Genomic DNA, 135477 nt, shown 5'->3' on the forward strand with positions numbered 1-135477 from the left:
TTCGCTTGACCCGCCGCCGAGTCAGTTCGAGGCGAGTCGAGGGGCGGAGTTTCATCCGGGTTATATGGAGAGTGTTGTGACGTTTGCGGGCGGGCGGGTTCCGGCGGGTCAGGTTGTCGGGTTTCCGGTGTGTCCCGGGTTTAAGCTTGGGAATGGATCAGTTATTAAGGCTAGGGTTTATCTGATAAATAGGAATTAAAGTCGTTAATGTGGTGGGCTTAAGGCTTAGGTCTCTAGTGAATAGCGTGGCTAATGTTACTAGACTCTAGTTCTCTGGTGTTGAGATGTGTCACTGCCTGCTATGTAGCATGTGTAACTGTTATTGCACTGTTTCATTTAAACATAAATCGCTCTTTTATCAAATTTGAAAATCTTTTAATTGCGGACAATATTGTATTCTTCTATTACCGTGTCGTGTCATAGTTAGATAACTAAATAATCTTTGATTTCGGTAAATTTTCATAAGGATGATCTCTTAATGATACCTTAAAAATGATCCGTTAAGATTATAAGAGATATTGTGAAGTTGATTCAAACCAGCGATCAGTTCAGATTAAATTTTGAACATTTTAAGATGCAATTTAATTCTGAAGAATGAGTATGATACTTGCACATATTTTATATAATCATTATCTAACGGTCAGATATAATTTATGTAAATATTTAATGCAATCCTTCAATTCCATTCCTTTTATTCATTTGAACTTTTTAGATTCAGGTGTTCCAAAGTTGAAAAAAAATAAAAATCAGGTGAAACCAGAAATTTCTAATTTAACTTGTGGATGCAAATTTCTATCCAAAGAGAAGAGCTTATGCACAATTCATATCATTCACTTCCTCTAAAACGTTATTTAAACGAGGGTCTATAGGATTACTCAAATCATATAAAACGTTTTTGGCAGTGCAATCAACAACATCCCTACTTAGCTGATGCCACAAGAAAAATAATTATTTGGTATATTAAATTTCAAATGGCAATGCGAAAATAATAATAATATTTATATAATTGTTCAGTATGAGGGTGGGACTTGGCGCAACAGAAAAGTTGCTCTTTAGTGACCTTTTTCGGGTTCAAGTCGTGGAAACCTCTTTGCAAAACAAGAGTAAGACTGCGTACGATAAATGTTCCTCCTCCGAACTCACAATGTGGGGAACCTTGTTGGCTTGGGATCGTCCTTTATATAATTGTCCAGTATAGCTGAAGGAAGAAGGGTACAATGATATGTGTCTCCCTTTCGAACTCTCCAATCATACAAAAATATAAGGATTTTATGCCTAGAAGAAATTTGGGGGGAAAAATGAATCTTTAACAATCGAAGAGGGCCATTCCAAAGCAAAAGCTGTGTCTTCGTGCTTTGTGGTGACTGAAATCAGACGAGCATATTCATACCCGGAAAACGTTCTTCGCCTGCCATGGAGATCATACATGAGCAAAAGGGCATCATTACAATGGACAAGTTAGCAGATTCGAACATGAAACACCTACGCAATTGAAGAGACCCTATCAATTCAATCTTACTTGCTCTAGCACTAGAAACATAACCACATTCCAAGATCCTAGCCGACTGAAGTTTGGGAGGAACCCCTTATAGAAGGCCAAAAATCCCTGCAGTACGTCATGAATTACAAAACAATTGAGGAAGCTGGTGACAAAAATCCATGTAGAAATTTGGCCTCGTTGGTATAAAAAACTTTGAAGGGTTATTAGTCTAATGACTTACAGAACCAGAGTGCACTTACGAATTAAAACTGAAAAAGCATACCTCGTACTTCAAAGTTTTGACAAAGCAATCAAAGGTGTTTTTGTAAGTTGAATCTCCCATCATTCGAGATTTCACCTGGAACATAACAAGGAAGTCGTCCAAGCCAACATTGCCTTACTAGCTCATCCACTAAAAAACTATATAAAATTGTTTCGTACAATAAGAAAATGTCATCACAATCTTTCACTAGTAAACCGTGGTTACAGCCTGCACCGAATAATATGTAATGCAGGCCATGCTTCCATCGCAAAGCCAACATTCAGTGATGACTTAAAACTCAAGAACACATATAGCGTGCGCTTATCAATTCTGTTTTTCTTTGTTAGGTTGGAATATAGCATGCACATTTATCATATGATTTTCAATATTCTTCAGTTTTATAACTATTCTTTACAAGACACTACACATGAGAGAGAGAGAGAGAGAGAGAGAGATTTATCATTTGATTACTTTTCTTTAAATTTTGTTTTAATTTTACAGTTCTGTTGTAGTTTCCATATGTTGCAACCATTTCTTACATCTCTGCCGGTAGCATTCAATCCTAAAAACCACAAAACTTGATGTCACAACTAATTAGTTGCAGAGTGCATACCACATCAACAGGAGAGCCAATAGAAACTGCAAAGAAGCCTGCACCCAGACCAGCTAGGAGATGAGTTAAAATATTGTCTGTGGACCCTGGAATTTTCAAAATTGTCTGCATAAGTATGAAGAATCAGGAATCATTGGGATTATTATCCTAGACATGGCAGGTTAGATTAACTTGAAATTCATAAATATAACTGCATTTAAGAGAAGGAATGTTTTGAGATTACCTCCTTCACTTGATCATAACTGGCTAGTTCAGCAGCATTTATAATAGCATTCCGTGCTACATTTGGCCCTAGCCCAGTCCAAAGGGCCCCTAATCCTTCCTAAATGTTAGACAAACATTAACCAAAAAATGTAAAACAAATGAGCTGATATGTATCTAAGAAAACAGGACGAAGAAAAACAATGTTCTACGTTAAGAAAATAACCTGTCTAACTATAGTAGAATAAGCATCTAAGGATCCAGTATATCGCTTAGGAACTCCAGCTGGTAATTTTCCTTCAGCTTGAAGTCGAACCTTCACAAGGTCAGTTGGATTAGCCACTATGATTGCCAGAGCACCTGTTAACATAGAAGTACGCGAAAGAGCATGCAGTTAAATTAGCTTTTTTTCAGATCAAAATGCAGGGAAGATAACAGCAATAGTTCCGGCAACTTCAGATATGTTAATGAACAGCAGGTTGCATGAAATCTAGTCTTGAAATATAGTTTCCAAGTACACTAACCAGTCAATAGAGCTGCAAGTATTTTGTGGAATATAGGAAAATCTCCAATAAAAGCACTGCCAACAAGGAAAATTTTGACCTGTTTCAACGTTCAGTTTATGGATATGCAGAATGTGTCACAAATAAAGCATCAAACAAGTAATTCGTAATTGCATTTATGAAATAAAACATATTTGGAACTCACAGGATCATATAATCCAATTCTCAAGCCACCGTAAATACACTGGCGCTGTAATCCTGGAATTATGCCATTCCAAAGTGCTGCTAAGCCTTCTTCCCTAGCGATTGTAGCCATAGTACCCAAAAGGCCTCTATAGTTTGGTGTGCCAGCTCCATCCCCTGGGACCGCTTTCTTTTGTAGCTGGAGCCTGACTTTAGCGGTGTCTAAAGGAATGGTACAAAACTGCAGAATATTCATGCAGACACCGTTATACACTAAACTTTGATTTTTATGCACACACATGATGTTGAGACCTTGTAGTTATAAGGCCATCAAATTGTACTTCAAAGTGCTTAAATTGTTCAAGAAAGTCTTAACCACCAAGATAAAACTAATTAAACCGATTCGATTCTAGCATAACATTCGCCATTCAACCTAACTTGTTCCATCTTTCGATCCTAGTGTATCGGTTTGTTCACATTAAGCCACATTATGCAATTCTCCGAACCATCATACCAGGACTAAATGTCAAGTACAAAAGAACAGCAGCTACCCTCAAATTTTAACTTCATATTTCCACATACATTCCCACAAAATTGGAGACCAAATTTCGCATTGATCTCAATCAAAACTCAAAAAACCCAAGTAAGAAATCACACTAATTGCGCTAAAACACAGAGATTAAAGCTAAATGATGATAAAAAATGCCGACCCAGTAAACCAAATTTCAAAACTAAGAAGTAAACAACTAACATTTCAGCAGAAGGATCATCGATTACCTCAGCGAAGCAGGCAGCAAAAGCACTGCAGAGGAAAGTTTGCAAGAAGGAGATCTCAGACCTGGGGCTGAGATCTGCCATTGAACGGCGCAAACGAAAGCTTCAAAAGCAAGGATTTTGGGGAAATTGGAGGGAAATTCAGAGGGATTGGGGGGATTAAGGTTATATAAAGAAGGTGGTTAATTACGAAGGAAAGGAACTAGGAAGAAGAAGGAAGCTTTTTGCAATTGCAAATTCGCAACTGAGTTTTTCATTTTGTCACTCGCTTTGCTATTTTCTTCATCGTTTTCAATTGTATTAGTTTAATCATTTGGGGCTTAAAAAGGGATTTTGTTGCTTAATTTGATTCTCTCTTTAATCTCAATAAATTTTTTATCACTTCATAATTTAATGTCAATTTTTGTATTAACATTATAAACGTTGTATAAAAAACATTAAGTAACAAGGAATCTATAAAAAATCTCTTCAACATTCCTCCTGTTTTGGTTGGTTGGGTTTTGATTTTGTAAGTTTTATATTTTCTTTGGAATGATTTGTGAATTTATTATTATATTTTTCTAGATCAATTCAAGAAATTGTTAAATCATTTCAACAGATAAAAAAAATACTTGGGTTCCGTTTATATAAAGAGTTATTTCTTTTTAGGGGTGTGCTATCCACACACCTTATTTTACTTCTCACACATCCTTTGATAATTTTTGTTCGTTGATTTTTTTAATTCATCCGATCCGACGGACGAAAATTCAAAAGGTATGTGAGAAGTAAAATAGGATGTGTGGATATCACACCTCTTCTTTCTATTAGCAAATTTACGCACGTCAGTAAACTATGTTAGTCTCTCGATTCGCGTTCACATGTGCGACAATAAGTTATACCTCAAAAAAAAAAAAGTATATTTGATTTTTAACAAATTTATTATAACAGAATTTTTTTACAGGTTTCGCGAGTTAAGAAATACTAACACTTAAATATATACACTTGATAAAGCATAATTACCATAAAAGTTTCAGCTTATGTTTGACTTGATTCACCATTCTACATCCACGTTGTCCTCCCACAATGTTTACTTAAACAATCTTTGTTTAAAAATCACTAGTAGAAAGCTAAAGACATTTTACGACAGTACTTTTTACCTATGCAGTCCAATTTGTGCCACCGACTTTAATAATACTATATCGGAGTTACAAATACAATAACGTTGTTTCTTTAGCTTAGACATGAGTATTTGACCCATACTAATATTTTGTATTCGATTCCTCTTTCCTCTGTTATTGCTTGTACATTAGAAGAGAAAAGAAAAAACGTATAAAAAAATACAAGTGATTTGCATCTCAATAGGTTAAGAGCATTTGTGATTACGCCCGAAGTATGTTCAAGTCTTTTAGATATTAAAAATGGGCCTGAAGGTGCAATGTTTTTTCTATATGGGCTATCGGTCACGGGCCTTCAAATTTGTACAGTTTTCTTCTGGTCAGAAATCAACCCAAACAACTGAAGGTGCACGAATAATTACCCTGTACCCTCAAGGCACGCAGTCACTCCCCTTCAAAGTCCTGCGCGGGAACACGAATCCATCAAATCCCGCCAATCGAACCCGAAATTCCCAAACACGCCTTCCCATTTCCCCCCACTATATAAACCCTAACCCCCACACCCTCACTCAAACCCTCAAAATCTCCCCGCCTAAAAAAAAACCTAGATTCCCCAAATCAAACAACCCGAACGCTTCTTCCGACGACCCGGAAACGATGTTGGAGCTCCGACTGGTGCAGGGGTCGCTGCTGAAGAAGGTGCTGGAGTCCATCAAGGACCTGGTGAACGACGCCAACTTCGACTGCTCCTCCTCCGGCTTCTCCCTCCAGGCCATGGACTCCAGCCACGTGGCGCTCGTCGCCCTCCTCCTCAGATCCGAGGGCTTCGAGCACTACCGCTGTGACCGCAATATCTCCATGGGCATGAACCTCGGCAACATGTCCAAGATGCTCAAGTGCGCCGGAAATGATGACATCATCACCATCAAGGCCGACGATGGCAGTGACACGGTCACCTTCATGTTCGAAAGCCCCAGTATGTTCCTTCTTCCTCTTCCCCCGTTTTTGTATTTGGGTTTTTTTCCCCAAATGATTTGAGTCATTTGGGGTTAATTAATTTGGGATTTTTTTTGCTATCAACTTTAATTATTGGCTGTTAATTTTCTTTCTTTATTCTTTTTGTAAATTGCTTCTCTTGTATGCAAGAAATTATAAGAAAGCAAACAGAAGCGTTTATTTTTATTGTTTTTTCAAATTTCTTTTCATGAATCTTGAAATTGATACTGGATTTAATTGTCAGTTTCGCTCTTATTTGGTTAACCTGCTAATGTTTGGATTGCATTTAAGTAAATTCTGTTAATTCCGTGTTTGCCAATGTTTATTAATTCGTACCTCATTGATGTTCTACGATAGAGGCTGTTATTCTTTACTTGTATGGAAATATATATACACTCATATTTGGAGAAATTGAATTGTAAGTGATGAAAATTTTACTGACATCTTAATAAATCATCAGGAGACATTGTATCCGGTAGTTGTAATCGTTAATTGGAAGTTTTGCAAACAAGATTTTGGTTTTGTGATGGTTTATTACCATGCCCCAATTTTAGTTTTCTGTTTCATGTATTTGTTCGTCGTTTTGATTTTTGGGTGATGGATCACAGCACAAGATAAAATTTCTGATTTTGAGATGAAGCTGATGGATATTGATAGCGAGCACCTAGGAATTCCGGAGGCAGAATATCAGTCTATTGTGACGATGCCCTCAGCTGAGTTTGCTAGGATATGTAAGGACCTCAGTGGGATTGGTGACACAGGTACTATTTTTTCATCAGAGGATTCACGGTTATCTAAATTTGGTGTGTTTGTGTTGTGGATTTGTAAGTAATGGTTCGATATTGCTTGCAGTTGTGATATCTGTGACCAAGGAAGGTGTGAAGTTCTCCACAAGAGGGGATATAGGCACTGCCAACATTGTCTGTAGGCAGAACACTACAGTTGACAAGGTATATCGTCCTGACAGACGGATTAATTGGCAAGCTGCTTGTCTTTCGGTATTTTAATGCAATGTCTAACTTTGTTTATTTTTGTTTCTGATTTTTGGGAATTGCAGCCCGAAGAAGCAACGGTCATAAACATGAGCGAGCCAGTGTCGTTGACATTCGCTCTGAGGTACATGAACTCGTTCACAAAGGCAACCACATTGTCGAATACAGTCACAATCAGCTTGTCTTCTGAACTTCCAGTTGTGGTTGAGTACAAGATTGCAGAGATGGGCTATATTAGGTTCTACCTGGCTCCGAAGATAGAAGAAGACGATGAAGGCGAAACCAAGCCTGAAGTTTGAGTGTTCACACCACGTCATCACCAGCATACTCTTTTGCTGACTTGAATTACTCGGTTTAAAAATCCAAGTAGCGGGATTTTCTCAATACTTCTCTGTTTGAGGTTTTTCTTGCTTTCTCTGTGACAATTAGTTAGCAGATGTGTAGTTTCGGAGTTTTCGAATCCGTTCCGTTAGGTCAAACAATGTTGTTTCTCCTGGTTTTTTTAGTTGATTTGTGGGTTGCATAATTAAGTTTAGTCTGCTAACTTACGTGGAGAGTCAAGGCACTGGTGTTTTGTTACCAAGAAGTCAGTCAAATTGACAAAATATGCGAGAGCAGAATTTAACACCAGGTACCAGACGATTGACACGTCATCTCTTGCAAATGCAATTGCTATTCCAACTACATCCTCCTTCAAAAGAGCTGCAGGGAGAAGAATTGCGACAGCTACAGGAGCAGTGAAAACTAATACTTGCAAGATTCGTTTCCTCGTATTTCTTGTTAATAAATGTCAAAGTCAAATTAATTTTTGGTAACAAGCAATTCAAATTAATTAATTTTGTGCACTTTCTGTTGTTTTATTTCAGCTGACGGTGCGAGGAAGTAGTGTCTGTCAACTAATTTTGTCATGCTTAATTTTGATTTATTTGACCTTAGTCACATGAGATCAAGGGCTCATTTGACGCTCAATAGATAAAAAGCACTTACAAACAAAATTTGCTTTTTTCCAAAAACATTAACATGCTAGACTACGCCCATGTCTAGAACACCTTAGCAAACTTAATTACAAATTCCATACTGCTCTTTACTCAGAGAGAAAACAAAGAAGAAAACACTCTGATAGCCAAAACAATGAAGCAGAAGAAGGATCGGTGAGCGGTGGACCATGTTGCTGAATATTTGTGATGTTAAAAGTATAAGCTGCGGCCTTTAGATGAAGAATACAAGGAGAAGGGAATTGTGAGGAGAAAACCTGAGAAACGTGATCAGTGTGATCGCCTCCAATCTTCACCAGCATAAAATGCATCGTCCCCAAGTTCTTCCTCAATTCGAAGCAACTGCAACAAAACTTGGCCCATCAGTTTCAAATCATGTATTTGTCTGTTCCCAGAATGGTGGACACGGTAACTGAATCTTAAATAGAAGTTTACCTGGTTGTACTTGGCCAGCCGTTCGCCTCTGCAAGGAGCACCAGCTTTGATCTGACCTGTTGAGAGACCAACAGCTAAGTCGGCTATGAAGGAATCTTCAGTTTCACCACATCTATGAGACATGACCACTCCCCAGTGGGCATCCTTTGCCAGCTTCATCACTTCAATGATCTCGGTCACTGTTCCAATCTGGTTTATCTGATTTTGAATTGTAAAATTATCAGTTGCCTCTCCCTCATCTCTCATCCCAAAAAAAGCCATAACAGTAAATATCAGTATTAAAAATATCTCAAAACCGTTAAAATACCTTTATGAGTAGAGAATTGCAGGTGGACTCCTCTATAGCTCTCTTAATACGCTTTGGATTTGAAGTTATCAAGTCATCTCCAACTACCTGAAAAACCATAGTCTTCCAGACACTAACCATATCTCAGGTCTAAAGGAGAAAATACATGAGGCATCCAATAAAAAACAAACTTTTATATAGGCAGGATTCTAAATTGCTCAGCAACAGTCATAGGCAAGCCAACCGAAGGTTGGATATTTATCACAATATAAAATTTGCAGTGTACTACGGCCTTAAACATTCACAAGGATGTTAAACAAAAACAGTTACAGGTCCATATCTATCTATTTACTTCCTACATAGTTTTCCGTACGGAGGAACAAAACAAAAACGATCAATCCCTTATCTGGTCAAAGCTAATTCGGCAAAGAATGAAAGCACCAAGATACTAAATAAATATATCTCAGGAACAAAAGAAAAGTAAACAAACCTGACAAATTCCAAGACTAGAAAAGCGTTTAGTGTGTTCCCAGTCCTCTTTATCAAACGGATCTTCAACTGACACTATTGGGTACTCTGACACCCCAAACACAGGGAAGGCAGAAAAGGTAAGTCACAGTGCAAAATTGCAAACCAAATACACAAACATTGAGAAACAGAAAAGGAGAGACTGACTTACCACTACAAAGTTCTTTATACATCCCAATCATATCATCAGCCGACTTGAAATTTTGTCCCTTATCCGCTGATTTGTAATCCAGATCGTACTTTGTACCTGTATTCATGGGGAAAACAGAAGGAAAATATTGTCATTAAATTATACATGAATTCATGTTGTTTTTGAAAAAGAATATAAATTTTAATCATTACTACAAGATCATTTAGCCTTGGATTTCCATCAAGAAAACATAAAATGCAATTATTTTCCCAAATTGCTGTTACAGAAAAAGACCAATTCTCAAGAAAGATCCATCACCTATGCAAAAGTCAGTAGCAGCAACATCAATTGCTAGTTTGATTTGGTCTTTATAATCTGTTCTACTTATCGCCTCTTTTACAAGATCCAAGACTTCTTTAACACTGCCAAGAGATATAGAAATAATTTTAAAAATGGCATATCTTCTAATTAGTTCAGAAGTTTCTCATAAGGCACAAAGTAACAGCCATTGCAAACAGCTTAAAAAAAAAAAACCTAAAACAATGTCTTTTAACGCATTTTAGGAACATCTAAGATGATTTTCCTCTTCCAAAGACTTATATCTCATTTTGGGAAGCCGTCATGGGGATTCATGAGGCAAAGAAATTAAAGAACACTACAGGTCACACAAAAAAGACTTGCCTCGAGATGTTGGGAGCAAAACCACCATCTTCACCAACATTACATCCATGTGCACCATATTTTTCTGTAATAACAGCCTGCTCTTTTTGTAAGCAATAATAGTCGTCAACAAAAACAATAATAGTTATCAATAAAACTGAGAGATGCTACCATGAAAACAAAGTGGGACATAATGGCATCGCCTTGTTCACATGTACAGAGAAAGGTCCTTTTCCAATTTCTTATGCTCATGGGATGCTGAGCTATTGACTTGATTATTTAAGCCAAATAAATTCCATGCATACTCCTATATTTGCCACTTGCGAGCAGCTATGAAGAGCCATGAAATTTATTTCAAGGATTACCATAATGGCATGATAAAACTGAAATCAGTACATACTCTGATATTTAACATTCGGAAAGGCACAAGTCACTTAAAATTTGGATGAAGTTTTCACTTTCAGAGCTAATTTTCATTGTCACTAATCTAGCTGAATATTTGTTGAAAATCTGGCACTAAATAAAGCTTTTAGGTCAAATTAATACTTACTAAAATAAGAAAAGTTGCGTTCAGGTCCATTGCAGTTTAAAACACAACAATGTGCTATATACTTTGCCACAAAAAATAAGGTGATTGCTTGTAGGAAATGAGTAACTCAACAGGTCTCATAAAATGGAAAAAGATTTTTTTTTCTCATCATTAAAAGCATAGACGGAATGTAATCTCCAAAGTCAACAGTTGAGATGAAAAGTACCTTTAGGTGATGATAGGTTTCAGATCCCATTTGCAATGCCTCCTCAAACTTGCTAGCTCCAATTGGGAGAATCATAATTTCCTAAAAATTTCAAGTCAAGTTTAATTATAAGGACATGCACACAAATATTTGAAGCGTTCATGCTTAAAAAATCTATATTGAGATCTACGTAAGCAGCTTCAGCAGGCATATAAAAAATTGTTATAGGAGGAACCAAGGAGAGCATTAAGCAGTCGTTACTGACACAATCAATTCATAGAGAAGTGTTTCACCAGTGAATTCGATTGTAGTTTCCCAATAGCCAATTTCAAATATTTAAAATGTTAAGCTCATTTTTAGTAAAAATGCCATACTTTCATGATGTCAACACAAGTTACCCACATCAACCAAATGATCCAAATATTGAAACCCCTCTCCCCACATACATTACAACCGAAATAAAAGAATTGGTAAATACATATCTATAGATTCAAGCTTACCAGAGCATACCTGAATGGCCAGATTATTCCCAGCACGCTTTCCTCCACTAATAACAGTAAAAGCAGGGACAGGCAGGGTCAGGTGGCCTTTTCCAGAAAGGTCAGCAATATGTTTGTACAGTGGAACCTGATGTTAATCTTTACTCAGACACTTTCGAGAAAAAAGTATACAAATTTTAGCAATACTAATAGAAAAATAGTCATGCCCGACTACCTCCTTTTGAGCAGCTCCAGCTTTGCAAGCAGCAATTGACACAGCCAATATGGCATTTACTCCAAGTTCGCTCTGATAGATGATTTGATTATAATTATAAATCCAAAATCATAAATAAAAAGTAATATTACAAATGCTTAATAATAATAATTTATATTTTTTATAGCTAGACAAGGAGGGTCATAGCATACTACCAGAAAACATACTAGATAACAGAAATGCAATTTCCTGAAAGCACCGATATATATTAGCAACAAATTCTCAAACAGCTCAATTACATCAAGTTGCACTGAAAAACGAAAAACGTTACCTTCTTTTCTGTTTTATCGAGGGCCATCATTGCCTGATCAATCTGAGACTGAAGTGTAGGATCCATACCCACCAATGCTTCAGATATTTTCTCATTGACATTCTTAACAGCTTTACTCACACTATTTCCAAGATATAATCCCTTGTCCCCATCTAGCAGTTCAAAAGCCTCGTACCTGGTTTCAACAAATCCCCCCCTTGATGATTGTTCTCAGAATCATATACTTTTGAACGAGATCGACCTCAAATAGCATTGTCTACTAGAGGCATAACAAATATAGTTATTTAATAGCAATGCTCTTGATCAATGCAATTACAAATCAATTTCTGAGTCATAAAAAGCATTTCTACACGCAATTGTACAAAAAATTGCAATTCAATTGAAGCAAAAGGTCATATGTTTTCGAACAAGTACAATTCTCGGCAGCCAAACAACACACACACAAACCACAGAGAGCTTACATTCCAGAAGCATCAGAGCTAGGAGCCGAAGCACGAAACATTCCTTTGTTAGTGTGGAGGTCGACTTCAACGGTAGGAATTCCTCTGCTATCGAGGATCTGTCGAGCTTTGACCTTCGTTATCACTGAAGGAACCGCTTTCTTCATATGATTCGACTGCGTAATTCAATTCAAGGACAAAGAAAAACAACAAAATCATTTCACAGCTCAAACAAAACCAATCAAGAAACTACAACTTCCCTTTCTTTCCAAAAACTTTCCTGCATATTCATTTTCCGAGTAACCAAACAGAATCACAGACGAGAGCGAGAGCAGAGATTTACGATGAAGAGGACGGGATCGGAGGCCTTAGCCCTAACGGCGGCATTGACGGCGTCTTCGATTTTCCGAGAGAGCATGTGTTTATCCAAGTAATCTTGCACCGGCATTTCTTCTTCTTTTTAATTTCGGTCGCCGGCCGAAACAGCGGCGGTTTTTAGTTGGCCTACAATCCGACCTGGTCTGACTGAACCCGTTTGACCGGGCATAACCAAACTAGCCCACGATTCAACCCGTTTTCAGTGAAACTGGCCTACTATTCGACCCGGCCCAACCAAAACTCCACTATGCGACCCAGTCCAGATTCGCAAACCTGATCACGGGAAATGAAAAATCTGTATTTTAAAAAAGTTACCGAAAATTACAAGCTAAAAAATATTATATTTCAGCATCTGTCTTCTTTCGACTTGACTCGATTAAAAAAAAAAAACATATTTGCCCGGTTGATTTCGTAGCCTTTTCAGCTTGAATTAGTAAGTCTTTAGGGTTTTTTACACCCAGTGCCCTAAAGCTTTATGATTTATGAGTTATTGACTTAAAGCTCATTACATGAGTTGGATTGAAAGCTAAGGAAATTAGCATTGCACGACCACTACTGATGTGCATAAGCAACAAATTAAACAAGTCCTGATGTTGAAATATTGATATCAAGCAGATTACTCATATCAGGCCAAACAGCTCAACATCATGAGTACATTTAACCTAAAAACATGGAATTTGAAGATCGAACATGTTCATATAAATCTTCTGAGTTGTAGTAATGGATGAAGGTGATGAAAACACAAAGACTTGAGAGAAAGTCAGCTGCAGGTGAAATAGTATGGAAATATATCATGAGTGATTAGTTGCTTAATTAGGAAGACACCTACATCTGAGGCGAAATGAGATGGAACGTATAACAAAAATAATATCATCTCTCGAAGCAGTTATGGCAGAGACAGAGTAACAATTAAGAATTAATTTTCAGGTCAGCATTAACATAACACATAACAAGCAGATTGAACCCGTCTAGACAGATCAACACTGCAAGTATAATTAAAATTTAAAAGCATGGAATTCAAATATATTACCTTCTTGTGTAAAACTGTGAAGCTCAAGTAATGGGTGAAGGTAATGAGAAGACGAAGACTTATAAAACGGGCTCAGCTTAAAGTCATACACAAGGGGGTGCTTATGTTATGACCCAGCAGTTTGGCTTTTGCTTTTGAAAAGCTAATGAGGTGTTAATAGCATCTCTAAGAAGATATCGAAGACAAAAAGTTGTACGGAAACAGAAGAAGAAGCGTCACCACCCTGCATTAGATAACCAAGCTTTAGCTTTTGAAAAGAAGTGAGGATCACTTGCGGTTTCATCACCTGCAGATTCATTACTTAGCTACGAAGAGATTTACAGTTTCATCGTATCTGCAGGTTCGAGGCTCTGAAAATAAGTATAGCATCATGACTTTAACTCCAGCTAGCCAGGTGTTAACAGAATATCCAAAAGAGACAGCAAAGGCAACCTAATGAGTTTGCTCAAACTATAGTTCAATTTTGGTTAAATTGGGTGCAAAGGCCTCTAATTAATCTTTTTGTAAGAGAGATTGATGCATTTGATAGCTAACTGTGACTACAATTGATAAGTTCTACTAGCGGTCAAGCATTGATATCCCTAGCACTGACATAAGAAAATATTTCATCATCCTCATTCCTCATATCTCCAAACACTAGAGGATCAATAAATATAGGAGGGTTAGTATTATTTTTTACTTATTTAAACACACGAAAAGCATTTTTGTGCCTTTTGATTTAGTATTAATCTTTATAGACATAATTGTTCGTGTTTTAGAGCAAAAGAAATGTCAAAAGCTTTGAACCTGATTCTCTCTATAAAGATATATTTTGGGACGTCTTAAGCTTTAAAAAGATACATTTTGAACATATTTTGAGGAAGGTTGCTTTTGAGGATTTGTTGGGAACGTTTAAGCTTTACAAAATACATGTTGGGAACGTTTAAGCTTTACAAAGTACATTTTTGACTTTAAATAGAAAACCTTTTAGTTCTTATTTTATTATTTTACTTATTCTAGATTTATTAGAAAGCCTTGTTTAGTTGGAGATAAGGAATAAAGCACTATAAATATGGTGTATCGTGTATGAGAGTTCTCGATGCATTAATTTGGAGAACTTGACTAGGCTTTGACGATTTGTTTTCTTGTTTCAAGGTGTTTTCTATCCTTATTCTTAATAATATTTTAGTTATGAATCTGTGTAACTAACTTTCTTTTACTAGAGTGAGGCCACCGGTCTTATGTAGTTTCTTTTCAATTCATTTATTATATTATGCATGTAAGTTTTGAATTGATAATCATTGTGTTTAAACTATCTTTGCGTTTTGATGCTTGATCATCTTTAGGATATTTCGAAAAGTAATTTGATGCAATTTTAGTCAGAAGGTTCCTGAACTTGACTATGGCTTCTTATGGTTAATAATTGTAAGTTCACTTAGGGCGAACACCATGTCTAAAGGATTGCATGATTTTTCAAAGGGTTTTCATAAAACATAATGAGTTTTTCATGCTCATATTTGATCCGGACATCCGGATAGATTCCAAGTTTGATATTCGTTCTAGATTATAGGTTCAAGTAAAGCATACTTTAGGAAAACCTAACCTTCAATATATGCGTGGGTAATTTATAAGTAACTGGGAGAACAACGTAGGATTGTTAAGGTGACAGTGGAACCGTAGTGCATTTTAAATTGATTTTCCAAACCATTTTCTTTTACTTTATTTTACTTTTGCCGATTTATTTAAAATTATTTTTAATTAGTTTTAAAATTTTAATTTAATTTAATTTAATTTTTATCATTTCAAGTCACAATTTCAATTTCTTTGTTTCAATAATTAATTAAGAATTAGTTTTAAATATAATTTATTTTTAATAATCTCTGGAGCATTTATACTACAGCTATCTTATACTCTTTACTTACAAGTATTTTTTTACGTTTTTATCCACACTTTGTGCATGTACCAAAAATCCTATCAACCATAATTTGCGACCGCTACATGGTGTTTTCATTCCATTCTACCGATGTTACAACATATGTTTTATTTAGGATACTATTTTCAAAATATAAAATTATTGTCCACTCATGTTGTAATAAAATGAAACTAGAACATTCGAACTTGCCCACACACGCAAACACCAATCCCAAGTTTGCACAATCATGAAAACATTACAGTCCTGTTGGAAACAACCAAAAAAACAAAAAAAAAATCATTATATCCTATCCTCTTCATCTTATATAACCAAGCTCTGGTTACGCTTGATATGGCTTGCTAATGAAGGCATTAGTTAGGGCAGAGTCACTATCAAAAGAAGCCACCAGAAGACTCAAAGCCTGCAAACAAATAAGGAATATTTCAGGAGTCATCAGCAAACTATTTAATTAGCTTCCAAAATTCATTAAAACAATCGAAATCTTTGCCTAATGCCCTGCAGTGCTTAAAAGATCCTGCAAGTTAATACGAAGGATTCTGTTAGTATAGGCAATCGAAAATTATAAATGACTACTCACCTCCTTTTTGCCCATAAGAACATTTCTTTTTTCAGTGTCAGTGACAGGTACATTCAATTTGTCAAGAACAGACAGCTCTAAGATTGTAGATATCGGTCTTATGACCAGATTATCAGTTACTGTGAAAAACGCCGGTCCTTTTAAAAATCCTCCAGCACTGGAGACGAGATTTGTGGGTTCGATTTTAAATGACTCCGATGAGCTATTAGAAGGGATAAGGGAACAATCGGTAGTTAGCCTGCTGTTGAGATAATAATACGAGGCTGCCTCAATCCCTAAAAGACTGTTGTAGCAAAAATCAGGATCCAGCTTCGGATTGACTAGCATTTCCTTGTGATGATTTGACTTCAAGTATTGTGCATCGAGATCTTGGACGCTCCGGTACAAATGATCAATGCATCCCTTCAGAGACCCATCCTGTATCTGCTTTGCTACAAACCCAAGTGGCAGAGTTAGGAAACTTAAAAGTAAATTAACAAAATCCTCCCCGGCTTCTGCGTAGCAAGCAATGTTCTTGGATTTGCTAATTATCAGCTTGATAGAAATGTTGTCTTCTTCCGTCAGCACTGTCTCCCCTACTGTTTGAGGATCAATGTGTATGGCTTGATAATTATTTTCATTGGTCAGTTTGGCCACGGGTTTATGCTTCAGCAGAGTTTCGGTCAACGGTGTCTTTGATACTAAGGAGCCTATAAGCAAATTCACAACCTGGGAAAAAATAAAGTCAGAAATCACACTGCAATTTTAACGAAAAGTTAATTAAGGCACGCATAAATCAACAATTGAGTACCTCATCAACTCCAATATTCAAATTCAACTCCTCGGTAGTATTCCCATTGGTGACTCCAAGATTGGTAAATAAAGAACTGATTGATTCGCTAAAAGGGGAGATCAGTTGTAAATCATCGGTAATCAGAAGCCTGGCTCGCTCTTTTACAAAGGCGCTTGCAACATCCACAGAAAATGTGATCTCCCCATACGTGTAATGGTAGCAGGCTGCACAATATGTAGTACCTAAGTTAAAACGAAATAACTTTCTTGTGGTCTGCCGCTCCAGGCAGTTAGAGCATCCAAAGTACCGTCTTGGCTTGGCATTGTGATCAATTTGCAATACAAGGTTCTTGCAATGAGATTCAGCCGCGTTGCGGGGAAGCAACAACATTTCTCTACATGCATCTGACCGCAACTCACTTACGTCAATTTCCTCCACACTTGAATACAAATTGTTCATGCATCCTATTTCCACTGGTGCTGAATGCTCACGACCAAGCTTGATTATTGTTCCTAAGGGGATTGTCAAGAAACTTAGAAGAACATCGATAAAAGCATTGCCGGACTCTATGAAGATAATTTTGTTGCTCCCCTTATCCACCAAAGCCTTCAAGTTTATCTTATTCTCCATAGTCGGACTAGCTAGGTTGCCTTTTTTACCCTTCTCTGCAGAATTTCAGTAAGTAAAGTGGCACACTATTTCCTGCTGAACATGAAAGGAGCAAGTGAGAAATCAAAATTTGCAGTATAAAGTTTCATAAGTAGGCAGATGTTGTAGGAGGAAGAGGGATAGAGAAACGTAGGAGAGCGGAAAGGTTTTTAAAACTTGAAAAGACTCTTCTAATTTCTGATTTCTTTTCTCTCACAAAACTCATTACATGGCTTTTATAGCCACTAGAATACATCATCATATATTTAGGTAATTATAAGGTTCTTGAACATTGAAACATCTAGAGAAATCATGATTAACTCTAGAAATTCCAAACATCACAACTCTAGAACTTCTATGCTTTCTTATTCCTGATTTATGACTCTTTCATGTAACTGAAATTTGGTTTAACCTTCCAACAGATGTTACGCAGTCGCAGATAACAAACACGATTCATATCTAAAAAACCCGAATGCAGAATATAATTGTAAATATATTCCACCTCCTACAACTGATGAGTGATTAGATGGAACGTATAACAAAAATAATACGATCTCTAGAAGCAGTTATGGCAGAGACAGTATAACAATGAGCAATTAAATTCCAGATCAGTATTAACATAATACATATCAAACAGATTGAACAAGTCCAGACGGATCAAAACTGCAAGTACAATTAAAATTTAAAAACATGGAATTCAAATATAAAACCTTTTTGTGTAAAACTGCGAAGCTGAAGTAATGGGTGAAGTTAATGAGAAGACAGAGACTTATAAAGCAGGCTCAGCTTAAAGTAATACACAAGTGCGAGACGATTGCATGGGGGTGCATATGTTATGGCCCAGCATTTTAGCTTTTGCTTTTGAAAAGCTAATGAGGTCTTAATCGCATCTCTAAAGAAGATATCGAAGACAAAAACTTGTACAGAAGTTGTATAGTGACAAAGAAAGTTAAGGTTTCACTATAAAACCAATTGGGAATAGGGTGAGTAACACAACTTATGTATAAACTCATGCAAGGTCCATTCTCAAATCAATGTAGGGGGAGTAACACAACTTACGTATAAACTCATGCAAGGTCCATTCTCAAATCAATGTAGAATTCATTTTCAACTGAAATGAAAGAAGTGTCGCCATCATGCATTAGATAACAAAGCTTTAACTTTTGGAAAGAAGTTAAGGTCACTTGAGTGGGGATGCATATAAAGGGCCACCATCTTTAGCATTGTGACTTAGCTAGGAAGAAAATTACAGTTTCATCACCTGCAGGTTCATTACTTAACTAGGAAGAAATTTACGGTTTCATCGTACCTGCAGGTTCGAAGCTCTGAAATTAAGCATAGCATTATGAATTTAACCCAGCTAATATGGTGTGACCATAATCTCTAAAGGAGACATCAAGGGCAACCTAATGAGTTTGCTCAAACCAGCTCAATTTGGTTAAATTGGGTAGAGAGGTTGACACATTTGATAGCTAACTGTGACCGATAAGGTCTACTGAAATACGAGAAATTTTTCCAAGTACCTGGAACATGAAGTGACGTGGAGTTCCTAGCGAATAGAACCATAACACCTGGCTATTTCAATTTTAAAGTTTAAAAAATTGCCATGTAGTCGTTTAAGTGAATTTTTGTTAAATAACTAGAATTTTTGGTCCACTAAAAAATTTCTCCAAGTAGAGAAGTTAAAGACAAAAACCTGCGTTAATTAGATACAGAAAGTTAATGACGAACAAATGTTCATTAAATCATTAGAAATTAAACCCATGAGTAATATCCCTAATTAATAGTAATAGTATAACAGCAGTCAAGCATTGATATTCCTAGAACTGACTAAGAAAATATTTCTTCATCCTTATTCATCATGTTCATGTCGCCAAACAATAGAGGATCAATACATATACTTCTTCTTCTTTTTTTTTTTTCCTCAAAAGGATCCTTGAAATTAGCTTAATTATTTTGGTTTCTGAGATTTAAAATCTATAGGAGTGGTCCTTGAAATTTGTCCACTGTCAATCATCTTGGTTATTCTATGAAAAATCTCCGTTAAATTAGGAGGTGGTTGGTTTGACAAAAATACCCTCAATTTAACGGAGATTTTCACAGAAGGACCAAAATAATTGACAATGGACAATCTCGTAGCCACTTCGATCGATTTTAAATTTTAGGAACCAAAGTGCGTAACCATAATAATCTCAGAGACCATTTTGGCTAAAAAGCCATAAATATATGCTGGTTAGTATTATTTTTTATTAATTTACAAACACACAAAAAACATTTTTGTGCCTTTTGATTTATTAATTTTTGTGCATATTGATTTATTAGAGCATCTCTAAAAGAGATGTCAAAATGTTCAAATAAGCACTAACAACTGAAAAAGGCAGCAATAATGTTTTTCAACCGAAAAACCAAATCTAATGTGACATGACATGAATTACAAGTCTTCGCCATCACTGTCAAAATTGACAACAGCTTCACAATTTTTTTTAATTTATTATTAAATGCCTTTTATTAATTTTATTATTCTTTTTTGTTTTTAAACATTCATTATTGTTTTAAAACAAAAGTCTGATTTGCAAATAAGATTCTACTAGATTGAAGTTATTGTCATTTTTTTTAACTACATATAAAGGTAATCCTTCAGCACAAATTCAACCACACAGTTTAAGGTTAATTTTCATGCTAACAGTATAAAATATTATGCCAAAAATACATAAGGTGTCAGAAAGTCCACGAAAAGTCTTGTTTTGGAAGACGAAACATCAAGAAAACCAAATAAATGCAACCTGTAAATGCATGATGCAGCACCATGCTGATTAAATGCAACACTATTAACTCAACCATTTTACATACGCATCAAATGCTTCGAAATTTTAATTCGCTTGGCATCAAATGAGTGGAGAAAATTTTCATTGTGACGGGACCACGGTGGTACACTACGTGTTCTTATATAAGTGGTGAGAGATATTATTTTTTAAGTTATTAACTTTTTAACACACATATTTCACCATTTGTATAGTCACATGTGATGTACCACCCCGTGTTCTGATTACATTGAAAAATCTCTCAAATAAATTAGGCTAAGTGAGTACTCCATCAGACCCCGCTTGACCACTCACCTCATTCCAATTGGTTTTGAGGTGAAACTTCAACTTAGAGCACGTAAGTTCTATTACATGTATGGAGCAAGAGGGAAGTTCTTCGAAAAGGGCAATTGGTTGATATCTATTAGGCGTCAAGTTGTTCGTTCTTAGCTCATCGTTCGTGCGCAATAAAGTTATATGTATTGTGGGTTAACTTGTACATTTTGTTGAGCAGGGGATTGTTAAAAATTGGCACATAAATTTCTGTAAAATTGTAGATTCGGTTGGACAAAAAGATTGCTGAGAATAATTGATCAATTGTTGTCGATTACATCCTGGCTGTCTAGATTTTGTTTCCATTATCAAGACGCTTATTGATTTCTTCCTAATATGAGTTGAATTCCGTATGTATCACATCACATCATGGTTGTACACATTTTCCAGGAAAAGTTTTTTGGAAAATTTTCGTGACAGGCTAGATTATCTTCTGCAAACCCACACACTTATGTAGATTGCAGATCGATCATGTTCGTAGCAAGTATGAAATTCAAACAAATTCTCAACCCCAGAATTTATATTAGTAATCCGGCAACACGCTATGCAGATCATATAGCAAATACGTATAAACGAGAGTGCGAACAAGTATTCTCACACAAAAATACATATTAGAGTTCGAGTTTGTAACATATTTATAATCAGGCCTTCAACTTTGTTCTTGCCTTGGTCCTTTGTTCTGCTTTGGCTCCCTAATGAAGACGTTGGTTAGCGCAGAGTCACAAACAAAAGAAGCCACCAAAAGACGCAAGGCCTGTAAGAAGAAACATAAACAAGAGTCATCAGCAATTTAAAGAATATATTCTGTGGAAATAAATTTGCGTAAAGATTTCATCGACAATTATAATTTATAATTGATACCTCCTCTTTTCCCACATGCACGATTTTCGCTTCAATGTCAGTCGAAGGCACCTTCAATTCATTCAGGAGAGACAGGCCAAGGATTAGAGATATAGGTCTTATGATCAAATCATCAGTTACTGTGAACATCGCCGGTCCTAAAAATCCTTGGCCTTTAACTCCTTTATCTTGATCTTGGTAGGATTTGGGGCCCATGACTTTCATTGACTTGATAGGACCTTCAGCAGCACTTATACTAGAAGCGATAAGAGTTTTATCAGTAGACAGCTTGTAACTGAAATAGTTACCTGCATAACAGCTACCTGCACAATAAAATGTGGCCTCCTCAATTCCTAAGAGATGGTTGTCATAGCAACAACCGGGGGCAAGCTTGGGACTGAGTAGTATTTCTTTGTGGTAGTTCGATATGTAGTGATTGTCAAGATCTTGGACACTCTTGAACACCTGACTAATGCATCCTTTTAATGAGCAATCACGCATTTTGTTTACAATGAAACCCAGTGGAATAGTTAGGAAACTGAGGAGTAAACTCACAAAATCCTCCCGTACTTCTGCATAGCAAACCATCTTCTTGGATTTGCTCACTATAAGCTTGACAGAAATGTTTCCGTTCGGATTCGTTGTGCCTTCTGCAATTTCAGGTTCAAAATCTATTACTTGATTTTCATTGCTCAATTTCCGTATTGGTTTATTCTTTAGCAGAGTTTCTGTCAGCGGTGTCTTTGATGCTAATGAGAGCACAAGCAATTTCAAAACCTAAAAGCAGAAGACAGGTAATAAAAACCACTGATGGATAAAGTTGTTTAAAAATAAAAACAAAGGCGCATGTCGATACTTCTGTTACCTCATCAGATCCGACATTGAAAGTCACCTCCTCAGTAGTAGTACCATTCATGACTCCAAGCTCTGAAAATACTGAAAGGCTTTCTGCAGTTAAAGGAGGCATCAATTGTAAATCATCACTAATTATAAGTCTGGCTAGTCCTGTCACAAAGAAGTCTCCATCTTGAATCGCTGAAAGTTGTCTCTCTGTCCCTATCCATCTTCCACAACATTCACATTTAACACCAGAGCTATAACTTAACGCAGGACATTCACTGTTTGAGCAGGTATAGTACCGTGTGGGCACACTACGGTCAATCTTCAGTTTGAGGTTCTTGCAATGAACTTCGGACCCATTCGGGGGACATAACAACATGTCTCTGTTGTGCCCTGGCCCGTTCGTTAGTGCGGAACTGAGATTCAGATTACAACCTCACCAAAAATCACACACAGTTGAACAAAATAAAGTACAAGAAATAAAGACACAGAGAAATTTACGAGGTTCGGCAAAAACCTGCCTACTTCCTCGGAGAGATATTGCTCTTCACTATGAGAAAAACAGTACAAGTTACACATGAGTTAAATCGACATAACCCAATCCCATATCCCTTGTACACCCACTCACAGAATTTTCCCAAGAGCCTCACTCTACCCCAAGAGTTCTTTCACTAGAATACTTTTCACTCTAGCTCTCTTGATTTTCTCTCAACCCATGTTCAACCTTTTCCATGGGAGAGCCAAATGCTCTCCCCTTGGATGCTCTCACAAAAGGAATGCTAAAAAACAAATGGTGCCCTTCCTTCTTTTTTTTCTCATCACTCGGCTGCACCCTTCATTCCCTTTAAAAAACAACCAAATACAAATAAAATAATAAGGCTACTTGCTAGCCTTTTCCTTTTCTCCTCAAAACAAGGAAAGCAACAATGATTTTGTCCACCTTATTATTTTATTAGCCGAAAGTGGATGTGAGTTGGCCACTTGGCCACATATTCCAACAATCTCCACCTTGGCCAAGTTCCAAAATCCATTGGCCTTACATACCAGCATGCACACTCTGAATCAACCTCGTTGGTCCTGTTCCGATTCAGTCACTGCCAATGCATGTGCAACTGCTGCAAGCTAAAAATCACCATTTAGCTTCAGACAGGATCTCAACACATCCTCGTCTCCTCCAGCAGGTTTTCCTCCTCTTCATTGTCTGCAACCTGGAAACTCGTCAGCACGCCTATTTCCAGCAACAACCCATTGAGCCAGACAAAATTCCCACACTTCCTCCTACCTCAGGACCTTCTCATCACCTGTGAATCCCATAGCTCCACCTGCTGCAAAACCCCTGCAACACTTGAGACTAAACATCACCAGGAGAAGTGTTGCTTCGAGTACCTAGAGGGCATACTCAAAGTCTTCCACCACAAACTTGCTAACCCAGCCTTGCACCCGTAGCACTGTGAACCCTTGCCTCCGGAACCGGATCCGAACCTGCTGTCTCTCTCAGATCCTCTTTCCAATTTTCTTCCACGATTTCAACCTTGAATAGCTTAAGCAGTCTTGTGCCCACCATCATCCATGGTCTCTTGTGTGTATCATTCCACACCAAAGAAGCTTGCACATGCTCCAAACTTACTGTTTCTTTCCTTGCAGTAAAGTTTCACAAGGTTCTCGTACAAATCTGAAAGTGAGGTAAGAAGAAAGAGGCCTTTGTCTTCTTCCTCAACATCAACTTTCGCAGTTGATCCAAGCATCCCTAACACGGCTTCCATTTCTTCAGACTTCCATTACTCTCCTTTACCAAGAGCAAAACCGCCTCTCCCTTTAAACTGCTCAACTGAAAATTCCATGGTGAACAACAAATCTGGACCTCCAACGAACCAAAGCCCCCAACGATGCTCTGATACCAATTGTTGTGCCCTGACCCGTTCGTTAGTGCGGAACCGAGATTCAGATTACAACCTCACCAAAAATCACACACAGTTGAACAAAATAAAGTACAAGAAATAAAGACACAGAGAAATTTACGAGGTTCGGCAAAAACCTGCCTACTTCCTCGGAGAGATATTGCTCTTCACTATGAGAAAAACAGTACAAGTTACACATGAGTTAAATCGACATAACCCAATCCCATATCCCTTGTACACCCACTCACAGAATTTTCCCAAGAGCCTCACTCTACCCCAAGAGTTCTTTCACTAGAATACTTTTCACTCTAGCTCTCTTGATTTTCTCTCAACCCATGTTCAACCTTTTCCATGGGAGAGCCAAATGCTCTCCCCTTGGATGCTCTCACAAAAGGAATGCTAAAAAACAAATGGTGCCCTTCCTTCTTTTTTTTCTCATCACTCGGCTGCACCCTTCATTCCCTTTAAAAAACAACCAAATACAAATAAAATAATAAGGCTACTTGCTAGCCTTTTCCTTTTCTCCTCAAAACAAGGAAAGCAACAATGATTTTGTCCACCTTATTATTTTATTAGCCGAAAGTGGATGTGAGTTGGCCACTTGGCCACATATTCCAACAGTCTCTACATGCTTTAGACCGGAAGTGCTTTACATCCATATTCTCAACACTTGCATACAAATTTTTCATACAACCTATTTCTAAAGGTTCTGATTGATTAGGTGCCAGCCCGATAATTGTCCCCATGGGGATTGTCAAGAAACTCAATAGAACATCAATAAAATCATTTCCCGACTCTATGAACATAATTTGGTTGCGCTCCTTGTCCACCAAGGCTTTCAAGCTAATGGTGTTCACCGATGTATTATCCATGGATTGCAGCAGAAAATAATTCTAGCCTTGAAATTCACAAACCCATCAGAAAAACATAACTCATAAAATCCAAAACATAATTCACAAAGTAACATGAAAAACGAAAACAGGATATACTTGACCATTAAACTAGACTCCTAACTAAATCAAGCAGATTACTCATATCAGGCCAAACAGCTCAACATTACGAGTACATTTAACAAAAAAAACATGCAATTTGAAGATCGAACCTGTTCATATAAACCTTCTGAGTCGTAGTAATGGATGAAGGTGATGAAAACACAAAGACTTGAGAGAAAAGGTCAGCTGAAGGTGAAATGGTATGAGTGATGAGATGGAACGTATAACAAAAATAATAAGATCTCTAGAAGCACATATGGCAGAGACAGTAGAACGACTAACATTTAAATTTCAGGTCAGTAGTAACAGAATACATACACTGCAAGTACAATTAAAATTTAAAAACATGGAATTCAAATATCTTTACCTTTTTGTGTAAAACTGCGAACCTGAAGTAATGGGGGAAGGTAATGAGAAGACGAAGGCTTCATGGGTGAAGGTAATGAGAAGACGAAGACTTATAAAACAGGCTCAGCTTAAAGTCATACGCAAATGGGAGGTGGTTGGAAAGGGGGTGCATATGTTATGGCTCAGCATTTTGGCTTTTGCTTTTGAAAAGCTAATGAGGTGTTAATAGCATCTCTAAAAGAAGATATCCAAGACAAAAACTTGTACGGAAGTTTTATGGTGACACAAGTGAAGAAAGTCGAGGTTGTAAGAATTGGGTGACATGGAGCACGTGCCGAGTGGCTGTTGGGCATCACACGTGAACCAACCTGCTTTAATACTGCGAATAAGTTGAGATTCTATCAAAAAACCAATTGGCAATATAGAGAGTAGCCAAACCTGCCATTGCAAGGTTTCTCTTTTCACCGATGTGAGACTCTTTTACCTTCACATTCTCACAAACTTCTATCTTGTGTTACCAATCAATGTGCTATAACATGAGTGAATTGGTAACAAAACGTGACAATGTGATGTTACCAGTGAAAATTACTCATCATCATTATATATTTTCACTGACTACGCCTCTAATCAGTGTGGACCAGAAAGTCCTTGGCTGCTACTGTTAAAAAACCTGTGTAGAATAGAACAAGGACTCGGCTTCTGCACAATCAGTGATCTATTGATCTCACACTCGCAAGGATGAAAATGCAAAAAGTCCTCGTGTTTTCATCACCGTGAGGTTGATCGCATCACTGATGCTCAATTCTAAAACGGGCAGTATTATCTCGATGACGAACTTACAGAAGGGTGCATCACGGTGATCTTATTAAACAACAACCTGATGAGATCGATCAAACAATGAATAATACAATCCGTACGATCAGTTTATATAAACAGAAGAAGCGTCACCATCATGCATTAAGATAACCAAGCTTTATCTTTAAAAAAGAAGTAAGTTTCAGTTTGAGTGGGGGTGCATATAAAGGGCCGCCATCTTTAGCTTTTGAAAAGAAGTATTCATTACTTTACTTACCTAGGAAGAAATTTACGGTTTCATCGTACCTACAGATTCGAAGCTCTGAAATTATGTATAGCATTATGAGTTTAACCTCCAGCTAATCAGGTGTTAATAGAATATAATCTCCAAAGGATACATAAAAGGCAACCTAATGAGTTTGGTCAATTTTGTTTAATTTGGATACATAGGCCTCTAATTAGTCTTTTATAAGAGAGAGTGATGCATTTGATGGCTAACTGTGATTACAACTGATACGGTCTATTGAATTACGAAAAATACAATCAGAGAAGAAAAGGAAGAAACCTGCATTAGAAAGTTAATGACGAACAAATGTCCATTAAATCTGTAGACAATATAAAGAAAGTTCAACCTCTTCTAGAAATTAAACCAATGAGTAATATCCCCAAAAGCTTAAACAAGATCTGACTTCTCCAAGGAATTAGTTGATCAATTGTTGTCCATTCCCAATTAACGGTATTAAAACGAAACTAGTATATTCAAACTTGCACACACACTCGCAAATTCAACTCAACAACTCTAGTATTCAAATTCAACTCCTCGGTAATATTCCCATGGTGACTCCAAGATTGGTACATAAAGAAACGATTGATTCACTAAGGGGGGAGATCAGTTGTAATTCATCGGTAGTCAGAAGCTTGGCTGACTCCGTTACAAAGGCGCTCACAACATCCACGGGAAATGTAATCTCACGACGCATGAAATTTGTGGACACTGGACAAGTGATACCTGGGTAATGACTGAAGAACTTTCTTGTGGCCGTGTTCAGGCAACAAAAAGAGCATACAAAGTACTGTGTTGGCTTGGCATTGTGATCAATTTGCAGTACAAGGTTCTTGCAATGAGATCCAGCCGCGTTGTGGGGAAGCAACAACATTTCTCTACATGCATCTGACCGCAACTCACGTGCGTCAATTTCCTTCACACTTGAATACAAATTGTTCATGCATCCTGTTTTATCCTTTCATAGTCCAAAGAAGTAATAGGGGATGGCTACAAATTAATGTGATTCAAATCCAAAATGAGCAACCAATATTTTTATCAAAAGATTTGAATTACTACTGATATGTGTTATGAAATATATGTAAAATATGAAGATAGTAACAACAATAACAACTAAATTTTATCTCATTAAATAAATTTTTTTATAGAAATTCTAAAATTCCATTACTTTGGATAAAATAAAAAGAGTAGGCATAAAATATAGTGAAACAGCACAAATTCCAAATTACATTAGAACAAAAAGTAAAGCTAGGAATTCAAAGTGTCTTTTTCGGGAGAAATTTTTAATTATGACGAGAACACAAGTGATGCATCACGTGTTTTAATAGAATTAGTGGAAATTTTTATTTTTTAAGTTATTAACTTTTTAGCACACATATCTCATAATTTGTATAATAATACGTGATGTACCACCTCGTGTACCAGTTACACTGAAAAAATCTCTCAATCTTTCGGTACACTGGAAGGTCGTTAAAGTAAGGACGAGGGTAATGAATACACAAAGACTCAAAACCAAACAAGCGTCTGTCTCTCTCTCTCTCTCTCTAGAACTACCAAACCGAGACTCTCCGTTACCCAATAGCAAAAGTGATCCTCTCATCGTAAGCTTCCTGTCTATGTAAGTGGATTTCTTCGATTTTATCTTTTATATTTGAGGTTCAAGATCTTAATTCGATTTAAACTTGCATGCTGAAGACTTGTTTCGTGGTTGTGCTTGGAAGATTGAGTTCGAGCTGGGCTGTACGAAAGTGGTTCAAATTGTTGGATTTGGGTAAGAACCCTATAAACCCGAACCGTAATTGCAGCCCTCTTTCGATTTCTTAAGCGCTGGGCTTGATTTCTGTGTGTGTGTTTTAGGGATATTGGGAAAACTAGCCAAAATTAGAACCATGAATTGAATTTTAGCCAATTATTATGCTTTCATTTATAATTCTAACCATATTTTGACATAAAAGTACTTAAACACCCTTGTTAACTAGAAGTTGCTAAAGCTAGCAACTTCTGTGGCGAATAGTCACTGAGAATACCACCACCACCACCGTCAGAGCCTGAACCATCAGGTGCATTGCCGCCACTGTTAGACCCACCACCACCACTGTCATCCCACTCACCAATCAACGAAACCCGATCGACGCCATCTCACGGCCATCTATACGACTATACCCAATAAAACCACTATCACCATCCAAATCAATAACGAAGAAGAAAAGCCGGTTTAATTATGAGGTTTCACATAGAAGGAAAATCTCGAAAAAAACAGAGATAGGTTTCTTCTGGTTTTTTGGAAAGGAAAAAGCTATCTGGTGAGCACTGGAGTCTGGAGTACAGAACATCTGGACTTCAAATGAGCTTCTGAGGAGGTAGTGTGGTGGATTGAGCTGCAGTGTAATAATAAATAATGCTATACCGTGTGCCATCTATCCGGCTTGACGCTTGTCTCAGTGCATGTGAGGGGTTCAGTTCTTTTGACAAGTCTCGTTAAGTTTGTGGGTCTTCACCATTTTATTCCACTTATAGCTCAGAAAGGGCGGATTACAGGTTTTACAAATTGTGGTGGTGGTTGTGTAAGCTGGGTGAGCATTGTAATTATGTTAGTTAACAAAGGGTATTGTAGTATTTTCATGTCAAGCTTTGGTTAGAATTATAAATAATTATATTAGTTGGTTAAAATTCTATACATGATCCAAATTTGGGCTATTTTTCCAAAGTTCCCCCGTTTTTATGTGAATTATTTGAAGGTGGTGAGTTTATATTGCAGAGTTTTGAACTTTTTCGTTGGAATTTAAGAGGGTAGAAGTGTACGAGGAATTGGTTAGAAGAGATTGTAAGTGCATCAGATATGGGTTTTTTCAAAACCAACATGATCCTCTTTGTCAGGATCCGTGTAAATCGTGTTCATTTATAATCAGAATTTTGTTAGGTACTGTTTGTGTTCAATTTTAAATAAAAAAAATTTAAAATGAGTTTTGATCGCACAATGTACGACAAATGTACATGATTTACGGATTTTTGGGATTCTCACGAAGATGATCCAGATTCTTTTCAAACCGCATCATATTCGAATTTGTGTGTTTCTTTTGGATTTGAGTTTATATATTTTCAGATCTGAGTTATTGTTTATATATTTTCATGATCCTAGAGTTTCATTTTTTATTAATATTTAACTAATAGGGTACGATTACAAAAATTGTGTTAACATGAATTGGGAAAGTCATCTGACAAGGTTGCACAATATTTTATAATGTTGGTACGGAAATTGTGTAATAAAACATGATATGACGAAGAGTTCATAGGGAGTCTCTTTAGCATTTTGCTTGTACTTAACTCTTTGAGCACAAAATAGAGAGATTTTTCCATGTACTCGAAACACGGGTTAATACACTACGTGTCATATTATAAGTCGGGAGCGAAGTTTTTTATTTTCAAATGTCCCTCAATTTGTATTATGACACATGTGAAGTGCCAGTCTGTGTTCTCAGTGCACAAGCTATAGGCGCTGACAAAAAATTTCGTTAAGACTCCACCATGGAATAATGTTGTATGTAATCGAATTCCAATGGTTAAGACTATTTCCAAAGAAAATGTCAAATTATAAGAGTCAAATTACAATTGATGGCTAATGTGGCAATTTGAAGTCTTATGTCAAATTTTGTACTTGTCCAACCGAAATTGTCAAATGTTATTTTATTATTAAAATAGAGCTTTAAATGATTGTAATTATTAAAAAATGTTGAAACAAATTTTTTATTGGTTGAAATGTTAGTGGAATAAGGGATCAACTATTTAAATAAATTAAAAATAAATTTGACATTGATGTCAAATATGCACAGTGACATTCCACTTAGGATTTTGACATATTCTTTAGAGATGTTCTAAGCTAAACAAGATCTGACTTCTCCAAGGAAGTTGATCAATTGTTTTCCATTACATCCTGGCTGTCTATATTTGTTTCCATTATCAAGACGCTTATTGATTTCTTCCTAATACAAGTTGAATTCCGCATGTATCACATCATATCATGGAAAAAAATTTGGGAGTTTTAACGAAAAGTCCGCGGTACTATTCACTTTAACGGAAAAACCATATTTTTATACTAAAAAAATCAATTTTGATACTATTCACTTCATCCTTTATTTTGTCCTTATCGTTAAAACTCAAAGTTTTCAAACCTTTTTCATTAGTTTTCCTAAAAAAATTTCCCATCACATCATGGTTGTACACATTTTCCAGGAAAAGTTTTTTGGAAAATTTTTGTGACAGGCTAGATTATCTTCGGCTGGCAAACCCACACACTTACGTTGAATTGCAAACAAGTTCTCAAACCCAGAACTTATATTAGTATGCTGACAACACTCTATGCAGATCACATAGCAAATACGTACAAACAAGAGTGTGAACAAGTATTCTCACACAAAAATACAAATTAGAGTTCCAGTTTGTAACATATATATAATCAGGCTTTCAACGTTGTTCTTGCTTTGGCTCCCTAATGAAGACGTTGGTTAGCGCAGAGTCACAAGCAAGAGAAGCCATCAAAAGATGCAAAGCCTGTAAGATGAAACATAAACAAGAGCCATCAACAACTTAAAGAATATATTGTCTGTGAAAATAAATCGCGTAAAGATTTCATTGACAATTATAATTTATAATTGATACCTCCTCTTTCCCCACATGCACGATTTTCACTTCAATGTCAGTCAAAGGCACCTTCAATTCATTCAGGAGAGACAGGCCAAAGATTAGAGATATAGGTCGTATGATCAAATCGTCAGTTACTGTGAACATCGCCGGTTCTAAAAATCCTTGGCCTCGAACTCCTTTTTCTTGATCTTGGTAGGATTTGGGACCCATGACTTTCATTGACTTGATTGAACTTTCAACAGCACTTGTTCCGAAAGTATTTGCTCCGAAAGACGGAACCCCACCTGAAATAGGAGAAGCGAGAAGAGTTTTGAGAAGAGTTTTATCAGTAGACAGCATGCCACGGTTGCTTGCATAATAAAATGTGGCCTCCTCAGTTTCTAAGAGTTGGTTGTCATGACAAACACCGGGGGCAAGCTTGGGACTGAGTAGTATTTCTTTGTGGTAGTTTGACTTCATGTAGCGATTGTCAAGATCTTGGACACTCTTGAACAACTGACTAATGCATCCTTTTAATGAGCAATCACGCATTTTGTTTACAATGAAACCCAGTGGAATAGTTAGGAAACCGAGGAGCAAATTCACAAAATCCTCCCCAACTTCTGCATAACAAACCATCTTCTTGGATTTGCTCACTATAAGCTTGACAGAAATGTTTCCGTTTGTATTTGTTGTGCCTTCTACAATTTCAGGTTCAAAATCTGTTACTTGATGTTCATTGCTCAATTTCCGTATTCGTTTATTCTTCAGCAGAGTTTCTGTCAGCGGTGTCTTTGATACTAAAGAGCACACAAGCAATTTCAAAACCTAAAAGCAGAAGACACAAGACAGATTAGAAAACCCACTGATCGATAAAGTTGTTAAAAATAAAAACAAAGGCGCATGTCAATACTTCAGTTACCTCAGCAGATCCGACATTGAAAGTCACCTCCTCAGTAGTATTACCATTCATGACTCCAAGCTCTGAAAATATAGAAAGACTTTCCGCGGTAAAAGGAGGCATCAATTGTAAATCATCACTAATTATAAGTCTGGCTGGTCCTTTCACAAAGATGCCTCTGTCTTCAAACGCTGAAAGTTCTGTCTTTCTATTCATATTTCCTCCACAACAATCACATCTGAGAACACCGCTGCTATAAGTTATACATTCACTTCTTTCGCAGATAAAGTACTGTGTGGGCTGACCACTGTCAATCTTCAGTTTGAGGTTCTTGCAATGAACTTCGGCCCCATTCGGGGGACATAACAACATGTCTCTACATGCTTTAGACCAGAAATGCTTTACATCCATATTCTCAACACTTGCGTACAAATTTTTCATACAACCTATTTCTAAAGGTACTGATTGCTTAGGTGCCAGCCTGACAATTGTTCCCATGGGGATTGTCAAGAAACTCAAGACAACATCAATAAAATCATTTTCTGACTCTATGAACATAATCTGGTTGCGCTCCTTGTCCACCAAGGCTTTCAAGCTAATGGTGTCCGCCGATGTATTAGCCATGGATTGCAGCAGAAAATAATTTCAGCCTTGAAATTCACAAACCCATCAGAAAAACATAACTCATAAAATCCAAAATAACTAAATCAAGCAGATTACTCATATTGGGCCAAACAGCTCAACATTACGAGTACATTTAACAAAAAAACATGGAATTTGAAGATTGAACCTTTTCGTATAAATCTTCTGAGTCGTAGTAATGGATGAAGGTGATGAAAACACAAAGACGAGAGAGAAAGCATCAACTGAAGGTGAAATACTATGAGTGATGAGATGGAACGTATAACAAAAATAATACGATCTCTAGAAGCAGTTATGGCAGAGACAGTATATCAATTAACAATTAAGTTTCAGGTCAGTATTAACATAATACATATCAAGCAGATTGAACCAGTCCAGACAGATCAACATTGCAAGTACAAATAAAATTCAAAAATATGAAAATCAAATATCTTTACCTTTTTTGTGTAAAACTGCGAAGCTGAAGTGATGGGTGAAGGTAATGAGAAGACGAAGACTTATAGAACAGGCTCAGCTTAAAGTCATACATAAGTGGGAGACGGTTGCAAGGGGGCATTTTGGCTTTTGCTTTTGAAAAGCTAATGAGGTGTTAAATAGCATCTCTAAAAGAAGATATCGATACTAAAACTTGTACAGAAGTTTTATGGTGACACAAGTGAAGAAAGTTGAGGTTGAACGAATTAGGTGACATAGAGCACGTGTCGTGTGACCGTTGGGTTTCACATGCAAGCCAACTTGCTCTGACATCGTGAACAAAGCTGAGGTTTTGTAAAACTAATTGGCGATATAAGGAGTAGCCCAACTTGTCATTGTAAGGTTTTTTTCTTTCACCGATGTGACTCTTTTACCTTCACATCCTCACGACTACTATTTTGTGTTACTAACCAATGTGTTATAACATGAGTGAATTCGTAACAAAACATGGCAATGTGACGGTACCAGCAAAAATTACTTGGTATCATTGTATATTTTCACTGAATGCGCCTCTAATTAGTGTGGATGAGAAAGTCTGTGGCTTCTACTATTGAAAAACCTGTGTAGAATGAAACAAGGACTCAGCTTCTATACAATCACTGATCAATTGATCTCACACTCTGTAACATCCCGTCCCGGGATTTACGTAAGAAAATGGGTATTTTTGTATTTTCACTAAGTTTGGGGGATACCTTTCTTTTTAAAATTGTTTTTGAACCTTAATTGGTGAGCCCAAGGGGCCCACCCCCTGTTTTTGTCCCCCGGTTCCTTCCCTTTCCCTTTCCTTTTCCTTTTTTTCTGAAAAGTCTCTCTCTCCTCTCCTTCACTCTCTCTTCTCTCTGTCTTTCTCTCCCTCTCGGTCCGACAAGAACACACACACACACACACACACACACCCAAGCCCGCACCTATAACTCTTTTCTAACCCCATGGTGGTGTTTTGGACGTCAAACCACGAAGAAACCACCTCGGGAGACATTTCTCAGTTTTCCGGCGAGCACCGCCCCTTTCGAGGCGATTTCCGGCCAAACCACGGCGAGTTGGCCGGCGTGCGAGGTATCAATCTCTTCGTCTCGCTGAGTACTACAACTTTCCTTTTTGTTTCACCTAATTTCATTGAGTATTGAAGAAGTTATGCTCATTTGAATCTTACCCAGTTTCCGGCGGACACCCGTGGCATCCAAGCTGTTTTCCGGCCAACTCCGGCCACAATGACGGGAACCAAGGGTATATTTCGATTCCTTACTTTCAGGGCTTCATTTTGGTATATTGAATGACATGTTTTGGTTAAGTTTTGAGCTCCAACGGAGCTTGGGAATTCTCCGGCCGAAGTCCGGCCTTCTCCCTCCTTGGAAATCCGGCGAACTCCAAACCCAAGGCCTTTGGGCCTTTCCTGCCAAGCCCAAACCCATTACCCTTTTTAATTGGGCCATTGGGCCGTGAGGTTTCCAACCCAAACCCATTTTCCTTCTAGCCCAAACCCAACCCACCTAAAACCTAACCCAATTACCTAAACCCATTTACTCTAACCCAAAACCCAATTACCCTAGCCCAAAACCATAATCCAAGACCCATGACCCTGACCCGTGACCCGTGACCCGTGACCCGTGACCCGTGACCCGTTGACCCGTGACCAGTTGACCGTTGACCCGGTCAACGGTCAGCGTTGACTTTGACTTTGACCGGTCAACGGTCAGCGTTGACTTTGACCTCGGGGTTGACTTTTTCGGTTTTCGTGCAGGACCCCCCTAGGCTAATTTCGACGTCCTGAACCCGTTTCCGATGTCCGTTTTCCCAAATTCAACCGTTTGAGTAGAGTTTGACTAAATGTACCATTTATGTGCTTAGGGGCAATTATCGATGGCGTTTCCTTCTTCGCTAGATGACGTGGCTTTTCGACGGCGAAGTACTGTGAGTGGACCCCTTCTAAAAATGCATGTTTTGATAGTAGAAATGCATACATGAAAAGCATGATTTGATGAGTATGTTTTATGAAACGTTTTGAGATAATATGCTTACTGAGGCTAGTTTGAATTATTACTATTTTTCCTATAACCCATGTTCTTATAGAATATCTGATGGATGACGATATGATATTTAGAACATGTTTAGAACACTTCTTTATAGTATAGATGATGGATGACTTTATACTATGAAGTTGATTTTCAATATATGTATGTTCACTGGTTTTGTACTTACCTAGTGGTCCTTTCCGCTACGGGACGTAGGGATAGATCCGGTCCGTCCCGGGCGACGGTTTGGTGTTGGCATAGGGCCTGGAGTGTGTTTTCCTCTGACTGTCTGCTCAGAGACGGGGAGCCGGCACGGGGCCTGAAGTGTATTTTCCTCTGACTGTGTGCTCAGAGACGGGGAGCCGGCATGGGGCCTGAAGAGTTATATCGGACATTCACTAGTGTTTATTATTTATGCGAATTATGATTTGAGACATTGCACGACATGCTAGGTTTCGGAAAACCTATGTTTATCATTATATATATGTGTTTTCATAAAACCTGGGGGTTAGTATGTTGATAACTGTTTTAATATATATATATATATCAACTTGGTCCACTCATGTTTGTTTTGCGCCCCCTTCAGGACTTAGAATCAAGGCATACAATCCCGACGTCCAGGCACTTCCGCATCGGCATCTTCGAGTCCTCTCGGTGTAGGACCCACTCCTTTGTTCATTCAATTTTATATTATTTTCTTTTAGTGTTCTAGATTAGTGGTGTGCTCTGAACACGGTCCTTATTTGCATATTCATTATTCTTTCATATTTATAAGCCTTATTTATCCTTTGTTTTCAGTATTTGCACTCAATAAATGGCTTTCGTCACCCTCGGGTGTCGGCCAGCACGTGCCTATCTTGGTATTCGGGGAATATCGGGGTCGGGGCGTGTCACACTCGGTGATGAAAATGCAAAAAGTCCTCGCGTTTTCATTACCGTGAGATTGATCGCATCACTGATGCTCAATTCTAAAAAGGGCAGTTCAGTGACGAACTTACAGAAGGATGCATCACAGTGACCTTCTAATTAAAAAACAAACTGATGAGATCGATCAAACAATGAATAATGCAATCCGTACAATCATTTTATAGAAACAGAAGAAGCGGTGCATTAAGATAACCAAGCTTTAGCTTTTGAAAAGAAGAGAGGATCACTTTGAGTGGGGGTGCATATAAAGGGCCGCCATCTTTAGCTTTTGAAAAAGAAGTATTCATTACTTAGCTAGGAAGAAATTTACGGTTTCATCGTACCTGCAGATTCGAAGCTCTGAAATTATGAATAGCATTATGACTTTAACCACCAGCTAATCAGGTGTTAATAGAATATAATCTCCAAAGGATGCATAAAGGCAACCAGATGAGTTTGATCAGTTTTGTTTAGATTGGTTGTATAGGCCTCTAATTAGTCTTTTATAAGAGAGATTGATGTATTTGATAGCTAACTGTGACTACAACTAATAAGGTCTACTGAATTACGAGAAATACGATTAGAGAAGAAAAGGAAGAAACCTGCATTAGAAAGTTCATGACGGCTAGTCACCGTCCCAATCAATACCTAGGCGTTTGAAACTTAAGAAAGGACTAGACCTACTAAGATGCTCGCCTAGACCCTGCTTCGATTCGACCTCCGATTCGATTGGCCCACTTGGTTAGATTGGACACCCTAGTTCCGTTTGTCAGTGTCTGTTCGGCTGTATCCGGGTTGGCTGGGACTGGATCGAAATCTTAAGCTGAAAAAGAGTGATAATTTTTGAAAAATCCAAAAACATTTTTGTTATTTATTTCTCTTCCATATTTTACTTGAAGATTTCAAATCTTTGTATTACAATTTTTAACATGCATATTTGCTTGCAGAAAATAAATCTTGATTTCAAAACATGCAAGGCAAACAAGACCGCCTAGACGGATAATATAGGGCTGGATCCTGCATCCAGCAGCAGTTCTACATTGACATCAACCACCGCAGTTGTGCTAGTACCATATGGCAGAAATTAAAGGCGGAAATTCAAAGCAGACTAGCGGATATGGGGTCCTAACCTATCATTGCATGACTAGGTTTCTAAGGCCATCCCTATTCATGCTCATCTAGCAGATATAACCCTAAGCATGTTTCTAAGCAGTCACAGCAGATAGCAGTTACCAAGCGGGTTTTTTAGAGATCGTACCATGGCATTTCTGATGAAGCTTCTGCACTCGGAGCCACTCACTCCCACCCCCTGAATTAATCACATACCATTTCAAAATTCCTAATACATTTTCTAAAGTTCAGGGTCCGACTGCACAAGGGTCCACATTGCTTAATCCAGTTGGGTCCAAGAGTTCATTTCCATTATATGTCAGATTTCTACTTTAGCTCAGAGTTCAATAAAAATTTCACCAGCGGATTCATACATGTGCAGATGAGTTATTTACAGTGAAGGACGGTGAAAATCTATACCTTCCATGTAGTAGATCTAATCCTCGCAACTCAGGTCCATTTGCCCTTGATGCCTGCTGGATCCGAACATACCATGGGCTTGCAAACTTCACAGATTCAATTCATTCAAGAATTCAATTGGGGTCTTTAGGGCTCTATAGATAACATAGTCAAAGACAGAGACACAGATCAAACTCAGGTTTTATACCTCTCAAAAATTATGGATCTGCGATTTCCAGTGTAATGAACGTGCATGAATTTTTATATGGATTTTCGAACTGCTGATCTTACTGAACAAGAACGAAAAAGGAGAGCTCGGTGGGTTATACCTTTAAATGACGGATCTAGAAGGGAGACAACTACGTGGTGGTTTTTTTTTTTCCTTGAAATGCGATTTGGGGATGTACCGGTGCTTCCATCGTCGTTTTTTTTACAGATCTCAGGTCCCTGCAAAAGAAACAACACGATCATAAGGAGTTGACGCTTTTTCTTGTATGGTATATTTCAATCGGTGAACCTGAGTGAATGAATCGGTAAGGGAGGGTGAGGAGTTTACCTCTGAGTGCATCGGCACCAAGATCGGTGCTCCTACCCTTCTGGTGTTGCAGTAAATCCATGGGTGCGAGGTCTTATGGGTTGATGATGGAAGATTAAGGTTTGGTTTGCAGAAACGGACGTTAGGGTTTGAGAAAATGTGGAGAGAGGAGCTGCGGTTTTAGGGTTTGCTTGGAAGAAGGGAGAAAGAAATGAGGGAGTTGAGGCTCTGGGCTCGAGGTGAAGACTCTTGAAAGAGGGAGGGCTCTCAAACGGCTAGAATTTGAAAAGTTGGGGAAACGAGCTGCTAAATGCCGTTATATAACTTTTTTTCCAGGGTTTCCGTCGGAATGGTTTGCACGTGTGGAGTGTGAGATGCTCAGCGCCCGTCTGTCAAGTTTCCCACAGGTCACGAATTCTGCTCCAGCTCCCAGCACATTTGTGTGTGTGTGTGTGTGTGTGTGTGTGTTGTTTTTTTTTTTTTTTTTTTTGTGTCAGTTAAAAACTTTCCTTCTTTTTAAGTTAACACTCATAGTTTATTTTAAATGTTAGAACAATTGGACAAGATGAAGTTTAATTCTACAGTACAATCTTTTCTATTTAGTTTTGCTTAAACACTAGTTCATGAGTTAGACTTTGCTTAGTAATCGGATCAGTCATGTGTAATCAGTAGTGATTCTCAGGTCGAACGATAGAGTTTTGGCATGGGGCTGGGTGGCTAGTTGGTTTTGTAACCTTTTCAGCCTGAGTTAATAAGTCCTTAGGGTTTTTGACACCTAGTGCCCTAAAACCTTGTGGTTTGAGAGTCATTGATCTAAAGCTCTTTACATAGGTTGGATTGAAAGCTTAAGGGAACTGGCATTGCATGACCACTATTGTTATTGAAAGAGAGAAAAAAAAAATGAAAAAGAAAAAAGGGAGAAATTTCGGAAAAAGAAAAAAATGCATCAAGTTTGAATGTGTGGAGTATTAAAATAAAGAAGGCGAGAGGTAGGGATTTTAATCGAGTTTCCTTAAATTTGTTAGTACACTTTATACCAAAGAAGTTCTTGAATTATTTTCTAATTGGTTAAAATTAACTTAGATAGATTTTGTGGTGGGATTCGTAGGAACTTTTGAAAATATGTTCTAATTTTTAACGTTTTCTCTTGCTTGCAACTTGAAGTTGAAAATTTTCATCTTAGTCGAGCTTTAGTTAGGTTCTAGTTTGTTAAGTTTTATTTTTCTTTTGAGTTTTCTTTTGCTTGAGGACAAGCAAAAAACTAAGTTTGAGAGTCTTTGATATTATATACGTTAACATGGGGTCATTTTTAGCCCTTAGAACAGTGTAGGCCTAAGAGAAGGCTCGACAAGGGCCCAAGAAAAGAAGAGAAGACCAAGGCCCAAAGGAAAAATGGAAGAACAAGACCTTAGAAGTTAAGAGGAGGCACCTCTTTAGCACATGATATACCGTCTCCGAAGTACTAGGCATATTGTGCTAGGCTAAGGGCTAGGCATACTGTGCTAGGCATGTTGTGCTAATTGGATGTGCTAGGCAAAAGTATGCTCTACAGACGGTCACTACATAAAGGCATGTTGACCAAAACTAAATATTTGTTAGTTTGTATATTTAATTGAGTGTTAGGAAGGTCCCACATCACCTTGTTTGTGACCACACCTTTGACCTTCCTTAGACAAAACCCAATCTTGGGTTAAATGCTATTTTTTAGGTTTTATTCTCTCCCCAAACCCAACCTAACTTATGCTAAATGTGTGGGTTAAAAAGCTAAAAGCCAAAAAAAAAAAAAGCCAAATTCTCCTTGGGATTTAGCCCAGAAAATGGTGTGGGCACAACCAGCGAGACCCTATCTACATGAGCATGTCTTCCAGGATTTATTGAATCCAATGGCTAAGATCGAATATAATCAAATTTAACGGTAAAAAAAAAAAAAAAATCTAACGGCCCAAATTTAAATTCAACGGCTAAAATAAATAAAAAAAATTATTTAACTCAAAATTCACCCAAATTTAGTATTTTTCAATATTTATCGGAATTTAGACATTTTTAGGTTAAAATATTCATAAAATTAAATTATGATAATGTACATAATTTTTTTTAAATTACTTTAAGATAAAAAATTAGCCTAAATTTATTCTTTAATAATCTCAGGCTAAAAAATTTGGGCTAAAAGGATTGAAGTAGAAAAACTGTTTTTGAGCTAAAACCTAAATTTTATGGGTTAAAAATTTTAGGTTTTAGCCCAATGATTGGAGATGGTCTTAGGAGGATGACTTTGTTTATATAAGGGGGAAGAGAGTGGAGAGAGAGAGAGAGAGAGGGAGTGGTTGGGGGTGAAAAGGGGGATTATGCTCCACGGCTTCACCATGCTAACCGACAGACTATAGTGAATGTAGCTCCGTTATAGGTGAACCACTATATATCATTGTTTTTATTTTTAACCCAGTATTTTATAGTTCATGTCCCAAGCCCACCAATAATTTAGTATATTTGATTGTTTCGTTCAAAATCAATGAACATTCACCCGGATTCGTTCGGGTTTGACTTTTACAATTTTGAGTGTTAACAATATCATTTACTCAGAATGTTATGATGATGATGTTTCAGTGCTATAAATGTTGTTCTTGCAATTACCCAGCAGAAAATAACCGAAACAACTGATCGACACAAGGGAAATTAAAAGAAAAGAAGCAAAACCAAGGAACAAAGTCCTATCTTTTAATTTAACAACAATGCTAAAAAAAGGAGGACAATATGAGCAAGCTGTTCTTAATACCACGAACCAATTAACATATTGGCTTTTGTTCGAGTTTGTAGCGAGTCTAGCGACACAAGCATCGCCTCATATCATATTAGCAAACCTAGACACATGCATTAATTATCAACAATCTTATAAAAATCAATCCTTCGTTTATGGCTAAGGAATACGTGGGTGAGAGCTGAATCGCATCGAAAAGATGTCACCGAAAGAAATAAGGCCTGCAGCAAGTAACAATACAGGAGACGTCAATTGTTAAAACAACGAGACATATACTTGAAGCTGGAAAAATACAAGCACGGAAGATGCATGAGTTGTTAAATGGAAGCGTAACCAAATGTTGAGGACTCAAAAGTTAAATTGAACTGTAAAAATAATAACTAACCTCCTCCCTGCCAACCTTCACATTTTGCACCTCAATATCGGAGAACGGCACCTTCATTTCGTTCAGAACAGAAATTCCAAACAGAGGAGATATAGGCCTTATGACAAGACTGTCAGTTATGGTAAACATCGTCGGTCCATTTAAAAATCCTCGAGCACTTAAATCACCTTGATTTTTGCAGTACTTGAATTTGAGTGGCACTGTAGGTAGAGTCGTTGCAGATGATGGGATAAGGGTTTTATCAGTAGTCAATATTTCCTCGAAAGAATCACCTGCCCGGTGACGCGCATAATGGTATGAAGCCTCCAGGGCATCCTCGACTCCTAAAAGATGGTTGTCATAGCAAAAACCGGGATACATTTTAGGAGTGAGTAGAATTTTCTTGTGGTAATTTGACTTCAAGTATTGCTCATCAAGATCCTGGACACTCTTGTACAATTGATCAATGCAGCCTTTCGAAGAGGAAGAGCTATCCAGCATTTCTCCAAGTGGAACAGTTAGGAAACTGAAGAGTAGATTAACAAAATCCTCCCCAGCTTCTGCATAACAAACCATGTTCTTAGATTTACTAACCATAAGCTTAACAGAAATGATTCTTCCGTCATTCGCCATCTCTCCTGCCATTTGCTTTTTAAAGCGTATATCTTGCTTATCATTGGTACTGCTAAGTTTTGTTCTGGTTTACGCTTTAACAGAGCATCTGTAAATGGTGTCTTGGAAACAAATGAGCGTAAAAGCAAATTCAGAACCTGGAACATAAATATCGGGTCAGAATCACTTGTAGCAAGAGAAAAAGCTTGGCATAGCAGGATTACAGTGAAATTACCTCTTCAACTCCTACATTGAAAGTCATCTCCTCAGTAGAATTCGCATCCGTCACGCCAACAGTTGTAAGGAAAGGAGAGACTGCTGAATATAATGGAGATATCACTTCTAAATCATCACTAATTATAAATCTGGTTGCTTCTTTACAAAAGACTCCGCCGTCTGAAAATGAGGGTCTTTTTAACTTTCCTTCTGAAAGTTCTGAAAGGGAGATCTCACTATCCATGGGTTCTCCGCACTCGCAAAGAACGCCTTTATAATGACTAAATGGATTATATCTTCGAGTGCAACCCTCAGAGCACAAAAAGTACCAAGTGGCCTCACCGTTGTCAGTTTTTAATCTGAGATTCTTGCAATGAGATTCAGCCGCCCGGGGATGTAGCAACATCTCTTTACATGCTTCAGTTGGAAAGTGACGTGCATCAACATTCTCAACGCTTTCATACAAATTATTAAGGCAACCTATTTGCGAGGGTGCTGGGTGTTCACGAGTAAGCCTGATAATTGTTCCCATTGGGATGGTCAAGAAACTAAAGAGAACATCAACAAAATCATTGTCACACTCTATGAAGATAACTTTGTTGCTCCCCTTTTTCACCAAGGCCTTCAAGCTAATGTTGTTGTCATATTTGTTGGCCATGGATTTGTAAAGAAAGTGTTGATTTGGCTTCGTCGTTGTTTCTTTGTAAAAAGTCACTGACCAAATCGGCACTAATAATGGTTGGACGAAAACTTCTGGCTTGATAACAAGTTGTTTACCTGCTTAAACATGAAAGAAGCTTTAATCTACAGTTTTAAGAGATCTGAAGGCAGTATTTAAATACCAACCATGATGCCGAACACTGACAGAGTTATATATGGAATTTTAAACAAAACTAATAACAAGTATACCTACAAAAATCAATGACAAAGAGAGTAAGAAATGAAATTCCAGATGTCGAAATAATGATATCAAGCAGATTACTCATATCAGGCCAAACAGCTCAACATTACGAGTACATTTAACCTAAAAACAACACGGAATTTGAAGATCGAACCTGTTCATATAAATCTTCTGAATCGTAATAATGGATGAAGGTGATGAAAATACAGAGACTTGAGAGAAGTCAGCTGAAGGTGAAATAGTACGGAAAGATATCACTAGTGATTAGTTGCTTAATTAGGAAGATACCTACATCTGAGGCGAAATGAGATGTAACGTATGACAAAAAATATATCATCTCCCGAAGCAGTTATGGCAGAGACAGAGTAACAATTAAGTTTGCTTTAAAAAGATACATTTTGAGCATATTTTGACAAAGGTTGCTTCTGAAGATTGTTGGGGACATCTTAACTTGGAAAAAAAAAAAAAAAAACATTTTGGACGAAATTGGAGTTGATTTGATTGGTCAAAGTCTGATTCTACCTATAGTCCGAATTTGACTTTAAATAGGAAACCTTTTATTTCTTAGTTTATTATTTTACTTATTCAAGATTTATTAGAAAGCCTTGTTTAGGTGGATAAGGAATAAAGCACTATAAATGTAGTGTATTGTGTATTAGGATTCTCGACGCATCAATTTTGAGAACTTGACTAGGCTTTGATGATTTGTTTTCTTGTTTCAAGATATTTTCTATCCTTGTTTTTAATAATATTTTCTCGGATAAATTACAAAAAACTACCTCAATTATGAGTCGAACCACAATATCATACCTCATGTTTTAAACATTGCAATGTCATATCTCAACTTATAAATTCGTTGCAATGTCAAACCTTCGTTAATTTTTTTTGTCAATCTGATTGTTAAATGATGACGTGACAAAAACGAGACCCATCCTTTTGCCAACTTGAATAAAAAATTAATTAATTACAAATTATTAAATTTTTATTTGACAATTAAAATTAACTTTAAAAAAAAAAAAAAAAAAAAAAAAAAAAAGGTCTCCTCCTTGTTCCCTGGAAATCGTCCCTGTTCCTCCTCCCCTCACTCCTTCCTCCGCTCCACTTCTTCCTCGTCCTCCTTAAACACAGCTAATTTTCGTCCTTCTCCGGGAGCAACTGATACACCGCCGATCTCAAAACGCCGGTGGGTTTCGATGGCAAACCAAAACCAGACCCAAATCATCTTGCTCCAACAGTCTTCACATAAAACTAATTTGATTTCTTCATCATATGTTCACTAAGATTTCGCAAAACTGAGCATTATCGCCTTATCATTTTCCATCTCTTCAAATCCCATCACCGACTGGGGCTTTCGCCCCACTGCCATTTCTTCAATTTCTTGTTCTTCACCATTTTTCTAAGAAAAACCACCAAACAAAATTTGCAAAGGGAGAGTTCCAGAAAGCCAAATCAAAGAACCCCACAAAAACAAAACCCAAAACGAAAAACATAAATACAAACCTAGAAAATTCAAGAAATTATAGAAATTAAATTTAAAAATTAGAGAAATTAAAATTTCAAAAATTTCAAGAAGTGGCCACTCGAAATCCTCCATAATTTTATTTGAAGAATGGAAGTTCATTACAGTCCAATTTTTTTTCTTTTTCTTTTTCTTACCTTTTTTCCTTTCTTTTTCTTACCTTTTTTCCTTTCTTTTTCCCCTTTTCTGGGTTCATAATGTTAGATCCCACATTGCACAGGAGAGCGTATCCTTTATAGCTTATATGTACATGCCTACCTCCATATAGCACGCGGTTTTTTGAGAATTCACTGGCTTCAGATTCCGTAGGAACTCCGAAGTTAAGCGAGTTCACGCGAGAGTAATCCTAGGATGGGTGACCCACTGGGAAGTTCTTGTGTGAGTTCCCAGAAACAAAACCGTAAGGGCATGGTTGGGGCCCAAAGCGGATAATATCATGCTACGGCGGAGTCGAGCCCAGGATGTGGTAGAGCCTAGGTCGGGATGTAACAATTTGGTATCAGAGCCAATCTCTGGTCGAAAGTGTGCCGACGAGGACGTTGGGCCCCTAAGGGGGTGGATTGTTAGATCCCACATCGCCCAAGGAAGTGGATCCTCTATGCCCTATATGTACATGCCTACATCCATATAGCATGAGACCTTTTGGGAGCTTACTGGCTTCGGATTTCGTAGGAACTTCGAAGTTACGCGAGTTCGCAGGAGAGCAATCCCAGGATGGGTAACCCACTGGGAAGTTATCATGTGAGTTCCCAGAAACAAAACCATGAATGCGTGGTCGGGGCCAAAAGCGGACAATATCGTGTTACGACGGAATCAAACCCAGGATGTGATGGAGCTCGGGTCGGGATGTAACACATACCAAGACCACCACTACTACAGATTCGCTCCCCTGATGTGTGTCAACCTTTACACATTCTTATTTCCGTCTTCGTCTGTCCGGTTCTCCATCAACCTATCCGATTCTCCATCAACCACCATTCAATTTTTCCCAACCATCATTCTAATCGATCCACTACCGTGGCAAAGAAAATCGGATCAATTTTGACGTCGAAGAAGACATGTATGTGCTCACCGACGTCGTAGCCAGATCATTTCGTTGCAACCTCCATAAGAACCATAGAGGGAGTCAAAACACCAGATCTTTCTTGGCAAACAGATTCAATATGTTGCAATCTAATATGATGAACTTGCTGTTGAATATTTCAAGAATATATTCATATATTTGTTGGCTGAAAAGTTGGGTATTTACCTAACCGTTGCTTCTATTCGAGTGAAGCATTTAGCATATAACATACTATATCTTATATATATGTTATATATATATATGTGTGTGTGTGTGAGTATAATATATATAATATATATTGGTACTGCATTGTGTAGTATGTGTGCGCGAAAATGATGGTACCAAAAGGTTGGATTTAATTCAACCTTGTATCTTTTGGTTGAACTACAACTTTTGTTAAAGGACATGATGCGTACTCAAATTGTATGAGTAGAATTAAAAGATATAAATAATCAATATTTATTTTCTGAAAATTCTAAATAGAAGACATGTCTTTTGGGTCAACACTATTAAGAAGGGTTGTGTATCTTCAACTAAAACGAAAGGGCTCGATGAACGGGTACTTTGATGTCTATAAATACATGCAATGGCATAATGTTTCATACACAATTTCAGAAATTTGTTTCTACATTCCTTGCTCTCTTCTTTCTCCATCACATTCATACAATTTCTTTCTAGTTATTTCGAAGGAAATACAATTCGGTTTTGCTAATCGAATATTTCATACTTTATTGTATCCTGGAAGTGACTTGCTAAGAACCCTTTAGCAAACTCATTCGAGTGGGGGCAAATAATACTTTAAGGAAACGATCCAAGTCGTACCTCAAAGTCATCATTTAGATTATTCTCTATATTTCTACATTTACTCTAACACTCGCTGGTCCGAATCGGTGGACTCGAAGGTGGTGGATGGACGAGAAAGAAGGGGGACGAATGAGGACAAGGAAGAAGGGAGACAAATGGGGGAGTGAAGGGGACGAAGGAGGAAGAAGGGGGACGGAGGAGGGAGTAGGTGGAGGAGACGATTTCTGGGGAAATGAAGAGAGTTTTTTTTTTTTTTTTTTTTTTTTTTTTTTTTTTTTGTGAAAAAAAAAATAAGTTTAATTGTTAAATAAGAATTAGTAATTTATTATTAATTAATTGATTATTTATTCAAGGTGGCAAATGAGTGGGCCCCATTTTTGCCACATCATCATTTAACAGCCAATTTGAAAGAAAATTTAACGGAGGTCTGACATTGCAACGAATTCATAAGTTGAGGTATGATATTGCAATGTTTAAAACATAAGGTATAATATTGTGATTTCTTAGTTATGAATATGCGTAACTAACTTTCTTTTGTTAGGGTGAGGCCACCAGCCTTATTTAGTTTGTTTTGAATTCACTTATTATATTATGCATGTATGTTTTGAATTGTTAATCACTGTGTTTAAACTATCTTTGTGTCTTAATGTTTGATCACCATTAGAATATTTAGAAAATTAATTTGATATAATTTTCGTCAGAAAGTTCCTGAACTTGACTATGGCTTCTTGTGGTTAATAATTGTAAGTTCATTTAAGGCGAACACCACATCTAAAGGATTACATGATTTTTCAAAGGATTTTCATAAAGCTTAATGAGTCTTTCATGCCCACATTTGATCCGGATGTCCGGACAGATTCCAAGTTTGATATTACATTCTAGATTGTAGGTTCAAGTAAAGCATACTTTAGGAAAACCTAACCATTAATATATGCATGGGTAATTTATAAGTAAATGGGAGAACAATGTAGGATTTATTAAGGTGATAACGGAACCCAAGTGCACTTTAAATTGATTTTCCAAACCATTGTCTTTTAGTTTATTTTACTTTTGCCGATTTCTTTAAAATTGTTTTTAATTAGTTTTTTTTATTATTTCAAGTCACAACTTCAATATCTTTGTTTCAATAATAAATTAAGAATTAGTTTTAAATATAATTAGTTTTTAATAATCCCTGAAGTATTATAGTACAATTACATTGCACTTTTACAAGTACTTTTACAAGTATTTTTAGATGTTTTTATCCACACTTTGTGTATGTATCAAAAATCCTATCAACCATAACACTGCGATCGCTACGTGGTGTTTTCATTCCATTCCACCGATGTTACAACATGTGTTTTATTTAGTATACTATTTTCAAATATAAAATTATTGTCCACTCATGTTGTAATAAAATGAAACTAGTACATTCCAACTTGCCCACACACGTAAACACCAATCCCAAGTTTGCATACTCAGGAAAACATTACAGTCCTGTTTGAAACAACACCAAAAAAAAAAAAAAAAAAAAAATCATTACATCCTATCCTCTTCATCTTATATGCCTGACATGGCTCGCTAATGAAGGCATTAGTTAGGGCAGAGTCACTAGCAAAAGAAGCCACCAGAAGATACAAAGCCTGCAAACAAATAAGGAATATTTCAGGAGTCATCAGCAACTATTTAATTAGCTTCCAAAATTCATTAAAACGAAGTCTTTGCCTAATGCCCTCAAGTGCTTAAAAGATCCTGCAAGTTAATACTAGGGATTCTATTCGTATGGGTAATCGAAAATTATAAACGAGTACTCACCTCCTTCTTGCCCATAAGAACAACTCTATTTTCAGTGTCAGTGAAAGGTACATTCAGTTTGTCAAGAACAGACAGCTCAAAGATTGTAGATATCGGTCTTATGACCAGATTGTCAGTTACTGTGAAAGATGCCGGTCCTTTTTAAAATCGTCTAGCACTGGAGTTGTTATCTGTGGGTTCGATTTTACATGACTCCAATGGCGTATTAGAAGGGATAAGGGAACTATCGGTAGTTAGCTTGCCGTCGAGATAATAATATGAGTCTTCCTCAATTCCTAAAAGACTCTTGTAGCAAAAACCAGGAACAAGCTTCGGATTGAGTAGCATTTCCTTGTGATGAGTTGACTTCAAGTATTGTTTGTCGAGATCTTGGACGCTCCGGTACAACTGATCAATGCATCCCTTCAGAGACCCATCCTGCATCTGCTTTGCTACAAACCCAACTGGCAGAGTTAGGAAACTGAAAAGTAAATTAACAAAATCCTCCCCGGCTTCTGCGTAGCAAACAATGTTCTTGGATTTGCAAACTATCAGCTTAATAGAAATGTTGTCTTCTTCCGTCAGCACACTCTCTCCTACTGTTTGGGATTAATTTTCAAAGGAAACAGAAGAAGCGTCGCCATCATGCATTAGATAACAAAGCTTTAGATTTTGTATAGAAGTTAGGGTCACTTGAGTGGGGGGTGCATATAAGGGGCCACCATCTTTAGCATTGTGACTTAGCTAGGAAGAAATTTACAGTTTCATCACCTGCAGGTTCATTACTTAGCTAGGAAGAAATTTACGGTTTCATCGTACCTGCAGGTTCGAATCCCTGAAATTAAGTATAGCATTATGAATTTAACTCCAGCTAATCTGGTCTTACCATAATCTCCAAAGGAGACATCAAAGGGCAACCTAATGAGTTTACTCAAACCAGTTCAATTTGGTTAAATTGGGTAGAGAGGTTGACGCATTTGATAGCTAACTGTGACTACAACTGATAAGGTCTACTGAAATACGAAAAATACGAGAAATTTTTCCAAGTACCTGGAACATGAAGTGACGTGGAGTTCCCAGCGAATAGAACCATAACACCTGGCTATTTCAGTTTTAAAGTTTAAAATTTTTTTCCATGTAGTCGTTTAAGTGAAGTTTTGTCAAATAACCAGAATTTTTGGTCCACTAAAAAATTTCTCCGAGTAGAGAAGGAAAAGAAAAAAAAACCTGCGTTAATTAGATACAGAAATTAAAGTTAATGACGAACAAATGTTCATTAAATCATTAGAAATTAAACCCATGAGTAATATACCTAATTAATAGTAATAGTATAACAGCAGTCATGCATTGATATTCCTAGCACTGACTAAGAAAATATTTCTTCATCCTTATTCATCATGTTCATGTCGCCAAACACTAGAGGATCAATAAATATAGACTTTTTATTTTTTTTATTTTTTTATATATTTAAAAGGATTCTTGAAATTAGCATAACTCTTTATTTTGGTTATTGAGATTTAAAATTTATAGAAGTGGTTTTTGAAATTGTCTACCGTCAATCATCTTTGTCATTCTATGAAAAATCTCCATTAAATTAGGGGTGGTTGGTTTGACAAAAATACCCTCAATTTAACAGAAATTTTCACAGAATGATCAAAATAATTGACAATGGACACTCTCGTGACCACTCCTATTGATTTTAAATTTCAGGTACCAAAGTGCGTAGCTACAACAATCTCAGAGACCATTTTGGCTAAAAAGCCATAAATATATGTTGGTTAGTATTATTTTTTTATTAATTTACAAACACACAAAAAACATTTTTGTGCCTTTTGATTTATTAATTTTTGTGTCTTTTGATTTATTAGAGCATCTATAAAAGAGATGTCAAAATGTTCAAATAAGCACTAATAGCCGAAAAAGGCAGCAACAATGTTTTCCAACTGAAAAGTCAAATCTGATGTAACATGACATGAATTACGAGCCTTTGCCATCACTGTCAAAATTGACAGTAGCTTCAAAAAAAAAAAATTGATTATTAAATGCCTTTTATTAATTTTATTATTCTTTTTGGTTTTTAAACATTCATTATTGTTTTTAAACAAAAGTCTGATTTGCAAATAAGATTCTACTGGATTGAAGTTATTGTCATTTTTTTTAACTACATATGAAGGTAATCCTTCAGCACAAATTCAAACACACAGTTTAAGGTTAATTTTCATGCTAACAGTATAAAGTATTGTGCCAAAAATACATAAAGTGTCAGAAAGTTCACGAAAAGTTTCGATTTGAAAGAATCTCCTTAATATTTCTCTATGAAGTTATCTAAATCACGTTGGAAGATGAAACATCAAGAAAACCAAATAAATGCAACCTTCGATGTAAATGCATAATGCAACACCATGCTGATTAACTGCAACACTATTAACTCAACCATTTTGCATAAGCATCAAATGCTTCAAAATTTTAATTCGCTTGGCATCAAATAAGTGGAGAAATTTTTCATTGTAACAGGACCATGAGTGGTACACCACGTGTTCTTATATAAGTGGTGAGAGATATTATTTTTTAAGTTATTAATTTTTTAGCACACATATCTTACTATTTGTACAATGACACAAGATGTATCATCCTGTGTTCCGATCATATTGAAAAATCTCTCAAATAAATTAGGCTAAGTGAGTACTCCAACAGACCCTGCTTGACCACTCACCTCATTCCAATTGGTTCTGAGGTGAAACTTCAACTTAGAGCACGTAAGTTGTATTAAGTGTATGGAGCAAGAAGGAACTTCTTCGAAAAGGGCAATTGGTTGATATCTAATAGGCGTCAAGTTGTTCGTTCTTAGCTCATCGTTCGTGCGCAATAAAGTTATATGTATTGTGGGTTAACTTGTTAATTTTGTTTAACAGGGGATTGTTAAAAATTGGCACATAAATTTCTGTAAAATTGTAGGTTCGGTTGGACAAAAAGATTGCTGAGATTAATTGATCAATTGTTGTCGATTACATCCTGGCTGTCTAGATTTTGTTTCCATTATCTGTAAGCAGTACATGAATAAGTGAACTCCAGCAACGTAGCAAACCAACACAAAACTAGGATTACCAAAGAATATCAGATTCACAATAACTGGAAAAACAACAACTTATAATCTGTGAGATCAACTTACCTGGAGGTATCACCATTGAGAAACAACAGAAGAAGTCTTCTACTTCCAACACTCGAAAAAATACTCCTCTCTAAGTGAATAGGGTTTTAGATATCAAAGAAGTGTACGTGTGGAAGCAGGGACTTCAACTATTTATACAACCATTCATGTCGTTAGAGATTCACTCGGTCCATCCTATTATCAGAAAGAGTGGCGATCTCTCTCTTAATAAGTTTTAGTCCCATCATGACTCTATATACTAGTATATATCTGATAAGGATCAAAATAGAACATCTGCAATATATAAAACTCCATGACTCTTATAGTACTAAGGCTCTCAAACTCCTTGTGTTTCACATAACCATTACAACTAGTCAGGCGCCAACCAAGTAGTCCAGTTGTAATCTCATTGTCATTCAAACATAGTTTTACATTCTCCCACTTGAATATCAATGATATACCTCAATACAATAAGAATCATGATGATCATTGAGTTCACAAAAGCTTGCAACTGATCTTTCTCAGTAACTTGTCATCTTCAAGAAAAATATAGGACCACAGAAAACAAAGCACGCATTGCTTGCACTTTGCACTCTGTGATCACATACATATTTATCTTGAAAACACTATGTCACCTTTAAGAGTCATGATGTCAAGAACTGATAATTCATAATGTCAGTTCCACATAACAAACTAAAATAATTCCAGTACCAAAGTTGTTTGTAGAAGCATAATTAGCCTTTTAAACAAATCAATAATAATAATGAGTTGTAAGGCAACTAACAACTGTCAATAATAAACAAAATAATTGAAGCAAAACCAACACAGTTTATGGAGTGCTTACTCCCACTCATTAACTGAATCAAAGAGCTCTCTCATTCCGATGTTGTAAACATGTTTCTTGAAGACTCCTACTAGTAAGGCCTTTGTCATTGGGTCAGCAATCATTAAACTCGTGTTGATGTACTCAATTTTAACAGTCTCTTTCTTCACTTCATCTCTTACTTTTAAGTACTTAATATCCATCAATCCACTAGCATAAGACCTCTTGTTATTCTTCGAAAAGAAAACTGCAGCTTTGTTGTCACAATACAACTTGAGGGGCCTTTCAACACTGTCAACGATTTCCAATCCTTTCATCATGTTTTTAAGCCAAATGGCTTGTTGAGTTGCTGCATAGCAACCTATAAGCTCAGCTTCCATAGTTGAAGACGCAATACCATTATGTTTTGCACTTTTCCACAACATTGCACCATTAGCCAATAGAAAAATATAACCATTAGTTGATTTTCTGTCGTCCACACACCTTGCCAAGTCCGAATCCGTGAACCCCACCAAATCCAGCTTGTCCACATTACTGTAAGTTAACATGAAATCTCTTGTCCTTTTTAGATATCTCAGTACCTTTTTCACTGCAACCCAATGAGATGCACCAGGATTTGATTGAAACCTACCTAGCACACTCACTGCAAAAGCCAAGTCCGGTCTTGTGCATACCTAGGCATACATAAGACTCCCTACAAGAGATACATAGGGCTTATCTTTCTTTCCCCTTTTCAACAAATCCAGGTGCTTGTTGCATGTAAATATCTTCTTCAAGGTCTCCATTTAAGAACGCCGTCTTGACATCCATTTGATGAAGTTCTAAATCAAAGTGTGCCGTGAGAGCTAGGATTATTCTCATGGAATCTTTTGTTGAGACTGGAGAAAATGTCTCATTATAGTCAATTCCTTCCCTTTGTGTAAAACCCTTCACCACTAGCCTTGCTTTGTGTTTGTCAATGTTACCTTGTTAGTCTCGTTTTGTCTTGAACACCCACGTGTAACCAATAATTTTTTGTCATCCTAGTTGGCTTTGGAACTAGGCTCCACACACTATTTTTCTGCATAGACTCCAATTCTTCATGCATGGCTTGTTTCCATAACTTTGATTGTGCACTTGTTATGGCTTGATTGTAGGACAAGGGATCATTTTCATCACCTATAGTATGTTCTGCCTCATTAAGGTACACGAAATTAGGCAACAATACTGCCTTACGTACCCGCTGTGATTTTCGAACATTCGATTCCAAAATTGCAGTGACTGAAGCATTCATGAGATCTTCTTCAGTTGATTGTATTGGTGCATGTAATTTATTTTCTTGGGCATCTGCATGAGGCACGTGCTCCTCATTTATTATCTCATCTACATGGGACATATGTAAATTGTCATGAAAAGGACTTGGCATGGGAATAATGAGAGTAGATGCGTGCTGATCAGGTAACTCACTATCAAATGGGAATTCTTCAAACTCTGGGGATGAAGCTGCTGATGTACTGATGTCAGTCTCATTCTCATCTTCAAGAAATCTTGCATTATGTGTTTCCATGATCCTCGAGTGACTGTTAGGGCAATAGAATTTATACCCTTTAGACTTCTCAGAATACCCAATGAACTTGCAACTGGTGGTTCTTAGATCAAGTTTCTTCTTTGTTGGATTATAAAATCTGGCCTCGGCATTACAACCCCATACATGAAAGTGGTTAAAACTCAGTTTCCTTCCAGTCCAAGCTTCGAATGGAATCATGTCAATGGACTTGCTCGGTACACGGTTCAATATATAGTTTGCAGTTTTTAGTGCTTCTCCCCAAAAAAACATTGGAAACTTTGAATGTGCAAACATGGATCTGATCATGTCTTTTAGGGTCGATTCCTTCGTTCAGCAACTCCATTTTGATGAGGAGTCCCAGGGGTAGTATACTGAGCCACGATGCCATTTTGTTCAAGATAATTTGCAAAAGGTCCTTTGTGTTGTCCAGCCTCAGTGAACCTGCCAAAATACTCACCACCTCTATCGGATCTCACAATCTTAATGTGTTTTTCTAGTTGTTTTTCAACTTCCAAATGAAATGTTTTAAAACAATGCAAGGCTTCAGATTTTTCAGAAATAAGAAAAACATATGCAAACTGTGAAAAATCATCAATGAAGGTTATGAAATATGATTTTCCACATATGGTTTTAATTGGAAAGGGTCCACAAATGTCAGTGTGCATAATTTCCAATAGAGATTGGCTACGGTTTGACCCTATTTTCCTAGTATTGGTGAGCTTTCCTTTAAAACAATCAATACACTCTTTAAAGTTGCTGAAATCAAGTTGTGGCAATAAGTCTTGTTTTGTAAGTGTGATGATTCTTTCTTTAGAGATGTGCCCCAACCTTTTGTGCCAAATCATTGAGGTTTTTGCATGAGTGAGCACTTGTTTAGAACCAACACTTTGAACGTTAAAACATTCAATCTTACAAGTACAATTCATTTGCCACATATCAACTTTGAGATAAGCTTCACCAAGTAATTTATTCATGTCATTTGAATGGAAAAACTTTACAGTTTGATTGTCACCCACAAATGTAAAGCCGGACTTAACTAGCTTAGATGCAGAAATTAAATTCCTTCGCATGGAAGGAACATAAAGTACTGGACTCAAGTCTAAAATAAAGCTAGAGGAAAGAACTAATTTCACACTTCCTATGGATTCGACAACAACTTTGCTCCCATTCCCACATAGACATTGTAGACTTCATTGTTTTTCACCCTTGTTTTTGAGAAGCCCTGCAAAGAATTGGTTATGTGAACATAGCAGCCTGTGTCAAACCACCAACTTTTAGGAGGAATGTAAACTAAATTAGACTCAACACACATGAAAACATTTATTCCATTACCTTTCTTAACAAGCCAATTCTTGAAGCCATTGCAATTCTTTCTTAAGTGACCTGTTTCTTTGCAAAAATAGCACTCCTTATCTTTCTCAGTTTCAATGTTAACATGCTTTATTTTATGAGATCCCTTAGAGGTGATGTTAGCATTTTTAAATGAAGAAGAAATTTCTTTCTTTTTCTTCTTACCAGCAGCCACAGTTGAACCTTGAGTGAAGTCCCTTTTGCGTTTTTCTCCTTGCACAAAATTCACAACTACTGATTTGTCACTCTTGAGCCGATCTTCTTCTTGTGCACACATAGTGATCAGTTCATCAATGCCCCTTTTATCTTTCTAAGTGTTATATGAAACCTTGAGCTGCCCATATTTTGAAGGCAAGGAGTTCAAGGCCATATGAACTAAATACTGGTCAGTCATGGGTACTTCAAGATCCTTCAACTTCTGAGCAAGATCAACCATTTTGAGAATGTGTTCTCTGACACTTTCCTCACCATCAATCATGGAAGTAATTTGGGTGAGAAAAGCCCCAATTTCAGCCTTGTCAGATTCTTTAAACTTTTCCCGGACTGCAGCCAAGAAGTTTTTTGCGTTGTCTTGTTTTGGAACACCCCCTTTAACTGATGGAGCCATAGCCTTCCTCATAATCATTAGTGACATTCGGTTCGTTCTCTCCCACTTTTCAAACTTTGCCTTATGATTTGCAGTGCTCTCTGCAGTAATAGCTGTAGGTTTTTCCTTCCTTAATGCCAAATCGAGATCCATAAGGCCAAGAACCATTTCAACATCCTCCTTCCACTTCTTGTAGTTAGAACCGATCAAAGTCTCAATATTGTTGAAATTGAGGGATGTCATGTGAGGAGCTGCAAAACCAAATGATAATTTTTACAGTTGTTAGTCATTTAAGTGTCAACAAACAAAAGGAAAGATTACGCCTAATCTTTTCCCAACACATAATCGTATAAGCATAGTGTTATCTTTGGACAGAAACCATTTATACTAGATTTGCATAGCCAAAATATTGAACACAAGGGTAATTTACATAACTCCAACACTTTTGAGCAGATGAAGAATGCAATCTTGTCAATTCAATACTTCACTATACATTGATTCATTTGTTTAACTTGAATAAATAAACACTTTTGAGCAGATTATTATTCACGTGATACAAATAAATCACATGTCCGATTCTTTAGACAACAAGCCAAAATCAACAACCTAAACACTTTTGAGCAGATTAGGTGTTGAGATCCTTGTTTACAATTCAAATCTTATTTATCAGTTTGGTTTTGACAAATAAAATATGAATCCAAAAGTTCTTCTTGGTTGAGTTTTCCAGTATTGTAACTATTCTTTAAATGATCTTCTCTGCACAAGATAAACACAACTCGAGGTATACATGGCAATATATAGTGATCATACAAATTTCATTGTCAGTATGCAGCGGAAGCATTTAATGATTTAGGATCAAAACATATAGATTATTCTTATCAAGAATTAACCATGTATAAAATGAGGAACCCTAGCCATGTTGGGTTGGCTCTGATACCACATGTAAGCAGTATATGAATAAGCGAACTACAGCAACGTAGCAAACCAACACAACACTAGGATTACCAAAGAATATCAAATTCACAATAATTGGAAAAACAACAACTTATAATATGTGAGATAAACTTACCTGGAGGTATCGCCATAGAGAAACAACAGAAGAAGTCTTCTACTTCCAACACTCGAAAAAATACTCCTCTCTAAGTGAATAGGGTTTTAGATGTCAAAGAAGTGTACGTGTGGAAGCAAGGACTTCAACTATTTATACAACCTAGTGATTCACTTGGTCCAGCCTATTATCAGAAAGAGTGGTGATCTCTATCTCTTAATAAGTTTTAGTCCCATCATGACTCTATATACTAGAATATATCTGATAAGGATCAAAATAGAACAGCTGCAATATATAAAACTCCATGACTCTTATCGTACTAAGGCTCTCAAACTCCTTGTGTTTCACATAACCAGTACAACTAATCAGGCACCACCAAGAAGTCCAGTTGTAATCTCATTGTCATTCAAACAAAGTTTTACATTATCAAGACGCTTATTGATTTCCTCCTAGTATGAGTTGAATTCCGTATGTATCACATCAAATCATGGTTGTACACATTTTTCAGGACAAGTTTTTTTGGAAAATTTTCGTGACAGGCTAGATTATCTTCGGCAAACCCACACACACAAGTAGATTGCGGATCGATCACATATGTAGCAAGTACGAAATTGCAAACAAGTTCTCAATCTCAGAGTTTATATTAGTACGCTGGCAACACTCTATGCACATCATACAGCAAATACGTACAAACGAGAAAGCGAACAAGTATCCTCACACAAAAATACACATTAGAATTTGAGTTTGTAACATATTTATATTCAGGCTTTCAACCTTGTTCTTGCTTTGGGATTTTGTTCTGCTTTGGCTCCCTAATGAAGATGTTGGTTAGCGCAGAGTCACAAACAAAAGAAACCACCAAAAGACGCAAAGCCTGTAAGAAGAAACATAAACAAGTCATCAACAATTTAAAGAATATATTGTCTGTGAAAATAAATCGTGTAAAGATTTCATCGACAATTATAATATATAATTGATACCTCCTCTTTTCCCACATGCACGATTTTCTCTTCAATGTCAGTCGAAGGCACCTTCAATTCATTCAGGAGAGACAGGCCAAAGATTCGAGATATAGGTCTTACGATCAAATCATCAATTACTGTGAACATCGCCGGTCCTAAATATCCTTTATCTAGATCTTGGTAGGATTTGGGATCCTTGACTTTCATTGACTTGATAGAACTTTCAGCTGCAGTTTTGTCAGTATACAGCCTGTCATATGTACTTGAGTAATAAAATGTGGCCTCCTCAGTTCCTAAGAGATGGTTGTCCACTCATGTTGTAATAAAATGAAATTAGTACATTCGAACTTGCCCACACACGCAAACACCAATCCCAAGTTTGCATAATCATGAAAACATTACAGTCCGGTTTGAAACAACCAAAAAAAAAAAAAAAAAAGAAGGTAATAGTTTTGGGAAGCTTGGTTTTACTGCTTACTCACACTTTCTGTTTTGTACCCCCTCCAGGTTATAACTGCTAAGTCCGTATTGACGAGGATCTATGGCTAATCTTAGTATTGGTGGCTACTTTTAAGGGTATGATTCTTACCCACACTACTGCACTTTACTTATGCTCTGACATCGCGTGTGAAATGAGTTCGCTCTTATTCATAGCGCACTCTGGTATTTAGACACTTTTAGGTTCAAATTTATTCACATTTTATACACTATCACACTTTATGGCTTCGTCACCTTCCAGGTGTCAGCCAACACAGCTTGACTTGGGGTCTTAGTGGACATTCCGGGTCGAGGTGTGTCAGTTTGGTATCAGAGCCTAACCCCGGTCGCAGTGTGCCGATGAGGACGTCGGGTCCCTAAGGGGGGTGGATTGTAACATCCCACATCGCCTAGGGGAGTGATCCTTAAATGTATATTCCAATCCCTACCTAGCACGAGGCCTTTTGGGAGCTCATTGGTTTTGGGTTCTATGGGAACTTCGAAGTTAAGCAAGTAACGCACGAGAGCAGTCCTATGATGGGTGACCTATTAGTAAGTTCTCGTGTGAGTTCCCAGAAACAAAATCATGAGAGCGTGGTCGGGGCCCAAAGCGGACAATATCGTGCTACGGTGGAGTCGGGCCTGGGAAATGGTCCTGTGACATCCCACATCGCCCAGGGGAGTGATCCTTATATGTATATTCTCATCCCTACCTAGCATGAGGCATTTTGGGAGCTCCCTGGCTTTGGGTTCAATGGGAACTCCGAAGTTAAGCGAGTAGCGTGCGAGAGCATTCCCAAGATAGGTGACCCATCGGGAAGTTCTCGTGTGAGTTCCCAGAAACAAAACCGTGAGGGCATGGTCGGGGTCCAAAGCGGACAGTATCGTGCTACGATGGTGGAGCAGGCCTGGGAAGTGATCCGCCCTGGGTCGGGATGTGACAGGTCCCGCCCAGGCCAGGATATGACAACAATGGACAATCTCGTGACCACTTCTATCGATTTTAAATTTTAGGAACCAAAGTGCGTAACCATAATAATCTCAGAGACCATTTTGGCTAAAAAGCCATAAATATATGCTGGTTAGTATTATTTTTTATTAATTTACAAACACACAAAAAACATTTTTGTGCCTTTTGATTTATTAATTTTTGTGCATATTGATTTATTAGAGCATCTCTAAAAGAGATGTCAAAATGTTCAAATAAGCACTAACAGTTGAAAAAGGCAGCAACAATGTTTTCCAACCGAAAAACCAAATTTAATGTGACATGACATGAATTACAAGCCTTCGCCATCATTGACAAATTTGACAACAGCTTCAAAATTTTTTTAATTTATTATTAAATGCCTTTTATCAATTTTATTATTCTTTTTTGTTTTTAAACATTCATTGTTGTTTTAAAACAAAAGTCTGATTTGCAAGTAAGATTCTACTAGATTGAAGTTATTGTCATTTTTTTTAACTACATACGAAGGTAATCCTTCGGCACAAATTCAAACACATAGTTTAAGGTTAATTTTCATGCTAACAATATAAAATATTATGCCAAAAATATATAAAGTGTCAGAAAGTCCACAAAAAGTCTTGTTTTGGAAGACGAAACATCAAGAAAACCAAATAAATGCAACCTGTAAATGCATGATGCAGCACCATGCTGATTAAATGCAACACTATTAACTATTAACTCAACCATTTTACATACGCATCAAATGCTTCAAAATTTTAATTCGCTTGGCATCAAATAAGTGGAGAAATTTTTCATTGTGACGGAATCACGGGTGGTACACTACGTGTTCTTATATAAGTGGTGAGAGATATTATTTTTTAAGTTACTAATTTTTTAACACACATATCTCACTATTTGTATAGTGATATGTGATGTACTATCCCGTGTTCTGATCATATTGAAAAATCTCTCAAATAAATTAGGCTAAGTGAGTACTCCATCAGACCCCACTTGACCTCACCTCATTCCAATTGGTTTTGAGGTGAAACTTTAACTTACAGCACGAAGTTATATTACATGTATGGAGCAAGAGGGAACTTCTTCGAAAAGGGCAATTGGTTGATATCTATTAGGCGTCAAGTTGTTCGTTCTTAGCTCATCGTTCGTGCGCAATAAAGAATTTCTGTAAAATTGGTTGATATATGTATTGTGGGTTAACTTGTACATTTTGTTTAACAGGGGATTGTTAAAAATTGGCACATAAATTTCTGTAAAATTGTAGATTCGGTTGGACAAAAAGAATGCTGAGATTAATTGATCAATTGTTGTCGATTAAATCCTGGCTGTCTAGATTTTGTTTCCATTATCAAGACGCTTATTGATTTCTTCCTAATATGAGTTGAATTCCGTATGTATCACATCACATCATGGTTGTACACATTTTCCAGGAAAAGTTTTTTGGAAAATTTTCGTGACAGGCTAGATTATCTTCTGCAAACCCACACAATTACGCAGATTGCAGATCGATCACGTTCGTAGCAAGTATGAAATTCAAACAAATTCTCAACCCCAGAATTTATATTAGTAATCCGGCAACACGCTATGCAGATCATATAGCAAATACGTACAAACGAGAGTGCGAACAAGTATTCTCACTCAAAAATACACATAAGAGTTCAAGTCTGTAGCATATTTATAATCAGGCTTTCAACTTTGTTCTTGCTTTGGTCCTTTGTTCTGCTTTGGCTCCCTAATGAAGACGTTGGTTAGCGCAGAGTCACAAACAAAAGAAGCCACTAGAAGACGCAAAGCCTGTAAGAATAAACATAAACAAGAGTCATCAACAATTTAAAGAATATATTGTCCGTGAAAATAAATCGCGTAAAGATTTCATCGACAATTATAATATATAATTGATACCTCCTCTTTTCCCACATGCACGGTTTTCTCTTCAATATCAGTCGAAGGCACCTTCAATTCATTCAGGAGAGACAGGCCAAAGATTAGAGATATAGGTCCTATGATCAAATCGTCAGTTACTGTGAACATCGCCGGTCCTAAATATCCTTTATCTAGATCTTGGTAGGATTTGGGATCCTTGACTTTCATTGACTTGATAGAACTTTCTGCTAAACTGGTAGTTGTCACATAATCAGCTAAAATACGAGAAATGAGAAGAGTTTTGTCACTAGACAGCCTGTCATATGTACTTGAGTAATAAAATGTGGCCTCCTCAGTTCCCAAGAGATGGTTGTCATAGCAACAACCGGGGGCAAGCTTGGGACTGAGTAGTGTTTCTTTGTGGTTGTTCGATATGTAGCGATTGTCAAGATCTTGGACACTCTTGAACAACTGACTAATGCATCCTCTTAATGAGCAATCACGCATTTTGCTTACAATGAAACCCAGTGGAATAGTTAGGAAACTGAGTAGTAAACTCACAAAATCCTCCCCTACTTCTGCATAACAAACCATCTTCTTGGATTTGCTCACTATAAGCTTGACAGAAATGTTTCCATTTGGATTCGTTGTGCCTTCTGCAATTTCAGGTTCAAAATCCATTACTTGATTTTCATTGCTCAATTTCCGTATTGGTTTATTCTTTAGCAGAGTTTCTGTCAGCGGTGTCTTTGATACTAATGAGCACACAAGCAATTTCAAAACCTAAAAGCAGAAGACAGATTAGAAAAACCACTGATCGATAAAGTTGTTAAAAAATAAAAACAAAGGCGCATGTCAATTCTTCAGTTACCTCATCAGATCCAACATTGAAAGTCACCTCCTCAGTCGTATTACCATTCATGACTCCAAGCTCTGAAAATACAGAAAGGCTTTTCACAGTTAAAGGAGGCATCAATTGTAAATCATCACTAATTATAAGTCTGGCTAGTCCTTTCACAAAGATGTCTCCGTCTTGAATCGCTGAAAGTTCTCTCTGAGAATAGATATTTCGTCCACAACCTTCACATCTAACGCCGTAGCTATAACTTAACCCAGGACATTCACTTCCGCAGATATAGTACCGTGTGGGCTCACCACGGTCAATCTTCAGTTTGAGGTTCTTGCAATGAACTTCGGCCCCATTCAGGGGACATAACAACATATCTCTACATGCTTTAGACCGGAAATGCTTTACATCCATATTCTCAACACTTGCATACAAATTTTTCATACAACCTATTTCTAAAGGTACTGATTGCTTAGGTGCCAGCCTGATAATTGTTCCAATGGGGATTGTCAAGAAGCTCAAGACAACATCAATAAAAGCATTTTCTGACTCTATGAACATAATTTGGTTGCGCTCCTTGTCCACCAAGGCTTTCAGGCTAATGGTGTCCGCCGGTGTATTAGCCATGGATTACAGCAGAAAATAATTTCAGCCTTGAAATTCACAAACCCATCAGAAAAACATAACTCATAAAATCCAAAATATAATTCACAAAGTAACATGAAAAACGAAAACAGGATATACTTGACCATTAAACTAGACTCCTAACTAAATCAAGCAGATTACTCATATCAGGCCAAACAGCTCAACATTACGAGTACATTTTGTAAGACTAAACTTATCGAAAAACATAAGTTAAAAGATTAAGCTCATGAACCACAAATTTATACAAGCATTAAAATCAAAATACAATAAACACAATAACAAACTAACCCGTGAAAGCAGTAGAAGAAGAAGCCAAATCAGACTTCTAAACAGTGCACCTTCTCCCCTCTTGCAAAACCAAAAGTACTCAAACTAACCATAGGTCTTAGTTCAATATTGAGCGTATATTTTGTGAGAGCAGTGGCCACTATTTATTATAGATTAATCCTAATAATTCTCCTATTAGAAACACCATAGGATACCAACTATGAATCCAAATCATATCTGAATTACAATCCTACAAGAATTAGGATAGTTTTAAGCTTTCTAGCAAGACTTTTTTATGTCAATTGAAACACTACAACCGGCTATAATATTTAGTTTCATACTCATATTCTAACACATTTAACAAAAAAAACATGGAATTTGAAGTTTGAACCTGTTCGTATAAATCTTCTGAGTCGTAGTAATGGATGAAGGTGATGAAAACACAAAGACTTGAGAGAAAGGGTCAGCTGAAGGTGAAATAGTATGAGTGATGAGATGGAACGTATAACAAAAATAATACGATCTCTAGAAGCAGTTATGGAAGAGACAGTATAACAATTAACAATTAAGTTTTAGGTCAGTATTAACATAATACATATCAAGCAGATTGAACCCGTCCAGACAGATCAACATTGCAAGTACAATTAAAATTTAAAAACATGGAATTCAAATATCTTTACCTTTTTGTGTAAAACTGCGAAGCTGAAGTAATGGGGGAAGGTAATGAGAAGGCGAAGACTTAACGGGTGAAGGTAATGAGAAGACGAAGACTTATAAAACAGGCTCAGCTTAAAGTCATACACAAATGGGTGACGGTTGCAAGGAGGTGCATATGTTATGGCCCAGCATTTTGGCTTTTGCTTTTGAAAAGCTAATGAGGTGTTAACAGCATCTCTAAATGAAGATATCCAAGACAAAAACTTGTACGGAAGTTTTATGGTGATACAAGTGAAGAAAGGTTGTGCGAATTGGGTGACATGGAGCACGTGTCGTGTGGCCGTTGGGCATCACACATGAACCAACCTGCTTTAATACTGCAAACAAGTTGAGGTTCCACTATAAAACCAATTGGCAATATAAGGAGTAGCCCAACCTGCCATTGCAAGGTTTCTTCTTTCACCAATGTGAGACGCTTCAACCTTCACATTTTCACAACTTCTATGTTGCGTTACTAATCAATGTGCTATAAGATGAGTGAATTGGTAACAAAACGTGACAATGTGATGGTACCAGTGAAAATTACTCGGCATCATTGTATATTTTCACTGACTGCGCCTCTAATCAGTGTGGACCAGAAAGTCCGTGGCTGCTACTGTTAAAAAACCTGTGTAGAATAGAACAAGGACTCGGCTTCTCCGCTATTGATCTCACACTCACACGGATGAAAATGCAAAAAGTCCTCGCGTTTTCATCACGATGAGATTGTTGGCATCACTGATGGTCAATTCTAAAAAGGGCAGTATTATCTCAGTGACAAACTTACAGAAGGGTGCATCACGGTGACCTTATTAAACAACAGCCTGATGAGATCGATCAAACAATGAATAATACAATCCGTACGATCAGTTTATATAAACAGAAGAAATGTCACCATCATGCATTAAGATAACCAAGCTTTAGCTTTTGAAAAGAAGTGAGGATCACTTTGAGTGGGGGTGCATATAGAGGGCCGCCATCTTTAGCTTTTGAAAAGAAGTATTCATTACTTTACTTAGCTAGGAAGAAATTTACGGTTTCATTGTACCTACAGATTTGCAGCTCTGAAGACATGTATAGCATTATGAGTTTAACCTTTAGCTAATCAGGTGTTAATAGAATATAATCTCCAAAGGATACATAAGAGGCAACCTAATGAGTTTGATCAATTTTGTTTAAATTGGCTAGTAGGCCTCTATTCTTTTGTAAGAGAGATTGATGCATTTGATAGCTAACTGTGACTGCAACTGATAAGGTCTACTGAATTATGAAAAATACGATCAGAGAAGAAAAGGAAGAAAATTCAACCTCTTCTAGAAATTAAACGTGAGTAATATCCCTAATTAGGCTAAACAAGATCTGACTTCTCCAAGGTAGTTCATCAATTGTTGTCCATTCCCAATTAACGGTATTAATACGAAACTAGTATATTCAAACTTGCACACACACTCGCAAATTCAACTCAACAACTCTAGTATTCAAATTCAACTCCTCGGTAATATTTCCGTGGTGACCCCAAGATTGGTAAATAAAGAAACGATTGATTCACTAAAAAGAAACGATTGATTCACTAAGTGGGGAGATCAGTTTTAAATCTTCGGTAATCAGAAGCCAGGCTGACTCTGTTACAAAGGCTCTCGCAACATCCACAGAAAATGTAATCTCACGACGCGTGGAATTTGTGGACACTGGACAAATGATACTTGGTAATGACTGGAGAACTTTCTTGTGGCCGTGTTCAGGCAACAAAGAGAGCATACAAAGTACTGTGTTGGCTTGGCATTGTGATCAATTTGCAATACAAGGTTCTTGCAATGAGATCCAGCCGCGTTGTGGGGAAGCAACAACATTTCTCTACATGCAATGACCGCAACTCACGTACGTCTATTTCCTTCACACTTGAATACAGATTGTTCATGCATCCTATGTCATCCTTTCATAGTCCAAAGGCGTAACAGGAGATGACTACAAATTAATGTGATTCGAATCCAAAATGGGCAATCAATATTTTTATCAAAAGATTCAAATTACTACCAATATGTGTTATGAAATGTGTAAAATAAGAAGATAGTAACAACAATAACAACAACTAAATCTTATTTCATTAAATAATCTCAGTTGTATAAATTTTAAAATTTCATTACGCTCTATTAAATAGAAAGTGTAGGCATAAAATATAGTGCAACGGCACAAATTCTACATTGGAACAAAAAATAAAGCAAGAAATTCGAAGTGCTTTTTTCGGTAAAGTCGCCAAAGGACGAGGGTAATGAAAACACAGACTCAAAGCCTAACAAGCGTCTCTCTCTCTCTGTTCACTCTTTCTAAAACAACCTAACCGAGACCCTCCGTTACCCAACAGCAAAAGTGATCCTCCGATCGTGAGCTTCCTCTGTATGTAAGTGGGTTTCTTCAATTCTAACTTTTAGATTTGAGGTTCAAGATCCGTGGTTGTGTTTGGGAGATTGAGTTCGAGCTGGGCTGTAAGAAAGTGGTTCAAATTGTTGGATTTGGGTAAGAACCCTATAAACCCGAACCGTAATTGTAGCCCTCTTTCGATTTCCAAGTGCTGGACTTGATTTCTCTGTGTTTTTTTTTTATGTGAATTATTTTAAGGTGGTGAGTTTATATTGGAAAGTTTCTAACTTTTTCGCTGGAATTTAAGTGGGTAAAAGTTTATGGTGGAATTGGTTAGAAGAGATTGTAAGTGTCTCAGATATGGGTTTTTTTTCTTTTCAAACCGCACCAGATGCGAATTTGTGTTTCTTTTTTGGATTTGAGTTTATACATTTTCAGACCCGAGTTATTGTTTTTATATTTTCATGATCCCGAGTTTCATATTTTTTTTTTTATTTTTATAATATGTAACTGATAGGGCACGATTACAAAACTTGTGCTAACATGGATTGGAAAAGTCATCTGACAAGATTGTCAGAACACAAGCACAAAAAAAGCTTAACTCTTTGAGCACCAAATGCCATATTGTGCCCTATGAACAATGGGCACTCCTGCAAAGGACACAATAATATTTTAGGTGCTGCAGTGAATTCCAATATAGGACGCATATATTGGTGTCCTTAAGCCTCATATGGCACAATTAGCTTTTTGTTTGCAGTGCCTATATGTTTTGCAGTGGCGCTGAATAATGAGCCCTGTAGAAAACTTCCAAATTCCTCGTTTATGATGAAGTTTTATTTGGTATTTTAAATTCAATCGTCAGTTTTATTTGTATTTAATTTCAATTGTCATATCGGGTAAGTGATCTCCGGCAAAAGTGATAAAGTTAGAGGTAATATGAGTTTTCTTCTTTTAGTATTTATCTCATTGAATTCATATACAAGTTAGGCTTCCTTTCTTCTTAGCGTATAATGTCCTTGCAAAGTGGTAGTCTCAAATCAATCAACCCAAAATAATCTTGGGAGTTGGGAGTTCAGAGGTTAGTTATGAACTATATTGATCTGCAAGTGTGCTTCATTCGTTCTTTTTTCCTCAACAACATTTATCCGATGCGAAAAAATTTCTAAACTTGATCACGTATATCATGGTTTGCTGAAAATTTCTTTGGAGTATTGATGCGTTTTTATTTATTTTTAGTATTATTCTAGATGACTGGCATTTTCTTGTGATAGTTGGTTATTATTTGAATCTCTATTTCCTGAGCAGGGATTTAATCATAATTCACAAGTGTTCATTTCTTATTAAAAAAAAAAAAAAGGGAATTCTGTCATTTGCTGTTGGAATGGAATAGAGAATGATACTTATTCCAGTTCATTGTTATTTCGTGCAGTTCATGGAAGAAAAATCTGAGAAGAAAATTAGCTTGAAGGTGTTGGTGAACAATTTGACCAACAAAGTCATTTTCGCTGAGTGTGATAATGATTTCGTTGATGTTCTCTTCAGTTTCTTGACAGTCCCTATGGGAACTATTGTTAGGCTTTCCCATCATTCCCAATCCTTTGGAATTGGCTGCATTGACAACTTATTTGGAAGTGTTGAGAGTCTTGATTTACAGCTTTTTCGAACTAAAGAATGTCGAGACATGTTGTTACATCCCCGCAATGGAGCTGAAGATCTATTGAGGAACCTGAAATTGAAATATGATCAATGTGAGCCCCCACGGTACTTTAAGTGTTCTAATCGATATTGCCGCAAATTTGCACAAAGGTTTAGTTATTACAAAACTGTTCATTGTTGTTGTGGGGGTCTGATGAACATGGAGACCATTTTTACAACGAAACAAGCTGAAGGTGGTGGGGTTTTTGTGGAAGCACCAGGGAGATTTATTATTAGTGATGATTTACAGGTACTGCCTCCATTTACTTGTGCAGTATCTTCTGTAGTTTCGAACCATGGACTCATGGGCTGGAAAAGCGTTGAGGAGCTGACTTTTAATGTGGGAGTTGATGAGGTAAATGATGATGTGTTGACATGCAATGCCAAGTTAAATAAAACTCCAGTTTCTGATCTTCCCTTTTTGTTTATTTTTTGTTTTCCAGGTTTTGAATTTGCTTATGCGCTCTTTAGTATCAGAGACACCTCTGACTGAAACTCTGCTGAAGGATAAAACCATACCAAACGTGATTGATGAAAATCTTGACCAAGATTTATGTATTGAATATCGAGAGGTGGGAGGATTTTGGGAAGAAAAGATTTCTATCAAACTTATAGTTAGCAAATCTAAGAAGAAGGTTTATTATGCCGAAGTGGGGGAGGATTTTGTTAACTTACTCTTCAGTTTCTTGACTCTTCCACTAGGGTTTGTTGTAAAACAAATGCAACATAACTCTTTGAAAGGTTGCATTGACCAGCTGTACAGAAGTGTCGAAGATCTTGATGAGCAGTTCTTGAAGTCAAATTTACACAAGAAAATGTTGGTGAGTCCTAAGCTTCTCCCTGGATTTGGCTACAAGAATCATCTTCTGGGAATTGAGGAAGCATCGTATAAATGCACTGACTCCGTAGAACGCAAATCCCAGTGTAAAGAAGATTGTATTGACTTCGTGGACCCCAAATCCCATCATAAAAAAGATGATAAAGGTTGTGGATTCTTGAAAGGACCTGCGATGTTCATGGTAACTGACAGTCTCAATGTAAGTCCAATATCTGCAATTGTCGGCATGTCAATTCTATGCGAACTGAACGTACCTGTGACTGATGTTGAGGTACAAGTGGCTCATGTGGGGAAAGAGGAGGTGAGTCATACCATAAACTCTTCGAATCAAAACTTTGGTCATTTGAAAGTGATTCTTTGTGTGAGTTTATACATCTTGTTTCAATTTGGACATGTTTCTCATTGCAGGCTATCCGTCTTTTGATGGCTTCTTTTGTTTGTGCCTCTGCTTTAACTAGTGTCTTCCTTACGAAGCCGAAGCGAATTGGAGATTTAGGGTGCCTAAGTTTTCTATTTTAAGAAGAGATATGCACCTTCTGGTACAAATTTATGTACCTTTTTTCTTATGCACCATCATCGTTTTGTGTTATATGACCTATATTTTGTGCTGCTTATATTCAGGGATGCACCTTGCTATTTTCAGATATTATTCTTGTTATTTTCTCTTCATGTCTTGCTTTCATTGTGAAGCTAGTTACTGATTTCAGACAATCAGGAAGAAATGAAATATAAAAATTGTGACCGGAGGTAAGAGATGGATAACTCATGAAGAAAACAGTACGTTGAATCATACGCGGAGAACCTCGTCTTACTTAAGACAAGACTGATGCAATTTCTTTTCGAGAAAAAAAAAAGTATGGTGATTGCATTGGCTCTGTTTTGGTTTTCACTTTCTTCTTGGTCTACTGCATATGCTTTGTTATGCCCCGAAATTAGGGATGTAACAGTGCCACGCCTTGTTGACAAGGTTATACTACAACATGAGGACGCGATGTTTTAAAATCACGTTCCCAATAAAATGTCAGGTAATTAAGAGAATAAATAAAACTGTTTATGTTACGACAGTGCTGAAACGTAAATAAAATTGGTAGGCCGAAAATAAATTGAAAATTCGATTTTAATTTAACATACGAGTCAACCACAGCGTTATGACACTTTTTAGTAAAGCAAATTCACTTTATCGCCACTCATCCTAGTCCATTTGTTTTACACTGAATTCTCATATTGTCCATTCTAAATTTCTCCGTGCTCCTAAAAATGTTCTGAAAAATGCCATAAATTCATAATGGCGTCCACCATCTTCTAATGAACACCTTTTTTGATAAAAAATATGAATATATTTTTCGAAAAATTTCTACTACACGAATCTCGAAATTCAAACTCATGTAACAGTGATAAATAAAATGATGAGCATACATCATAATTTATGGTGGTGAATAAAAATGCACTCATTTTTATTAAAGCAAATTCACTTTGTCACCACTCATCCTAGTCCACGTGTTTTACACCGTCAATTCCCATATTTTCTGTTATAAATCCATTTGTTCTCCCAAAAATGTTTCGAAGAAAGCTACAGACTCATAATGACATCCACCATCTTCTTTAGAACACCTTTTTGGATAAAACAATATGAATATATTTTCCGAAAATTTCCTTCTTCCTTGATAATAAATTCTTCTTCGGATCTCACATCCAAGGCTCCTCTCTCATCCAAGGCTCCAACTGAGTGTGACAGTTTTATATGAAAATGCCTTGAACTAACTAACTAGTGTTACTAATTCATGAGTGGAAGAAATCAATAAATAGCTTTATAATCACTGTTCTAAAGATTGGCCTAGGCAATACCTAGGTGTTGGGCGGTGGAGCCCCGCCCCGAGTTTGGGCAAGGCGTTTGGAAAAATCAGCTAGAAGTAGACCTAACATTCGTGTCGTGTTTCTTGTGTTCATGTCATTTTCATGTCACTCCCAATAGCTTAACAGATCGTGTCGTGTAATAGCCGTTAAAGTAAACGGGTAATATGACCCCACCCGAAATCAGTATATACATACTAAATTTTGAAGTTGACCCCTTCATGAAAGTTGTAATGTTTTTCATTACACGTGATTACATTTTTCACACTTCTACAATAATTATTATTAATTTTGCACTCAAATAAAAAAACATTGTTCATGAGATTTGGAGGGTTTTAAAAATCTAAACGACTATGTAACCCTCATCTCAGCGTTAAGGATGCAATTATAAACGTTTATTATGCTTTCACATCTTTCAGACTTATACATTAATGATTATGAATTTTGTTTATTTTGAACACCCTTAAAAATACTATTCATGAGAGTCTGTATGGTTTTAAAAATTCAAACGATCATATACCCATCCTCAAATCGTAGAGGATACGACTACGAGCGTTTGCATATTTTTTCATATTTTTGGCACATGTAAATTAATTATTATAATTTTTTTAATGTGCTTGGTATTTTTAAATTACTTGATATTTTTATTTTTAATGTGTTTTATGATTTTTAATTTCAATCTTTGCCTATAATACACTATAAAAATAAATAAAACTTAAATTTTAAAATTTATAGAATAATAATTAATAAAAAATATATACATATTCATTATATTTATTGTATTTTATAGTAATTTTTTTTTAGTAGTTTAAAAATTAAAATCATCAAAATAATTTTTTTCTTATCTTGTCAAAATAGGTTACCCACATGTCATTCTCATGTAAACCTGTTAAGGATCCGTTATTATTGTGTGACCCGATAATGACTTGATTAGTTATCGTGTTGACCCGAAATCTGTTATTTTCATGTCGTGTTAACGGGTCGTGTAAGAAATTGTCAGGTCTAGCTAGAAGCTAGGCGACTCCTAGGCGGTTTTTTTTTGTATTTTTTTTTTTTATTAATTGTGTGCTTTTTTCTTTTTTGGTTTCATGGTGGTATACTTATGGAAATGGTGTACCTAATTTGCAAATGGTGGATTGACTACAAGTTCATCCAATACTTATGGAAATGGTGTACCTAATTTGTTTTTTATCATTCTTTTATTATTCATACAAGTATTGTTTTTTTAGGTGTAAATAGGCACTTATTTACAAGATATATAATAAATATACATAAATCCACCTATACCACCTAGGTGTCTAGGTGTTATGCCTCTACTCGCCGCCCGACTAGCGCCTAACGATTTTTAGAATCTTGTTTACAATGATAACAACACACGCACTCAAAGCAATAATTAAATAAAAGAAACCCAAAATTAGGTCATAAGCATATAACACAAGAAAATATAAAAGTTCAAAGGAAGATACGTAAATTTGTAAAATAAAGTGCATGATCTCTTCTTAAATTAGAAAACCAACGCATCCCAATTCTCCGGCTCTTCTTAAAGTCATACACAAGTGGGGACGGTTGCAAGGGGGTGCATATGTCATGGCCCAGCATTTTGGCTTTTGCTTTTGAAAAGCTAATGAGGTGTTAATAGCATCTCTAAAAGAAGATGTCAAAGACAAAAACTTGTACGGAACTTTTACGGTGACACAAGTGAAGAAAGTCTAGGTTGTAAGAATTGGGTGACATAAAGCACGTGTTGTGTGGTTATTGGGCTTCACACGTGAGTCAATCTTACTCTGATACTATGAACAAGTTGAGGTTCCACCATAAAACCAATTGGCAACTATGGGAAGTAGCCTAACCTGCCATTGCAAGTTTTCTCATTTGACCGATGTGAAACTCTTGTACCTTCACATTCTCACAACTACAATGTTGTGTTACTAATCAAAGTGCTATAACTTGAGTGAATTGGTAAAAAAAAACTTGATAATGTGATGATAACAACGAAAATTACTCGGCATCATTGTATATTTTCACTGACTCTACTATGTTGTGTTATTAATCAATTTTCTATAACTTGAGTGAATTGGTAAAAAAACATGATAATGTGATGATAACAGCGAAAATTACTCGGCATCATTGTATATTTTCACTGACTCCGCCCCTAATCAGTGTGGACCAAAAAGTCTCTGGCTGCTGCTGTTAAAAAAAATTGGGTAGAATAAAACAAGGACTCGGCTTCTACACAATCACTGATATATTGATCTCACACACACATGGATGAAAATGCAGAAAGTCCTCGCGTTTTCATCACCGTGAGATTGATCGCATCATTGATGCTCAATTCTAAAAAGGGCAGTTTATCTCAGTGATGAACTTACAGAAGGGTGCATCACGGTGACCTTATTAAACAACAAACTGATGAGATCGATCAAACAATGAATAACACAATCCGTACAATCAGTTCATAGAAACGGAAGAAGCGTCAACATCATGCATTAAGATAACCAAGCTTTAGCTCTTGAAAAGAAGCGAGGATCACTTTGAGTGGGGGTACATGCAGAGGGCCGCCATCTTTAGCTTTTGAAAAGAAGTATTCATTACTTTTCTTAGCTAGGAAGAAATTTACGGTTTCATCGTACATGCAGATTCGAAGCTCTGAAATTATGTATAGCATTATGACTTTAACCTCCAGCTAATCAAGTGTTAATAGAATATAATCTCCAAAGGATACATAAGAGGCAACCTAATGAGTTCAATCAATTCTGTTTAAATTGGGTACATAGGCCTCCAATTAGTATTTTATCAGAGAGATTGATACATTTGATAGCTAAACTGTGACTGCAACTGATACGGTCTACTGAATTACGAAAAATACGATCAGAGAAGAAAAGGAATAAACCTTCTAACGAACAAATGTTCATTAAACAAATGAGTAATATCCCTAAAGCTTAAACAAGATCTGACTTCTCCAAGGAATTAGTTGATCAATTGTTGTCCATCCCCAATTAACGGTATTAAAACGAAACTAGTATATTCAAACTTGCACACACACTCGCAAATGCAACTCAACAACTCTAGTATTCAAATTTAAATCTGAGTTACTGCTTATATATTTTCATGATCCCGAGTTTCATTTTTTATTAATATTTAACCAATAGGGCATGATTACAAAAATTGTGCTAACGTGAATTGGGAAAGTCATTTGACAAGGTTGCACAGTATTTTATAACTTTGGTATGGAAATTATGTCAAAAACATGAAATGACGGAGAGTCCATAGAAAGACTCTTTAGCATTTCTCTTGTGCTTAACTCTTTGAGCACAGAATGCCATATTGTGCCCTATGAACAATGTGCACGCCTGCAAATTAAGGATCCAAATAATATTTTAGTTGCTGCTGTGTTGCTGTATAGGACACATATATTGGTGTCCTTAAGCCTCATATGGCACCATTAACTTTGCATTTGCAGTGCCCGTATTGTTTGTAGTGGCACCGAATAATGAGCTCTGTAAAAAAATTCCAAATTTCTTGTTTATGATGAAGGTAATATGAGTTTTCTTCTTTTAGTATTTATCTCATTGAATTCATATATAAGTTAGGCTTCATTTCTTTTTAGCGTATAAGCTCTTGTCCTTGCAAAGTGGTAGTCTCAAATCATTCAATCCAAAATAATCTTGGGAGGTGGGAGTTCAGAGGTTAGTGATGTGAACTATTTTGATCTGCAAGTGTGCTTGATTTGTTGTTTTTCCGACCGTTTATCCAACGTGATAAAATGTCTAATCTTGATCATGTATATCATGGTTTGCTGAAAATTTCTTTGGAGTATTGATCCGTTTTTATTTATTTTTTAGTATTATTCTAGATGACTTCACTTGCATTTTCTTGTGGTATGTTATTATTTGAATCTTTATTTCCTGAGCAGGGATTTAATCATAATTCACAAGTATTCATTTCTTCTTTTAAAAAAGGGATGATTCTGTCATTTGCTGCTGGATTTGAATAGAGGAATATGATACTTATTCCAGTTCATTATGATTTCTTGCAGTCCATGCAGAAAAATCTGAAAACAAAATTAGCTTGAAGGTCTTGGTGAACAATTTGACCAACAAAGGCATTTTCGCTGAGTGTGATAATGATTTCGTTGATGTTCTCTTTAGTTTCTTGACAGTCCCTATGGGAACTATTGTTAGGCTTTCCCATCATTCGGAATCCTTTGGAATTGGTTGCATTGGCGACTTATTTGGAAGTGTTGAGAGTCTTGATTTACAGCTTTTTCAAACTAAAGAATGTCGAGACATGTTGTTACGTCCCCACAATGGAGCTGAAGATCTTTTGAGGAACCTGAAATTGAAATATGATCAATGTGAGCCCCCACTGTACTTTAAGTGTGCTAATCGATATTGTGGCAGTTCTGCACAAAGGTTTAGTTATTACGAAACTGTTCATTGTTGTTCTGGGTGTCTGATGAACATGGAGACCATTTTTACAACGAAACAAGCTGAAGGTGGTGGGGTTTTTGTGGAAGGACCGAGGAGATTTATTATTGGTGATGATTTACAGGTACTGCCTCCATTTACTTCTGCAGTATCTTCTTTAGTTTCGAACCATGGACTCACGGGCTGGAATAGCGTTGAGGAGCTGACTTTTAATGTGGGAGTTGATGAGGTAAATGATGATGTGTTGACATGCAATGCCAAGTTAAAATTTTCAATTCGAACTAAAACTTCGGTTTCTGATCCTTCACTTTTTGTTTCCAGGTTTTGAATTTGCTTATGCGCTCATTAGTATCAGAGACACCTCTGACCGAAACTCTGCTGAAGGATAAAACCATACCAAGCATGACTGACGAAAACATTGACCAAGATTTATGCATTGAATATCGAGAGGTGGGAGGAAAAAGGAAAGAGGAAGAAGAAGAGATTTCTATCAGGCCTGTAGTTAGCAAATATAAGAAGAAGGTTTATTATGCCGAAGTGGGGGAGGATTTTGTTAATTTACTCTTCAGTTTCTTAACTCTTCCACTAGGGTTTGTAGTAAAACAAATGCAACATAACTCTTTGAAATGTTGCATTGACCAGCTGTACAGAAGTGTCCAAGATCTTGATGAGCAGTACTTGAAGTCAAATTTACACAAGAGAAAGTTGGTGAGTCCTAAGCTTCTCCCTGGATTTGGCTACAAGAATCATCTTCTGGTAATTGAGGAAGCATCGTATAAATTGACTTACTCCGTAGAACCCAAATCCCATCGTAAAGAAGATTTTGTTGACTTCGTAGACCCCAAATCCCATCATAAAAAAGATCATAAAGGTTGTGGATTCTTGAAAGGACCGACTATGTTCATGGTAACTGACTGTCTCCATGTAAGTCCGATATCTGCAATTGTCGGCATGTCAATTCTGTGCGAACTGAACGTACCTGTGACTGATGTTGAGGTACGAGTGGCTCACTTGGGGAAAGAGGAGGTGAGTCATAACATAAACTCTTCTAATCAAAACTTTGGTCATTTAAAAGTGATTCTTTATTGAGTTTATACATCTTGTTTCAAGGCTGATGCTTTAGACATGTTTCTCATTGCAGGCTATCCGTCTTTTGGTGGCTTCTTTTGTTTGTGCCTCTGCTCTAACTAGTGTCTTCCTTACGAAGCCAAAGTGATACGGAGGTTTAGGGTGCCTACATTTTCTAATTTAAGAAGGGAATATGCACCTTCTGTTACAAATTTAAGTACCTTTTTTCTTGCACTATCATCGTTTTGTGTTATATGACCTATATTTTGTGCTGCTTCTAGCATAACTATTTAAGGGATGCACCTTGCTATTTCAGATAATATTCTTGTTTCTTTCTCTTCATGTCTTGCTTTCATTGTGAAGCTAGTTATTGATTTCAGACAATTAGGAATCCCTAACACACTAGAGTTTTTACGCCCTCAAAGGAAGAAATGAAAAAATTGTGGTCGGAGGTAGGAGATGGATAACTCAAGAAGAAAATAGTATGTTGAATCATAAGAGGAGAGCCTCGTCTTAGACGAGATTGATGCAATTTCTTTTCGAGGAAAATAACTAAGTATGGTGATAGCATTGGCTCCGAAATCAGGCACATAACAGTGCCACACCTTATTGACGAGGCGATACTATAACATGAGGACGCGGCGTTATAAAATCACGTTCCCAATACTTTAACATGAGGATGCGACGTTATAAAATCACGTTCCCAATAGACTTCAGGCAATAAGAGAAGAAAGATAACTGATTATTCTAAAACATTGCCGAAACGTAAATAAAATTGGTAGGCCGAAAATAAATCGAAAATTCGATTTTAATTTAACATGCTAGTCAACTACAGCGTTATGACAATTTTTAGTAGGGAATTGTTATTGGCACTTCAAAAATCTCATTTTACATTCCAAACTTTCTATATTTTAAAAGAAGTGAGGAGTATAGAATGAGATTTTTGGAGTGTCAATAATACTTCCTTTTTTAATATCAAATTCACTTTGTCACCACTCATCCTAGTCCACGTGTCTTACACCATCAATTCTCGTATTGTCTATTCTAAATTTCTCCGAGCTCCTACAAATGTTTCAAAAGATGCTACAAACTTGTAATGGCATCCACCCTCTTCTAATGAACACCTTTTTCAATAAACAATACGAATATATTTCCTTCTATTGATCTCACACTCACACGGATGAAAATGCAAAAAGTCCTCGCGTTTTCAACACCGTGAGATTGATCGCATCACTGATGCTCAATTATAAAAAGGGCAGTATTATCTCAGTGACGAACTTACAGAAGGGTGCATCACGGTGACCTTACTAAACAACAACCTGATGAGATCGATCAAACAATGAATAATACAATCCGTACGATCAGTTTATAGAAACAGAAGAAGCGTCACCATCATGCATTAAGATAACCAAGCTTTAGGTTTTGAAAAGAAGTGAGGATCACTTTGAGTGGCGGTGCATATAAAGGGCTGCCATCTTTAGCTTTTGAAAAGAAGTATTCATTACTTTACATAGCTAGGAAGAAATTTACGGTTTCATCGTACATGCAGATGCGAAGCTCTGAAATTTAACCTCCAGCTAATCAGGTGTTAATAGAATATAATCTCCAAAGGATACATAAGAGGCAACCTAATGAGTTTGATCAATTTTCTTTAAATTGGGTACATAGGCCTCTAATTAGTCTTTTATAAGAGAGATTGATGCATTTGATAGCTAAATGTGACTGCAACTGATAAGGTCTACTGAATTACGAAAAATACGATTAGAGAAGAAAATGAAGAAACCTGCATTAGAAGGTTAATGACGAACAAATGTTCATTAAGCCTGTACAATATAAGGAAAGTTCAACCTCTTCTAGAAATTAAACAAATGAGTAATATCCCTAATTAAGCTTAAACAAGATCTGACTTCTCCAAGGAAGTTGATCAATTGTTGTCCATTCCCAATTAACGGTATTAAAACGAAACTAGTATATTCGAACTTGCACATGTAAGATATTTCTGAAATCATAAGAACAACAACAAGACATTAGGATCACGAATGCAATAATAAAATCGACATGAAAAGGAAATAAACTTATCTGTAGAAGAGGAAGACATGATGCTAGGGTTCCAGGAAGGGTCTTCTCCACTCAAGCAGTCGTAAGTTACTTTGCTAGTGAATAGGGTTTAGCACGAAACAAGGATAATTACTGTGAGTGCAGGGACCTCCTAATATACTGATAATTATCCATGTAATTTGGCCTATCAACTAATTACATGGGATATTCCATATCAATTAGGGTATCATAATAGTCCTAAATGGTAATGAATTCTTTGTCAACTAATTAAGGTTTTCATGATTAATTGCACTAAATAAGGACTCCTAAACCTAACCAAATAAGGCTCCATAATTTTCTCAACTATTAACTCAGATTGACCAAGTTACTTGTATGTCAAAAAACGGCGAGTGCATATCCTTTGACACTCACAACCTACATGCTCCCACTTGAGTGTCCAAGAACATGATACTTACTTGGTTAGGTGGTAGGTGATCACTGAGTCCCACAAAATTTGCAACTATACCTTTAACAACTTGTCACTAGTAGTTTAAATGTTGGATTATAGAAAATAACATGTAATTGCTTCTACATGTTTACTCTATTACCACTAATATCAAATTACGAGTACAATGTTGCCTGACATCATTCGTTAAATTTAGGTTGATAAGCAAAAGATGATCAACTCCTGAACTGAGCCTCATGCAAGCATGGCTCATATTTTTCTGTCAATTTATAATGTGATAAGAGAACAAGTAAATATGACATACTATTTACAAAATTAGGACCTCTTATCAAACTTACAAACAAAACTTAAACAATAACTCTTAAAATATCAGCCACTAACACTTCAAATTTTTTAACACAAAAGGTAATCTCTTACTCCCACTGATTAACAGAAATAAAATTATATAGATAAATTATTACTCCCACTAACTAAGAGAGTGAAAAAAAAAAACTTTATAAATGTCTAAAAAAAAAAAATTAAAAAATGAAACATATACCTTTCAAATACTCCCATTAGCAAAACATAAAATTTGTGAGCTCAACATCTTTATTCTAGATATCGGTAGGGAAGTGACTCTTGTGACTGAAAATCTATACAAAATCATTTGGTCAGTTTTGTTCATCTAACATTTGACAAAAACAGAAAACTTTAACGAACCGTTTTCTAATTGCAACAAAAACATATAATTCCATAATCATCTTTGGATAGAATATGATTATATTAGGTTTTCACAACTAAAACATAAAATACAAGGGCAAACGTATATAATTTCAACACTTTTGAGCAGATGAAGTATATACAATCTTGTCAATTCCATGTTTAACCGTTCATGGATTTATATTTGGACTGAATAAGAAAACACTTTTGAGCTGATTAATTATCCATCAATAACATATAAATCACAAGTCCAATTTCTTGAACAACGAACAAGAAATAATAAGCAAAACACTTTTGAGCAGAGTACACTCATTAACCCTTCTTCAATTTCCTGCAAGATTAGTTGCATATATAACAAATAAAATATAAACAAGTATGATAATGTACGTTTTATCTACCAAAACCATGACCATTAAAAGCATGCAAAATTGATGAGTGTGAAGCCCATAATACATTATTTCTCCCACTTGGGCAAACACTCAAAATTGCAAGTTTAAACACTAGAGAAAGCGGTTTTCATATAACAAAATATAGGCTAGTTGAATCGATAAAGATCAAATACATAATTTTTTTTTTTTTTAAAGTAGGTTAGAATTAAAAGTTCAATAAAAACTTATGCAATGACTACAAATTTTATTTTATTTTAGTGTATGAGAGAAGACCCACATATGTGTCACATCCCGGCCTGGGGCAGATCACTTCCCGAGCCCGCTCCACCACCGTAGCACGATATTGTCCGCTTACCATTCCCTCACAGTTTTGTTTTTGGGAACTCACGAGCAACTTCCCAGTGGGTCACCCATCATGGGATTGCTCTAGCCCCCTTCTCGCTTAACTTCAGAGTTCCTACGGAACTCGAAGCTAATGAGTTCCCAAAAGGCCTCGTGCTAGGTAGAGATGGGAATATACATATAAGGATCACTCCCGTGGGCGATGTGTGATGTCACAATCCACCCCCCTTAGGGCCCGACGTCCTCGTCGGCACACCACGGCCAGGGTTAGGCTCTGATACCAAATTGTCACATCCCAGCCCGGGATAGATCACTTCTCGGGCCCACTCCACCACCGTAGCACGATATTGTCCGCTTTGGGCTTACCATTCCCTCACGGTTTTGTTTTTGGGAACTCATGAGCAACTTCCCAGTGGGTCACCCATTATGGGATTGCTCTAGCCCCCTTCTCGCTTAACTTCGGAGTTCCTACGGAACCCGAAGCCAGTGAGCTCCTAAAAGGCCTCGTGCTAAGTAGGGATGAGAATATACATTAAAGGATCACTCCCCTGGGCGATGTGGGATGTCACAATCCACCCCCATTAAGGGCCCGACATCCTCGTCGGCACACACACGACCAGGGTTAGGCTCTAATACCAAATTGTCACATCCCCGCCCGGGACGGATCACTTCCTAGGCCCGTCCGTCCCGGGCCCGCTCCACCACCGTAGCACGATATTGTCTGCTTTGGGCTTACCATTCCCTTACGGTTTTGTTTTTGGGAACTCACGAGCAACTTCCCAGTGGGTCACCCATCATGGGATTGCTCTAGTCCCCTTCTCGCTTAACTTCGGAGTTCCTACGGAACCCAAAACCAGTGAGCTCCCAAAAGGCCTCGTGCTAGGTAGAGATGAGAATATACATATAAGGATCACTCCCCTAGGCGATGTGGGATGTCACAATCCACCCCGCTTAGGGGCCTTACGTCCTCGTCGGCACACCACAGCCAGGGTTAGACTCTGATACCAAATTGTCACATCCCCGCCCGGGGCGGATCACTTCCCGAGCCCACTCCACCACCATAGCACGATATTGTCCGCTTTGGGCTTACCATTCCCTCACGGTTTTGCTTTTGGGAACTCACAAGCAACTTCCCAGTGGGTCACCCATCATGAGATTGCTCTAACCCCCTTCTCGCTTAACTTCGGAGTTCTTACGGAACCCAAAGCTAGTGAGCTCCCAAAATGCCTCGTGCTAGGTACTAGGTAGGGATGGGAATATACATTTAAGAATCACTCCCTTGGGCGATGTGGGATGTCACATATGTGTTAAAGATTAGGTCATAAATTAAAATGAAACCTAATAAGAGAATCCAAACTCAAAATTTATGTTTTAATTCTAAAACAAAGTCGATTAAAGTAAACACATAGATATCTCAACAACATCATTTTTTCAGCAATAATTTTAATCCAATTTAGAATTCACAGAAAATTAAGGCAAAAGATTGGCAAATTTACCTACTCATTCTCGATTCTGCAAGATTCATCATGGAAGTAGTCGAGTTGTGGAGAATCGAACCAACTCCAAATTGCATGATTGTTACACCTTTGGGCAGAAACTAATCATGCAAAGAAAATACCTGCATAGCTAGCCAAACATAAAATACACAAAATACATATAGCTTAAACAGCTTTGGCCAGATGAAAATATGTTAGAAGTATTTTATGTTGCTATAATACTAATTTATAATTGGTGAGTGATTTCCTGAAATTCCCATTGGGACAAAAGTATTCACCATATAAATTAGAATTCTGATTTTTCAAAATAATCCTTTAGAACAGTATTAAATAACCGATTCTCAAAAGATTAAATCAAACACAAGAGTATGTCATTATTAACATTGAACAATAAAATTCTCGAAAGAGGAAACATGATTATTCAGTTATTTGATAGAGACCAAAATGATCAATTAGTAAACTGATATCAGTTTCCTTTTTTCTTTTTTTTTTTCTTTTCTCAAAAGACAATGATCATCATAATCGTAATTGATGACCAAACAAAATATTGGTTTGAGCAAAATAAACCAATACATCTTTAAATCAAAATTTAATCAATGTTGTCTATAAAAGTCATCAGTATTGAGAATTTGCATAAAATAAGGACATAGTGGAACCATAAACTTGTATAATAATCGGTACCAATAGATGTGCACAAATCAGTGAAACAATATCACATAACAAAACTAGTTTTGAAGTACCAAAATTCAGCAATACTACTTTAGTTCGCAAATTCACTAAAAACTCAATTTTCTTTAGATTGTCATGAAAATTTTTAGGCATGAACTAGACATATATGGCTACTATTTCGCAAAATCTCATGATTTTTAAAATTATTAAGCGAGCCAAACATGAATTCGAAAAGAGAGGTGCTTTAGAAACTGCAGAAAATGACGGAACTGAGATTACATACTCACCAAATATTCATTGTTCATCCGATATGCATGAAAATTTTCAGACATAAAGTAAACATACAAATCTGTTAAGTCCCAAAATTTCATAATTTTTGAGAATTTACAAGTGTACTAAAAGAAAATTAGAAATGGGATGTGCTGCAGAAACGGCAAAAATTCTGCAGTACATACTGGAGACTAAATAATTCACCAAAAATTCAATTTTTCTCCAATATGCATGAAGATTTTCAGAAATGAAGTAGACATGTAAATCTATTGTCACCCAAAATTCCATGATTTTTTCGATTTTAAAAGTGGGCTAAAGATAAAATTGAAATGGAATGTGCTGCAGAAACTACATAAATTCTGCAGTATAGTCTCGAGATTAAAAAATTCACTAATAATTCATTTTCAAACCAATGCTCACGAAAATTTCCAGATTTGAAATAAATATCTCAATGTATATCATACTAAAATTTCTTGAATTTATCAATTACATAAATATATCAAAATAATATTACAAACACACTATTCTGTAGAAGTCTGCAGGCTTCCAGCAACATGATATCACACTTAAAAATTTACCATAAATCCATTTCTTGTCCAAAAAAAAAAAAGGAAATATTGCCAGCGTCTACAATCCATTCGATATTACAACATGACAAAATGTCATAATATTTGGCGTTATGAAAGTCTATTAAGCCCAGGTTATTGTCATGAATGGCTTTCCTTACGAAAATTACATCATTTATATATAATACTAAAAGTAATATTCATTGCAATAATAGAAGCGACTATCATTTCATAGAGAAATAACCAAGAACCAAAACTTACTTATTCATTTGCATATGCACTACAAGGATAAGAGTCGAAAAAAGCCAAAATTGTATTAATCCCAAATGAAAACACTATATTTGCTCAAAAACAACAAGATAGTTTTCCACTTCTCAATTATAATATCACAAAATCAATTCAGTTGAAACAAAAAGCTTAATTTCAAGTCAACCAAATTACAATAATTTATGAAAAGCAGTTTCATACCTTCGCAGGAATACCCCGAAATTTCAAGCTTCAATTCGAGCATTACAATGATTGAAGGAGGTTGGTGTAAGCTGGGCATTGATGAACAGCAACCCTCACGCGAGGGAGAAACCCTTTACTGTTCGCATGTTTTAACCTCTTTTTTTTTTTTTTTTCTAATAATCAAATAAAAACCGGTAATATTTATCAACTAAATTAATAATCAGAAAATTATATAAGAAATCAAAAAATTACCCAAGGTGAGATTAGGTCATCGTTCACCGAAAACAATAGTGACCTTGATATATATATATATATATATATATATATATATATATATTAATTATTAATTCATAATTATCAAATAGGAGTCTATAAAGTCGCATACAACAAACCTTGTTAGAGTTGTATACCTAATTTCAGTTTATCTTGATGGCCAGGTAAACGTGATAAAAAAAACTGCAAGAAAAATTTTGCAGAAAACATAAGCATGGTTATGAAAGAAAAACTTCATTGCCCAGATTCAACAATCCCTTTTTCTAGTTCTTTATTTTGGCATTAGATAGATAATTCATTTAAAGACACTTGATTCATATAACTGGAAAAATCACAACATAGATGACACGATCTTCTCGACAATACAAGGTTACATATCCATACAAGAAGAAAAAGCGCGAAAGCAAGAAAAACCCCAGAATCATATCACAAGAGCGTGATTAATCGAACCAAAACAAACCCTAATTAAATGAGAGCCAAAAAGAAAAATAATTAATTAAATTTCTTGAAAACTACTTAAAGGCAGCAGTATGCATAGTCACCACCTAGACCAGTCCATATATTATAGTCATTAGAAATCATACCAAATAGAATTATATATATCACGGCTCTCGAATCACATTGGTTGAAAAGAATTTTGAAATTAACCAATCGCAAAGAACCCCTTTATCCGAACCCTAAGCTTGTTGTGTGGCTCTGATACCACAGGTAAGATATTTTTGAAATCATAAGAACAACAAAAAGACATTAAGATCATGAATGCAATAATAAAATCAACATGAAAAGGAAATAAACTTATCTGTAGAAGAGGAACATGATGCCAGGGTTCCAGGAAGGGTTTTCTCCACTCAAGCAGTCGTAAGTTACTTTGCTAGTGAATAGGGTTTAGCACGAAACAAGGATAATTACTGTGAGTGCAGGGACCTCCTAATATACTGATAATTACCCATGTAATCCGGCCTATCAACTGATTACATGGGATATTCCATATCAATTAGGGTATCATAATAGTCCTAAATGGTAACGAATTCTTTGTCAACTAATAAGGTTTTCATGATTAATTGCACTAAATAAGGACTCCTAAACCTAACCAAATATGGCTCCATAATTTTTTCAACTATTAACTCGGATTGACCAAGTTACTTGTATGTCAAGAAACGGCGAGTACATATCCTTTGACACTCACAACTTACAACACACACAATCGCAAATTCAACTCAACAACTCCAGTATTCAAATTCAACTCCTCGGTAATATTCCCATGGTGACCCCAAGATTGGAAAATAAAGAAACGATTGATTCGCTAAGGGGGGAGATCAGTTATAAATCATCGGTAGTCAGAAGCTTGGCTGACTCTATTACAAAGGCGCTTGCAACATCCACAAAAAATGTAATCGCGCTACGCATGGAATTTGTGGACAAGTGATACTTGGTAATGACCGAAGAACTTTCTTGTGGCCGTGTTCAGGCAACAAAGAGAGCATACAAAGTACTGTGTTGGCTTGACATTGTGATCAATTTGCAATACAAGGTTCTTGCAATGAGATTCAGCCGCGTTGTGGGGAAGTAACAACATTTCTCTACATGCACTGACCGCAACTCACGTACGTCAATTTCCTTCACACCTGAATACAAATTGTTCATGCATCCTTTTTTATCCTTTCATATTCCAAAGGCGTAATCGAGTATGATTACAAATTAATGTGATTTAAATCTAAAATGGGCAACCAATATTTTTATCAAAAGATTCGAATTACTACTGATATGTGTTACAAAATATGTAAAATACGAAGATAATAACGATAATAACAACAACTAAATCTTATCTCATTAAATTTATTTTTTTATATAAATTCTAAAATTTCATTACGATAAAATAAAAAGAGTAGGCATAAAATATAGTGCAACAGCACAAATTCCAAATTACATTATAACTAAAAATAAAGGTAGCAATTCAAAGTGCCTTTTTCGGTAAAGTCGCTAAAGTAAGGACGGGGGTAATGAAAACACAAAGACTCAAAACCAAACAAACGTCTCTCTCTCTCTCTGTTCACTCTCTGTAAAACAACCAAACGGAGACTCTCCGTTAACCAACAGCAAAAGTGATCCTCTGATCGTGAGCTTCCTGTCTATGTAAGTGGGTTTTTTCAATTTTAACTTTTACATTTGAGGTTCAAGATCCTAATTCGATTTAAACTTGCATGCTGAAGACTTGGTTCGTGGTTGTGTTTGGGAGATTTGTTTCGTGGGCTGTAAGAAAGTGGTTCAAATTGTTGGATTTGGGTAAGAACCCTATAAAGCTGAACCGTAATTGTAGCCATCTTTCGATTTCTAAGTGCTGGGCTTGATTTCTGTGTGTTTTTTTATGTGAATTATTTGGAGGTGGTGAGTTTATATTGGAAAGTTTCGAACTTTTTCGCTGGAATTTAAGTGGGTAAAAGTGTATGAGGAATTGGTTAGAAGAGATTGTAAGTGTATCAGATATGGGTTTTTTTAAACAGCATCATATCCGAATTTGTGTTTCTTTTTTGGATTTGAGTTTATATATTTTCAGATCTGAGTTATTATTTATATATTTTCATGATCCCGAGTTTCATTTTTTATTTTTTATTTTTTATTTGTACGCTCTTCCACTAAGACCACTAGATCAAGTGATTTCGACTTTTGAAATTTCATCTAACGGTCCATTTTTGTTTTGATTTTTTAAAAGCTATAATAATTTTTTTACCTTTGAATAAAATTTCAAAGGTCCGAATCATTTAATCCAGTAGCCTTGGTGGAAGAGATCTGGAGATGATCTCTTCTCTTTATTAATATTTAACTGATAGGGCACAATTACAAAAATTGTTGGGAAAGTCATCTGACAAGGTTGCACAATATTTTATAATGCTGACATGAGAATTATACTAAATTCATAAGATGACAGAATCCATATAAAGTCTTCCTAGCATTTCTCTTGTGCTTAACTCTTGGAGCACAAAACGTCATATTGTGCCCCTATGAACAATGCATGCCTGCACAGGACCCAAATAATATTTTAGTTCCTGCAGTGTTGCCATATAGGACACATATATTGGTGTCCTTAAGGCTTGAGCCTCGTATGGCACCATTAACTTTTCGTTTGCAGTGCCCATATTTTGTAGTGGCACCGAACAATGAGCTATGTAGAAAACTTCCAAATTTCTTATTTGTGATGAAGATAGTATGAGTTTTCTTCCTTTAGTATTTATCTCATTGAATTCATATATAAGTTAGGCTTCATTTCTTTTTAGCGTATAAGCTCTTGTCCTTGCAAAGTGGTAGTCTCAAATCATTCAATCCAAAATAATCTTGCGAGGTGGGAATTCAGAGGTTAGTGATGTGAACTATTTTGATCTACAAGTGTGCTTGATTTGTTATTTTTCGTTACAACTGTATAAGATGTAGTGTCCCACATCGCCCAGAGGAGAGGATCCTCTATGCCTTATATGTACATGCTCACCTCCCATTGCAAGGATGCGTTTTGGGAACTCACTGGCTCTGGATCCCATAAGAACTCCGAAGTTAGGTGAGTTTGGGCTAGAGTAGTCCTCGGATGGGTGACCCTCTGGGAAGTTCTCGTGCCGAAATCCAAGAACAAATCCGTGAGGGCATGACCCAAAGCGGACAATATCTTGCTATGCGGATTGGGATGTGACATAAGAGTTAGAGAGTTAAGCGGAAATAAACATAAACAGAAGAGACCGTTTCCCCCAAGATTGGTTGATTGGTGATCCTGACTTGAAGTGGGTTCAAAAGATCAACCATATTGAGTTTTCACTATCATTTTTTTATGTATTAGCATAACGGGGGATTGAGCAAAAACGAGTGGATGGTTAGAAACACGAACATATGTAAAGGATTAGTAAATCCGACGTGATAAAATGTCTAATCTTGATTGTATATATCATGGTTTGCTGAAAATTTCTTTGGAGGATTGATCCCTTTTTTATTTATTTTTTAGTATAATTCTAGATGACTCACTTGCATTTTCTTGTGGTAGTTGGTTATTATTATTTGAATCTCTATTTCCTGAGCAGGGATTTAATCCTAATTCACAAGTATTCATTTCTTGTTCAAAAAAAAAAAAAGAAAAAAAAAAGGTAATTCTGTCATTTGCTGTTGGATTTGAATAGAGGAATGATACTTATTCCAGTTCATTATTATTCCTTGCAGTCCATGGAAGAAATATCTGAAAACCAAATTAGCTTGAAGGTGTTGGTGAACAATTTGACCAACAAAGTCATTTTCGCTGAGTGTGATAATGATTTCATTGATGTTCTCTTCAGTTTCTTGACAATTCCTATGGGAACAATTGTTAGGCTTTCCCATCATTCGCAATCCTTTGGAATTGGTTGCATTGACAACTTATTTGGAAGTGTTGAGAGTCTTGATTTACAGCTTTTTCGAACTAAAGAATGTCGAGAAATGTTGTTACATCCCCGCAATGAAGCTGAGGATCTTTTGAGGAACCTGAAATTGAAATATGATCAATGTGAGCCCCCGCGGTACTTTAAGTGTTCTAAACGATATTGCCACAATTCAGGTTCTGCACAAAGCCTTAGTTATTATGAAACTGTTCGTTGTTGTTGTGGGGGTCTGATGAACACAGAGACCATTTTTACAACGAAAGAAGCTGAAGGTGGTGGGGTTTTTGTGGAAGGACCAGGGAGGTTTATTATTAGTGATGATTTACAGGTACTCCCTCCATTTACTTGTGCAGTATCTTCTTTAGTTTCAAACCATGGACTCATGGGCTGGAATAGCGTTGAGGAGCTGACTTTTAATGTGGGAGTTGATGAGGTAAATGATGATGTGTCTGACGTGTATTGCCAAGTTAAAATTTTCAATTCGAACTAAAATTCTGGTTTCTGATCCTTCACTTTTTGTTTATTTTTTGTTTTCCAGGTTTTGAATTTGCTTATGCGCTCATTAGTGTCAAAGACACCTCTGATTGAAACTCTGCTGAAGGATAAAACCATACCAAACATGATTGACGAAAACCTTGACCAAGATTTATGCATTGAATATCGAGAGGTGGGAGGAAAAAAGAATGAGGAAGAAGAAAAGATTTCTATTAAGCTTGTAGTTAGCAAATCTAAGGAGAAGGTTTACTATGCCGAAGTGGGGGAGGATTTTGTTAATTTACTCTTCAGTTTCTTGACCCTTCCACTTGGGTTTGTAGTAAAACAAATGCAACATAACTCTTTGAAAGGTTGCATTGACCAGCTGTACAGAAGTGTTCAAGATCTTGATGAGCAGTACTTAAAGTCAAATTTACACAAGAAAAACTTGGTGAGTCCGAAGCTTCTCCCCGGATTTGGCTACAAGAATCATCTTCTGGGAATTGAGGAAGCATCGTATAAATGGAAAGACTTCGTAAACTTGAAATTCCATCATAAAAAAGATGATAAAGGTTGTGGATTCTTGAAAGGACCGACGATGTTCATGGTAACTGACAGTCTCAATGTAAGTCCGATATCTGCAATTGTCGGCATGTCAATTCTATGCGAACTGAACATACCTGTGACTGATGTTGAGGTACGAGTGGCTCATGTGGGGAAAGAGGAGGTGAGTCATACCATAAACTCTTCTAATCAAAACACTGGTCTATTGAAAGTGATTCTTTATTTGAGTCTATACATCTCGTTCCAAGGTTGATGCTTTAGACATGTTTCTCACTGCAGGCTATCCGTCTTTTGGTGGCATCTTTTGTTTGCCCCTCTGCTCTAACTAGTGTCTTCCTTACGAAGCCAAAGCGATTTGGAGATTTATTAGGGTGCCTACGTTTTCTAATTTAAGAAGAGTATGCATTTTCTGTCACAAATTTATGTACCTTTTTTGGTGCACTATCATCGTTTTGTGTTATATGACCTATAATTTGTGCTGTTTCTAGCATAACTATGTAAGGGTTGGATCTTGCTATTTTCAGATAATATTCCTGTTTTTTTCTTTTCGTGTCTTGCTTTCATTGTGCTAGTTACTGATTTCAGACAATTAGGAATCCCTAACACGCTAGGTTTTTTAAGCCCTTGAAGGAAGAAATGAAAAAATTGTGATCGGAGGTAGGAGATGGATAACTCAAGAAGAAAAGAGTGTTGAATCGTACGAGGAGAGCCTCTAAGACGAGATTTTTGCAGTTTCAATTTCTTTCCGAGTAAAAAAACGAGTATGGTGATAGCATTCGCTCTTCTTTGGTTTTCACTTTCTTCTTGCTCTAATGCATATGCCTTGTCATGCTCCAAAATCAGGTACGTGACAGTGCCATGCCTTATTAGAAGAAAGAAAGCTGTTTATTTTTAAATACTGCGGAAACGTAAGTAAAGTTGGTAGCTCGAATACATCGAAAAATCGATTTTAATTTAAATACTATTTTAGGTAAAGCAAATTCTTATTTTAAATACTATTTTTGGTAAAGCAAATTCACTTTGTTGCCACTCGTCCTAGTTCATGTGTCTTACACCGTTACTTATCTTGTTGTCCGTTATATATTCACTCGTGCTCCTCAAAATGTCCGAAAGATGCTACAAACACGTAATGACATCCACCATCTTCTTATGAACACCTATTTAGGTAAACACTACAAATATATTTTCCAAAAATTTCCTTCTTCCTTGATAACAAATTCCTCCAGTCTCACACCCAAGGCTCCAACTAAGTGTGACAAAGTTTTATCTGAAAATGGCTTGAACTAACTAATGTTACTAATTCATGATTGGCAGAAATCCGTAAGAATATATTTTCCAAAAATTTCCTTCTTCCTTGATAACAAATTCCTCCAGTCTCACACCCAAGGCTCCAACTAAGTGTGTGAAATCCCGTTCCTGGATTTCATTGTTATAATCTACGTATTTTTATTATTGAGATTTTATATTATTTCTCGAGAATTTATTTTAAGTTGTTTGAATTTAGATTTTAACTAAACTAGTTATAGAGTGAAGTTTGGAAAATTATTATTTACTAGTTGACCTTTTGAGGTTACAAGTAACATTTCTGAATAGAGCTCGATCCCACGAACGCATAGACAAAAGCTGTTTGCGAATCCGGATTATAAAGGTATAGTTACAAACGTTTGAAGTTGTGATACTATAGATTTTAGGAATTAATTAATTCCCACTTTGTGGGTAAGAGGCCAATAAGATATTTGGGTTAAGGGGCCAATTAGTTAAAAGGAGGAGGGGACAAATTAGATTTTGGGGGGTGGAAAATGGATAGGCAGCAGCAAATAGAAAGGAAAAAAAAAAAAGGTGGGGAGGGACCTCCCTCTTCCTGTCGACCACACCCATGACAAAATCGGTTTCGATCCGGTTCTAATTTTGGCCAATTTCTGTCATTTTTCAGGGAAAATTCACCCATCCAACACTTGAAAACTACTCCATAACCTCCCCTTTACCATCTCCACCCAAATTTGAGGGTTTTTAGGCCCAAAATCATGAGGAACTCCACCGGAGCACCGGAGGTGCTCGACGGCGATTCCGTCGTTCCGATGAGTTTCACCACCCACCACCACCCTTAATCAACTCCCCTTGGACCCAAGAACAAGACCCAATAGGTTGTAGGGGCGTTGGAACACCAAGGAAGTCGAATTGAAGAACACCCACCTTAGGGTTCCCGGCGGTTCGTGGCCAGTTTGGGGTGTTTTCGGCCAAATTGGCCTTGGCCGCAGGTATAAAGTTTACTCTACTTGTTGAGATCTTCATTCTTGTAAAATTTGAGAATTTTTGGAAAAAATCGAATTTCCCGTTGTGTGACATTCGATTCATGAAAATGATGTTGGTTGAATATATTATCGTTAAGGTCTGCCGCTTGATTATTCTAACAATTGACGATCTTACCATTGAATTGACACTAAATTTTAGTATGCTATGGTAGATATTGTTTAAGGACCTTAGGAACTTACTAGTGAAAATCTAGTGATTGGATCTTACGGAGCAAGTGACGTAAGATCATGGACCCTGCCTCAGAACGACGATTCGATCCCTCATTAAATGTTGTTGTGGGAGATATATGAGAGTTTTTGAGTATGTAATATGGTTATTACCTTGATTTCTTATATTGGTATCATCTGTGAATATGACTTGGTTTTATAATGTGATTAATATTGAAATGTGATTATATATTTAGCCATAGACCTATGTTATTAAACATGATTTGGCTTGTGTACTGATGATGATCGGGATATGCGATTGACGTGCATATTCGAAAGGTGGTTGATTTGCATAGATGGTATGATATGATGAAATATGAGTGACTTTAATATATGTGAATATGAAATGGTTTTATAATTATGTTTCCTATAAATTGTTAATTTTTACATTTAGCCATCGATGTAGTTATATGAAGTGGGATTTGACATGCTTATTGGGAATATGGTTTGTTTTGTATGATTGGCTTGATTTAATGAAAGGTGAGGGCTAGTAGTGGACCATTAACTCATTGTCATGGGATTTGTTGCTTCGAAACATGTGTCAGCGCTTATGTCATTATTTCATTCTCGTTCGTTGAGTCTTCGTAACTTAAGTAACTTGATTCATGTGTTGTTTCATTGATTGGTTGTTATGCATTGTGCTCCATGATTCCGTTAAGTGGTCCGGGATCCTTCCTACTCCACTCCGTGATTCTGTTGAGTGACGATCCAAAATCGTATCCTGGTTTGGATTCCGCTGAGTGATGATCCGGGATCGAATCCCCCTTGGATTTCATTGAGTTTGGATTAAGATAGCTTCAAGGATGTAGGCTTCAGCCGAACTGTGTCGCTCTAACCCTACTTTTCATTGTGTGTATGAGAATATGGTTATGAGATGTTGTGATTGTTTCAGACGAACCGTTGGATGATTGGGTGACTTCCTCGGAGTTTTCAAAAGTTTGGTATTGATTTCTTATGAATGATTTATATTCAAGGTTTATAAATTGTGATTGATGGCTGATTTTATTATTGTATCACATGCTTATATTATTGTCACTCTCCCGAGCCTCGCAGCTTATATGAGTGCCTGATTTGCCAGTGCACCAATCCCATAATGTAGGCATTGACTTTACATATGACAGGTCTGGGTATATTATGAGAAACCGCTTGATATTTTGGTTCCGTTGAATGGTCCAGAACCCGATATTGTTGGATTTCGTTGAGTGGTCCGGAATCCTTGCTCTTGTTCATTTCCTTAAGGTGATCTTAGAATTCTAAATTCGAGTGGATGGGAATTAACCACAATAGATATTGTGAATATAAATTGGAATTACCATGTTTATTACTCATAATTCAAGTGGGAAATTATATAGAGTTCCTTGGTTAATTCGTGAAATGTTTTGTTATCATTGCTTAATTAACATAATTAAATGCTAAGATTGTGCATCTTGATTCACGAATTGATTAATTGACGGGATTGTGGAATGACGTTGGATATGAGTATTGTTATTATGATTATTTTAGTTGATTAATATTTCTAGAGAATAATATTGTGCTTTATTAATTCTTTAATATGTTACACGCTATGAATTGTGATTTTATGTGGGAACATGATGATTTATGTGATGGATTAAGTGGAAATGTTATTCGTCTTGTGGGATTATTATGTTGGATATCATTGTTATGGTTATGCCTAGACTTATTGATAAATATGGCAAGAGAATATGATTGTACTTCATCGTTTGTTCTTTGAAGGATTGCATGATATATATTGTGATATTTTGTTGGGACATAACAATTTATGTGATGAATGTTCGAGTATAGTGAAATGGTGAACCACGTATGGCTTGATCCCTAATGAGGGTACATAGGCAGTTTAACAAGGAGGTTAGATGCAGCCATAAAGTATACAAAAAAATTTACTATGAGATTTGATTCTCGAGTTGTGATTTGCCATATCCCGGAGATGGGTATGTTAAATATACGAGTATTAAGTGATGTCGCGTGTCGATCCAGAATGTATGTCGGGATCGGAGCGTGACAAAGTTTTATCTGAAAATGGTTTGAACTAACTAATGTTACTAATTCATGATTGGTAGAAATCCGTAACGAGCTTCACAATGATAACAACACACACACACAAAAAGCAATAATTAAATAAAAGAAACCCAAAATTAAGTCATAAGCATATAACACAAAAAATATGAAAGTTCAAAGGAAGACGCATAAATTTGTAAAAATAAAGTGCATGATCTCCTCTTAAATTAGAAAACCAAGGCATCCCAGTTCTCCATCTCGCTTTGGCTTCGCAAGGAAGGCACTAGTTAGAGCAGCGTCGCAAACAAAAGAAGCCACCAAAAGACGGAACGCCTGCGTTCAGAAACATGTCTAAAGGTTCAACATTTGAAAATTTTCCAAAACAAAGTTTTGATAAAAAGAGTTTATTGTCTGAAAACTCACCTCTTCCGCGCCCACATGAGCAACTCGTACCTCAACGTCAGTGACAGGAACATTCATTTCGCGTAGTATCGACATGCCAAGAATTGCAGATATTGGACTCACATTGAGATTGTCAGTTACCATGAACATCTCTGGTCCTTTTTAACATCTTCATTGTCATGCGATTTGGGGTCTACGAAGTCAATCACTTTCGCGGGCACGCCAGATATATCTTTATACGAGGATTCCCCAATTCCCAAAGGATGATTCTCATAGCCATATTTAGGGGGAAGCTCCGGACTCAGCAACATTTTCTTGTGGAGATATGACTTCAAGTACTGCTCATCAAGATCGCGGACACCTCTGTAAAGCTGGTCATTGCAACCTTTCATAGAGTTATTTTGCATCTGTTTTACTATAAATCCTAGTGGTAGAGTCAAGAAACTGAAGATAAGTTAACGAAATCCACCCCGGCTTGTGCATAACAAACCTCCTTAGATTTGCTCACTATAAGCTTGATAGGAATCTTTTGTTCTTCCTTATTCATTTTGTCCTCCACCTTTTGAGATTCAATGTGTATTTCTTCTATCAAGATATTCGATGCTCACGTTTGGAACGGTTTTATCCTTCAGGAGAGTATCGGACAGAGGTGTCTTTGATACTAATGGGCACATAAGCACATTCAAAACCTGGAAGAGAAAAACAAAACAAAAGTGAAGGGTCAGAAACCGGCATTCAGTTCAAAAATTCAACTTGGCATAACATGTCAAGACATGATTTACCTCATCGGCTCCTACATCAAAAGTCAGCTCCTCTACAGTATTCCAGTCCGCAAATCCATTTAACCCAACTAAAGAAGAGATTGCAGAAGTAAATGGGGGCAGCACTTGTAAATCATCACTAATTATAAATCTGGCTGGTCCTTTAACAAAAATCCCACCACCCTCGGTTTCTTTCCTTTTAAATGTGATCTCCACATTCATCATACCCTTATACCAACAACAAACAGTTTCGTAATAACTATAGCTTTGTGTAGGACTGCGACAAGATTCATTAGAACACTTAAAGTACCGGGAGGGCTCGAATTGATCGTATTTCAGTTTCAGGTTCATCAAAAGATCTTCAGCTCTACTGCGGGGATGTAGCAACATGTCTCGACATTCTGCTGTTCGAAAAAGCTGTAAATCAAGATTTTCAACACTTCCATATAAATTGTCCATGCAACCAATTCTTAAGGGTTGTGAACGATTGGAAAGCCTAACAATTTTTCCCATGGGCTTTGTCAAGAAACTGAGGAGAACATTGTTGGAGTTTGAGACCCTCTTGTCCCACATTGGTCAACAATATTTTTTCACTAGCTTTTATATAGACTTATTCTTTTTTCTTAGTAATTAGAACTTAGACCATTTGGAAATGGATTGAAGGCTTGATGATTATACTATAATATTAATATTAATTAATCAAGACAAGGGCCTTGGGCAGTAAACACACAAAGCAATTCGCTAGACTTCTATAATCCAGTGCGGGTTGTAGAATTAGGTAGTTGTATCCTGGTCGAGCAGACGTTTTAGAACCACAAGCACACGAGTGGGACGGAAATACTTCGCTAGACTTCTATAATCCAGTGCGGATTGTAGAATTAGGTAGTTGTATCCTGGTCGAGCAGACGTTTTAGAACCACAAGCACACGAGTGGGACGGAAATACTTCGCTAGACTTCTATAATCCAGTGCGGGTTGTAGAATTAGGTAGTTGTATCCTGGTCGAGCAGACGTTTTAGAACCACAAGCACACAAGTGGGACGGAAATACTGTTCAAAGGACATAGCGTTTGCGCTAGCCTACCTTCAATTCATTCAAGTTAGTATCATATTAATTTTTTGTAATTATTGTGTTATTACATTCTGTATTGCAAGTATTTTTGAATAATAAAGTATAAGTATTTCGGTTCTGTATTTTTGTTATTTTATTGTTTCTAAATTGTTCTCTAACAAACATCAATAAAATCACTATCACACTCTGCAAAGATGACTTTGTTGGTCAAATTGTTCACCAAGACCTTCAAGCTAATTTTGTTCATAGATTTTTCTCCCATGGTCTGCATGAAACAATAATAAACTGAATGAGTGAGTTGTTATTATTAAACTTCTGCTTTATAAAAAGAGATTCTAAATAAGCATCAACTACCAAGATAGACATACGCAATCCCTTTTTCTCCTCCTTCTCCATGTTTTTATTGCCTTGGGATTGAATAAATCAAAGAAGAATCAATGGACAAAAACAAGTCGGAGGAGTGCAGAAGGACAAACAGGAGTGAAAATCACTACCATAAATATAACGATTTGTGATAGATGGTCAAGAAGAACACTATAAATTCAATGAAGCACTTTCACAAAAAGAAATTTCAGAAAACCAAGATAAGTAACATGCATGATCAAGATATACATTTCATCAAGATAGTTCTTCACTAACCTCTGAACTCCCAAAATTGTTCCTGTTGATTGTTTGAGAAATATTTGAAGAAGAAGCCTGAATTATATATATATATATATATATATATGAATTTTTAGATGAAAGGAATTTGGTAAAGAATAAAACTCATATTATGATCCAACATTATCACATTGACTAGATAGATATTCCTCTCGTAATCCAAACTATGATCCAACATACAATTGCATTTGATTTATAAATGGACTAAATAAAAATTAATTATACGTACAATTGTTTTTTTATTTGAGCGATATTTAGTCTAATCTAAATTGTATTTTTTGAAACCGTAGATGACCATATACATACATGAGATATACGCCTTTTGGATTTGGTGACTATCCTAAATCCGATTGTGTGTGAATAATTTATAGGTAAATTACACTTTCATACCTCAGGTTTGGGGTCTATTTCAATTCGTTGTAGCATCTTTAAAACATTTCAATTTCATACATTAAGTACTATTTTATTTCAAAATAATCCCTCCATTACATTTTCCATCCATTGATCCGTTAAGTGCTGACGTGACTACCACATATATGCCACGTGGCTGCCAAATGTATGTCACAAGGCAAATAAAATATTTTTTTTATTTTTTATTTTTTAAAACCTGAATTTTCTCAAAAAAATAAAAAAAATATTGAAATAGACCGCATCCCATCTCCTCGCAACCTCCCCCACAAACCCATAACCCTTTGTCCCCATCCACACTCGCCTAGCTCGTCTTCCCCCTTCCTCCCGGCGACCCACCTAAGCCAGAACCCCGACCCTCCTTCCACCCGCACCCCCCACAGCGCGACCCACCTTGATGTCTCCCCCCCCTGGCTACCTCACCTTGCTTCCCTCCCCCTCGGCGACCTAACTCCTTGCATCTAACCTCGCCCAAAACTCAGATCCTGACTCGGCCGACCCACTTTGCCTAGAACCCAACCCCCACCCCCCTCTCATCTGCAACACCCACCCTCTTCTCCTTCCCCCATCCGTGCCCTGCCCCTTATTTTCCAGCAGCTATCTTCCTCGAACCAACACCCCCGTCTTCTCCCTGAACCGACACCCCTTATTCTTCCCCATTACTTGTATTGAAAAGAATTTTTGCCTTGATTTTGTTGCTCCAGCAAACCCCCATCAAAACAAAAATTTTCTAAAATCTCTATCTCAGCAAGGTCTTCAAATCCATCAAACAACCTTAAAAATTCAAAACAAAAGAAACCCATAAGCAAAGATCTTTTTGTCCCTGCAGACCGAGATTTTTGGGTTCAATCTGCCAGCGAGATTTTTTACACTTCCCCTAGATAAAAACCATAAATACTAAGAACCCAATTGCAATTCATACGCGAAAATAGACAATTGATGCTTCAAGTTAGTTTCCTTTTACTTTTTTGTTTTTGTTTTTTCAGATGAGAATCTAACAAAAGGCGAGGAAGAAAATAATGGGGAATTGGGTTGAAGATCCGATAACAAATGCGGCGGCTATGAGGCGGTGGGCTGTTTCAATTTAGAAGATTTCTCGTGCCCTTTTTCGCTGGAAATCATGGCTCGAACAAAACCCTGACCTCAAAATAAACAAAAAGACCGAATTAATCACAAAGGAGGAAGATGAATCTTTAATTTCGAAGGAGGGAGAAAGTGAGAAAGATGAATCTTTTGATTTTGAAGAAGGGAGAAAGACATGTGTAAACTAAAGATAACAAGAAGTCAACCTAAGATAATGGTTTTACCGGCAGAGAGGTAATTGCAACGGTCGTTCGTCTTCCCCTTGAGGTTGTACACCGTCGATTTGACGTCCCTGGAGACTTTGAGCGGCTGGAGGCAGTTGGCGAAGAGGAGAGTGCACTAATCGGCATCAATATCGGAGAAGATGGTGGAAAATCAATCGCGCCGTTGAGGGATTTGAAGGTGTAGACAAGCTTGACGAGGGTGGAATCGAGGGCGTAGCGGATTCGCCCTCCTCGAGTTGCTGGAAGAAGATGTAGATCCAGGAACCCTGGGTTCAGAGGAAGAACCCACGGTGGCTGAGCCCCCCATCACTTTTACGAGACATGCCTATGTTTACCCTGGGTTTTAGGGTTTTTTTTTTTTTTTTAAGATTCAGGTGGTTTTTTTTAATTAAAAAATTATTATTTTTGCCATGTTGGCAGCCACGTCAACACTTAGTGGATTAATGGATGGAAAATGTAACGGATGTATTATTTTGAAATAAAATAGTACTTAAGGTATGAAATTGAAATGTTTTGAAGATGTTGTAAGGAATTGAAATAGATCCCAAACCTGTTATATGAAAGTGTAATTTACTCATAATTTATTTTTTCTACTGGACGTATTTTGATAATGATGAACAAATTTAATTGAATTGGAGTCCGGATGGGAAAGAGTATGGAGTGATAAGTTGGAGCTAGGGTTTCTTCTCACAACAAAAGGTGTTTCCCAATAGGCGCCAGAAACCACGTTTCCCACTATAATAGGCGCACCACCTCGAGATGGCCTAATAGTTGAGGTAGAAATCTATACCAATATTCCACATGAATTCTTAACACTACCATGACGGTAGCCATGAGCTAGTTCTTTTTTTTTTTTTTTTGGAAAAAATTAAAAAAGTCTAATCTAAATTACCGAGAGGGTACTCGGACTTGGGTATAAGGAGAAAAGCTAATTAGGAACAAAGAAGAACAAAACCAAAGACTGAGGAGGAAAATTAAATTGAAAACGAACAATCCAAATCCAGTTTTTGAAATTTAGAAGGCTAATTAGAAACAAAGAGCCTTCCATACCAGTAAAAGTGCTGCAAACTGTAGCACATTGCAAACTGATCCCCAGATCAATCAGCTCACCACAACTACTGCAACGAATTCGCAAACACTTCCATGACTACTAAAGGATTCAGATGCGTTGCGGGGAGACGACAACATGGGCCATTCCTTAGTTCGGAAATGCTGTAGTCTGTAGATCAATATTTTGAACACTTCAACTGACTTCCATTGGTAGTGATTCTAGTGAATTGCTACAGGAAAGGCTAACAATTGTTCACAGATGCATTCTACGGGATTTCCTACTTTCCAGGATCAAATTAACAAGAAACTTCAGAACATTATACAAGTTAGAGCAATAATTAACCAACTAGACATAAAATCCATAACAAATATTCATATATTCAGTGCATACAGCAAAACATCTACTCGAACTTGTCATGTCTACGACAAAAGATACATCATCTTCCAAATTAGATAAACAAGCAACCATGATCCTCATTGTTCTTGATCTGTCATCCTAGAGAAACCAGTTAGAGGTGAATCAAAACAAAGGGCAGCTACCAAAAGACACACAGCCTGCAGGAAGAAACAAAAAAAAAAAATAATCAACTAATAAATGAGACATAAAATGTCACAATAGAAAACCATGCCACCTTCAACAGTTCATAAAGAATTTGAAAAGATGAAGGAAGGGCAATGGATCGGAGTTTACAAACAAGTGAGTTGATGCACAAAGGTTGTGTATTGGCAAGTCTATGGAGAGATAAATGTTTACAATTCCAAACACAATTGAAAACCAAGGGTTCATTAAGTAAACTAGAAATTGCAAAATCGTAACTCACCTCCACCTTGCCAAGATTCACAGTTTGCACTTCAATGTCAGTGATCGGCACATTCAATTGCTTCAGAATGGACAAGCCAAACATTGGTGATAGGGGTCGTACGATCAGGTTATCAGTTACCATGAACATCACTGGATCTTTCAAGAATCCATCAACACATCCATCCACACATCCATCAACACATCCATCTTCATGATAGGGAGATTTGGGGTCAACAAAAATTGGTGTTTCTGATTTTATAGGGGTGTATATGGTGGCTTCTTCAATCCCGAAAGGATAGTTAGCATAGCTAAAACCGTGGGCAAGCTTGGGATTAAGCAGCATTGTTCTGTGGTCAATTGACTTCAGGTATTTCCCATCAATATCTTCCACACTCTTGTACAAGTTATCGATACATCCTGTCCAACAAGAATCATCCGCCATCTGCTTTAGTATAAACCCAAGTGGAACAGCAAGGAAACTGAAAAGAAGATTAACAAAATCCGCCCCTGCTTCTGCATAACAAACCCTCTTAGTAGATTTGCTAATTATAAGGTTAACAACAACGTTTGTTTCGGTATCATTGGTGCCTCTAGCCACTTTAGAAATTATAGATATTTTTTGCTCACGTGCTTTATTGATATCAACCAACTGGGATTCCGGTTTAGGCTTCAGCAGAGTTTCAGTAAATGGTGTCTTCAAGACTAACGAACCCATTAGCAGACTCACAACCTAGCAAAAGACAAAGATCAGAAACCAACCTGGCGTTTCAGTTCTAAAAAGATTAGATAATTTGTCAATATTGACCTATAATTACCTCATCAACTCCTACATTGAATGTCAGCTCTTCGATATCATTTAGATCCACGACTCCACACTTCGAAAGATAAGAAGAGAACGCAGAAGTAAACGGGAGCATCACTTGTAAATCATCACTAATTATAAATTTGTCTAGTCCGTCCACAAAAACCCCACCAACTCGACCGCCTTTTACTAAAAAATTGACCCCCAGATCCATCAGCTTGCCGCAACCACAGCAAGGAACACTTGCATAATAACTAAAACTGTTTCTATAGAAGGTGCAACACGGGTTATCGCACAAGTAATGCATGGGCTCACTATCATCAATTTTCAATTTGAGGCACCTTAAAAGGGATTCAGCAGCATTGCGAGGATGCAACAACATGGCACGACATTCTTCGGTTTTCAAAAGCTGTAGATCAATATTCTCGACACTTTCATATAAATTGTTCATGCAACCGACTCGCATTGGAGGCAAATGACTGTCGGAAAGCCCAACAATTGTCCCCATAGGCATTGTCAAGAAACTAAAGAGAACATCAACAAAATAATTATCTGACTCTACGAAGAGAACTCTGTTACTGTCCTTGTGCACAATTGCCTTCAAGCTAAAACTGTTCGGAGATTGAGCGGCCATGGATGCGAAACGGAGCTGATTATTTAAATGTTGTTTCCCTGCTCCAAACTTGAATATAAAGTCAAGGTGAAAATCCATAACACATAATATAACATACAGAGAAGCAATTTCCGATAAAACATTTAAAAATAGCTCAACAACATTACAAGTAAATTCTATCAAATTTGGGCCGAATATAATTCTATCTTCATCACTTTGTCATTTCTCAACCAAATTGAATGATTCGAGAACCAAAATCATACCTTGGAACGAGACGAACAGATTGGTTCCCTTCACAATGGCTAACTCGCCTGGGTTTGGACGGAAAATAGTCGGAAAGTCGTCGGAAAGGAAATTCAATGCGAGGCTGCTTGTTCTGGGTTCGCGAGGACGAGAAGAAGCTGGTGGTGTACTTGGTTTGCCGGGAGGACTGTGCACCGTGTGTTCACAGTGCTCTGCACAGTGACAGCGGGAGAGAGAGCGCGAGGGAGGAGAGACAGGTCTGCGTGGAAAACAGAGACAATGAGTGGAAAACAGAGAAAACGAAGGAGAGTGGAAGGACGGAAAAAGGAAAAGGAAAAGGGAAAGGAAAAAGGAAGAGAAAGGTATTGGTTGGGAGAAACTTTTTCAAAAGACAGCTCGATATAACAATTATCATAAAATAATTTGTTAAATTTTTTTTTTGAAGTGTTCAACAAATTGTATTATTGTACTTAGTATATCGAGCTGTATTTTTAACATATTGAAAATTTTCTTGTCGGTAAGAACTTCTCAAGAGAAAGCCTCGGTTAATACCAAAAACGTGGACCTCACACCAATCTTTAATAATTGAGATCCCTCGTACAATCTTGTAATTTTATTATACAAATTCCGAATCCAATGTCGTCTTCACCCTTGTTCACTTGCTCTAATAGTGAAGAGTACAACTCGAATAAATGAATTATCATTAATTTAAAGGACGCAGTATAACAATATTGGGATCAAAAGCAAAAAGAAAAGAAAAAAAAAATCCGACCTCAGATCAAAAGAATGAGCACTATCAATTTAATTGATTTGCTAATATAGCCGATGGTAGTCAATGGTAGTCAATGACTAGATGGAAGATTTGATATTAAAAATATTTTGATACATATAATTTGATAGCCAAAATGTCGTCACTAAGTTCAAAAGACAGCAGAATCCACGAGCAATATCGCTAGAATACCAAAATATATAGATAATAATTTTGCAACCCCAAAAGGAGGGCATACAACAGTATTGAAAAACTAGAAACAATATTGTATCATTTACTGGTCCGATCAATTCCAGTTTGCAGAAACGAAAGCATCATCATCTTCCAGATATCGGATGACCTAGCTCAAGTCATTGCTCTTTGTCCTTGGCTGCCTAAGGAAGACATGGTGAGAGCAGAGCCACAGAAGAAACGAAGTCACCAAAAGATGAACAGCCTGCAGCAAGTAACAATACAAGAGAGAAACAACAATTAGAACAGTACAGTAACACCATATAAAAATGGGAGACTTTAGATGTGGTCCTTAGCTATGAATATTCTTTGATTGAAACCTTGTTAGTTTTTAATTTTTGATCGAGGTCCCTGAAATTAATGTGATAATTTATTTCTATGCACGTTACTATATTTTTTAAATTAAAAAGTAGAAATTCTAGTTGTTTATATAAATGAGATTTTAAATAAAAAATCATATTTTGTGGGATTAAAAATATTAAAATATAAATGTATATATATAAACATGGGTACATTCATCAAAATTAACCAAAAAAATTATTGTATCAAAACCTGGGTATATTCTTCAAAATCACAAAACAAAAGAAGATATTACGCTTAATAACATTAGTAAATTTCTTCGGTTAAACTTGACATGGATACATTTTAAAATCAAAGAGAAAAGAATTAATGTACCCATATAAGTTTAAAAATGGATTAGAAAAAAATTGAATAGATTTTATATAAATAAAAAAAAAGTTACATTTTACATATAACAAATTGGTATATTTAAGAATGAGTACGTTTTAAGATAAAAAAGTTTTACATGAATGGGTACTTATAATTAGCATGGGTACATTTTGCAAAATAAAAAGTACAAATAAAAAAAAATATGGGTACAAATACAAATAAACTTTAAAAAATATGGGCACAGAAAGAAATTAATATATGGGTACAAATTAAAACTAAAAAGAAAATTGGTACAAATTAAAAATGGGTACAAACTAAAACTAAAAATATATGATAAAAAAATTTAGTCATAAATATAAATATAGTAATTGTAACATTTTTAACATTAAATGAATGCATTTAGAAATAAAAAAATATTTTATTATTGAAATAATTAATGATGTTATTAATACACAAGGACCTTGATCAAAAATTGAAAATTAATATAATTTTAATCAATGTAGCAGCAAAAAGAAGGATGATAACCTAATTTCTCCTATAAAAATACTTTGAAGCTTAAAAACTAGAAGCAAAAAAATTAAATGAACAGTTTTGATATCTCAAGCGTGAAGTGTAAATGAATCTAAAAATCGAGAACAAAAATCGAGAACTAACCTCCTCCTTGCCAACATGAACAGTTTGGGACTCGATGTCAGAGAAAGGTACCTGCAATTCGTTTAGAACAGAAACGTCAACGAGGGGAGACAGAGGCCTGACTAACACTGTCAGTTTCCATAAACATTGACGATCCAGTTACAAATCCAAGCCGAGAAGAACACCAGGACTCGGAGTAGTTAAGTTTAAGGTTAACAACTTTCGCAGGTGTCTAATAAGAGATACTACTTGAATAAGTTGACATCACATCCTTTCTTGTAGCACTATGTTAATATCTATTCGGATCCCAAACTGTTAATAAACATATAGGCCAAATCAAACCAGAATCAAAGTGTAATAGAGTTCGGTCCAACATTACACTTTCAATAACTAAATTTTTCGAATTTTTTTTAATCGGCTGTTTGGCCATTCCAAGAAATTAGGATGACACGTTATTCACTTCCGATGAGAAAATCAAGAAACAAAGTAGACATGAGTTACACTAGTTAGCTGTTCAGTATGTTAATATCAATTTGGAATTTCGTTCGAGTAACCAGTCCTAATGATAATATATTATCATGTAAAAGAAAACTTACAAATTTAGAATTGGTGCCTGAATCTTCACATTAGTTTACAATTTGTCCTTGAAATTATCAAAATTTGCACCACTATGCCTGTAATAAACTTTTGTCAAAAATTTAGTTAGTTTGATGATGTGGCACATATGTGCGTCACATATTTCGAATTCTAAATATTTGTTAAACGACTAAATATAAACTATGATGAAAGTTTAGGACCAAATCTAAACTTGGATGAAGAATTGAAGAGTAATCATGGATCCCATTATGATATCAGATTGTTGTTATGGTAGTGCCGATATGACGTCATTGGACACAATCGGGGCATGCACAACTCATGCACAAAATCTATGCGCAAGAGAGAAAATTTGAAGCGCACACAATATCCTTTTAAAATGTTTTGAAAAAAAGTAGACATAGTTAAATTTATCTAAATATCTTCATCAAGTCCTTGAAAAACATCAAACGTTCATGATGTCGGATGAAAATGAATCTTTGACTTGTTTGTAAACAAGATTATCATTGTATCAGTGTGAGGGTAGTATTGAAAAGTATGTGAGGTTTATTAAAATAGATTTTGATTTAAAAAAATAGATGTACAATCTTTAAGAATGTAGGGTGCCGTCAACAAAAATGAGGTCTCGCATCCGATTTCTATCCAGTAATTAAGATGAATATAGTATGAATTATTTTATCTTCTATTAAAAAATTGAATTTGGACCAAAAATGAACTTGTGTAAGGACCAATTCTAATTTTTTTATATTTTTAAAGAAAAAAGTTAATATGACCCCAAACAAGTTACTGAGAACATTAGATTACTTGCATGTTTTTTTTTTTTTTTTTTGATATCTTGGCCTCATATTTTTCTGAAGTTAAATTTTCTTGCTGATATCATTAGTTGCTTTGGTCACCTCATTTGCGATGCTATATTTGGATAGGTCTTTATTAACTATTACTAGAAATGTTTTTTTCTTCGATTGTTCTAGATGCAGTTGTCACTGAAGGTTTTTCTTATTGAATAAATTTAGCAACGATGTTATTCATATATTTATTTTTAAATCTAACACCTTATTTTTATTTTTTGCACACCAATTTTATTTTCGGTCTTCTAAATGTATGTGTAAAATCTATCTTGAAGTTATATTTCCATTTTAAAAAAGGGACTTAAGCAACACTTGTTGTATAAGCGCCGTCTTCTTGCTCTGCGTTTCCGTTCGCACTTAAGCAATAGCATTTCTCTTGTGCCCAGCGACTCTATGCGTTTCTCGACCAATCCCCGCCAACTGTAATCCCACTCGATTTCTGCCCTTCCTTTCCCTTCACGCACAACATTTCGTTCATGAAAACCCTAAGATTTATTCTATTTTTTTCAATTTTCCTAATTTCTTTTTTACAGGTTTAAGCTGGGCTAGGGTTTTAAGGTCTCGAATCGAATTGGTAGACATTAGAGAAACTCCCAGGTACCGGAATTCCTTTCTTTACAATGTTTGGCTGCTGAGAAAGTTTGGGAATTGGAAATTTATAAACGAAAGTTTAAAACTTTTTGTATAATTGTTGAATTTAATCTGTTTGGACTTGTGAAAGTTGAAACCGCACTGATCTGAATCTGAAAACGAACAAAAACTCGAATTTTGATTATTTTCAGACTGCCTTCTTCGTACGCGTCGAAAGGTTTGGGATTCTCGTTGTTTTTTGTTTAATGCGATTTTCTAATTATTACCAAATGCTAATAGAGTGATGGGTACATTTTGTATTTGCATTTATGCCTCCCTGTTTTATGCGTTTGGTCATTTTTTCGGTCATAGGATTTGTTGTATGATTTTGAAGTTAGTAAGTCATGAATGGTTATGGAAAAATGATTGTTTCTTTATCTTCAAAAAGGGCTCACCATTTTTGTGCTCATTCGGGTTTATAGCGTTGATGCACTAGGATTTGAAGCTGAATTGGTAGAGCGGCATGGGATTTGATAATGAGTGCATATTGAATATCCAGTCTCTTGCTGGAGAGTACTTTTGTCCAGTTTGTCGTCTGCTTGTTTACCCAAATGAAGCGCTACAGTCGCAATGTACTCATCTCTACTGCAAGCCCTGTTTGACATACGTTGTGAGCACCACCCAGGCTTGCCCATATGACGGCTACTTAGTTACAGAAGCAGATGCCAAGGTCCTTCCTTATACAACCTTGGTTGTAGCAAAATCTTTAATCTTCTTCTTTGTCTGTTTATTGATAAACCTTGACACAATCAATGCAGCCACTTACTGAGTCAAATAAGGCCCTCGCTGAAACCATTGGAAAAATACCAGTTCATTGCCTTTTCCACAGGAGTGGATGCACATGGCAGGGACCATTATCCGAGTGCACACCTCATTGTTCTGGATGTGCCTTTGGAAATTCTCCTGTAGTATGCAACAGGTGTGGAGTCCAAATTGTACATCGTCAAGTGCAGGAACATGGGCAAACTTGCTCTGTAAGTATTTTCATTTGTTTTTTTTTTTTTTTCAACCGTTTGGAATTGAGACTATTTAATTTTTATGGTTATCTTTCAATTACAGGGTGTCCAGCCAGCGCAGCAGGCACAGAGTGCTCTAGACACTTCAGCTTCTGGCACATCAGCAGCTACTGCTGATCAAACCCAGGCCGCGATTCAAACAGGAATAACTACATCTCAGGCCTTGGTTTCTCAAACTACAACTGCACCTGGATCTGATCCAACTCAGGAACAAAACTCAAGTTCTCAATCTCAAGCGGCTGTGCTGTCTGCTGACCAATGGTACCAACAGCAGCAACAATATCAACAGTACTACCAGCAGTATCCTGGATATGACCCATATCAACAGCAATATCAGAACTACTATCCATATCAACAGCCAGCGGTTCCACAATCACTGCAGGCTCAGCCACCATATGGGACTGTTCAGAATCAACCTCGGACATACTTGCAACCCCAGCCCCAAACTCAACTTTCGCTACAGCCTCAAATTTCTCAAGCTCAAGTTCAACCAACACCCCAAATTCAACCTCCAAATGTCCAGGCTCCTATTGCGGCTCAAACTCAAAATCAGGTACAAGCCAACCAACAGCAGCAAGTCCACCGTACAGTGCAGACATACCCAGCAGCTCATGGGCAGCAACAGCCATATTACCAAGCTCCGCCCCATTCACAACCTCATCCTCAACAGGTGCAAGTGCCTCCGTATCAGCAGCCCCAAATTCAGCAACATACCCAGGCCCAGCTCCACCCACAGCACCATTCCCATTCTCAGTCTCAACCTCAGCCACAGGCACAGGCTCAACACCAACCCCAACTTCACCCTTCTCAGCCCATGAATGCTGCTGTCCAGCCTCAGGCACATCCATCATCTCATGCTGTGTCTGGAAATAACTCGTATCCCCCACCTCACCTTTATCAACCAGTGCAGTCAGGAGCCCCACAACAACACACCATGCACGTGCAATCTCAAGGCATGCCTCACTCTCAGTTACAGACTCATGTTCAAGTACAGGGTCAGTTCCCTCAACAACTACCACTTGTGCGGCCACCCTCGTCTCTTACAACAATTCCAAACCAGCAGCAGCCCGCTTTGTTGCCTTCACCTGGTCAAGTCCAAAACATCAAACCTGCACAACAGCAGCCAGTTCCCTCTTATGCTCAGCAACCTGGAAATTTGGTCTACCAGCGCCCGCTTATGCAGGCAATTCAACAACCGATGCTTCAGCAATATTTCCATCATCAGCCATATGTACAGCAGCAACCATCTACACAGTTACGTCCCCAAGGCCAATCTCATTCATTCCCTGAACATAATCATGCCTCTACGCAGTCTCAGCAGAACATTGCATTGTCTCAGGGCATTCAACATACTCAGTCTAATCTTGTAGGAAGGCCTATGATGCCAAGTCATGCAGTACAACCTCAGCCCTACACACAAACTGCTGGCCAAGTGAGGCCAGTGCATCCTTCTGTAAACCATCCATCTACAGATCAGAATAATATGGTCAGAACAAACAACCCAGTGCAATCTGGAGCAAACTCGAGGCCAACTATGTCTGAAAGGCAAACTGAGAAAGAATCTGAGTCATCAAATCAGAAGGTTGCAAATGGCGGCAAACTTAAATCTGTCAAATCCGAGGTGGGTATGAAGTCCGCTGATGATGAGCATAAACCTAGTGGTGAAGATAAACCTAATCAGGGGGATACATCTTCTAAGGATATTCCAGAATCTAGGGGCTTGCTGGGGGCAGATCCAGATTTCCATGCACTTGAAAATGGAGAGTTTGTAGGTAACCCAACATTGAAGGAAGAGGGTGGAGATAGTACTATGGAGCACTCAAGTAACGGTAAGTTGGGCGAAGCTGTAGCTGAGGGTGCAAAAGAAATCTTATCGGAAGAAGCTCAACTTCGTGAAGAACAGGGTCGAAGGTTGCAGAAGGATGAGGGTTTGCAAGCTGTATCTACTTCAGCTCCAACTGGTCAGGTACAAGCTGGTGGCTCTGCACAACCCTCACATCCTGTACCAATACATCATGGACCTACTATACTCCCCCAAAGGCCTGGTGCACCCCCTCCAGGACCTCCACATCATACACAGGGGCCTGGGCACCCCTGGACTCATTTAAGACCTCAGGGACCTGCACATGTACCCGGACAACCTTTTCATCCATCCGAGCATTTGCGGCCACCCGGTGCCAACCAAGGTTTTGGACCATCCTCTGGAAGGGGGGGAGGTCAGTATGGTCCTCAAGGTGTACTACCTCCTTCCCATACAGGGGCTCCCAGGATGCAAGGTGAACCTGTTGGAGGCCCTCCATTTGGTGGAATGATGGCAAGAGCAGCACCATATGGCCCTGACGGTCCTAGGAGTCACCAGCGGCCTGCCTTTCAAATTGATCAGGGAGCAATTGGACAGCCATCTGGAATCCCCCCGAATATGTTGAGAATGAATGGAACTCCAGGCCTTGACCCCTCATCAACTCATGGGTTGAGGGATGAAAGGTTCAAGGCTTTTCCGGACGAGCGATTGAATCCCTTCCCAGTAGATCCAACTTTTTGTGGTGTTGACCGGGTAGAGTATGAAGATGATCTCAAGCGATTCCCTAGGCCTTCGTATCTGGATTCTGACCCCGTTTCAAAATTTGGGAATTATTCATCAAGGCCCTTTGATAGGGGACCTCATGGGCCCAAGTATGATATTGGTCAGAATACAGATCCTGCTGCTGGAGATATTGGGAGAATGGAGCCTTCACGCAGTCATCCAGATTTTGTTGGACGACGCCTTATGGATGGTTTGGCTCCCCAAAGCCCAGTTAGAGATTACCCTGGCATCCCATCTCATGGGTTTAGAGGCTTTGGCCCTGATGATTTTGATAGAAGGGAATTTCGTCGGTTTGGTGATCCACATGGAAATTCATTCCGTGAGGGTAGGCTTTCTAATTTTCCTGGTCATTTTCGTCGGGGTGAGTGTGAGGGCCCTAGTAATATGCAAACTGTTGATGGGCACCTTGGTCATCTTCGGAGGGGAGATCATTTGGGTCCTCAGAACTTGCATAGTCATTTGCATTTGCGAGAACCTATGGGTTTTGGTGATCGTCATTCACGCCTAGGAGATATGACTGGGCCTGGGAAGTTTGAATCATTTCGAGGCAACAGGCCAAGTCATCCACGTCCTGGTGAACCTGGATTTAGGAGCAGCTTTTCACTTCAAAGATTTCCAACTGATGGAGCTTACACAGTTAAGTATTACTTCAAGTATCTGTATGTGTTAAGTGATGCTCTTCTGTTCTCGTTGTTACTACAGCTTCCATTGTGATATTTTATTGTATTTGATTTATGGTCCAATTTTTCGATGCTGTTTATATCTTCAGGGAGATCTAGAGTCTTTTGATCAATCAAGGAAAAGGAAACCAGCTAGTATGGGATGGTGCCGGATATGTAAAGTTGATTGTGAAACAGTTGAAGGCTTGGACTTGCATTCACAAACAAGGGAACACCAGAAGATGGCGATGGAAATGGTGCGAAGCATCAAGCAGAATGCCAAAAAGCAGAAATTGTAAGTTCTTTGAGCACATCATAGTTACTTATTGGCTTTTGATAAAAGAAAAAAAGTTACTGATTCGCTTCATATTTGATTTTAATTATAACATTATCATTATTTTCAATCTTTGTCTAAGAAGTCCGATGCTTCATTTTTTTTCTTTTTGTTCATTTTGTAGAACCTCTGGTGATCAGGCCTTGGTAGAGGATGCAAATAAGTCAAAAAGTCCGACTTTGAAGGCCGAGGAGAAAAGCATTGATGGATGATCATGTGCTGCAATGTGGATCTCTTTGATTGCATTTCACTTGGGGACCAATTGTTTCTTTGGTATTATTGCGTTAGCAATATAGGTGATGCACCCTTCCATGCCTCTTTTTTCTAGATTCGGGGTGGTTTATGCTAGTTTTGTCATTTCAGGTTGCTGCCATGTTAATGGAGATGGTATTTGGAACTGGAGTTCAATGGCAGTTAAGTTTGTTGTTTTTGACTCTCAAGTTTTCTACTTTCACTCGGATTGTTTTTTGTTGACCTTGTCATTGTCAATCCAAAAGTGGTATATTGCTATCACTTCCTTTTGCATTTGGTACTATTGAGATGGCATTGGTTTATAGCATATGTGTATGTATGCTTGACTCTCTTACTCTTATATATTAAGTTTATTCAACTGGACCGGCAATGTATTAAGTTTAGTTTTACTGCTCTCAGATATGTACTTATGGTTATAAAGGGTATCATTGTTAAATAGCTCTCAAAAGGTCGAAACAAGGACATTACCTTGAACATTGAAGCTAATTTAAACTAGGCATTTTTCTTTATGCTCTAGGTAACTTTGTGAATTTTACATTATTGTCAATCGTTTCATTTCGGTTTCTACAAGAATATCTGTTTTAAATGTAAGGAGACTTGCGCTCTCTGACCTGCTTCATCATTTCTATTGTAGGCAACTTTTAGTATAGTATGATATTGTGTAATCAACCTGATCCTTGGTCTTCAATCTAGTAGAGATTGGACCGACCACATTAAGCAGATTAGTTATCACTAACATTTCGTCACAATTTTACCCAATAAGTTGGAAGTGTTAAAGTAGTTTTTGCTAAAAGATGAGGATTTCTGTAAAGCGAATGAACTTTGGGTGAAATAAGTGTCTATCTCTATTCTGTAGTACCACAGTAGGCTTCAAGACTAAATATTTAAAGTGTATAGGCTTATAGAAGGCAATGACTGGAGTACATTTTACTATTTAGATTATACAGGATTTTGCACGCTGATTTCTAAGAAAAAGTGATAGAAGCCATGATAAATCATATATCCTAGTCTTTTCTTTTTTATAGTAGTTAGCAGAGACGGCCTCGTGATATTGCTTGTTGGACTACAGCATCTATTATATTATTTACTGTTTTGGTGGCTTGTGAATCGACATTTATTTGGAGGATATTTTGTTTAGCTGATAAACTGTAGTGACAAGTATTTGGAATATCGTGAACCTAATTGAAGAATCTGGTCTGCATAATTCATCTGTATATTATTCTGCAGCTTGGTCTTGTGCTAGTTGGTGTAGGACAGAAGCGGAAGCTACTGTCCGTTTGCTGTAGCACAGCAAAACACACTAGGGAATAGAGAAGAATATTGATCACCAAACAACATCAAAACAACAGAGAAAACAATGAGATCCTTAAAAAGATGGAAAGATTACTGTCTAATTTTCGGAATAACAGACCAGCATGAAAAGTCTCGTAAGGGTAGATATATTAGGGTTAGATACATCTTCCTAGCCTTGATTACTTCACTATTCAATTAGGCCTCCGAAACTTACTTACAAACTCACAAAACTAGTGCCCGACTTTATATAAAAGACAAATTAAAAAGACTAGGAGTAGAAGCACTACTATCATCTAGAAATCAACATAAGACATAAAGATAAAACAAGTCAAATAAAAGGTAAAGTGAATACCTAAACCAAGTTGGCTAGCCTTTTAATCTTGGAAAGCCGTGTAGATCTTATCTTATTAGTTTTATGTTTGGGGAAAGGCTTACAATTTCATAAGTTCAGTTTTTTTATCGTTATTGTTATTTGTTTTACTACTGACTTGACTATTTATTCTTAACACTGTCATGTAATTTTTAGCGTGAAAGGTCGATTTTGTTGTTGATTTTTCTTTTTGGTGGAATTTCTCTTTTTCTATACTAGATCTTTTCAATTCAACCCGTCTTTTTTTGGCGAAGAAGACTCCATAAGGGCTGAAAGTTTAGCAGAAAAAGGTTTACTCTGTCATCTGTTTTTGAGGTGGTAAGGTTGTGTTCAATGTACAGATTTTATTTAGTTGGCAAAATTTGCTTCTCAGCATTGATTTTATAACCTGTTGATATGTTGGGATTCATCTGTTTCTACATATTTACGAAGAGTATATTTTCATCTTTCGAAGCAGCAGGATAAATCTTAGGAAACCTTAGGAGACTGGTAAAATCTGATTACCTTCTATACACTAGGCATGTATTTAGATCCTAACTTTAAAGGGCCACAGGCTTACATTTAAAGATGTCCACTTGGATTGTTAGGGTTAGGGATCCCGACTCATCTATTATTTTGCATCAGGACAGTTTGATGGATAGTTTTCTTTGTATTACGATCCCTCCTGAAATATTTTTCAAATATAAAAGTTCAGTAGCTTCCCCCGAATTAGTGAATTAGGCAGGATCCTTTTGTACAGAATAACAAATATATAGAATAACAACGCAAAGAGCGAGTCAGGATAGTTTTCTTTATATTACCAATAACCCTGCCATTGGCGGGCAGCACCCCAAGCACACCACATTCTTAATGCTTGTCTTATACGTTCACTAACAATAAATTTTATTTTGTTTGTTGCCGACTTTTGAATGAATTTTGCAATTATTGTCCCCTTGGGGTATGGCAAACACTTCCTATCAATTTTCCATGCGTATAATTTTAGGTTCATGTTGAAGTTTTGAGGCAGCCTTGCCAGTTGAACTCGAATATTTTTGTTTTTATTTTTTATTTTGGTAGCAATATTCTTGTCTATTTTAATACCTGTACAAGTCTCTCTCGCTCTCTCTCGCTCTTTCACACAAACACAAAACTTAGACAATACATCTTTTCACTCTCACCTACCACTTTAATTTTCTTGTTTTCCATCAAAGTTTGGGAGGTTTAGGAAGGGAAGAAATGGCATGTTTTGTCCTTCTCTTTCCTACTTTCGATTGTGAATGCAGTACACCAAATCTTAGTTTTGTTCAACAGTATTACCATGATTTCTATGAGTAACTTTAGGCACGATTCAAACCCTGAATTCTTTATATTATTGCACGTAATAATATCTACCTAATACTAAACCTTCCCTTGTATAATCCAGAATATAGCAACTTAAATACTAAAACACAACTTCGGAAATCGCTTAGAAAATTTATCCTTGCTTTTAACAACTGTTCTTGCTCTAGATGCTTTAGCCTGTACATGAACATAAGCACCGAAATGTTTGAATTTGATTGATTCTGTCAGCTGTGTTTGAAGTATAATCGCAGTTGAACTAATACTTGTCTCGGAAATGCACTTCTTTGCTTAAAAATCTATGACGGGGCCGTACAGGAACAAGAATAACACCCTGATGCGGTCATAGTAGGCTTACAAAGGAACAAGAATAACATAAAAGAATAATACGAATAATGGCGGAAAACCTGGTTATTTTGTTCGATAATTCCTAACGAGCTTAAATGTTTGATAAAGATTGCAGTGTGGTGCAGGGATTATAGCATGATTGCAGAGTCAATGTATGATGCTTGCTTACTGTTTTGTTCTAGTGCTGGCTTATTCTCAAAGCGTGTTTGTGTGGAAGCGGTAGATCTGACGGTTATTTGGGCGATGGAGACTCCTTACCTTACAAACTTCAATGCCTTTGAAGGCATTTTGCTTGATCTGCGTTTTGTTTTGCAGTGATGGGTATATGGTATGGTTGTAAGCTTTAATTGTTTGATTTTCTCAGACATTCTTGGGCATGCTATATTAATATTTTGTTTTAAATGCACTTCTATTTACTTCCTTTGCTTATTCTTTTAAGACTGACCGAAGATTATTAAACCAGAACATCACGTGATGTTGAACCTATTTTCTATTTTATGCAAGTTAATCTCGTCGTCTGAGATATTTTAGGTGTAAAGTAATCTTCTTCATTGTATTTAAACTCAAAATTGTTGGCGTCCTGTGAAAGACCTTTTAATCTTAAACCATTGAAGTTAGGTAATTGATGAATGACCGTTGCGTGATGTGTTGGAGTAATCTAAGTCCGAGTTCAAAAAATTCTCCGATATAATAAAAAAAATTTAAACTTGAGATTCCGCAAAAGGTTTTTGGTTCACCTTGCAACGGATGTTCCAAATTCAATTTCGCATTCCACAATATGTGTACAAAGTCAAGGTCTTAAGTTCAAATTTCTTATTCGCTCAAAATATCTTCATCAAACCTGAAAGAGAATAAAAAATTAGTTTTCTTCCGAAATCAGAGGTTAAAAAGTCGGGGTCAAGATTCGACCACACGCAATGCCAGACCCCGCGCGTTGTACCAGATCACGAATAACCTTTTGTCCAGAGGAGCTCGAGGGTCGACAGCCTTTTATTAACTTCACGAACCACATCAGATGACATCGATCCACCACCAGAAGTCCAGGGGTAATTCCGTCATTTCATAATTCCGGATCCATAAACCAGTGGGCCATACCGTATCCAGCTGTATCCGTAATTCTAAATTCAAAATCTTCGTTTTAGGCTCTAAAATTTAAACAGTTTTTACACCCATCAAATTACGCGGCGCCCATCCAGCCGTTGATTCTCCCGATCCCGGTTAATTTAAACGGCCAGTGAAAATCTCAAAAATATAAAATATAAAAAAAATTAGCAAAGAGCCGTTATAGCGTACACCTCACTCCCCTCTATATATCCTCCCTCTCAATCACTCGCTCCCTCATTCTCCGCCGCTGCGCCTTTCTCTCTATAAAACTTCCTCTCTCTCTCTGTCTCTCTCTTTGTCTCTCTCTAGATCTGCCGATCTGATCTGCCGTGAACCCTAGAACCGAAAATGCGTGAGATCCTTCACATCCAGGGAGGCCAATGCGGCAACCAGATCGGTGCTAAGTTCTGGGAGGTGGTGTGCGCGGAGCACGGCATCGACTCCACCGGCCGCTACCACGGCGACTCCGAGCTCCAGCTTGAGCGGGTTAATGTCTACTACAACGAGGCCAGCGGCGGCCGGTATGTTCCTCGCGCCGTGCTCATGGATCTGGAGCCTGGAACCATGGACAGCATCAGATCTGGGCCGTACGGCCAGATCTTCCGCCCTGACAACTTCGTTTTCGGTCAATCGGGTGCTGGGAACAACTGGGCCAAGGGTCATTACACCGAGGGCGCAGAGTTGATCGATTCTGTTCTCGATGTGGTTCGTAAGGAGGCGGAGAATTGCGACTGCTTGCAAGGTATGTGTAAACTCTGAAATGATTAAACCCTAACTGTAATTTGTGAGATTTAGAGATTGGGGGTTTCATTTCTGTGTTGGTTAAGCCCTAATTTACTGAATTGAAGAAAACCTAATTGTATTTTGTGAGAGTGAGATTGGGGGCTTTCATTTGTGGGTCGATGGTCGATTGAACCCTAATTTTGATTTTTCTGGTGTTGCAGGGTTTCAGGTGTGCCATTCGTTGGGTGGTGGTACTGGATCTGGGATGGGAACGCTTCTGATCTCGAAGATCAGGGAGGAGTACCCAGATCGGATGATGATGACTTTCTCTGTGTTCCCATCTCCCAAGGTCTCAGATACTGTCGTGGAGCCTTACAATGCTACTCTTTCGGTCCATCAGCTTGTGGAGAATGCTGATGAGTGCATGGTTCTTGACAATGAAGCCCTCTATGATATTTGCTTCCGCACACTTAAGCTCACCACACCCAGCTGTAAGTTGGCTCAGATCTATCTTCTTAGTTGTTTGGTTGAGAATCAATTTTCTGCAAGTGTTTGTATGCTTATGCATCTTGATTTGCTCTAGAAATTTGACTATGGTTATTGTTCTCTGTTGAATGATTGATTGTTGCGTGATTTGAATGTCTAATCGTGTTTTGCTTTTGAGTTTGTGCACTATGTGATATATTTGGTTTCATATTTATTGTTGAGTAATGCGTCCTCATCCATTTCTTAAGAAAAATGAGTTTTGGTGATGAACGAATCTGTCTAAATTTTGTGAAAGTAAAGTGAGGTGTGATTTGGTTTTGAAGTGAAAATGAGGTTTCATGCTTTCAAAGCTTGAATTTGATTTCAAGGGAAAATGCGATTTGGTGAGCACTATTGAATGTTCACTGCTTCTTTCATTGTTTATTGTTGGGTTCTGAAAGCATGATTTGTTGTTTATGTGCGAAGCATATAGTACTATATTTGAACTATTTACGCATTGATCATTGATGTGTGCTTCCTGAAAAGACTATGAAAGCTGATTTCTGTTTTCGTCTTTGATGTTTGCAGTTGGTGATTTGAATCATTTGATCTCTGCAACAATGTCTGGAGTTACCTGCTGCCTGAGGTTTCCTGGACAGCTCAACTCTGATCTGCGCAAGCTTGCTGTCAACCTGATCCCCTTCCCCCGTCTCCACTTTTTCATGGTGGGCTTTGCTCCTCTTACTTCACGTGGCTCTCAGCAGTACCGGGCCCTGACTGTTCCAGAGCTGACACAGCAAATGTGGGACTCCAAGAACATGATGTGTGCTGCTGATCCCCGACATGGACGTTACCTAACAGCATCAGCCATGTTCCGTGGTAAGATGAGCACCAAGGAAGTGGATGACCAGATGATGAATGTGCAGAACAAGAACTCTTCCTACTTTGTTGAGTGGATCCCCAACAATGTCAAGTCAACTGTCTGTGACATCCCACCAACCGGTCTTAAGATGGCATCGACCTTCATCGGGAACTCAACATCCATCCAGGAGATGTTCAGGAGAGTGAGCGAGCAGTTCACTGCCATGTTCAGGAGGAAGGCTTTCTTGCATTGGTACACTGGTGAAGGCATGGACGAGATGGAGTTCACTGAAGCTGAGAGCAACATGAATGATCTTGTGTCCGAGTACCAGCAGTACCAAGATGCAACAGCTGATGAGGAGGAATACGAGGATGAGCAGCAAGAGTACGAGGAGGAAATGTAATTTCTATCATCAAAGCTTAGTGCCGTTTGCAGTTTAGTGCGTTTGCATGTGAATGAATGAATTTCCGGTTGAGAGAGAGATTGATGGACGAGTTTTAATATCAACTTCCAGTTGCTGCTCTGTGCTGTAACTTTCTTATTTTCGACATTATGGATTTGCGGTAGTGATGATATATTTGCTTTTCTAGCATTTGTTAATTGCTTGTCGCACTCCTCTCTGCAGTAGTATTAGTAGTCTCATGGTTTTGGCATACCATCGACGATAAGCGGGGATATTTCCCTCTTTTTGACAATATGGAAACTACTTGTAGCATTCAGAAGCTTAATCTTTATGGGGCTATATCTCTCTCCGGAGCGCTCTTACGGATACATTACTTCCTTCTTTAATGAGGCGTTGCAACAACCTAATAAAAAAAAGGTGTTTTAAACATTTCTGGTACTGTTTATTTTTAACGAAAAATCATATTTATATCTTTTCTTGGTACTATTCATTATACAAAAAGAATTTTTCATTAAAAGGGAAGTTTTTTTAGATTTTTCGTTAATTTTCCTTAAAAAAAAAGAATTAAGGGCCTCGAACAACTTGATAAATTAAAAACAAAAATGTAGGGTACCCAAAGATTCATGGTAAACTTCGGTCGGAGTTTACCATGAATGTTGTTGGTAAGCTCGGATCCAGCTGCACGATGTTGGCAATGGTTCAAAATTCGAATTCACCCCGCCGTTGAAGATATCCAAGCGTTACCGAGCGCATATCTATGGCCTCTCTTTCTCGTTGTTTAATCAAATCTGTCATCTCTGCTTTCGGTTCGACTTCTTTCTCCCTTCTCAAAGTATCCCCTCATGTGGTAGTCACCATACCACTGTTCCTTTTGCAACAGTGTGTACACTCTTCATATCTCTCACATGCTAGTCACATGACTGCTTATGACAAGGAGAATTTTGTATACACTATACACTCATTAGTTTGTGCTTACACTCATCGCATGTAAGAAATAATAATTTTATTGCAATGTTAAATGGGGGTCTTACATTTAAATGGTTATTAGACCGTATCGAAAATTTTATAAATTCGATTGGGTACGTATTATCTTTGTTATCAATGAATATCGTACATTTTTCTCAAAAATCCCTAAATTTGAAGGGTTTGTTCAAGAGGAAAGTCAACAAATGTTTTTGGACCCCAATCCTAGTTTGAATTCCCAAGGATACATTATATAGGGTCACCAGCTCTGTTTTGGGACTATCATTTGACCTAGATGCCAAACGTATGTTGCCACCTTATGTGAACTTGAACTGCATGGGGAAAGGATTAAGGGTGGGGTGCTCTACTAAACTGAGTAGTATAGAATGTGCTTAATACAACTTCACACAACTCTGTGAACAGATTGCAACACCTTTACCACCCGTTTTAAGTTCCCTCAAGCGAATATCCGTTTTAATGCTCCACTCGTTTACAAGCTCACACTACTAAACTCAGCTGACAAAGAAATTAATCTGCCATTAATGTGGGATATCTCCTACAAAAATATTACTGTCTGATGATATTCCTCTTCACTTGGAAGTGAGAGGTCTTAGCTTCGAATCTCATGGATGGAGAATTCGATATCAAATTAGGCTATCCATTGTATGACTTAGGCCAACTCCTCCTCCTCTCAGTGTAAAAATATCAATGTGCTCAACCCAAAAAAAAAAAAAAAAACTCACCTAAGGAAATAGGGGTATTTTAACAATTCAAGAAAACTCGCGAGGTCATTCCGTAATAACCACAAGCCTCTCAAACGAGTTCCGCCTCCCCAGCAAAACACAACTTACCCAAAAGCAGCCGAGAACGGAGAGAGTGAGAAAGCCGAACCGGAAAATGGCGAGCGGTCTTGCAAACAGAGCATTAACGGATCGAACCGGAGGCCTGTGGAGGCTCACATCGAGCTTCCTCAGAAGCTTTAGCACTGCTTCCCAAAACCCAACTTCCGCCGCCGCTTCTCCTTCTTCGGCTTCAAAGAAACCCAAGCGGAAGAAGAAGAAGAACCTGTTCGAGGTGGCCCAGTTTCTTCCCAGCTGGGGATTGGGGTACCAAATGGCTAAGACCCACTGGGTCGGCGTCTCTTACCAGATTACCAAAATCAATCTTTACAAGGTATTGATTGCTATCAATTTTTTCCAGATTTTGTTGCGGTTTTTGCTCTGTTTGGTTACTGGGAAAATGTGGGAAATGATTACAAAGTTGGGATTTCTTTTACCCTAAACTTTTACATTTGATTTGATTGCTAATACAAAATGAGGGGATGTTAATTCATATTTCCTTTTTATTGTTTGTTGTTATCATTGTGTCAGGGGTTTAATGGTTTAGGGTTTATGAGGTTTTTAATTTTTCAGGATGGTAGACATGGCAAGGCATGGGGAATCGTTCATAAGGGAGGTCAGTGTTCAGCTTTACATTTCATGGAATTTGAACTTTTTCGTGTTCTCGGTTCAGTTGAGTTTCATTTGTACCTGGGTTTACTTAAATGGGTTTACTGATCTGATCGATATTGGTGTTCTGACAAGTTGTTGATATCGTTGTTATGTATCACGGTGATCCAAAACATGTAACCTTTTCTTCTGTTTACATGATTTTGGGTGCATTCTGAGAAGAATGATCGTCTTCATTCATTTGAAAATGGAACACCCTGAATGGTTGGTAGTTATTTGTGTTGTTTAGTTTGTATCCAGAACGCTTCCCTGGTCACAGTATTTTTCTTTGCGACTGAACATGCAGCCTAATTTGAGTTATAATTAATAAGTGAGAACTGTGTAAGGGATTCGGGATATTGACTCTCTTTACACCTCCACTATGCGCTTGCATATACAAACATAATGCATCTGTACAACCTGCGTATATGAATATGAGGTTCCTTTTTGTTACAGAGTCTCGATCCTCTATTTGTTTGTCATTTATGTATTTAGTACTAATTCTTTAGAGTTCTGTGTTAGACCTGTAGTTGTGAGTCTTGTGAGTCAGGACTACTAAGCTAATAATAGTTGATTATTTTATGGGTTAGTTTTGTAGATTTTATGTTACTCTTTTATATGAAAATTAATGTGGTAGAATTTGTTGCAGGCTTGCCAGCTGCAGATGCCCCCAAGAAAATAAGTGGAGTCCACAAGCGTGGTTGGAGATACATTCCCAACTCAAAGACTGAAATTGTTCCAAGCACGACTAAACCTACAGAAAGTGCTCCAGCAGCTGAAGTTCAAGCAGCTTGATACGTATTTCCTCTTTTTTTAGGGAATTTAGCCCAATCTGTTATACCTGGATGTGCTTTTTCAGTTAATCAGTTGTATCGTCCATTCGTACATTTTTTTTGTTAGATAAGGTAGTGTGTTTTTTCAAATCAGTTTACTATGATGATCAAATGTAGCATCTTCCCTTGTGCACTGAAACTAGAATAATGTTTCGGAAATGCAAATTTGGAAATGGCTTATCAAAGAGAAGGATTGAGCATGTTCGAGTTTGCTTCTTGTAATGTCTTCTCTTGTGTAGTTTGGTGCCTGGTATTGTTTCTTCTTATTGTATGAATGCAGTCAGGATGGTGTCCAATTTTCGTTTTAAAAATTTATGCTGCTTGAATTTATGCTTGACTTCATATAGAGCAAGATATGCATGACAGTATAAGAGTTTAATGTGTAGTGCTGTAGTGTCTCTTGTATTTGGTGTGAGCTTTTTCTACGTTTATGTTTTGTTACAATTTTTGCCAGTGTCCTAGCCGAGTTGGCATATAATACCGTGTATACAACGTCCCCTGCGATTGATTGTGCATTTTCAGCATTGAAAAGAGAAGCATCACTAGGCTCACATTTTCCAGGTCTATCTCTGTGAATCTTGTACTCAAGACTAGATTTCCAGCTAAATAGGTGTAAAAAATGGAAGGCTACCGTTCTTGCAACGAAAACTAGGAGAAGATGCATATATATTTTTGTTTGCATCAGATGAACCAGCAATGAACTTATGAAGAAGAATCATGTATGTTATTGCTTGATCTTCTGCGTAACGAACCAGGAAGAAACTACTTGTGGTTATAACTTACAGAGATACCTTAACGGTGAATGGTATGTTCGTATCAACTTTACATACAACTTTACATAGAAAGTAATAGCAATGGATTTCTAAAAGTTGACTCATTTCATGTTTGGTCATATTCGGTGAAGTTTCTGCACAAGGATCCCATTTTTTGTGCATGAATATAATGCTTTTATGGTAGTTTTGTTGTCATGCACCCTCTACTGCATGAGCATGACAAACCTTGTTCACGCCAATGGCCACGATGGGAGAATTGCAATCTTCCTTTACGTTTATGTTGGGCTTCGTTTTGCCCTTTTGTTCTTGCCCTTGCTGGGAGACGGGCCTGAGAATTTGGTTCGGTAGCTGGGTAGCTTTTTAGTGCTTCTCAGCCTCAACAAATATGTAAAGTGGTTGTTAGGTTTGATTACCGTAAATGATAAGTTCGAATCAAATAAATATGAATAGATCATTGTGTAATTTAGCCTTTCCACCGCTTAGTTTAATACTTCGTTGTATTAGAAAAAGCAGGTAAAGAAAAATATGATGCTAATATCAGTAAAACATTTATATAGTCATAGAAGTGTAGTTATAAAAAAAAAAAAATTTTGACTTAACCGATAATATTAGAGAAATTAGTTAAGGTGGTTTATACACTGTGAACCGAAGACCTACAAATGATTTAGTTAAAAGATGTGATTATGAGATAGAGACTCAAGGCAAAATGGGTAGAGGAAGACAAGGAAATAGGTTGTAAGAAAGACAAAGAGTACTTGGAACTAACAAAAGACTTTGTACAAAACTGAGTGCAGTGACGTTCTAGAATTCATACAACCGATCCCACCTAATAAGATAAAGCGTTGTTGTTGTATCCTTGATGAAAGTTATATGGGTACAAAGAACCACATAATTGTGACGCACAGATCATGAAGTTCCTACTTCAAGTTGCTTTGGATTCCAATAACAAAGTCAATATTGGGCAAAGGCACTCATGATGATCTCCAAGAAATTGTTGTGTACAACAATATCATTTTACAATCTGTTATCAACTAGCACTTTGAATTTTATTTTTTATTTTGAACAATCATATTTCAATAACGCTTAAATGGTAACAATCATCATAAAAGTTAAAATTTGTTGAATATTATTTGGTCCATTTGGCAATAATATTTAGCACATGGATGGATCTATATTTTGGAATGAATCATGTTACCTCGTATAGAGGGGTATCTTGTTAAATCAGTTTATATGCATTTTATAAGGTACAAGTCTTGCAATTTTTTATTTTTTATATAGAACAATTTGATCAAGATTTAACTTCAAAATAATATATTTGAACCCAATAAACATCTTCCACACATAATTTCAAATTTTATAATACAAACTTCCCATTTTGGCTGGTGATTCGACAGTGGTCAGCGAGGAGGGGGGTGGAGGTTACCGTCCGGTGAAAGTTTTCTCTTTTATGATTTTTTTATTTTTAATTTGATTCAAGGGTGCGTGAATGAGAATATGTGTGAGAGATTTAAATGGGTGCGTGAAAATCATCTTCTTGTTTCGTATGATCTAAACATATTGTTTTGAAGATATCATTGAAAGATGATCTTTACAAATTTTCACTCAAGTTGAAATGTATTTAGGCATCTAGTTGTGACCACATAAATATAAGCAGAACTTTTTCAATAAACAATGAAATGTCCACGATAGTTATCAATGACTAATAGGTTCATGTTTTGAGTGGACTTTGCAAGCACGATCTTTGATTGATGACTACAAAATAAACGATTTGGATGATTAGATTAATTCTGAAATGGACCTAACGAGTTGTTAGGTTATATATGGAGTTGTAGAGGATCCTTGCTCTAATTTTAGTTTTTTTTTTTTTTTTTTGGTACAACAATATATTTTTACATTATGGGGAGGTGGAGTCGGAGTTCGGCTAAGCCACACAATGGTCAACCTAATTTGGTATCAAAATCACTATCAATGAGATTCAAACCTAAGACTTCTTACTTATAAGTGAAGAGGAATACCATCAAACGGTATACTGAGTAACCACTCTAATTTCAGTTTGTTCAACAAAAATATATGTTAATTAATTGTTTGGACTCTTTTTTTTTTTTTTTTTTTTTATGGGAGGTTTATACCATAATACCATATTATACTTAATACTTTGTAACTGTACTTCAAATTATCTATATGGTTTGCCTTTTTTTTTTTTTCCTCTTCTTTAGATTCAGCAACACAACAAACTATCATCCATGACATTATAATTCAAGAGCTTCTTCAAAAAATAAAGATTGAAAGTCGCTAGACCGAATAGTCATTGTCAGTAACAACATGTAAGTGTAGAGCTCGATGTGAAAAGTAGAAATGATATCTTTAATGGTTGTACAATTTTTCCAAATCTACAAAAAAATGAAATGCTGTTACGAAGTCAGCAACTGATTCATTTTTAAAGAGAAGTGAAAACGTTCGTATAATTCTTATATTATAAACTCTTGTATGCATTCAATCATTTCAATATAGGATTGTGACAACCATGGATCTACATTGTAATATAATCATGCTCTTTTTATCTGAAATTCCCTTTTTATCTGAATATTCTTCTATTAATTTAAGAGGTCACTTCCTTTTGCATATCATCACATCCTCACCTTTTACTTTAATTATTTTTTCCACTGCTCCTCTCTTTGATCTCCTTTTTGGTTGAAAGTGGTCCCTTTGAACCCAGGCACTGGTTCAAAAGCATATCCTTTTTATATTTTGGTACATCTTTTTGGATTAAAAAAAGTGAATCCCTTTGAGGGTTTCTTCATTTCCTTTTAATTAGGAAGAATAAAAAAACAATTAGTAAGAAATAAAAAAGATAAATGTATGAAAAATGAATTTTCAAATTTTAAACATATTAAATTTTTAGGTTCAAGTGATGGTGGATGACGTATGTCATAGTGAACGAGAACTGCAAGTCGAAAAAGGTAGATGAAAAGAGGATGTATTTGTTCACCAACCTAAGTGATGATAATGTTCGCCATCACATTTATCACTGGTAAATGAGCTTAAATTTCAAGATTTGTATAGCGAATAGACACAAATCTCAAATTTTATTATCTTTCAATAAATAAGGTTGTGGGCAAAAATACACTCAGATAAAAAACGTAACTAGCATTCCTCTTCTTTGTAATTGTAACAATAATAAAAGTAATCATACTAAAACCAAGTTTGTGCATTTTCCTTTTCATAATTACTTAAATGATATTTATTTAGGTATAAATGACATTAATTACTAGTGCAAGGGAATAAGCCATATTTGTTGAGAGCAATCCCTACATATACCATGTTCATGAAGGGCTTTGTGTTAGAAAGTTAGAGAAAGATCACGTACATGTGAAAGAACTATTTTAATCAGATTATTTACAATAGTATAAGATTACTGAGTAGTTTCAAAAATTAAAAATTATCTTCATAAAATTGAATTGTAAACTAAAAAAACAAAAATCAAACAATAAAGATTATTTAAAAAGACGGCTACTTGGAATACTAGTAGACGACTAAAATCAAGCCAAAGTAAGTCACTTTGATAATTATGTAAAAACATTACAATTGTCAAATTTTAATCATAGAAAAAGCTAAAAGACAAAAGTTCACAAAGTTAGGCACTTTGATAATTGTGTAAAAATATTACAATTGTCAATTTTTAAAAGAATCATGGAAAATAACTAAAAGACAAAAGTTCACAAGAGAAAACGGAGAAATGAGAAAAACCTAAATTATTATATATTTTTATGAAAATTGAAACAGATATAGCCAATAAAAACAACAATCACCAGAGGGCCTATTCTTAACTTTTTTTTTATTTTTTTTAATTTATTTGATTATTCTCAATTTATTTGATTAAATAACTATAAATTAAAATAATAACTTAAGATTAAAAAAAAAATTGTAAATAACACTTTTCCCAGAAAATATAAATAAATAAAAACCTCTGCAACCAACTCAGTTGGGCCCGCGGTTTTTAATCACCCTTTATAATGAAAATCTTCATGATACGAAACGAGATCAACAGGTGGAAAAGTATTAGAAACAAATAAAATAATAACGCATTTCAGAGTGGGACCCAGCAATATACTGTCTCTCTCTCTTAGGAGGTAATCCGATGCGACCGCCCGATCACAGCGGGTCTTCCTCTCAGCCGTCCGATGAAAACGATTGCCCCCCTCTCTCTCTCCCCATGGATCTTCTCCGAAGCAAATTCTAGAAATCCTCCTGATCCAATAACACCACCACACACTCTCACTCTTAACTCCAGATTCTCTCTCTCTCTCCTCTGAGCTTCTGAGAGGCGTTGGAGTTTGGGGAAGAGAAAGACGCAAGCATTTCGGATTACGAGGCTGCTGACCTAATGATTCCTCTCCGCCTTTGATTTCTCTGCTTTTTTGTTACCTTTCTGCTCACACAGACCAATGATCCACCGACACTTACTGCTCCACGCTCGAGCCCGTCGCTGTTCCCGTTAACGGTGTTGCGTCGAACCAAAGATTCACTCCGGTGAGTACTACGCATACGATGCTACTCGTGTGAGTCAGAAATTACGGGACTTTTTTTTTTTCTTCCGTTTGTTTACCGAGAAAATGTATGTAAATTTTCTTGCTGTTTCCTTGTTTCAATGCCGGTTTGTTTTCAAGTTTCCGTTTTTCTTCCGCTTGGAAATTGTCGGTTAAAGGATATTCAATTTGCTATTTTGAGAGAAAAAGATTTCCTTTTTATTTATGCTGTGATTCCGTTTCAATTGCCAAATGGGGTTTAGATATTCACTGTTTGGCAGCTGAGAAAGTGAGAAAAATCTCACCTTTTCAGCATTGTGTCCTTCTTTTTCCCCTGTGATTTCCTTCTCATTGCCAAACGGGGCAGACGTGTGTAAAATATTTTGAAATTTGAGAGTGCTCCTTCTGATTGTGGCATAGCTGGCGAGCTTTGTCGTTTCCGCTAGTTCTAGCGGCGACAGTGACGCCAACAACAGGTCGTTTTTACCTTATCATGATTTTTGAGATTGGGGTTTCAAATTTCCATGGACCACCAAAGTTCTTGGTTTTGAATTTCCTTCTCTGCTTTCCCTGTTTGTCAATATGCATCTCCCGATTGTCTTGTTGCATTGAGACTTCAGTTTGTGCCATGAAAGTCTCTGTTTAATAATATGAATTTAATTGATACAATGTCGATTCGCCTTGTTCTTAACGCAATCGAGTTGTGTGGATGACAATTTTTCGGAATTTTATTTTTCGAAAAGTTACGATATAAAGGCATTATTATGTATATTGCTGATAGGAAAGTGAGATTTTTGAGTTGCCCAATTGTGGATAGCTTTTATTGAGCAGAGGGGACGAATGCATTGTGCCATTTTTGTCCTTGAGACTGTAAGATTTGAGAGCTTGTATTGTTTGACTGCTTGCATGATCTTTTAGCTACTTTGTCGGAATTAAAGTGTGGAATCAAGATTTAGATACCTGTTGTGTTGTGGGTTTTCTGTATTTTCGTTACAGAGTTTTCTGGAAAATAGGATCTCGTTTGTGATAGATTCCGGAGTTTTGATGTTGTTGTGGACTTGTAGTAAATACTGCAATTAGAGTGTTGTTTATCTCCAAATGACAGTAATGTAGACTAAAATGTCGAGGAAAAGTTACGGGGGAGAGCCTCCACCTTATTCAGGTGGCTTTACTAGGGAGACTTAAACTTAGTTTATTTCTTGTTTAAAAAAGCTGTGACTTTTTTGCTTTGCTTCTTGATTTGTGGAAAGGGTAAAGTTTCAGATGTCGATTAACGAATATAGTTAGTGAGCGGGAATGGCACTTAGCATGTCTATACATGTAGTATTCATGGTGTCATTACCTTCCCTTTAATTTGAATAACCTTGTTTTGGTGTTTAAATTTGAGGACTTCTGTATTCAACTTTCTCTTTGTTTTTACTCTCAGATTGGCCAGCATTCTTGTGAATCAGTGCAACTGTGCAGTTGAATAAGAAACATATGGAGCTTCCTTTTAGCAAGAGTATTCACGTACGATAAACCACGACATAGCAGATACTACCATGGATGGCTGCAGAGAATCCAGAAGGAATTCCAACGATCAACAATCTCTAGGAACGTCTGGAAGCATATCATGTCCGACAACTGCAACCATAAACCAAGAAGAGCAGTCCAAATCAAGAAAGGCTAGTTTGTCCTGTGCTGATCTCCATTATGAGATTACAAAAGATGTAAATGGTATCCCACCTAATTCTATTGGGAACCACCAAAAACAGCGGATTGATAGAAAGAAGAGTGAAGAAGATGAACTTGTTAAGTACATGTCCAAGTTGCCAAGTTACCTTGAGAGAGGTAAAAACCTTCAGGAGAAAGTTTTAAATGTAGGTGTCCTAGACTGGGGACGCCTAGAAAAATGGCAGCATAGACATAAACAGATGCCATACAGAAGTAGCAGGAATTCACCATCTAGTAGTAATACAACCTCATGTTTTTCGACGGATGAATCATCAACCCATTCTAGCCGAGGCCAGAGTTGTTCTCCTGCTCATCCGAGGGTGCATCGTCCTTCCCTGGAATCTCATTTCGTCAAATCTCCAACAGAAGGCCATTCTGAAGTTGTCAACTGTTTTAGAGAGAGGGTTGAAACGTTGAAAGATCTAAAAGCTGGTGGGAGTAGCACCTTGAATGGGCTGGAAAATTTCATTGGAGCAGATAAGTCTTTATGCAAAAACCGCCCAGACATCAGGGTGGAACAGTACATGAGAAAAGATTCGGACCCAAAGTGTGAGCCAAAAAAAGGAGTTTTGCGGAATGGCCCGCATGAAACTGCAGATCATGGTGAATTAATGAAGAAATCAGAGAACTTACATATATCTTATTCAGAAAGTTCTGAACGAGATATCCCTGAAGGATGCCAGAAAGTTGTTCTGCTTTTGCCAAGAGATTTTCCTGCAAACAAAGATTCTGGTGTTTCCAACCTATCTGATTCAATAAAACTGCTTCATCAAAGAGAAGCAAAAGCAACCCAAGGAAGATTTTCAGATAGACCTAAGGAGGCCTGTCATGCAGAGCTCAGAACTGTTTTGTCACACTCATGCCCTTTTTCTTCTGAAGATGAAGGTCAACACTCTTTGGTAAAACAGCTTGGCTCTACAGATGCTACGAGTATCAGATTGCAATCTAGTGTACCTAGCTCAGCAACACAATCATTTAAAACAGGAACAAGCTCATCGAGAGGCATAAAAGTAGAAGAGAAAAAAACAGCTGTAGCATCCACATCTTCAACTATAAGTGAGCCTTATAAAGGATTGGAACTGAAACCAAGCAAAGCAACTGCTGAAAAAGTAAGGAGCACTTCACCGTTTCGCCGGTTTAGCATTGGTGTGGGCAAGACGGGCAAGAGTTCCAGTTCCAAGGACTGTTCAGATGTACAGCAGCTGAGCTCAACATCTTTTTCGGCCAACCCTGGTTCCGAGAACACTGTGGCTTCCACTTTCACGGATGCTTCAGATGGTGATAAGTCCAATGCCACTGGCAGATCCAAGTCGAGCCCTCTGAGAAGGTTACTGGATCCACTGCTGAAGCCAAAGGTGGCTAATTGCCATCACGTAGTGGAGTCATCAGAGAAAGGTTCCATATCAAAAAATAAGGTGCGCAAATCATCTGAGGGGTGGGTGGATTCTTTGTCTGAGCAGCCAGGGAAGGTAAAACTAGGTATGACTGGTTGTAGGACAATTAATGTCAATGAGTCAGCTATGGTCAAGAAGAGTGGATCCGCAGCAGTTCAAGCTCTTCTACGAGTTGCAGTTAAGAATGGCCAGCCCCTGTTCACATTTGCGGTTGAGAATGACATTGACATACTTGCAGCCACAACGAAGAAGTTAAATACCTCCAAAAATGATGACTGCAGCTGCATCTACACATTCTTCAGCATCCGGAACGTCAAGAAAAAGATAGGAATTTGGATGCATCAAGGCAGCAAAAGCAAGAGTCATGACTATGTCCGTAATGTTGTTGCTCAAATGAAGGTTGCTGATTCTCAGTTTCCCAATTTGGTCAGATTGGATGGCTTTAGCGTAAGAGAGTTTGTTTTATTCTCTGTAAACCTGCGACAGGCAGATTGTCAAACCTCAGAATTCCAGCCAAATGATGAGCTTGCTGCTGCTGTTGTAAAAATCCCGAAAAAGATCAATCAGCAGTCTACCGCAGTTTGGCGTGACAGGGATAACTGCAGTATATTTCCTGCGGTTGGTTCAGATGAGTGTTTGTCAAGGGTAAGACGGCATTCTTATTCAGGGGAAGCTGTAGACGGTAAGCCTTTTGTTGGTACTCAAGGCCTTATTAGCACAACAGTGATACTTCCTAGTGGTACCCATAGTCTACCAAGCAACGGAGGACCATCATCACTGATTGAACGTTGGATTTCAGGGGGATCATGTGACTGTGGAGGTTGGGATTTGGGTTGCAAACTCAGGATATTTGACAATCAGAATCAAGTCAGCGAGAAAAAATTGACTTCACGTAAAGTTCGCCACATCCCAGATCGGTTTGAGCTTTTTTCTGAGGTATGGTGTTTTCCATTAACCATAGTGACGATCTTTTTTCCTCTATAAACTCCAGCTAATTGTGCCCTTTGCTTTATTTCATATCCACAGGGAGGAATCCAAGAAAACCAGCCTGCTTTTAGTTTGGCCCCATTCAAAGATGGGATCTATTCAGTTGAGTTCAATCCTTCACTCTCAGTCTTGCAAGCATTCTCTTTTTGTATAGCAGTATTAGATAGTCGGAATCTATGTGAGTTCTCCGGGTCAAGGAACTCGGTACAAGAGAAACCTTTTGAGGAAACGATGTTAATGCAAAATGATGGATTAAGTGCTCCAAATCAAATGGAAGGGGAAGTTCCTGCAAGATATGCCTCATATCCCCCGCTGTCTCCAGTCGGGAGGGTCTAGTTTTACAGTGATTGCCTCTTGACGTTACGGTATATCTTCATTTGCCCGGGTTAACATTGTACAAAATCTGCAGTTGGCGCCTTAACCTGTATTGGTTTTTGATTCATGATCCCCGGGAAGATAACAGGAGTCAGTTTCGCAGATCAGTAAATGTCAGAAGCAAAATATGAAGCAATACATATGTATTGTGAGTGAAAAGTGTTTAATCTATGTACATGTGCATATAGTGAGTGAATGGTATGTTGCTTTTCACTTGAATTTCAATAAACACAGGTTTTTCCAGTATGGGGTGCAGCCCCTCTTTGAAATGGAAATATGAGGCCAAATATTACTATTTTCCTTCTCGTTTACTCATTTGGTGCTCTCTCTCTCTCTCTCTCTCATGCGTGAGCCCCCGTGGGTTCACAGAACATCGCACACGTGGTTGCACACTCACAAGAGACGCCTGGACGGACACACTTTAATCTAGGGGGGCCCGCATGAATCTTGGGTGTGAAGCAACAACACAAGCATGACATACATTGCTGAATTTAATGATTAAGTATCTGTTCGATGGATTAAGGCAACTTAACAGGTGAATGTACATTGTTTTACAGTAAAACGACTCGTGAAGTAGGCAATAGTGATGGAAGTCGGAATAGAATGTACAAAAGGCTGAAATAGTGAGTGTGCTAGCTTTTGTTAGGAGTGCCCGCATGGGGCCGGGTGTATTGGAATGGTTGGGGTGCGTTTGAGAAATTGTATGAAACTGGCTTTTCTTTGCAGCACCGGTAAGGAAAACTGGTTTACTTCTTTTTAAAAGCAGTACAAACTTAGGAAGAAGGCCAGAAGCGAAAGTGAAGGAATTGAACTTAAAACCTCGAGTTCAGTTAACCAATTGAAATGCAAACTCTTTTCTTAGCTCTTTTATGAATAGAAGCTTAAAATAAACGGAATTTCTTTGATGTCTGCCACATTGCCAAAATGACACGGTACTCTCACAAACATTACACTGCGGATGTTGTTGTTGCCTGGTAAGACGGGTTCTTTGACCCAACTACTAATCACTAGGCCCCCGCAGGACCCCACAACATTTAGGGAGTGAGAAACTCTAGCATTTTGCTAGGTGGGTACTGCGAGAGACAGTCGAACCCCAGACCACTTGGAAACAAACCAAGGACTTGAACACTAGACGAACAACTCTTAGGTCAAATTTTGTTCTCGATTCCATTTTTCAGTTATATCATTATGGTGTCTCGATTTCATTTTTAAGTTGTTCATATCTTTGGTATACTTAGAACAAAGCAGAATTTTCAGTAAACAGTAATTGTTAAATCTTTTAGAATACCCAAAGCTTGTTGGTAGTCCCACATTGGTGGGGGAAGTCAACATTTGGGGAGCGAAAAACTCTAGCATTTAGCTAGGTGGTGATAACTCATATATTTAATACATTTATACCATCCATTCCTAGTCCCTTTGTGATATTTTTGACTTAAACTAGTTGCATTTTACCCTCTTTTGTGTTAGTGTGCAGTTAATCGTATTTTGGAGCTCAGTTGAGGACAAATAAGGCAAAATTATGCTAAAAGTGGAGAATTGAATAAGGATGTTGATGTAGACAAAGAATTAAAAGTGAAAACTGAATATGGTGATGAATATGGCTCTTTATAAGACCAATAACATCAAAAAACGTGGGAATTAAATGCCCAATTACTGGGATGTATTGGCAATCTGTAACAGCTTCTTTAACCTTATAAAACTGAGAATTCCAGCCACTATTATAGAAGCTTGCCCTTGGGGACGCCCATAGTTCTCTCTCTTCTCTTTTTTTGGCCTTTCTTCCAGAACCAAAACCCTATTTCCCTTCACCATCCGCTACCACCGAAGAAACCACGCAGCTGCGCTGTTCTTGGAGAAGTTCAACATCAGAATTACTTCAAGGGGGTTTCTTCTATGAACTTAATTTCACTCATGTTTTTCTTGATATTAATGTATTTTGTAATCATGCTGTGTAATTAAGTTCATAGATGGAGATTTCGATGTAGCCTTGCAAACCTATTCTATATTATTAAGTTAAAGTATTCAAATTACCAATCTGTATTCTTGTTTCATTCGCTGATTTTATAGTATAATTTGTTTGTTAATCTTAATGTTTGATCACCATTAGGGCTGCTTACAGATTATTTGATCAAGGTTATAGTACACATCATGCTTAATCTTGGTAGACACGTGAATGAATGAAGAAACTGCTATGCATACATCCTGCCATGTGATTTCTTTGGTTCTTTGAAGTTTTCTTGTTCTTAATGGATTTTTAATTGGTAATCTAAGTTGAACATCACAACTAGGTTACAAATTAGGAGTACTTGATCACAACCACGCATCAAATGGATGATCATAAATAAGTAAAACGAACCCTAGTTGAAGATTGGAGAGTTGAATGCGTTTTGACTTAAATTTCATGGAATTGGCTTGTAATGGTGAAATAGGTATCCCTAGTTCCGTTCCCATCGTTTATGAATTAATCTATCATTTATCTTTATCTTATCTTGCATTTTCATTGTTAGTGAGGGTTCACATAAAGCTAGTAATTTGTAGAGTTCTAATCAGTCTATGTGGTTCGACACTCTTACTTGTGCCATTATATTATCCTTATATTTGCACTTGAAAGGAACACAACAAGTGGGTACCACGTGGGCGAGTTGAACCCCAGATCACTTGGGAACAAACCAAGGACCCGACCACTAGACGAACAACTCTTAGGTCAAATTTTGTTCTCGGTTCCATTTTTTAGTTGTATCATTATGATGTCTCAATTCCATTTTTAAGTTATTCGTATCCTTGGTATAATTAGAACAAAGCAGAATTTTCAGTAAGCAGTAATTGTAAAATTTTTAAGAATACCCAAAGCTGTGTGTCTGCTAACTCAATTCTTATCCTCCGCAGAATTGCCTGATCGATATACATCTCAACCACTACTACCAATGAGCACCAGAGAGAAAGATAGCAAGAACAGAGAAGAGCTCGACAAATTCCTTAAGGGAAATTCTGCCAACATTACCACTTGAGTCCGGAAAATGAGTAAATATTTATTATTGCCCCGTTCTGTTTGACCTTTCCTTGTGGATTGAAACATAGGAAAGACGGATCGAAAAGTTTCGAGATAGCAACATAGTTAGCTTAGCAGTATATGGTACATGGATGAGCAGCATAAGCTGAAGATGGCTTTGCTGCTGTTAAGAATTCTAAGTTGTTTCAACAGATGCATTCTCCGTTGTTTAGCGAGGCGGATAAACCTGATCCGTATTATTTCTGGAAATGAAAGTGGATTTGGAAGCTAGAGCCTTGTTGCCTAGGAGTCGCCTTTTATTGTTCTCATCATCTTCATCATAGATATGGATTGTAGAATCGAGTAAAGCGGTGACGGATTATGGATGATATCCAAGTCATTGTGTTGGAGCACCAGGTTGTCATGTTTAAAGATTGCTTGAAATTTGGTCCACAAAACACTGAAACAGGCTGTGTGGGTGAAGAATGGGAGGGACGAGAGAGACCATTGCACCTAGGACAACATGGCTTAGTGTTATCTAAGGTCAAATTAACTAGATGAGGAGGGGACATACTAAAATCTCCTTGGGAAGTTAGGGCTGGCATGACCCAATTATGCAATTTAATAATGTTTCTTGTCTGATGCCCATTCAGGAACACCACCCCTTTACTTCCTTTTAAAGTGCTTTCATTTTGTTAAGGACAAATCGTGATTTTACTCGTTTTAGTTTAGGTCCGGTTTCTATGTTATGTAGCACTCAGTGTTATATTTGTTTTAGTCGTGAAATTTGATTTTACTAACTATTAGTTTATTTATTTATTTTCAATCTCATTCATCCGTTTTTGTTTCACTTAGTACTAGTTTCGTTGAAAAGTGTTGAAATGATCACTTGGATTGTTAAGAGTCTCACCTCTACCACTTTCTCTATGCGTGCACAAACCCAATGTAAGAGTCTCACTCCTCTTTCCGCGATCAGAAAGTTCACCTGATCCGACCATAAAAGATAAAAATTTCTTCCAATTTTTGAACAAAATTTGGAAATAAACAATATAAAAAAAAATTAAAATTCATAAAAATTCAAACTTCTTTATTTTGGTGTGGAGATTGATTTATTTTTCACAACTCAAAATTTCCAAAATTGTGAGTGTCCCATATAATATAAGTCCAACCACCTGTTTTTCTGTAAGTGGATTCTCATATCATCTTGTGTTCATGATGTCTATGAACATCTTTATATATTTGGACAAAAGATCCAAGAAAAAGGACCAATCATTTATGCTGGTGTACATGGGTGATGTGGAGAAACTTTTACATGGTTCCGGCACAGCTCCAGAAGAATTTCGCTACGAGGTAGCTAGCATAGGTCTAGTGTATTTTTATTAGAATCCGATATGGTGCGAAGAATAATGCAAAATAAACAAGAGTGACGTTGATGCCGGATTTTATAACCAAAATTGATTGTTTGTCATTGAAATTGAGCTTTGTAAGTCGCTAAACTTGTTTTTCCATTCAGATTCCTCGATAATCAACAAATAACAAAAAACGATGATTAAGTTGAGAGTTGTTATTGACATTTTAAAAATGTCATTTCTATACTTAGTTGTGGTTCACTCAGTCATTGAATTGTTAGAAAAGAAATGGATGATAACTATCACGGGGTGGTCTAGTGGTTGAGACGAATTTCAGGCTCGTATTTCACAAAAAACATCGCAAATTTGATTTCTAACGCTAATGAATCAACCGATGGTGGTC

General features: G+C 37.1%; 21 protein-coding genes and 2 long non-coding RNA genes across 56 annotated transcripts in view; 13 read left to right on the forward strand and 10 right to left on the reverse strand.

Moving 5' to 3' along the window:
* LOC103929846 (protein GRAVITROPIC IN THE LIGHT 1) overlaps positions 1-389 on the forward strand; it is a 2112-nt gene extending 1723 nt beyond the window's left edge. The window contains exon 3 of the mRNA XM_048564313.1: positions 1-389. This exon is cut by the window's left edge and continues 577 nt beyond it. Within this exon, the coding sequence (XP_048420270.1) occupies positions 1-199 (199 nt within the window). The 3' untranslated portion in view covers positions 200-389.
* Positions 390-941: 552 nt separating this feature from the next.
* On the reverse strand, positions 942-4256 carry LOC103929814 (mitochondrial uncoupling protein 2). 2 transcript variants are annotated; one of them, XM_048564299.1, is made up of 9 exons: positions 4020-4256; positions 3265-3483; positions 3081-3159; positions 2783-2916; positions 2579-2677; positions 2356-2460; positions 1741-1838; positions 1520-1606; positions 942-1408 (listed from the first exon to the last, which is right to left on the reverse strand). In XM_048564299.1, the coding sequence occupies exons 1-8, from the start codon at positions 4098-4100 to the stop codon at positions 1558-1560; spliced, it is 864 nt and encodes a 287-aa protein (XP_048420256.1). In that variant the 5' UTR covers positions 4101-4256; the 3' UTR covers positions 942-1408; positions 1520-1557. The 2 variants fall into 2 exon arrangements, with proteins under 2 accessions (XP_048420256.1, XP_009337335.1); XM_009339060.3 differs by having other exon boundaries at positions 1764-1838; positions 4020-4251.
* A 1383-nt stretch (positions 4257-5639) lies between these two features.
* LOC103929815 (proliferating cell nuclear antigen) lies at positions 5640-7624 on the forward strand. The gene is made up of 4 exons (XM_009339061.3): positions 5640-6086; positions 6715-6867; positions 6959-7056; positions 7164-7624. The coding sequence occupies exons 1-4, from the start codon at positions 5768-5770 to the stop codon at positions 7395-7397; spliced, it is 804 nt and encodes a 267-aa protein (XP_009337336.1). The 5' UTR covers positions 5640-5767; the 3' UTR covers positions 7398-7624.
* A 415-nt stretch (positions 7625-8039) lies between these two features.
* LOC103929825 (cytosolic enolase 3-like) lies at positions 8040-13882 on the reverse strand. 7 transcript variants are annotated; one of them, XM_048564736.1, is made up of 15 exons: positions 13739-13882; positions 12674-12981; positions 12352-12506; positions 11891-12065; positions 11581-11652; positions 11377-11493; positions 10888-10968; positions 10154-10230; positions 9791-9894; positions 9457-9589; positions 9305-9407; positions 8836-8937; positions 8529-8726; positions 8351-8435; positions 8040-8269 (listed from the first exon to the last, which is right to left on the reverse strand). In XM_048564736.1, exons 2-14 carry the CDS (start codon positions 12776-12778, stop codon positions 8364-8366), a joined length of 1494 nt encoding a protein of 497 aa, XP_048420693.1. In that variant the 5' UTR covers positions 12779-12981; positions 13739-13882; the 3' UTR covers positions 8040-8269; positions 8351-8363. The 7 variants fall into 7 exon arrangements, with proteins under 7 accessions (XP_048420693.1, XP_048420694.1, XP_048420692.1 ...); XM_048564737.1 differs by having other exon boundaries at positions 8040-8435; positions 8836-8922; XM_048564735.1 differs by having other exon boundaries at positions 8040-8435.
* Positions 13883-15735: 1853 nt separating this feature from the next.
* LOC103929824 lies at positions 15736-18506 on the reverse strand. Of its 3 annotated transcripts, none has more exons than XM_009339080.3 (4): positions 18358-18506; positions 17018-17704; positions 16228-16935; positions 15736-16050 (listed from the first exon to the last, which is right to left on the reverse strand). In XM_009339080.3, exons 2-4 carry the CDS (start codon positions 17627-17629, stop codon positions 15970-15972), a joined length of 1401 nt encoding a protein of 466 aa, XP_009337355.2. In that variant the 5' UTR covers positions 17630-17704; positions 18358-18506; the 3' UTR covers positions 15736-15969. The 3 variants fall into 3 exon arrangements, with proteins under 3 accessions (XP_009337355.2, XP_048420678.1, XP_048420677.1); XM_048564721.1 differs by having other exon boundaries at positions 17018-17664; positions 18358-18472; XM_048564720.1 differs by having other exon boundaries at positions 17018-17701; positions 18358-18456.
* Positions 18507-21281: 2775 nt separating this feature from the next.
* Positions 21282-25876, reverse strand: LOC103929823. 2 transcript variants are annotated; one of them, XM_048564714.1, is made up of 7 exons: positions 25719-25876; positions 25462-25537; positions 24980-25257; positions 22487-22840; positions 22177-22398; positions 21643-22086; positions 21282-21535 (listed from the first exon to the last, which is right to left on the reverse strand). In XM_048564714.1, exons 3-7 carry the CDS (start codon positions 25229-25231, stop codon positions 21431-21433), a joined length of 1377 nt encoding a protein of 458 aa, XP_048420671.1. In that variant the 5' UTR covers positions 25232-25257; positions 25462-25537; positions 25719-25876; the 3' UTR covers positions 21282-21430. The 2 variants fall into 2 exon arrangements, with proteins under 2 accessions (XP_048420671.1, XP_048420670.1); XM_048564713.1 differs by having other exon boundaries at positions 21643-22398; positions 22487-22846; positions 24986-25257; positions 25719-25875.
* Positions 25877-28257: 2381 nt separating this feature from the next.
* LOC125468625 lies at positions 28258-29450 on the forward strand. The gene is made up of 2 exons (XR_007251015.1): positions 28258-28395; positions 28473-29450. It is a non-coding gene; the product is annotated as an uncharacterized LOC125468625 (long non-coding RNA).
* Positions 29451-31091: 1641 nt separating this feature from the next.
* Positions 31092-39053, reverse strand: LOC125468015. 5 transcript variants are annotated; one of them, XM_048564707.1, is made up of 8 exons: positions 38398-39053; positions 38171-38288; positions 37863-37996; positions 37591-37641; positions 33089-33164; positions 32320-32948; positions 31434-32225; positions 31092-31325 (listed from the first exon to the last, which is right to left on the reverse strand). In XM_048564707.1, the coding sequence occupies exons 6-8, from the start codon at positions 32920-32922 to the stop codon at positions 31239-31241; spliced, it is 1482 nt and encodes a 493-aa protein (XP_048420664.1). In that variant the 5' UTR covers positions 32923-32948; positions 33089-33164; positions 37591-37641; positions 37863-37996; positions 38171-38288; positions 38398-39053; the 3' UTR covers positions 31092-31238. The 5 variants fall into 5 exon arrangements, with proteins under 5 accessions (XP_048420664.1, XP_048420667.1, XP_048420666.1 ...); XM_048564710.1 differs by having other exon boundaries at positions 37863-37948; positions 38050-38288; XM_048564709.1 differs by having other exon boundaries at positions 37591-37948.
* Positions 36024-37817, forward strand: LOC125468626. Its single transcript, XR_007251016.1, has 2 exons — positions 36024-36082; positions 37280-37817. It is a non-coding gene; the product is annotated as an uncharacterized LOC125468626 (long non-coding RNA).
* A 2194-nt stretch (positions 39054-41247) lies between the features above and the next one.
* LOC125468514 lies at positions 41248-42981 on the reverse strand. Its single transcript, XM_048564341.1, has 4 exons — positions 42343-42981; positions 42202-42265; positions 41517-42055; positions 41248-41352 (listed from the first exon to the last, which is right to left on the reverse strand). The coding sequence occupies exons 1-4, from the start codon at positions 42979-42981 to the stop codon at positions 41248-41250; spliced, it is 1347 nt and encodes a 448-aa protein (XP_048420298.1).
* Positions 42982-55560: 12579 nt separating this feature from the next.
* LOC125468515 lies at positions 55561-56921 on the reverse strand. Its single transcript, XM_048564342.1, has 2 exons — positions 56906-56921; positions 55561-56087 (listed from the first exon to the last, which is right to left on the reverse strand). The coding sequence occupies exons 1-2, from the start codon at positions 56919-56921 to the stop codon at positions 55561-55563; spliced, it is 543 nt and encodes a 180-aa protein (XP_048420299.1).
* A 3901-nt stretch (positions 56922-60822) lies between these two features.
* Positions 60823-63726, reverse strand: LOC103929821. Of its 4 annotated transcripts, none has more exons than XM_048564715.1 (5): positions 63593-63726; positions 63304-63379; positions 62025-62653; positions 61193-61936; positions 60823-61084 (listed from the first exon to the last, which is right to left on the reverse strand). In XM_048564715.1, exons 3-5 carry the CDS (start codon positions 62625-62627, stop codon positions 60980-60982), a joined length of 1452 nt encoding a protein of 483 aa, XP_048420672.1. In that variant the 5' UTR covers positions 62628-62653; positions 63304-63379; positions 63593-63726; the 3' UTR covers positions 60823-60979. The 4 variants fall into 4 exon arrangements, with proteins under 4 accessions (XP_048420672.1, XP_048420673.1, XP_048420674.1 ...); XM_048564716.1 differs by having other exon boundaries at positions 62025-62993; XM_048564717.1 differs by adding an exon at positions 62934-62993 and having other exon boundaries at positions 63304-63656.
* A 2083-nt stretch (positions 63727-65809) lies between these two features.
* LOC103929820 lies at positions 65810-68458 on the forward strand (the record flags this gene model as incomplete). Its single annotated transcript, XM_048564343.1, has 4 exons — positions 65810-66122; positions 67396-67714; positions 67937-68016; positions 68105-68458. Coding segments are annotated over exons 2-4 (750 nt in total), but the record flags the coding sequence as incomplete, so codon positions are not given.
* Positions 68459-68473: 15 nt separating this feature from the next.
* Positions 68474-69168, forward strand: LOC125468223. The gene is made up of 2 exons (XM_048564813.1): positions 68474-68800; positions 68908-69168. Exons 1-2 carry the CDS (start codon positions 68477-68479, stop codon positions 69016-69018), a joined length of 435 nt encoding a protein of 144 aa, XP_048420770.1. The 5' UTR covers positions 68474-68476; the 3' UTR covers positions 69019-69168.
* A 4287-nt stretch (positions 69169-73455) lies between these two features.
* Positions 73456-76187, forward strand: LOC103929819. Of its 2 annotated transcripts, none has more exons than XM_048564812.1 (4): positions 73456-74036; positions 74387-75006; positions 75099-75803; positions 75919-76187. In XM_048564812.1, the coding sequence occupies exons 2-4, from the start codon at positions 74515-74517 to the stop codon at positions 75991-75993; spliced, it is 1272 nt and encodes a 423-aa protein (XP_048420769.1). In that variant the 5' UTR covers positions 73456-74036; positions 74387-74514; the 3' UTR covers positions 75994-76187. The 2 variants fall into 2 exon arrangements, with proteins under 2 accessions (XP_048420769.1, XP_048420768.1); XM_048564811.1 differs by having other exon boundaries at positions 73456-73884.
* A 9290-nt stretch (positions 76188-85477) lies between these two features.
* LOC103929816 lies at positions 85478-89472 on the forward strand. 2 transcript variants are annotated; one of them, XM_048564306.1, is made up of 5 exons: positions 85478-85635; positions 85713-85785; positions 87697-88323; positions 88429-89091; positions 89208-89472. In XM_048564306.1, the coding sequence occupies exons 3-5, from the start codon at positions 87700-87702 to the stop codon at positions 89319-89321; spliced, it is 1401 nt and encodes a 466-aa protein (XP_048420263.1). In that variant the 5' UTR covers positions 85478-85635; positions 85713-85785; positions 87697-87699; the 3' UTR covers positions 89322-89472. The 2 variants fall into 2 exon arrangements, with proteins under 2 accessions (XP_048420263.1, XP_048420262.1); XM_048564305.1 differs by lacking the exon at positions 85713-85785.
* A 4962-nt stretch (positions 89473-94434) lies between these two features.
* Positions 94435-95199, reverse strand: LOC103929848. The gene is made up of 2 exons (XM_009339110.2): positions 94648-95199; positions 94435-94554 (listed from the first exon to the last, which is right to left on the reverse strand). The coding sequence occupies exons 1-2, from the start codon at positions 95197-95199 to the stop codon at positions 94435-94437; spliced, it is 672 nt and encodes a 223-aa protein (XP_009337385.2).
* A 4239-nt stretch (positions 95200-99438) lies between these two features.
* On the reverse strand, positions 99439-101943 carry LOC103929826. Its single transcript, XM_009339084.3, has 4 exons — positions 101602-101943; positions 100739-101397; positions 99943-100653; positions 99439-99676 (listed from the first exon to the last, which is right to left on the reverse strand). Exons 2-4 carry the CDS (start codon positions 101357-101359, stop codon positions 99596-99598), a joined length of 1413 nt encoding a protein of 470 aa, XP_009337359.2. The 5' UTR covers positions 101360-101397; positions 101602-101943; the 3' UTR covers positions 99439-99595.
* Positions 101944-105531: 3588 nt separating this feature from the next.
* Positions 105532-107286, forward strand: LOC103929827 (E3 ubiquitin-protein ligase NRDP1). Its single transcript, XM_048564344.1, has 6 exons — positions 105532-105747; positions 105859-105922; positions 106392-106625; positions 106714-106929; positions 107015-107192; positions 107243-107286. The coding sequence occupies exons 3-6, from the start codon at positions 106419-106421 to the stop codon at positions 107284-107286; spliced, it is 645 nt and encodes a 214-aa protein (XP_048420301.1). The 5' UTR covers positions 105532-105747; positions 105859-105922; positions 106392-106418.
* Positions 107287-107896: 610 nt separating this feature from the next.
* LOC125468553 (collagen alpha-1(VII) chain-like) lies at positions 107897-114549 on the forward strand. Of its 13 annotated transcripts, none has more exons than XR_007250961.1 (5): positions 107897-110191; positions 110325-110509; positions 110673-110961; positions 112683-112781; positions 114254-114549. XR_007250961.1 is itself a non-coding variant. In XM_048564519.1 (3 exons), the coding sequence occupies exons 1-3, from the start codon at positions 107906-107908 to the stop codon at positions 110758-110760; spliced, it is 2559 nt and encodes an 852-aa protein (XP_048420476.1). In that variant the 5' UTR covers positions 107897-107905; the 3' UTR covers positions 110761-114549. The 13 variants fall into 13 exon arrangements, 1 of the variants encoding a protein (XP_048420476.1); XR_007250962.1 differs by having other exon boundaries at positions 112683-112778; XR_007250966.1 differs by having other exon boundaries at positions 110673-110844; positions 110912-110961; positions 112683-114549.
* Positions 114550-115460: 911 nt separating this feature from the next.
* LOC103929828 (tubulin beta chain) lies at positions 115461-117867 on the forward strand. The gene is made up of 3 exons (XM_009339086.3): positions 115461-115974; positions 116177-116446; positions 117009-117867. The coding sequence occupies exons 1-3, from the start codon at positions 115581-115583 to the stop codon at positions 117683-117685; spliced, it is 1341 nt and encodes a 446-aa protein (XP_009337361.1). The 5' UTR covers positions 115461-115580; the 3' UTR covers positions 117686-117867.
* A 1574-nt stretch (positions 117868-119441) lies between these two features.
* On the forward strand, positions 119442-121168 carry LOC103929829. Its single transcript, XM_009339087.3, has 3 exons — positions 119442-119821; positions 120061-120103; positions 120785-121168. Exons 1-3 carry the CDS (start codon positions 119546-119548, stop codon positions 120928-120930), a joined length of 465 nt encoding a protein of 154 aa, XP_009337362.3. The 5' UTR covers positions 119442-119545; the 3' UTR covers positions 120931-121168.
* Positions 121169-125934: 4766 nt separating this feature from the next.
* Positions 125935-131030, forward strand: LOC103929830. 3 transcript variants are annotated; one of them, XM_048564560.1, is made up of 4 exons: positions 125935-126271; positions 127694-130056; positions 130174-130310; positions 130401-131030. In XM_048564560.1, exons 2-4 carry the CDS (start codon positions 127809-127811, stop codon positions 130695-130697), a joined length of 2682 nt encoding a protein of 893 aa, XP_048420517.1. In that variant the 5' UTR covers positions 125935-126271; positions 127694-127808; the 3' UTR covers positions 130698-131030. The 3 variants fall into 3 exon arrangements, with proteins under 3 accessions (XP_048420517.1, XP_009337363.2, XP_009337364.2); XM_009339088.3 differs by having other exon boundaries at positions 125937-126271; positions 127694-130310; XM_009339089.3 differs by lacking the exon at positions 125935-126271 and adding an exon at positions 126806-127137 and having other exon boundaries at positions 127694-130310.
* Positions 131031-135477: the final 4447 nt, after the last annotated feature.

This window comes from the organism of the source record quoted next, unplaced genomic scaffold (genome assembly GCF_019419815.1).
Source record: "Pyrus x bretschneideri cultivar Hongxiangsu unplaced genomic scaffold, Pyrus_bretschneideri_v1 Contig39, whole genome shotgun sequence".
Taxonomy (NCBI): Eukaryota; Viridiplantae; Streptophyta; class Magnoliopsida; order Rosales; family Rosaceae; genus Pyrus; species Pyrus x bretschneideri.

What these genes read in the sequence shown, in the direction of transcription:
- LOC103929814 (XM_009339060.3), bottom strand. Translation starts at nt 4,100, where the DNA reads ATGGCAGATCTCAGCCCCAGGTCTGAGATCTCCTTCTTGCAAACTTTC. An exon ending in GAATTGGATTATATGATCCT is followed by an intron (nt 3,160 to 3,264) that starts GTGAGTTCCAAA and finishes ACGTTGAAACAG; the next exon opens with GTCAAAATTTTCCTTGTTGG. An exon ending in TGTTTCTAGTGCTAGAGCAA is followed by an intron (nt 1,409 to 1,519) that starts GTAAGATTGAAT and finishes TCTCCATGGCAG; the next exon opens with GCGAAGAACGTTTTCCGGGT.
- LOC103929815 (XM_009339061.3), top strand. Translation starts at nt 5,768, where the DNA reads ATGTTGGAGCTCCGACTGGTGCAGGGGTCGCTGCTGAAGAAGGTGCTG. An exon ending in CTTCATGTTCGAAAGCCCCA is followed by an intron (nt 6,087 to 6,714) that starts GTATGTTCCTTC and finishes GATGGATCACAG; the next exon opens with CACAAGATAAAATTTCTGAT. An exon ending in CAGTGGGATTGGTGACACAG is followed by an intron (nt 6,868 to 6,958) that starts GTACTATTTTTT and finishes TATTGCTTGCAG; the next exon opens with TTGTGATATCTGTGACCAAG.
- LOC103929825 (XM_048564736.1), bottom strand. Translation starts at nt 12,778, where the DNA reads ATGCCGGTGCAAGATTACTTGGATAAACACATGCTCTCTCGGAAAATC. An exon ending in GGAATAATCTGGCCATTCAG is followed by an intron (nt 10,969 to 11,376) that starts GTATGCTCTGGT and finishes TGAAATTTTTAG; the next exon opens with GAAATTATGATTCTCCCAAT. An exon ending in CTAGTCTTGGAATTTGTCAG is followed by an intron (nt 8,938 to 9,304) that starts GTTTGTTTACTT and finishes AGTGTCTGGAAG; the next exon opens with ACTATGGTTTTTCAGGTAGT.
- LOC103929824 (XM_009339080.3), bottom strand. Translation starts at nt 17,629, where the DNA reads ATGGAGAATAAGATAAACTTGAAGGCTTTGGTGGATAAGGGGAGCAAC. An exon ending in TGAATATTGGAGTTGATGAG is followed by an intron (nt 16,936 to 17,017) that starts GTACTCAATTGT and finishes ATTTTTTCCCAG; the next exon opens with GTTGTGAATTTGCTTATAGG. An exon ending in TTCTTATGGGCAAAAAGGAG is followed by an intron (nt 16,051 to 16,227) that starts GTGAGTAGTCAT and finishes ATTTGTTTGCAG; the next exon opens with GCTTTGAGTCTTCTGGTGGC.
- LOC103929823 (XM_048564713.1), bottom strand. Translation starts at nt 25,231, where the DNA reads ATGGATAATACATCGGTGAACACCATTAGCTTGAAAGCCTTGGTGGAC. An exon ending in TCAATGTCGGATCTGATGAG is followed by an intron (nt 22,399 to 22,486) that starts GTAACAGAAGTA and finishes TTCTGCTTTTAG; the next exon opens with GTTTTGAAATTGCTTGTGCT. An exon ending in TGCATGTGGGAAAAGAGGAG is followed by an intron (nt 21,536 to 21,642) that starts GTATCAATTATA and finishes TTCTTCTTACAG; the next exon opens with GCCTTGCGTCTTTTGGTGGC.
- LOC125468015 (XM_048564709.1), bottom strand. Translation starts at nt 32,922, where the DNA reads ATGGCTAATACATCGGCGGACACCATTAGCTTGAAAGCCTTGGTGGAC. An exon ending in TCAATGTCGGATCTGCTGAG is followed by an intron (nt 32,226 to 32,319) that starts GTAACTGAAGTA and finishes TTCTGCTTTTAG; the next exon opens with GTTTTGAAATTGCTTGTGTG. An exon ending in TGCATGTGGGGAAAGAGGAG is followed by an intron (nt 31,326 to 31,433) that starts GTATCAATTATA and finishes TTCATCTTACAG; the next exon opens with GCTTTGCATCTTTTGATGGC.
- LOC125468514 (XM_048564341.1), bottom strand. Translation starts at nt 42,981, where the DNA reads ATGGCCAACAAATATGACAACAACATTAGCTTGAAGGCCTTGGTGAAA. An exon ending in TCAATGTAGGAGTTGAAGAG is followed by an intron (nt 42,266 to 42,342) that starts GTAATTTCACTG and finishes TTTATGTTCCAG; the next exon opens with GTTCTGAATTTGCTTTTACG. An exon ending in TGAAGGTTGGCAGGGAGGAG is followed by an intron (nt 41,353 to 41,516) that starts GTTAGTTATTAT and finishes TACTTGCTGCAG; the next exon opens with GCCTTATTTCTTTCGGTGAC.
- LOC103929821 (XM_048564715.1), bottom strand. Translation starts at nt 62,627, where the DNA reads ATGGCTAATACACCGGCGGACACCATTAGCCTGAAAGCCTTGGTGGAC. An exon ending in TCAATGTTGGATCTGATGAG is followed by an intron (nt 61,937 to 62,024) that starts GTAACTGAAGAA and finishes TTCTGCTTTTAG; the next exon opens with GTTTTGAAATTGCTTGTGTG. An exon ending in TGCATGTGGGAAAAGAGGAG is followed by an intron (nt 61,085 to 61,192) that starts GTATCAATTATA and finishes TTATTCTTACAG; the next exon opens with GCTTTGCGTCTTCTAGTGGC.
- LOC125468223 (XM_048564813.1), top strand. Translation starts at nt 68,477, where the DNA reads ATGTTGGTGAGTCCTAAGCTTCTCCCTGGATTTGGCTACAAGAATCAT. An exon ending in CTCATGTGGGGAAAGAGGAG is followed by an intron (nt 68,801 to 68,907) that starts GTGAGTCATACC and finishes TTCTCATTGCAG; the next exon opens with GCTATCCGTCTTTTGATGGC.
- LOC103929819 (XM_048564812.1), top strand. Translation starts at nt 74,515, where the DNA reads ATGGGAACTATTGTTAGGCTTTCCCATCATTCGGAATCCTTTGGAATT. An exon ending in TTAATGTGGGAGTTGATGAG is followed by an intron (nt 75,007 to 75,098) that starts GTAAATGATGAT and finishes TTTTGTTTCCAG; the next exon opens with GTTTTGAATTTGCTTATGCG. An exon ending in CTCACTTGGGGAAAGAGGAG is followed by an intron (nt 75,804 to 75,918) that starts GTGAGTCATAAC and finishes TTCTCATTGCAG; the next exon opens with GCTATCCGTCTTTTGGTGGC.
- LOC103929816 (XM_048564306.1), top strand. Translation starts at nt 87,700, where the DNA reads ATGGAAGAAATATCTGAAAACCAAATTAGCTTGAAGGTGTTGGTGAAC. An exon ending in TTAATGTGGGAGTTGATGAG is followed by an intron (nt 88,324 to 88,428) that starts GTAAATGATGAT and finishes TTTGTTTTCCAG; the next exon opens with GTTTTGAATTTGCTTATGCG. An exon ending in CTCATGTGGGGAAAGAGGAG is followed by an intron (nt 89,092 to 89,207) that starts GTGAGTCATACC and finishes TTCTCACTGCAG; the next exon opens with GCTATCCGTCTTTTGGTGGC.
- LOC103929848 (XM_009339110.2), bottom strand. Translation starts at nt 95,199, where the DNA reads ATGTGGGACAAGAGGGTCTCAAACTCCAACAATGTTCTCCTCAGTTTC. An exon ending in TTGATGTAGGAGCCGATGAG is followed by an intron (nt 94,555 to 94,647) that starts GTAAATCATGTC and finishes TTTCTCTTCCAG; the next exon opens with GTTTTGAATGTGCTTATGTG.
- LOC103929826 (XM_009339084.3), bottom strand. Translation starts at nt 101,359, where the DNA reads ATGGCCGCTCAATCTCCGAACAGTTTTAGCTTGAAGGCAATTGTGCAC. An exon ending in TCAATGTAGGAGTTGATGAG is followed by an intron (nt 100,654 to 100,738) that starts GTAATTATAGGT and finishes GTCTTTTGCTAG; the next exon opens with GTTGTGAGTCTGCTAATGGG. An exon ending in TGAATCTTGGCAAGGTGGAG is followed by an intron (nt 99,677 to 99,942) that starts GTGAGTTACGAT and finishes TTCTTCCTGCAG; the next exon opens with GCTGTGTGTCTTTTGGTAGC.
- LOC103929827 (XM_048564344.1), top strand. Translation starts at nt 106,419, where the DNA reads ATGGGATTTGATAATGAGTGCATATTGAATATCCAGTCTCTTGCTGGA. An exon ending in TTACAGAAGCAGATGCCAAG is followed by an intron (nt 106,626 to 106,713) that starts GTCCTTCCTTAT and finishes CAATCAATGCAG; the next exon opens with CCACTTACTGAGTCAAATAA. An exon ending in AACTCAGGAACAAAACTCAA is followed by an intron (nt 107,193 to 107,242) that starts GTTCTCAATCTC and finishes TGGTACCAACAG; the next exon opens with CAGCAACAATATCAACAGTA.
- LOC125468553 (XM_048564519.1), top strand. Translation starts at nt 107,906, where the DNA reads ATGCACGTGCAATCTCAAGGCATGCCTCACTCTCAGTTACAGACTCAT. An exon ending in CAACTGATGGAGCTTACACA is followed by an intron (nt 110,192 to 110,324) that starts GTTAAGTATTAC and finishes TTATATCTTCAG; the next exon opens with GGAGATCTAGAGTCTTTTGA. An exon ending in AATGCCAAAAAGCAGAAATT is followed by an intron (nt 110,510 to 110,672) that starts GTAAGTTCTTTG and finishes TTCATTTTGTAG; the next exon opens with AACCTCTGGTGATCAGGCCT.
- LOC103929828 (XM_009339086.3), top strand. Translation starts at nt 115,581, where the DNA reads ATGCGTGAGATCCTTCACATCCAGGGAGGCCAATGCGGCAACCAGATC. An exon ending in GAATTGCGACTGCTTGCAAG is followed by an intron (nt 115,975 to 116,176) that starts GTATGTGTAAAC and finishes CTGGTGTTGCAG; the next exon opens with GGTTTCAGGTGTGCCATTCG. An exon ending in TAAGCTCACCACACCCAGCT is followed by an intron (nt 116,447 to 117,008) that starts GTAAGTTGGCTC and finishes TGATGTTTGCAG; the next exon opens with TTGGTGATTTGAATCATTTG.
- LOC103929829 (XM_009339087.3), top strand. Translation starts at nt 119,546, where the DNA reads ATGGCGAGCGGTCTTGCAAACAGAGCATTAACGGATCGAACCGGAGGC. An exon ending in CCAAAATCAATCTTTACAAG is followed by an intron (nt 119,822 to 120,060) that starts GTATTGATTGCT and finishes TTAATTTTTCAG; the next exon opens with GATGGTAGACATGGCAAGGC. An exon ending in GGGAATCGTTCATAAGGGAG is followed by an intron (nt 120,104 to 120,784) that starts GTCAGTGTTCAG and finishes AATTTGTTGCAG; the next exon opens with GCTTGCCAGCTGCAGATGCC.
- LOC103929830 (XM_009339088.3), top strand. Translation starts at nt 127,809, where the DNA reads ATGGATGGCTGCAGAGAATCCAGAAGGAATTCCAACGATCAACAATCT. An exon ending in GGTTTGAGCTTTTTTCTGAG is followed by an intron (nt 130,311 to 130,400) that starts GTATGGTGTTTT and finishes TCATATCCACAG; the next exon opens with GGAGGAATCCAAGAAAACCA.